Source organism: Mizuhopecten yessoensis, unplaced genomic scaffold, assembly GCF_002113885.1.
Source record: "Mizuhopecten yessoensis strain PY_sf001 unplaced genomic scaffold, ASM211388v2 scaffold2411, whole genome shotgun sequence".
Lineage (NCBI taxonomy): Eukaryota > Metazoa > Mollusca > Bivalvia > Pectinida > Pectinidae > Mizuhopecten > Mizuhopecten yessoensis.
Window position 1 is genome coordinate 681,012 of NW_018404533.1, and position 131,444 is coordinate 812,455.

At 37.2% G+C, this 131,444-nt stretch overlaps 8 protein-coding genes across 12 annotated transcripts in view; 2 read left to right on the forward strand and 6 right to left on the reverse strand.

The window, feature by feature from the left end:
- Positions 1–831: 831 nt before the first annotated feature.
- LOC110445897 (suprabasin-like) lies at positions 832–1,329 on the reverse strand. The gene has a single exon (XM_021490747.1). The coding sequence runs from the start codon at positions 1,327–1,329 to the stop codon at positions 832–834; it is 498 nt and encodes a 165-aa protein (XP_021346422.1).
- Positions 1,330–13,150: 11,821 nt separating this feature from the next.
- LOC110445910 (actin, cytoplasmic-like) lies at positions 13,151–23,218 on the reverse strand. Its single transcript, XM_021490774.1, has 8 exons — positions 23,130–23,218; positions 20,671–20,828; positions 19,632–19,871; positions 18,954–19,092; positions 18,149–18,256; positions 17,147–17,338; positions 16,084–16,203; positions 13,151–14,311 (listed from the first exon to the last, which is right to left on the reverse strand). Exons 2-8 carry the CDS (start codon positions 20,797–20,799, stop codon positions 14,106–14,108), a joined length of 1,134 nt encoding a protein of 377 aa, XP_021346449.1. The 5' UTR covers positions 20,800–20,828; positions 23,130–23,218; the 3' UTR covers positions 13,151–14,105.
- A 2,567-nt stretch (positions 23,219–25,785) lies between these two features.
- LOC110445911 (protein Flattop-like) lies at positions 25,786–42,829 on the reverse strand. Of its 3 annotated transcripts, none has more exons than XM_021490778.1 (7): positions 42,705–42,829; positions 42,088–42,150; positions 38,437–38,572; positions 36,781–36,890; positions 35,323–35,398; positions 33,039–33,082; positions 25,786–26,024 (listed from the first exon to the last, which is right to left on the reverse strand). In XM_021490778.1, exons 1-6 carry the CDS (start codon positions 42,729–42,731, stop codon positions 33,039–33,041), a joined length of 456 nt encoding a protein of 151 aa, XP_021346453.1. In that variant the 5' UTR covers positions 42,732–42,829; the 3' UTR covers positions 25,786–26,024. The 3 variants fall into 3 exon arrangements, with proteins under 3 accessions (XP_021346453.1, XP_021346451.1, XP_021346450.1); XM_021490776.1 differs by having other exon boundaries at positions 25,786–26,092; XM_021490775.1 differs by lacking the exons at positions 25,786–26,024; positions 33,039–33,082 and having other exon boundaries at positions 33,117–35,398.
- A 176-nt stretch (positions 42,830–43,005) lies between these two features.
- LOC110445912 (transmembrane protein 147-like) lies at positions 43,006–49,887 on the forward strand. The gene is made up of 6 exons (XM_021490779.1): positions 43,006–43,156; positions 46,069–46,204; positions 46,822–46,958; positions 47,818–47,902; positions 48,431–48,552; positions 49,543–49,887. The coding sequence occupies exons 1-6, from the start codon at positions 43,080–43,082 to the stop codon at positions 49,676–49,678; spliced, it is 693 nt and encodes a 230-aa protein (XP_021346454.1). The 5' UTR covers positions 43,006–43,079; the 3' UTR covers positions 49,679–49,887.
- Positions 49,888–55,636: 5,749 nt separating this feature from the next.
- LOC110445905 (DDB1- and CUL4-associated factor 8-like) lies at positions 55,637–84,338 on the reverse strand. Its single transcript, XM_021490764.1, has 14 exons — positions 84,260–84,338; positions 81,763–82,877; positions 79,821–79,930; positions 77,010–77,150; positions 75,962–76,056; positions 73,990–74,097; positions 72,493–72,520; positions 71,395–71,439; positions 67,733–67,790; positions 67,379–67,486; positions 64,915–65,045; positions 62,767–62,886; positions 61,835–61,948; positions 55,637–59,588 (listed from the first exon to the last, which is right to left on the reverse strand). The coding sequence occupies exons 2-14, from the start codon at positions 82,829–82,831 to the stop codon at positions 59,472–59,474; spliced, it is 2,244 nt and encodes a 747-aa protein (XP_021346439.1). The 5' UTR covers positions 82,832–82,877; positions 84,260–84,338; the 3' UTR covers positions 55,637–59,471.
- Positions 84,339–84,535: 197 nt separating this feature from the next.
- On the forward strand, positions 84,536–97,146 carry LOC110445915 (hormone-sensitive lipase-like). Its single transcript, XM_021490781.1, has 9 exons — positions 84,536–85,124; positions 85,892–86,050; positions 88,846–88,923; positions 90,150–90,332; positions 91,183–91,299; positions 92,066–92,210; positions 93,312–93,530; positions 94,368–95,152; positions 95,794–97,146. Exons 1-9 carry the CDS (start codon positions 84,603–84,605, stop codon positions 96,019–96,021), a joined length of 2,436 nt encoding a protein of 811 aa, XP_021346456.1. The 5' UTR covers positions 84,536–84,602; the 3' UTR covers positions 96,022–97,146.
- Positions 97,147–109,481: 12,335 nt separating this feature from the next.
- LOC110445916 lies at positions 109,482–119,085 on the reverse strand. The gene is made up of 2 exons (XM_021490782.1): positions 117,000–119,085; positions 109,482–111,667 (listed from the first exon to the last, which is right to left on the reverse strand). Exon 2 carries the CDS (start codon positions 111,644–111,646, stop codon positions 109,583–109,585), a length of 2,064 nt encoding a protein of 687 aa, XP_021346457.1. The 5' UTR covers positions 111,647–111,667; positions 117,000–119,085; the 3' UTR covers positions 109,482–109,582.
- Positions 119,086–126,544: 7,459 nt separating this feature from the next.
- Positions 126,545–131,444, reverse strand: part of LOC110445917 — a 23,718-nt gene continuing 18,818 nt past the window's right edge. The window contains exons 8-10 of one of the 3 annotated variants that reach the window (XM_021490785.1): positions 130,250–130,611; positions 129,538–129,608; positions 126,545–129,036 (exon numbers count right to left, since the gene is read on the reverse strand). In XM_021490785.1, coding sequence (XP_021346460.1) covers positions 128,178–129,036; positions 129,538–129,608; positions 130,250–130,611 — 1,292 coding nt within the window. In that variant the 3' untranslated portion in view covers positions 126,545–128,177. Of the gene's footprint in view, positions 129,037–129,537; positions 129,609–130,249; positions 130,669–131,444 lie in introns of all 3 variants that reach the window. The other 2 variants (XM_021490783.1, XM_021490786.1) reach the window with 2 other exon arrangements.

Genomic DNA, 131,444 nt, shown 5'->3' on the forward strand with positions numbered 1-131,444 from the left:
CATCTACATGTATATTTTCTAATTATTTAGTTTTGTTTAATTAAATATGTGTAAATACCAAGTTACACTTTTGATTAAAGTTAATTACATTGTCATAAGACATGCAAGTACTCACTTCATCATACATTTTCAGGTGTATCTTGAATTTTCTTTTCTCAACCAAGTCAAAATAACAGGAAACAATGTGTTAGGAGAATAGCTCAAGCCCTACAGCTGTGGAATGGAGGCAGTGTTGAATGTACCTGTGTATTACACATATATATCAATGATGTCTACAGGATATGTCGTCTCTCAGATCTGATCAACAAAATGTTGTCCTCTACCTGGTAAGCTGAATAGCAGGGATACATTTCATAGTGTAGTAATGTGGTAATTACAGTTAAATAATCTGTCTACTACATGGCTGTGCTGTAGAGTATGGACCCCTATTCCCTGTGAAACTGTATGGACTTTCCATTGTGATCCCCAACTAGCATCTAATTCTTAAAGGAGCCATGCCTAGCTTCATATATCCCCTATATCCCATGTCAAGCTTCAAATATACCCCATGTCCCATGTCAAGCTTCAAATATACCCCATGTCCCATGTCAAGCTTCATATGTCCCCCATGTCCCATGTCTAGCTTCATATATCCCCCATGTCCCATTTCTTGGTTCATATAGCTCCCATGTCCCATGCAAGCCTCATATATCACCCATATCCCATGTCAAGCTTCATATCTCCCCCATATCCCATGTCAAGCTTCATATCTCCCCCATATCCCATGTCAAGCTTCATATGTCCCCCATATCCCATGTCTAGCTTCATATGTCTCCCAAGTCCCTTGTCTAGCTACATATTTCCCCCATGTCCCATGTCTAGCTTTATATGTCCCCCATGCCCAATGTCTAGCTTCATATATCCCCATGTCCCATATGTCCCATGTATCATGTCTAGCTTTATATGTCCCCCAAGTCCCATGTCTAGCTTCATATGTCCCCTATGTCCCATTTCTAGGCTCATATATCCCCCATATCCCATGTCTAGCTTCATATATCTCCCAAGTCCCTTGTCTAGCTTCATATTTCCCCCATGTCCCATGTCTAGCTTCATATGTCCCCCATGTCTAATGTCTAGGTTCATATATCCCCATGTCCCATATGTCCCATGTCTCATGTCTAGCTTCATATGTCCCCCATGTCCCATGTCAAGTTTCATATATCCCCGATGTCCCATATCTAGCTTCATATATCCCCCATGTCCCATTTCTATGTTCATATATCCCCCATGTCCCGTGTCTAGCTTCATATATCCCCGATGTCCCATATCTAGCTTCATATATCCACCCATATCCCATGCCTAGCTTCCTATATCCCCAATGTCCCATGTCAAGCTTCATATATCCCACATGTCCCATGTCGAGCTTCATATAACCCCCATGACCCATGTCAAGCTTCATATATCCCTGATGTCCCATATCTAGCTTAATATATCCCCCATGTCCCATGTTAAGCTTCATATATCCCCCATGACCCATGTCGAGCTTCATATAACCCCCATGACCCATGTCAAGCTTCCTATAATCCCCACGTCCCAAGTCAAGATTCATATATCCCCCATGTCCGATGTCTAGCTTCATATATCTCCCATGTCACATGTCAAGCCTCATATATATGTCCCATTTCTAGCTTCATATATCCCCGATGTCCCATGTCTAGCTTCATTTATCTCCCATGTTCCGTGTCTACCTTCATATATGCCCCATGTCCCATTTTTATCTTCATATGCCCCCATGCCCCATTTCAGGTTCAAATATCCCCATATTCCATGTCTAGCTTCATATATCACCCATATCCCATGTCAAGCTTCATATGTCCCCCATATCCCATGTCTAGCTTCATATGTCCCCATGTCCCATATGTCCCATGTCTCATGTCTAGCTTCATATGTCCCCCATTTTCCATGTCTAGCTTCATATATCCTCCATGTCCCATTTCTAGGTTCATATATCTTGCATGTCCCATTTCTAGCTTCATGTATCCCCCATGACCCATGTCAAGCTTCATATGTCCCCCATATCCCATGTCTAGCTTCATATATGCCCCATGTCCCATTTTTATCTTCATATGTCCCCATGTCCCATATGTCCCATGTATCATGTCTAGCTTTATATGTCCCCCATGTCCAATGTCTAGCTTCATATATCCTCCATGTCCCGTGTCTAGCTTCATATATGCCCCATGTCCCATTTTTATCTTCATATGCCCCCATGCCCCATTTCAGGTTCAAATATCCCCATATTCCATGTCTAGCTTCATATGTCCCCCATGTCACATGTCTAGGTTCATATATCCCCCATATCCCATGTCTAGCTTCATATATGCCCCATGTCCCATTTCTAGGTTCATATGTCCCCCATGTCACATGTCTAGGTTCATATATCCCCCATGTCTCATGTCTAGCCTCATATGTCCCGCATGTCCCATGTCCCATGTCTAGCTGCATATATCCCCATATATCCCCCATATCCCATGTCAAGCTTCATATATCACCCATATCCCATGTCAAGCTTCATATATCACCCATATCCCATGTCAAGCTTCATATATCACCCATATCCCATGTCAAGCTTCATATATCCCACATGTCCCATGTCGAGCTTCATATAACCCCCATGACCCATGTCAAGCTTCATATATCCCACATGTCCCATGTCGAGCTTCATATATCCCCAATATGTCCCATGTCTCATGTCAAGTTTCATATATCCCCCATGTCTCATGTCTAGCTTCATATGTCCCCCATGTTCCATGTCTAGCTTCATATATCCCTTATATCCCATGTCCCATTTCTAGCTTCATGTATCCCACATATCCCATGTCGAGCTTCATATATCCCCCATGTCCCATTTCAAGCTTCATATATTCCCCATGTCCCACTTCAAGCTTCATATATTCCCCATGTCGCTTCATATATGCCCCATGTCCCATTTTTATCTTCATATGTCCCCATGTCCCATTTCTATGTTCATATATCCCCCATGTATGCCCCATGTCCCATTTTTATCTTCATATGTCCCCATGTCCCATATGTCCCATGTATCATGTCTAGCTTCATATGTCCCCTATGTCCCATTTCTAGGCTCATATATCCCCCATATCCCATGTCAAGCTTCATATATCCCCCATGTCCCATGTCTAGCTTCATATATCTCCCATGTCCCATGTCTAGCTTCATATATCTCACATGTCCCATATCTAGCTTCATATATCCCCAATATCCCATGTCTAGCTTCATATATCCCCGATGTCCCATTTCTAGGTTCATATGTCCCCCATGTCCCGTTTCTATGTTCATATATCCCCCATGTCCCATATCTAGCTTCATATATCCCCCCATATCCCATGCCTAGCTTCATATGTCCCCCATGTCCCCTTTCTAGGTTCATATCTCTCACATGCCCCATGTCTAGCTTCATATATCCCCATGTCAAGCCTCATATATCCCCCATGTCCCATTTATAGCTTCATATATCCCCCATGTCCCCTTTCTAGGTTCATATCTCTCACATGCCCCATGTCTAGCTTCATATATCCTCCATGTCCCATTTATAGGTTAATATATCTCGCATGTCCCATTTGTAGCTTCATATATCCCTGATGTCCCAGATTGAGCTTCATATATCCCCCATGTCCCATGTCTATGTTCATATATCCCCCATGTCCCATATCTAGCTTCATATATCCCCCCATATCCCATGCCTAGCTTCCTATATCCCCAATGTCCCATGTCAAGCTTCATATGTCCCCTATGTCCCACTTCTAGGCTCATATATCCCCCATATCCCCTGTCTAGCTTCATATGTCCCCCATGGCTAATTTCCAGGTTCATATATCCCCATGTCCCATATGTCCCTTGTCTCATGTCTAGCGTCATATGTCCCGCATGTCCCATGTCCCATGTCTAGCTTCCTATATCTCCCAAGTCCCTTGTCTAGCTTAATATTTCCCCCATGTCCCATGTCTCATGTCTAGCTTCATATGTCCCCGTGTCGCATATGACCCAGGTATTATGTCTAGCTTCATATGTCCCCCATGGCTAATTTCCAGGTTCATATATCCCCATGTCCCATATGTCCCATGTATCATGTCTAGCTTCATATGTCCCCATGTCCCATGTCTAGCTTCAATATGTCCCCCATGTCCAATGTCTATCTTCATATATCCCCATGTCCAATATGTCCCATGTATCATGTCTAGGTCTCATGTCTAGCTTCATATGTCCCGCGTGTCCCATGTCCCATGTCTAGCTTCCTATATCTCCCAAGTCCCTTGTCTAGCTTCATATTTCACCCATGTCCCATGTCTAGCTTTATATGTCTCCCATGTCCAATGTCTAGCTTCATATGTCCCCGTGTCGCATATGACCCAGGTATTATGTCTAGCTTCATATGTCCCCCATGGCTAATTTCCAGGTTCATATATCCCCATGTCCCATATGTCCCTTGTGTCATGTCTAGCTTCATATGTCCCGCATGTCCCACCATGTCAAGCTTCAAATATACCCCATGTCCCATGTCAAGCTTCAAATATACCCCATGTCCCATGTCAAGCTTCATATATCATGTCTAGCTTCATATATCCCCGATGGCCCATTTCTAGGTTCATATGTCCCCCATGTCCCGTTTCTATGTTCATATATCCCCCATGTCCCATTTATATATGCCCAATGACCCATGTCAAGCTTCCTATATCCCCCATGTCCCATTTCTAGGGTCATATAGCTCCCATGTCCCATGCAAGCCTCATATATCCCCCATATCCCATGTCAAGCTTCATATATCATGTCTAGCTTCATATATCCCCTATGTCCCATGTCTAGCTTCATATTCCCATTTTTATCTTCATATGTCCCCCTGTCCCATTTCAGGTTCAAATATCCCCATATTCCATGTCTAGCTTCATATGTCCCCGTGTCGCATATGACCCAGGTATTATGTCTAGCTTCATATGTCCCCCATATCCCATGTCAAGCTTCATATATCCCACATGTCCCATATCTAGCTTCATATATCCCCAATATCCCATGTCTAGCCTCATATATCTCCCATGTCCCATGTCAAGCCTCATATATCCCCCATGTCCCATTTATAGCTTCATATATCCCCCATGTCACATTTCTAGGTTCATATCTCTCACATGTCCCATGTCTAGCTTCATATGTCCCCCATGTCCAATGTCTAGGTTTATATATCCCCATGTCCCATATGTCCCTTGTCTCATGTCTAGCTTCATATGTCCCGCATGTCCCATGTCCCATGTCTAGCTTCATATATCCCCCATGTCCCATTTCTAGGTTCATATCTCTCACATGTCCCATGTCTAGCTTCATATGTCCCCTATGTCCCATGTCTAGCTTCATATATCCCCATGTCCCATATGTCCCATGTATCATGTCTAGCTTCATATGTCCCCCATGTCCAATGTCTAGGTTCATATATCCCCCATGTCCCATGTCTATCTTCATATGTCCCCTATGTCCCATTTCTAGCTTCATATATCCCCCATGTCCCATGTCTAGCTTCATATATATCCCTTATGTCCCATGTCTAGCTTCATATATCCCCCATGTCCCCTTTCTAGGTTCATATCTCTCACATGTCCCATGTCTAGCTTCATATGTCCCCTATGTCCCATTTCTAGCTTCATATATCCCCCATGTCCCATGTCTAGCTTCATATATCCCTTATGTCCCATGTCCCATGTCTAGCTTCATATATCCCCTATGTCCCATGTCTAGCTTCATATATCTTGCATGTCCCATTTCAAGCTTCATATATCCCCCATGTCCCATGTCTAGCTTCATATATATCCCTTATGTCCCATGTCTAGCTTCATATATCCCCCATGTCCCATTTCTAGGTTCATATATATCCCTTATGTCCCATTTCTAGCTTCATATATCCCCCATGTCCCATGTTACGCTTCATATATCCCTTCTGTCCCATGTCCCATGTCTAGCTTCATATATCCTCCATGTCCCCTAGCTTCATATATCCCTTATGTCCCATGTCTCATGTTAAGCTTCATATATCCCCCATGTCCCATTTCTAGGTTCATATATCTCACATGTCCCATTTCTAGCTTCATATATCCCCGATGTCCCATATCTAGCTTCATATATCCCCCCATATCCCATGTCTAGCTTCCTATATCCCCAATGTCCCATTTCAAGCTTCATATATCCCCCAAGTCCCATGTCTAGCTGCATATATATCCCTTATGTCCCATGTCTAGCTTCACATATCCCCCATGTCCCATTTCTAGGTTCATATATCTCACATGTCCCATTTCTAGCTTCATATATCCCCGATGTCCCATATCTAGCTTCATATATCCCCCCATATCCCATGCCTAGCTTCCTATATCCCCAATGTCCCATGTCAAGCTTCATATATCCCCCATGTCCCATGTCAAGCTTCATATATTCCCCATGTCCCATGTCGAGCTTTATATATCCCCCATGTCCCATGTCTAGCTTCATATATATCCCTTATGTCCCATGTCTAGCTTCATATATCCCCCATGTCCCATGACTAGATTCACATGTCCATTATGTCTCATATGTCCCATGTTTCATATGTCCCCCATGTCCAATGTCTAGGTTCATATATCCCCATGTCCCATATGTCCCATGTATCATGTCTAGCTTCATATGTCCCCCATGTCCCATGTCTAGGCTCATATATCCCCCATGTCCCATGTCTAGCTTCATATGTCCCCTATGTCCCATTTCTAGGCTCATATATTCCCCATATCCCTCATATATCCCTTATGTCCCATGTCCCATGTCTAGCTTCATTTATCCGCCATGTCCCATTTCTAGGTTCATATAACCCTCATGTCCCACTTCTAGGTTCATATATCCCCCATGTCCCATGTCGAGGTTCATATGTCCCCTATGTCCCATTTCTAGGCTCATATATCCCCCATATCCCATGTCTAGCTTCATATATCTCCCATGTCCCATGTCTAGCTTCATATATCCCCCATGTCCAATGTCTAGCTTCATATATCCCCCATGTCCCATTTCAAGCTTCATATATTCCCCATGTCCCATGTCGATCTTTATATATCCCCCATGTCCCATGTCGAGCTTCATATATCCCCCATGTCCCATGTTAAGCTTCATATATCCCTTCTGTCCCATGTCCCATGTCTAGCTTCATATATACGCCATGTCCCATTTCTAGGTTCATATATCCCTCATGTCCCACTTCTAGCTTCATATATCCCCCATGACCCATGTCAAGCTTCATCTATTCCCCATGTCCCATGTCGAGCTTTATATATCCCCCATGTCCCATGTCAAGCTTCATATTTCCCCCATGTCCCATTTCAAGCTTCATATATTCCCCATGTCACATGTCGAGCTTCATATATCCCCCATGTCCCACTTCTAGCTTCATATATCCCCCATGACCCATGTCAAGCTTCATATATTCCCCATGTCCCATCTCGAGCTTTATATATCCCCCATGTCCCATGTCTAGCTTCATATATATCCCTTATGTCCCATGTCTAGCTTCATATATCCCCCAAGTCCCATTTCGAGCTTCATAGAGCCCCCATTGCCCATTTCAAGCTTCATATATCCCCCATGTCCCATTTCTAGCTTCATATAGCCCCCATGTCCCATTTCAAGCTTCATATATCCCCCAAGTCCCATGTCTAGCTGCATATATATCCCTTATGTCCCATGTCTAGCTTCATATATCCCCCAAGTCCCATTTCGAGCTTCATAGAGCCCCCATTGCCCATTTCAAGCTTCATATATCCCCCATGTCCCATGTCTAGCTTCATATGTCCCCTATGTCCCATTTCTAGGCTCATATATCCCCCATATCCCATGTCTAGCTTCATATGTCCCCCATGTCCAATGTCTAGGTTCATATATCCCCATGTCCCATATGTCCCATGTCTCATGTCTAGCTTCATATGTCCCCCATGTCCCATGTCTATCTTCATATATCCCTTATGTCCCATGTCCCATGTCTAGCTTCATTTATCCGCCATGTCCCATTTCTAGGTTCATATATCCCTCATGTCCCCCTTCTAGGTTCATATATCCCCCATGACCCATGTCAAGCTTCATCTATTCCCCATGTCCCATGTCGAGCTTTATATATCCCCCATGTCCCATGTCTAGCTTCATATATCCCTTATGTCCCATGTCCCATGTCTAGCTTCATATATCCGCCATGTCCCATTTCTAGGTTCATATATCCCTCATGTCCCACTTCTAGGTTCATATATCCCCCATGACCCATGTCAAGCTTCATATATTCCCCATGTCCCATGTCGAGCTTTATATATCCCCCATGTCCCATGTCGAGCTTCATAGATCCCCAATGACCCATGTCAAGCTTTATATATCCCCCATGCCCCCTGTCTAGCTTCATATATTTCCCTTATGTCCCATGTCTAGCTTAATATATCCGCCATGTCCCATTTCTAGCTTTATATATCCCTGATGTCCCATATTGAGCTTCATATATCCCCCATGCCCCCTGTCTAGCTTCATATATATTTCAAGCTTCATATTTCCCCAATGTCCCATGTCAAGCTTCATATTTCCCCAATGTCCCATGTCAAGCTTCCTATAATCCCCACGTCCCAAGTCAAGCTTCATATATCTCCCAAGTCCCTTGTCTAGCTTCATATTTCACCCATGTCCCATGTCTAGCTGCATATATCCTTCATATATCCCCCATATCCCATGTCTAGCTTCCTATATCCCCAATGTCCCATTTCTAGGTTCCTATAGCTCCCATGTCCCATGCAAGCTTCATATCCCCCCCATATCCCATGTCAAGCCTCATATATACCCCAAGTCCCATTTCTAGGTTCCTATAGCTCCCATGTCCCATGCAAGCTTCATATCTCCCCCATATCCCATGTCTAGCTTCAAATATCCCCATGTCCCATGACTAGATTCATATATCCATGTCTCATGTTAAGCATCATATATCCCCCATGTCACATTTCTAGGTTCATATAACCCTCATGTCCCACTTCTAGGTTCATATATCTCGCATGTCCCATTTCTAGCTACATATATCCCCCATGTCTCATTTCTAGGTTCATATTTCCCTCAAGTCCCATTTCTAGCTTCATATCTTCCCAATGTTCCATGTTTAGCTTCAGATATCCCCCATGTCCCAAGTCTAGCTTCATATAGCCCCCATGTCCCATTTCTCGCTTCATATATCTCCCAAGTCCCTTGTCTAGCTTCATATTTCCCCCATGTCCCATGTCAAGCTTCCTATATTCCCCACGTCCCAAGTCAAGCTTCATATATCCTGTCTAGGTTCATATATCCCTCATGTCCCCCTTCTAGGTTCATATATCCCTCATGTCCCCCTTCTAGGTTCATATATCTTGCATGTCCCATTTCAAGCTTCATATTTCCCCAATGTCCCATGTCAAGCTTCATCTATCCCCCATGTTCCATGTCTAGCTTCCTATATCGCCCTTGTCCCATTTCTAGGCTCATCTATCCCCCATATCCCATGTCTAGCTTCCTATATCCCTGATATCCCATGTCCCATGTCGAACTTCATATATCCCACATTATATATCCCTGATGTCCCATATTGAGCTTCATATGTCCCCCATGTTCCATGTCTAGCTTCATATAATTTCTAGGTTCATATATCCCCCCTGTCCCATTTCTAGGTTCCTATAGCTCCCATGTCCCATGCAAGCTTCATATCCCCCCCATATCCCATGTCAAGCTTCATCTATCCCCCATGTCCCATCCCATGTCCCATGTCGAGCTTCATATATATCCCCAATGACCCATGTCAAGCTTTATCTATCCCCCATGTCCCATATATCCCTTCTGTCCCATGTCCCATGTCTATCTTCATATATCCCCCATGTTCCATGTCTAGCTTCATATAATTTCTAGGTTCATATAGCTCCCATGTCCCATGCAAGCTTCATATCCCCCCCATATCCCATGTCTAGCTTCCTATATCGCCCTTGTCCCATTTCTAGGCTCATCTATCCCCCATATCCCATGTCTAGCTTCAGATACCTCCCAAGTCCCTTGTCTAGCTTCATATTTCACCCATGTCCCATGTCTCTAGCTTCATATATCTTGCATGTCCCATTTCAAGCCTCATATATGCCCCATGTCCCATTTTTATCTTCATATGTCCCCATGTCCCATTTCAAGCTTTATATATTCCCCATGTCCAATTTCTAGCTTCATAGATCCCCCATGTCCCATTTTATGTCCCATGTCCCATGGCCAGCTTCATATATCCCACATTATATATCCCTGATGTCCCATATTGAGCTTCATATGTCCCCCATGTTCCATGTCTAGCTTCATATGTCCCCTATGTCACATTTCTAGGCTCATATATCCCCCATATCCCATGTCAAGCTTTATATATTCCCCATGTCCAATTTCTAGCTTCATATAGCCCCCATGTCCCATTTCAGGTTCAAATATCCCCTTATATCCCATGTCTAGCCCCATATATCTCCCATGTCCCATTTCCAGCTTCATATATCCCACATTATATATCCCTGATGTCCCATATTGAGCTTCATATATCCCCATGTCCAATATGTCCCATGTATCATGTCTAGCTTTATATGTCCACCATGTCCCATGTCTAGGATCATATATCCCCCATGTATTTCTAGCTTCATATAACCCCCATGTCCCATTTTATGTCCCATGTCCCATGTCTATCTTCATATATCCCCCAAGTCCCATGTCTCATGTCTAGCTTCATATATTCCCAATGTTCCATGTTTAGCTTCATATATCCCCCATGTCCAATTTCTAGCTTCATATATCCCCCATGTCCCATTTCTAGGTTCATATATCCCCCATGTCCCATGTCTAGGTTCATATATCCCCCATGTCCCCTGTCAAGCTTCATATATCCCCCATGTCCCATTTCTATTTTCACATATTCCCCATGTCCCATGTCTAGCTTCATATATTTCCCTTATGTCCCATGTCCCATGTCTAGGTTCATATATCCCCCATGTCCCATTTCTAGGTTCATATATCCCTCATGTCCCATTTCTATTTTCACATATTCCCCATGTCCCATGTCTAGCTTCATATATCCCTGATATCCCATGTCCCATGTCTAGCTTCATATATCCCCCATGTCCCATATCTAGCTTCATATATCCCCAATGTCCCATTTCTATTTTCTCATATTCCCCATGTCTCATGTTTAGCTTCATATATCCCCCATGTCCCATGACTAGATTCATATATCCCCCATGTCCCATATCTGGCTTCATATATCCCCCATGTCCCATTTCTAGCTTCATATATCCCCCATGTCCCAAGTCTAGCTTCATATATCCCTTATGTCCCAAGTCTAGCTTCATATATCCCCCATGTCCCATGTCTAGATTCATATATCCCCCATGTCCCATATCTGGCTTCATATATCCCCCATGTCCCATTTCTAGCTTCATATATCCCCGATGTCCCATATCTAGCTTCATATATCCCCCATGTCCCATGGCTAGCTTCATATATCCCCCATGTCCCAAGTCTACCTTCATATATCCCCCATGTCCCAAGTCTAGCTTCATATATCCCCCCTGTCCCATGTCTAGCTTCATATATCCCCCCTGTCCCATGTCTAGCTTCATATATCCCCCCTGTCCCATGTCTAGCTTCATATATCCCCCAAGTCCCATGTCTAGCTTCATATATCCCACAAGTCCCATGTCTAGCTTCATATATCCCCCAAGTCCCATGTCTAGCTTCAAATATCCCCCATGTCCAATGTCTAGCTTCATATATCTCCCATGTCCCATGTCTAGCTTCATATATCACCCATGTCCCATGTCTAGCTTCATATATCCACCATGTCCAATGTCTAGCTTCATATATCCCCCATGTCCAATGTCTAGCTTCATATATCTCCCATGTCCCATGTCTAGCTTCATATATCTCCCATGTCCCATGTCTAGCTTCATATATCTCCCATGTCCCATGTCTAGCTTCATATATCTCCCATGTCCCATGTCTAGCTTCATATATCTCCCATGTCCCATGTCTAGCTTCATATATCACCCATGTCCCATGTCTAGCTTCATATATCACCCATGTCCCATGTCTAGCTTCATATATCCCCATGTCCCATGACTAGATTCTCATGTCCATTATGTCTCATATGTCCCATGTCCCATGTCTAGCTTCATATATCCCCTATGTCCCATGTCTAGCTTCATATATCCCCATGTCCCATGACTAGATTCACATGTCCATTATGTCTCATATGTCCCATGTCCCATGTCTAGCTTCATATATCTCCCATGTCCCATGTCTAGCTTCATATATCCCCCATGTCCCATGTCTAGCTTCATATATCCCTCATGTCCAATGTTTGTTCTGCATGAAAAATTGTTTTAAATTCTGAATTGTTTGCATGTTTTGTTATTAGTGAATGGAATATGTAAATAAAGAATTTGAATGTTGATCATGATACCCTCCAGTGATAATGATATTGTTGTTGAGAAAATAATTTTTATTGGTGGAGGGTGATGCGATTCTCAATCTGAATTTTAATAGCCGTAGGTATTTTTTTATTAACATATGATTTTAATGAGATTGTCTGATTCTGAATTCTGGAATTGGATGAAAAATTGTCAAACAAAAGTTTTAATTTTAGAGTTCAAGGTCATAAGGCGCCAATAATTATATTTACAACCTATTTATTGAGATTTGTTGGTGTCTTTTTTTCTATATAATATATATATTGTGTTTAACCATTAATTATCTTTAATACATTTATTATCTTTATGATTTTTGATTTGATGAAACCTGAAACAGCAAAATGCGTAGCTAGTATATTGACTAATATGAGAAGAAATGATTTCATTAATAATGAACAACCACAATCTAAAATTTTGTTCCAATTTGATTTTAAAATGAATATAGACATCAGCAGAGGCAGTGGGATATTATTTTGTCATTCTGGCAACATTTATAGTTTTACTCTTTAATTTAAATTTTTAGTTTTAATTATTGATGATATCAATTCAAAATACATTGTAATATCTAAATACTTAATATAAAAATATTATAAAATAATTAAGACATTATAATGGCCATTTTTAAAACCTTTGTCATTTATTTGTCAATCTGAATAAATACAGCTGTTCATTATAGCATACCGCATGGACATGTAATACTGTAATTTATTTTATTATAAATGTATCTGGTGTCCTGAAGGTTGCGATTCCTACATTGCAAATCAGAGGACCACAGGAAAATCGCCAAACTCCTGTTTAGAGGATCAAGAGTGGCGAATGTGGAGAGGAGTGTCATTGATATTTTGAAAAATGTTTGCCCAGAGGAAATAGTTGCGGCCACAGCATGTATTGTAATTAAAGTGTGTAAAGAATTGTCAATGAGACAGTACTACAGCACAAAACGCGCGACGGAATCGAACCCCCAACACCCTATTAGTGGTATTATCTATGGTTACGGACGTCCCACAGTCAGCATCCAAGGAAAACCCTTCTACCACGTGATGAATGCAGTGGCTGTAGCCCTTCATGGAAGATCACGGGAGATGACTGTGCTTCAGTATCTGACAGGCATGATCTTGCTACATGGTGGATGCCCATACAAGGTAAATGTCTTAAGATTCCATTTAGACTAATATAATTACCGGTATAACCCCTGTGGCAGAGAAATTTCGACCCAATGGGTTTTTGTATTGTATTGATAACCTGAACAGTTTCCATGTAGCAGACAACTCGGATGTGACAAATACATGTTTAACTCTTTTTTACATGTTAGAGATACGACAAAGACACAGTTCCGGTAGGTAGATGTTTAATCTCGTCAGAGACGACAAGTACCGTACTTATCAACGGCATCTGAAAATGATTATTTACAAATTTTATATGTCATATGTGAGTATGTGTAATGAAATAAAAATGAATTCTCCGCTGATGAGATCAATCGCCACTGAACACTGTTAATGAAAAGTAACGTAAGAAATCGCGATTGTACACTGTCCCTTCAGTTGTCTATAAATAGTATCATAAAGTCTCATATATTGTTTAGAAGCACTTCCGGTGTACTATAGATGGTCCGCATTCGTCGTACTCCTCTTTACTGATCCACATCTGTTGGAATGTGGATAGTGACCCAAGGATTGATCCGCCGATCCACACAGAGTACTTCCGTTCAGGTGGGGCAATGACCTTCACCTTCATACTGTTTGCTACTATGGCCGATAGCTCCTTCGTCATCCGGTCGGCGATTCCTAAATCAAAATTCCAAGATATGAATATCAATATCATACTGAACACGCTATAACAATAGTTTGTATTGTGTCAACATTATATTGTATTGTGTCAACAATATATTGTATTGTGTCAACAATATATTGTATTGTGTTAACAATATATTGTATTGTGTCAACAATAGTTTGTATTGTGTCAACAATATATTGTATTGTGTTAACAATAGTTTGTATTGTTACAATATATTGTATTGTGTTAACAATATATTGTATTGTGTTAACAATATATTGTATTGTTACAATATATGGCTAAATAATTATATAATGCAGTCAATAGAGTAGAGAGCTCCAGCGGAGTTTCACATACATCTGGTTACCTCCCCTTAATTTCGTTTTTGGACGGAACTGTCGCTAGTTAAGTCCAGGTTGTTCAGTTGATGAAAACACAGTATCTAGGATAGGAGGTTTAGGGTTCCAAACCAGGTCTAGGTCTTAATACTATATTTGTAATTTCAATGTGTTTTTTTTATATGTTAATTATTAATTACACGTTTTGGTTAAAAACCTTTTTTTTGGCTCAAAAGGAATAGCATTTTCAATATGTTCCTCTATTTCCCCAATAGGGCTCCACCCCTCTGCTCCCAGACAACAAAAACTCTTACGATAATGTGTATTTCAAGGGGGTAAAACTTGTACGCCGCACTCATTCGTGAAAATTACGGTTTTTTACATATTATTAGAAATATAGAGATTAATGACATGTTATTTTCAGACATAAACGGCATTTTTCACATGCTGTTCTGACTTTGTTTGTTGTGATCGTGGTTATTTTTGTTTACTCCCGTACCCATGCTAAGGGGGCATCACTCCGTCAAGCTATGTGCATAATAATTTAACTACCACCACATTTTCTGATGACGTACGCCTATTATCGCTTTTGAACATGACCCAGTTACTGCGCATGTCAGAATGGCAAAAAAAAAGTGCCGTTAGCCAAATAGTGCTTGTCGCCACATGAAAGTGATTAATTCACTGTATGAACCTCGAGAAAGCAAAAAAAGTAATTTGCTTATAAACGATAATGAATGGCGCGTTTCACATGATTTAATTTATAGAAAATATTCGTATTGTGAAAACAATTATTTGACTACTGATATACATTTTGTTGGTTATCGAAATTTTCTTAGCTATGCTAATCGATATTTTAGGTATTTTAGGACTTTATATGAACTTTATTATTTCATTTCTTTTTGCGTTTAAAATATAATTAACATGGAAATAAAATTGAACTTATATAAATCCATCAATTTCAAGACTTTTGAGGTTTTGAGCCCCAGACAGATTTCAGTAATAGTCGAAGGTTAAGACAACATGACAAGTTGATTAAATATGGATCCTTCCTTCCTCAAAGTGAACGGGGCTACCCTCATTTAAGTTCTCTGCACCCTCGAAATATTTCCTCACAAAATCGAAGGCACGCGGTTAGCTATATGATCAATTAGCAATTTGAGCGGTTTCGGGAAAAAATCCTGACCAATCACTAGGCTGATAAATGGAGATTACACAGGAGCGACACCTGACTTCAAAGACGATCAATTTTACCGTTACGCTTTCGCGCGATTGTATTAAACAAGTCTACCTGTATCCTTGGATTCGTCCATGATATTACCCAGTTATCGGTACAGACAGCATCAGAGAGCGTGACTCGTAAAATATCTAAGACACGTTTTTACGTCCTATTATTAGCTATGGTCATTTGTAGACGTGCCAGGTTTTGCTGCGAACAAACTTACCCGGAAACATGGTGGTTCCCCCGGAAAGAACCGTGTTGCTATAGAGATCCCTCCGTATGTCGATGTCTGACGTCATAACCGACTTGTTAACGAGTTCATGGATCCCTTCCGCCTCCATTCCTGTTCCATGAATAAACATAGATACAATTATTTGGATAACTTTTCTCCACGTTTTAAATATTACAATGGTTTTTATTGTTAAAAAATAGGAAACAATCCCGTTAGTTTTTGCTTCTTGAACAAGAGACAGAACGGGTGTCAGTATAATAAAATGCTAAGTATGTCATATAACCATTGAAGACTTTTTATTTCGGTGAATGCGTGGTTTTATGAACCTGAAATAGTTATATTAACGTAATTTCCTCAGGTCCATATAACCACATAACCTTAACATAATTGACAAATAATGAAATATCGACTCTATGTTACAATATTTGTCAATATTCATTTGATGACGTCACTTGAACTGTAACGTCACATTGCTCTCTACCAAACGTATTACTTTTCTCTTGGCAGTTTGCTAAGTTCCATCTTGTTTCATTATAAAGCAAAATAATTCCAAACATTAACAATTAAGGACTTTTGGTGACTATGTGTTATATGGACCTGAACATTAGTATTTATCGCGACTTCCTTTCTGTCAATATCGTGTTCATATGTCTATATGGCAACACATTCCCTTCAACAAAAGTCCATCATTTTATACATATTTATCGTTTTTATTACAATAATAATACATTTTCACAAATATTGAGCCGAAAGGATTGGAAAGGTCAACCAAACGTAGGAATAGCTCAGTAATACAAAATAAATATATCTATTATCACAAATAAATTAAAAATCACTCACATAAATAGACTAAATTGCCAAATTTGTTTTTCGGGGCGACTGCAGCGTTTGTTGGCAATTCCCAGATGCATATGTCAGTATCATTATCGTCACAATCAACTGATGTTTTTTTTCTTTCTAGTATCGAAATTAATCACGTTGACGTTATTCCTGTGGAGTCCGTCCACCATTGTTTCATTCCAGTAACTAAAGAGGAAATTGCAGTTACACGTACCTTTAAAAGATGGCTGAAATAGTACTTCAGGGCACCGGAAGCGCTCGTTGCCTATAGTTACAATCGTTCCGTCCGGAAGTTCATAGGATTTTTCTGTACTTGACGATGTACTCGCAGAGCTCATCTCAGACTCGAAGTCCAAAGCTACATAACATAGTTTCTCCTTCATATCCCGGACCAGTTCGAGTTCAGCTGCAACAATAAAAATACTTAAGATCTTCATTGGGTTTAATTTCAGATAAGATATGTGAAATTAATCTGAAAGTTTTCATTTTAGTGAGACTCAGTTGGGCTAAAATAAATTCAGAACGGGTTCTTCAATGAAGTTACAGAGACAAAATTCCATTTTTCTCGCATAATCAATTTGAATATCTGCACAATATAGTGTGTGTGTTTTTTTAAATTTCAAGTCACCATTTCGACTTCGTATTTTATGGTGTCCGATGTGACGTCACTTTGCCATGACGTCGCGTCTATCATCTTTATAATGACGGGACAATATTAGTAGGTATGTTTAGTAACATGAAATCATACACACGATATCTGATTTAGATGTATTCATTGTATACTACAGTAGTCCAAGTGATAAAAAACATGCATCTTTTATGTTTGTATAATAATAGTACCCTAATATTACATATGTGTTTTTCAACGTTGTTTAGCATTTAGCTGAATTGAATCGCATTAAGAAATCTTCATTTATATTCATTTTATTTCTTTATTATCTAGTTGTTTTTCAAACGCTTAATTTACCTTTAACATAAACTTTGACGATTTAATACTTGTTTACCATTTCTCATGCATCTGAGTCTAGCTTTATTTTCTTATCGGAAACAGAACGTATTATTTACGTATACATGTAAATTGAAGTATTGACGCAGTTACTTCCCTTTGTTGTTAAGTTACGATGACGTGGGTTCTACCGAAAGTAGCACCAACAGAGTGACATTATGGGTAGCAATATTTCTGGTTAGTGTCCTGATGTTGAAGTATTTTAATTACCTGACGTGTTGAAATTGTAGCCGCGCTCGTGTAAGATCCTCTTTAAGTAGGCGGTCAGGTCCCTCCCGGCGAGGTCCATCCTGTTTATGGCGTGGGGCAGCGAGTAGCCTGTTGAAATAAACTTTATACTCTACAAAACTTCTTCTGATTCCAGAAATACCTATATATTTGTGAATCCTTGATAAGAGTGAATCTTAAAATAAAACACCAGTCTTAAAGGAAAATAACAAGCACCCAAACGGAAAACTGAATCACTCCCTTCATCGATTTTAATGCATAATATTTTTCCAATATAAATAATTCGCCGAGAAACTAGAATGGGACAAATTAGATGCTATAGTCAGTAACGACATTTTTATAAATTACTAGTTATTTCACAATTGTATTTGCTTTGACCTTTCCCATCGAATTTATAGGAAGGGAGATAACTCTTATAAGAAAAGAAGAACTTATTATTTTATGTTTAACATTATTTTTAATAATAAAATATCAGGTTTTGCGGTAAGAATGAAGTTGACAAATAACAGTTTTATTTTGCCCAATTTGTGGAATATGCTCATATCAATCAACAACAAAAACATACCACACATGTATAACCGTGTATCATCAAAAACGAAAATATCATTTCTAGAACTATTGCAACAATTTAAGATCACATTCTTACTAAAATGTGTGATGAAGCATTTAGAAATATATGGACGCTAAAAAAAAGACGCCATTTCCTTTACAACGAAAATGGACAGACTACCACGGAAAGATCCGAATTACCCCGGAAACACTCGAGTTACTACGGAACGGAACTTACCCTCGTATATTGGGACAACATGGGAAACACCATCGCCGGCGTCAAACACTACTCCCGTGGTCCGACCGGACGCATAAAGGGAGAGAACTGCTTGTACACTGACGTAAAAAGCTGGTGAATTAAATGTCTCAAACATAATCTGAAACACGAGAAGAAAATGATATAAGCTAACATTGTAGACTGGCTACCAGCCACTGAGTTTTTATGAAGAATTTCCCAGTTGCATTTTACTACTAGCTTATCTCCCCTTGTTAAAGAACTAAGAATTCAATATTCTAGAGACAGGGGCCAGTCTACTAATATTGATGTACAGTTTAAGTTGGTATAGAAGACAGAAGGTGTGTACAGGTTATAGTTTTTTTTGTATAAATCCCAATGTTAAAATGACACGACCTTTGCATATTTTACAAAATATTCTTAGTTATGGGCCACAGCATCATGCAGGTCGTCAATAAAATTGAATCCTGTTTTTGTAGTTGTATTTTGAAATTTGCCTTCAATTTCAAAACGAAGAGATTTTACTCATTTGCCATTCATGTGTAGCAAGAAAACACTTAAACACAAAATAAATAGATAAATAAGTTGTCAAATAAATCGAATTTTCATGAAGACTCAAGAAATCGAACGTTATTAATTTTATGATTTTTTTATAACTTTACTGATATCAAATGGACGAACCTGGGTCATCTTTTCCCTATTAGCCTTCGGATTCTGTGGTGCCTCTGTGAGCATGACCGGATGTTCCTCGGGCGCCACTCGGAGCTCATTATAAAAGGTATGGTGCCAGATTTTCTCCATGTCGTCCCAGTTGGTGACGATTCCGTGCTCTATCGGGTAGCGGAGACTAAGTATACCTCTCTTACTCTGGGCCTCGTCACCCACGTAACAGTCCTTACCTCCCATCCCCGTCATCACGATCTGTCAATCAAAACTATATTTAAGGGTGCTCGTACCATTATCTAAATAATGGAAAATGTTTATTTTTTTCCGGCATGAGCAAGGCTTTGATAAACCATTTATGAAAAGAAACCCATTCCTTGCGGGACTTTTATTAAAAATTAATAAGGATGAAATAAACAAAATATTATCAATAACAGTGTAAAACAATCCACAGGGCTAGACCGAGATTTGAACCCTGGACCTCCGATTGTTATACTATTGCTCTAACTAATTGAGCTACCTGGTCATCCGAGTATTCTGGCCCAACTGTGCTACAGTTATATCCAAACGGAATTTAAGGGAAATTTACTGTATATTGAAAAAAAACACTTTGTGCATGCATAACACACAATTCGTTTTTTTTTCATATTGAATATGTCAATAAGAGGCAGCATCTTTTTGCGATATTTGTCTGTTATATTGGACCATCTCATTGCATTTAAGATATTGCTAGCTGTGTCTAGACCATATTTTTGTTATGATCCATTTCTGCGTGGCACGCGCAGTAATTGTCTTGCACAACTCATTTCCATTTTTCTTCCGGTATCGTTAATTAGCTTGATAACTCCGGCCTTATGGTCAAGGATTCAAATGTTGGATATGATATATAAAGACGATCATAACCACAACCTCTAGTTCACTCAGGATGGCCCATCAGGGACGTCTGTTTATTTCCTATCGGTGACGATTTGAAGACTAACTTTTGTACCGAACACGCCCCATCAGGGAATGGAATTCTTACTGAAAAGGACTGGAAATGATAATGAATCTATCTTACCTCGTATCTAGGACGTCCTACGAGGGACGGGAAGACAGACCTTGGCGCATCATCCCCTGCAAATCCAGCTTTACACATTCCGGATCCATTGTCAATTATTAGTGCAGATAATTCGTCTTCCGGGTTCATCCTTACGTTGGGTTGTGTGATGATTAAATCTGTGACAATGTATTACATGTTAATATAAATGGTTGTGTCACCATTTCTCAGTAGAATTTCTTCAACTTTTGTAGTTATATTGATTTGAAGTAAAGAAAATTTTCTGCCACCAAACTAAATACAGGTTGTCCGAAACTTAAGGATTTTATTTGGAAATTTATGTAAAAAGGAGTGAATTTTGAAATGAAAGACACAATTTTTTGCAAAATAATGTCAATAAAAATGATACTGACATAGATAAGTATTGCATTAATGTATATCAATTTAATCAATGCTGAAATTGTGTAAAATTAATTATCTATAAACGATTAAAAATTGACATTTTATAATTAAACTCTATACAAATAGTAATTGCGTGTAAGAGTTATCGTTCTTGAAAACTTCACATTAGTGAAATAGGTAGCGGTTTCATATGACTCAATTTAAAAAAAAAACTGAATTAATGCCTGGATTACTTTGTAATACTTTAACATTGAAAGAACACACTCTTCTGTAGTCAATAATAAACATACAATAGTCATCAGTTTAATATTAAACGTTAGAATTTCCGTTTATCAAGACACTCTTCAATCGGGAACCGTCGGCACTTTCCGTAAACGAGAAATACGTATATTCTCGTTTACGGAAAGTGCCGACGGTTCCCGATTGTACACTCCTATGACCGTTATAGCATGTTCAAACATAACATTACACACAGAATGTAGTCATTTCTTCAGTAAAACAAATAGACTGGATAAAATTGGAACAAGTTTAATAGTATATCATATCCACGAATCAGGCATGATGAATGACATTTATAATATCATAAAATCAAAACTGGTGATTTTATCATTTGATTTTCTAGCCTTCACAATTAAAAGTCAAAGAATATGTTCAGCTTGCGAAAAATATAATTATGAAGATGAGGTACATTTTATTCGCATTTTTACTGCTTTTTCTGAAAGAAGAAACACATACATTAAGCAATATTACTACTGACGCGCCAGTGTGTAAAGGTTAATCGAATGTAAAAGTGTTAAAACCTTAAGTCGATAGCCAAAATAAAACCCCTCGTGTAATGGTATGTAATTATGTGTAATGCTAGATTTCTGGTACAGAATTTCTTATTCTCTACACCAAACTCAATACATAATAATTGTTATAAATAGAAAAGTGTTTTTATTGCAACGACAATACAGTTCATCAACAAGCTTTGAAGTTAAACGATAAACCAATGCTTTCCCAGTGTTTTTACAGTTCAATTTTTGAAACAATTCAAATTATTAGCACAGTTGCTGAAATATGTATTCAGTGTTGTGTGATAAATGCTAATATGGAAATGTCCTCTGCCATCTTGAACCGTTGCAATATGTTTAATGTATTATGTATTACTTTCGGAAATGAAATAAGCTTAAAATTGAAATAATTACAAGATATATGTGCATCTGTAAGCCTCATAAAATTCTTGTGTAATGAAAAGTAGTAGGATAAAACGCTTACTTTGAAACATTTAACACTTTAGCAACAAAAACCCCAACTCTGACCCACCCCTACCACAGTGCCTTCCTCGAAACATTTAACACTTTAGCAACAAAAACCCCAGCTCTGACCCTCCCTTACCACAGTGCCTTCCTCGAAACATTGAACACTTTATCAACAAAAACCCCAACTCTGACCCACCCTTACCACAGTGCCTTCCTCGAAACATTTAACAGTTTAGCAACAAAAACCCCAACTCTGACCCACCCTTACCACAGGGCCTTCCTCGAAACATTTAACACTTTAGAAACAAATACCCCAACTCTGACTTACCCCTACCACAGTGCCTTCCTCGAAACATTTAACACTTTAACAACAAAAACCCCAGCTCTGACCCACCCTTACCACAGTGCCTTCCTCGAAACATTTAACAGTTTAGCAACAAAAACCCCAACTCTGACCCACCCCTACCACAGTGCCTTCCTCGAAACATTTAACACTTTAGAAACAAAAACCCCAACTATGACCCACCCCTACCACAACGCCTTGGCAATTATTTTAGTATTTAGTTATCCAAATATAACGTTGGGAATTATTACACCTAGCAAGCTGAATTTGGAAAGCATTTGTTCAATTACTGCATTATTCTGGTAAACCGTTTCATAATTTTCACTTACATCCAAATATCAAGTTGAATAAATATTGCAATTTCAAAATCGTATTGCTAAGCAGATAATATTGCAATATGTTGTTGACTGTAATTATGACAAAACAATCCATATATAATAGATAAATAAATAACTAATTAAATAAATAAATAAATAAATGTATGCAGTATTTACCTGTGTGAAGTCTGATCAGCTATCCCGTCGTGTATGAAATCCAACCCTATACCAGGTTACATCTATATATACGTTTATTTGGTTCGTTCTGAGAATTCGTGTGAGTTTCCCTTCAGGAAAACAAATCCTCTGATACCATATATGGATTCGTTAACTATGAAATCCCTTATAAGGTCATACTACTATACCTTGTTAAGGCTCTCTATATTTCATTTCTCTTGTCATGGACAAAAATAATTTACCCGGGCGCTCTCTTTGCACATTAAATCACAGCTATAAATAACTATTACAGTCATTTTAAATGACTATACGCGGTATAAAGTGCCTACTTGTAAGTTGTATTTTTGTTTCGTTATTTATGATGGATCACTAACAACCCAACAATAAAAATGATATCTATATTTAAGAATTAGTGGTGCATCGATTGAGCAAAAAAGGTGAAATGCTGAAGAACCGATTATGACAAGCATTTTACTGATTTGATACAACAGCGTTTATGAGAGTTCGCTCCCTTTGATCACTCAACGACACTAACTAATTTTGAAACTTTTTTAACGGTGGAAAGCGAGGCTGTATTGCCTGTTTCATGTCTGATTGTCCAGTTGTGGTGTGCAGTGCTTTTATCTCAATTCAGTGTTCGAGCTTTGGTTTTATATAGGCCTAACATTTTCTGTTGTACCAACCTTCATCCGCCTCAAGGTTTTGTTGCACATCTGATAGTGATATTACCACGGAATTGGATATAAGTACGTGATATTACCAGCTACACTCGATCTCCACGTGTCAGCCCACATGATACATAAATTCATTTTTTTTGCCCTAGTAGTAATACTCAGAGATATATGGAACGCCAAGTTAACATATATTCAAATAATTGCACCTATCTTCAAATAGGTTGAATTCAATAAATTGAAGACAGGTAGGTACAATTAATCAAATACATGTTGATTTGGCGTTTCATAGAGATACAAAAGAATGAATACTTGATTTGTTGAAAGGATTATTTTTAATTCTGTTTTACGTTCACTAGCGATTTGATTATTACATCATTGCCTTTAAGTTGTCGTTACTGATTTATAATCAATCTGGAACCGTCGGCACTTTCCGTAAACGAGTATTTTCTCGTTTACGGTAAGTGCCGACGTTTCCCGATTTTATAATATGTTTTCAACGTCAGATATTTTGTTTGTGTCCTTTATCTCATTCCGTTCAAACTTCCCCATTTCATTTTTGAAATCTTTGTTACTTTATTAGAAGATGGTTCTCCTGACAGTTTCTTTATAATATATCATTAATGTTTTCAATGTCAGATTTTGTGAATGACTTTATTTCATTCTGTTTTAACTTCTCCATTTCTTTCATGAAATTGAATTGTGTCGTAGTAGCTTTGTTAATTTATAGACGCTTCTCCCGACATTTTCCTTTACTTAATATTGGCCTTGTAACTAGCGTTCACTCAACTTGTGTTGTACAATGCGTCATCGTTCAGTATATATATAAATCCGGACGAAACCTAAAGTAAGTGTCTGTATGTACACAGGTAGAATTATCGCAGAAAATCTCTGTCCGTGTATCTTTACAATGCCAACTTTGAGAACTTCATACAAAAGTAAGGAAAACTTAAGAATTTGTTACCCGAAGTAATTAATTAACCCGTTGAATGTGTGTGTAAATACTGCCACAATGCTTTCATACTAAATCTATTTCTTTTTAAATACATCATCGTATATGGAGTGTTCTATTTACTTTTTTCACTCTGACTTGTATATATGCGGTATCTATTGGAGAAGACTTACATAGGCTTGCCTGTTGTCCAATCCATGCGTTATTAAACAATACAATAATTTGAAATGAAATGAAAAAAAGTTTGTTTTTCAACAATTCCGTAGGTCATTGATGAGTGTGGTTATCCAGGTATATTTTGCCTCTTGGCGAATTTTCCCTAATGAAATTTTATCTGTACATCAAGCGTCTGGTATTGTTTGGTTTTCCTGTTTATCTTAACTTAGTCTGGACTGCCTTCTGTACTCGAATTATCACTTTTCACCGACTACAAGGTAGATATTTTATTGACATATTTTCATGCTTCATTTTACGATTCTAGACAATTCATCCGATGAAATATGAACAGACAATGAGATGGAGTTTATTTTTTATTCTCTGTTTAAATTAAAAACTAAATATGGGTATTCTCACAAACTCGTCATAGATTTTTAAATCATATTATGTATAATATCTGTGATTGTTCCGATTCAACGATTGAAGAAAGATAATAATAAAGTTCTGTTGATTACTCGGAGTAATTACTAACACAAGCCATGTTGCTGTGACAAATCGTTTCCACAATAAAGAGTCGAAAACAGTAAGTGAGAAAGGTAAGGCGTCTTCAAATATTAAATATAAACATTAATGTTTTTCGTGGTTGCTATGGAACCACGAATATAATTATAACGAATGTTGGTACCACGAAGCGGTCTAAAAGTTTGCTTCAAACCACGAAAGAAAAACCCCACGAATAGTTCATGTTTCACATAAGTTACCACAAATATCGATGAAGTTATAAAGAAATAAAATGTGCGGAAATTCGGATACTAAAATTGCTAATTGCGCAACACCAGAATTCTTAAATCAATGATATGATAACAAATCTTGCGAATACTTAAAATCATATTTTATTTATATTAGTGCATTAACAACATTGACACAAACGTATTGCAAACAAAATATTTACATATTATTGTTCAATTACAACATGTACAACACTAAAAAAAACACTATAACGCAGGCTGTTCCTGTGCGATCATCTTGGAATATTGAATATCTTATATCACGTGATGAAGTAGTTTACGGATACACACATGACGTCATCTTGGAAAATCTTTCATCACGTGGTACCTGGGTGAAGAAACAGTTTACAGATAAACACACGACGTCATCTTGGAAAATCTTCTATCACGTGGTACCTGGGCGAAGAAAAAGTTTACGTATAGACTATATGACATGTTTAGTTTTGTTAACCCTCTGTCAATATAACGCATACAAGTCTACATTCACTTTTAATTACCCATTATGAATTCCTTCTTTGCGTATTGCAGAGTTGTCTTCTCTTGAGAGAAGGTATTGATTGTTACGTCATTTGTTTGTGAGAGTAACGTCATATTTGTTTGATAAAACGACGTAATTTTCTCACACAAACCAATGACGTAACAATCAATACCTGCTCTCAAGAGAAGATAACTCTGCAATACACAAAGACGGAATAGGTGACCGAAGAAGAGTGAGTGTTATAGTTGGCTTTTGATAAAAGAGCCGTCTATCTAGTTAGGTCATGTAGTCTTTGGTTTAATGGCACGGTTCGTGATATACAAACTTTACTCATTAATTAATCTGAAATTAACCAGTACCGAAATTAATATATATATGGGGTGTGACACAACCTCCTCTTCTATTTAATAGCATTTTAGACCAGTTTGGATTTTCCATTTTTATTTTTTGCCCACTAGCATATCACCAATGAGTCCTCAATGATGAAACAGTTGTCTGGTGCGGTGAATTTCAATTTTGGCATACTGAATGTATTACCAGATTGTATAGGGGTAATGACATGTATATGTGTTCATTATTCATGTTAGAGTGTTACATCTTGCATTTAATGATTATGTTCTGTATAATATATTGTTCACGCTTTTCTAGTCGTTGTTAGGAACACTAATTCGATCTTCAGGGTTTCAAGATCCTTGTCTGGGGAGTTATAGTAGCTTTCAAGATTCTTGTCTGATGTGTTATATGGAAGGTTACAAGATCTTTATCTGAGGTGTTATAGTAGCTTACAAGATCCTTGCCTGGGGTATTATTGTAGCTTACAAGATCTTTGTCTGAGGTGTTATACTAGCTTATTAGATCTTTGTCTGGGGTGTTATTGTAGCTTACATGATCCTTGTCTGAGGTGTTATAGTAGCCTACAAGATCCCTGTCTGAGGTGGTATAAAAGCTTACAAGATCCTTGTCTGGGGTGTTATAATAGCTTTTGAAATCCCTGTCTGAGGTGTTATAAAACTTTCAAGGTCCTTGTCTGAGGTGTCATAATAGCTTACAAAATCCTTGTCTGAAGTGTAATAATAGCTTACAAGTTCCCTGTCTGAGGTGTTATAGTAGCTTACAAGATCTTTGTCTGAGGTGTCATAATAGCTTACAAAATCCTTGTCTGAAGTGTAATAATATCTTACAAGTTCCTTGTCTGAGGTGTTATAATAGCTGACAAGATCTTTGTCTGAGGTGTTATAGTAGCTTACAAGATCCTTGTCTGAGGTGGTATAATTGCTTACAAGATCCTTGTCTGAGGTGTTATAATAACTTACAAGATCTTTGTCCGGGGTGTTATAGTAGCTTACAAGATCCTTGTCTGAGGTGGTGTAATAGCTTACAAGATCCTTGTCTGAGGTGTTATAATAGCTTACAAGATCTTTGTCTGAGGTGTTATAGTAGCTTACAAGATCCTTGTCTGAGGTGGTATAATTGCTTAAAAGATCCTTGTCTGAGGTGGTATAATAGCTGACAAGATCCTTGTCTGAGGTGTTAGAGTAGCTGACAAGATCCTTGTCTGTGGTGTTATGGTAGCTTACAAGATCCTTGTCTGAGGTGTAATAATATCTTACCAGATCTTTGTCTGAGGTGTTATAGTAGCTTACAAGATCCTTGTCTGAAGTGGTGTAATAGCTTACAAGATCCTTGTCTGAGGTGTTATAATAGCTTACAAGATCCTTGTCTCAGGTGTTATAATAGCTTACAAGATCCTTGTCTGAGGTGCAATAATATCTTACAAGATCCTTATCTGAGGTGTTATGGTAGCTTACAAGATCCTTGTCTGAGGTGTTATGGTAGTTTACCAGATCTTTGTCTGAGGTGTTATGGTAGCTTACAAGATCCTTGTCTGAGGCGTTATGGTAGCTTACAAGATCCTTGTCTGAGGTATTATTGAAGCTTACAAGATCCTTGTCTGAGGTGGTATAATTGCTTACAAGATCCTTGTCTGAGGTGTAATAATAGCGTACAAGATCCTTGTCTGAGGTGTTATGGTAGCTTACAAGATCCTTGTCTGAGGTGTTATAATTGCTTACAAGATCCTTGTCTGAGGTGTAATAATATCTTACCAAATCTTTGTCTGAGGTGTTATGGTACCTTACAAGATCCTTGTCTGAGGTGTTATGGTAGCTTACAAGATCCTTGTCTGAGGTATTATTGTAGCTTACAAGATCCTTGTCTGAGGTGGTATAATTGCTTACAAGATCCTTGTCTGAGGTGTAATAATATATTACCAGATCTTTGTCTGAGGTATTATTGTAGCTTACAAGATCCTTGTCTGAGGTGTAATAATATCTTACAAGATCCTTGTCTGAGGTGGTATAATTGCTTACAAGATCATTGTCTGAGGTGTAATAATATCTTACCAGATCTTTGTCTGAGGTATTATTGTAGCTTACAAGATCTTTGTCTGAGGTGGTGTAATAGCTTACAAGATCCTTGTCTGAGGTGATATAATAGCTTACAAGATCCTTGTCTCAGGTGTTATAATAGCTTACAAGATCCTTGTCTCAGGTGTTATAATAGCTTACAAGATCTTTGTCTGAGTTGTTATAGCAGCTTACAAGATCCTTGTCTGAGGTAGTAGCTTTCAAGATTCTTGTCTGATGTGTTATATGGAAGGTTACAAGATCTTTATCTGAGGTGTTATAGTAGCTTACAAGATCCTTGTCTGGGGTGGTGTAATAGCTTACAAGATCCTTGTCTGGGGTGTTATAGTAGCTTACAAGATCCTTGTCTGAGGAGTTATGGTAGCTTACAAGATCCTTGTCTGAGGCGTTATAATAGCTTACAAGATCTTTGTCTGAGGTTGTGTAATAGCTTACAAGATCCTTGTCTGGGGTGTTATAGTAGCTTACAAGATCCTTGTCTGGGGTGTTATGGTAGTTTACAAGATCCTTGTCTGAGGTGTAATAATACCTTACAAGATCTTTGTCTGAGGTGTCATAATAGCTTACAAAATCCTTGTCTGAAGTGTAATAATAGCTTACAAGTTCCCTGTCTGAGGTGTTATAGTAGCTTACAAGATCCTTGTCTGAGGGGGTATAATTGCTTACAAGATCCTTGTCTGAGGTGCTATGGTAGCTTACAAGATCCTTGTCTGAAGTGGTGTAATAGCTTACAAGATCCTTGTCTGGGGTGTTATAAGATCCTTGTCTCAGGTGTTATAATAGCTTACAAGATCCTTGTCTTAAGTGGTGTAATAGCTTTCAAGATCCTTGTCTGAGGTGTTATAATAGCTTACGAGATCCTTGTCTGGGGTGTTATGGTAGCTTACAAGATCCTTAATATCTTACAAGATCCTTGTCTGAGGTGGTGTAATAGCTTACAAGATCCTTGTCTGGGGTGTTATGGGAGCTTACAAGATCCTTGTCTGAGGGGGTATAATTGCTTACAAGATCCTTGTCTGAGGTGTAATAATTCCTTACAAGATCTTTGTCTGAGGTGTCATAATAGCTTACAAAATCCTTGTCTGAAGTGTAATAATAGCTTACAAGTTCCCTGTCTGAGGTGTTATAGTAGCTTACAAGATCCTTGTCTGGGGTGGTGTAATAGCTTACAAGATCCTTGTCTGATGTGTTATAATAGCTTACAAGATCTTTGTCTGAGGTTGTGTAATAGCTTACAAGATCCTTGTCTGAAGTGGTGTAATAGCTTACAAGATCCTTGTCTGGGGTGTTATGGGAGCTTACAAGATCCTTGTCTGAGGGGTAATAATATCTTACCAGATCTTTGTCTGAGGTATTATGGTAGTTTACAAGATCCTTGTCTGAGGAGTTATAATAGCTTACAAGATCTTTGTCTGAGTTGTTATAGCAGCTTACAAGATCCTTGTCTGAGGTGTTCTGGTAGCTTACAAGATCCTTGTCTGAAGTTGTGTAATAGCTTACAAGATCCTTGTCTGATGTGTTATAATAGCTTACAAGATCTTTGTCTGAGTTGTTATAGCAGCTTACAAGATCCTTGTCTGAGGTGATATAATAGCTTACAAGATCCTTGTCTCAGGTGTTATAATAGCTTACAAGATCTTTGTCTGAGTTGTTATAGCAGCTTACAAGATCCTTGTCTGAGGTGCTATGGTAGCTTACAAGATCCTTGTCTGAAGCGGTGTAATAGCTTACAAGATCCTTGTCTGATGTGTTATAATAGCTTACAAGATCTTTGTCTGAGTTGTTATAGCAGCTTACAAGATCCTTGTCTGAGGTGATATAATAGCTTACAAGATCCTTGTCTGAAGTGGTGTAATAGCTTACAAGATCCTTGTCTGGGGTGGTGTAATAGCTTACAAGATCCTTGTCTGGGGTGTTATAGTAGCTTACAAGATCCTTGTCTGGGGTGGTGTAATAGCTTACAAGATCCTTGTCTGGGGTGGTGTAATAGCTTACAAGATCCTTGTCTGGGGTGTTATGGTAGCTTACAAGATCCTTGTCTGAGGTGTTATAGTAGATTACAAATTACAGTCTTCAAAAATTTCATGTACAATATTCACATTTTATAACCTTACATAGTATATGTGAATTATAAGTTCTTTTAAAATATCAGCTTTATTAAGGTCTCATACCTTAAACAATATGTACCTACATTTTTGTTTATTTCGGTTTATCAAACCCTGAAAATCAAATATTGGACTGTTGATCTTGGGGACTGAAATTTACGGTCTACATTTTTGCTTTGATTACCAAAATTAATATCATGTATTGTTTAATTCACAGATTCACCTGACTTCAAAATATTTGCTGTATTCAGTAATGTTGTGTAAATATAAAATAACTGTAAATATTTTCAGAAATAATTTACACTGATATTCAAAACATCAGTCAACAACATGAATTAAAACCATATCTTATCATTTTCAACGAGAATTAAGAATGTTGAGCTTCAGGATTTCAAAACGAAATTATCAGCGGCGAAAACTAACTATGAATTGATTGATCTTGCCAATGCATTCATGTAGCTATGAACCTATTGATTTTGCAGTAATGTAACTATGCACGGTCTCATTATGCAGTCACGTACCTGTGATCATCCTCGATATCCAGGGGTTATGCTCACTTTCACTTTCTTCACCCCTGGAGAAAAATTGAAGGCACTAAGATAGCTGTTTGATTGGCCTCAGGTAAAATAAACTGACCAATCGCTCGGCTGATACCTGCATGTCCTTTGACGATTACAAAGGAGAGACGCCCGACTTATTAGCCTGTCAATTTATTCCAGGGGTGCAGAGAGCGAAAGTGAGCGTTACACCTGGATATCAAGGATGACCTGTGATCGACATATAATGGAACGCAAATGTGAATCAAAGATGCCAAGAGTAATTCATGGTAAAGTGACTGGTGAGGGGACTTTTTCAAACAGTGGTTCATAATGTGATTTATATGTTATATTATACAGCCATAACTAGTTCCAAGATGGTGCATTAATTGAGGACCACAATTTTTTAGATAACATGGTGTAGTCTATTAAATTATGATCAATATTATTTTTCTCCGAGGACAAAGCCAGTTTTTTTCTTTTCTCAAAGAGACCTGTCCTGCATATTGCTGACGAATTAGACTGTGACACAGTTAACCCTTTCACCCCTATGTAACTTTAGTAGACTCTACCATACATTGATGTGGATGAGTCCATTATGGTCTACAGTGGTGAAAGGGTTAAGATATAGGTAAGACTAAAAGGTGTCGCTTTTCTCTTTTTGTAATAGCATATCCATCTCAGATGTACATTTTTAATGGAAAATACCATGCCATCTTCACAATATTGAGAAATGATGTAAATTTTATAACATATAGCTTTAACAGGTACCTTGTTTTCACTACATTGATCAACAGCCTTTTACACTATTGCTCCTCTGCTAGCAATGAGGGCCTTACCCTGCATTCAGTTAACAATATCAAAACCCTGAATACCCCATGCTAAATGAAGTTCATTCGACCAAAGTTAACCCTTTCACCCCTATGTAACTTTAGTAGACTCTACCATGCATTGATCTGGATGAGTCCGTTATGGTCTACAGTGGTGAAAGGGTTAAACAGTAGTCTACCAGATACTCACACCAACCTCATTTCCCATCAACACCACACCCCATAACTCCCCTTGGGAAGGGTGGTCATATTTTTCAGTTATACAACAGTGCGTTCCCGTAACCAGGGATGATCTATGTCAAATTTAGTCTAAATCACTTCATCTATTCTTGGCAAGTAGTCTTTTAAACACCAGGATATTTGATGCTGTCATTTAAGGTTTATAACGTGAATTTATGATGATATCACACGTTACTTCTGATGTATCATGTCATAGCAAAATTGAAGGCACAAAGATAGATGTTTGATTGGTCTCAGGTAAAAAATGACCTGACCAATCGCTAGGCTGAAACCTGTCCATTGAAGATTACAAAGGAGCAACACTCGACTTCAAAGCCTTTCATTTTTTACTGTCAGTGACCGCAAGATTCTTTTGATGTACATCAAAGGATCGAACTAGTCTTCTTATCTCATCAACAAGGTGGCGCACACTGAACCCTCAATTTTGCTATGACATATTCCAGGGGTGCAGAGAGCGAAAGTGAGCGAAACCCCTGGATATCGAAGATGCTTCTGACGCCACATTGAGTGCTTGTAAAACGTTGTATGATATAATGACAAGTGGTGTATTAATTCACTGAGTAATTCATTGTATTCAAATCAAGTGTATCTCTTAACCCTGTGATTTTGAGAACATGGAGGGAGTGAAAATCAACTTCACACACCAACAGTGGAGAGCTATAACAAGTGGAGACAACTCTGTATCAAACAATGGTGATGGTAACAGATACAGCCGTAAAGACCTCACCTAGATGTCCTCCAATATGGGATCCACTTCTGTATCTATATTATCTACAAACAATACATGTCAATATGAAACTTTTTAAAAGCCTTTTGTAATCTTTCACTATACGAAATGCAGATGTCAGATTACCCAATTTTGATTTTTTTTCTTTCCAAATAGACGTATTACCATATATATCACAACTGTAAACCACATTTATTTTGTAGTGAACATAATTTAATTTCATATTAATTCAAGAACAGAGTCACTAATAAATTAAAATAACACAAATAGGATCTGTTTTTGTTCATACTGAAAATAAATACCCTTGCAAAGCAATCGTAAAAAATAAGTGGTTTACAGTATCACAATTCAAGGGAAATTTAACAGAACAAGAAATTCTGAAAATTGAATAAAGACATTTTATTACCAATCTCATATTTAACATAAAAAATTGAATGACATAGATTAAACATATACTCTATATCTTCCATTAATTTAAAAACTTTTTCAATATAAACATTAATGATATAAATTTGCTTCGTGTATAGAACTGATTCTAGATCTTGAATAAATATTCTTTTTTTAAATATTGACAACATTTTTTTTAAGAAAACAAAATTAAGAAAAAAAAAAGAAAATTTCTTAACAGAACTTGTTTTTTACAATTAGCACAGCTACTCTCTAATACATAAAATCACTGATTATATATTATCTAAGCGTCAAATCACTATCTTCTAAAATTTCCTCTGAGGAAAATAAGTGAAGAAAATATCACAGCAGTTAGATTTTTTTATAAAAATGTTGAAATTGATTTCATAAACTGAATAATAAATTGCTGAGGATTTTTACTGAAAGATTCTTACTGGTAAAAATACCTGTTTGACAGATCTACTTCGATAGATCTCCAAAATATAGTTTCAGAAATTCAAACAACTTTACAGTCAATTATAAACAAATTATTAATATACTTTTTTACGTACATTCAAGACAAGTATTTTCCCTTTAAATGTCCAGACATTTTAACTTGTAAAACACTTATCATAATTTATCACGACACCACATAAATACATATTTTCGAACGTAACGGTAAAATTCTGACATTGACCTTGTAGGTGTGTGCTCACACATACAGCAGCTTAGTGTAAACAGGAATGTACTTCCATAAAAAAATGTACTTGATTTAACTTCCCAGATGGACGGCTGACTAATCGAGATATCACAGTTAAGTGTATACAAAACGTACGTATATGGCAACACAGAATGATAATCTCTATGAATCTGAACTATAAACTTTACAGTTCTACTGTAGAGACAAAATAGAGAGAAACAAAATACCAAGGTTTACGTTTTTATAACAACAGTAATGGTGAAAAAGTGTCCCGGGAACTTTTGTTAAATTGCTAAAAATGTTAACGAAATTTGTGAACCTTAAATCGATACATTAATTTAATATTTTGTTTTTTTGTATACTGATGGATTCTCACGCTGAAATTCTATAGTGTGTTACACCGTACTAATAAATTAAAAAAAAATAAAAAATTGTGAAAAGGTGACCTGCTATATTTCTTTTTATTGAAAAAGAAACATTTTGCACAATAAATCATTAACAGTAAGATTTTTTGGTTAAATCAGAATAAGTTTTAGAATATGATTATGTAGATCATTTCTGTCATATTTTCCTTTTTCTATCTATAGCACAAATATAATGGCAGCACTAAATTTTAAGTCCGGAATTATTCCATTTTTTTGGATTTTCACCGAGGTCAAATTAACCTATTAAGTTTTTTGAGAAAATTAATTTTGAAATTTAAGATTGAAATTGAAGTGCCAAGTGAAATGGTTCATACTTAATAGGTATCATTCTTTTCAAAAATGGAAAGTCTATCTCTCTTAAAAATGTTCTCCACTCTTCTGTTTTAACACACCGCTATTAATAAATGTGTTTTGTGTGTCTCCTGTAGTGCTAGGTACACAGGTATTTACACTCCGGGAGGGAACACAGGAGGCTCTATAGAGCGGGGAGGGGGCCAGTAAATGGGGGTTGCACAGGGCGAGTCCCTTCTTGGTTCCATAGTTCCCATGACGGCTGCGTTGGTCTGAAAGCCGGGTGTGAGCACCCTTTTTGGGGTGAAGAGTCGGCCTGTCGTTGGGGAGGTGAGGCGGGGGGCAGCGGATTGTGCACGGGACCCAGGCTTGGGCCAATTGATGCTTGGCGTACCTGGTTTGGGAGAGTAGACAATGTCTTTGGGACTGACTGATACTGGTTCTGGACAAATGGCCCCAGATCGTGGCGAACCATGTTTACCTGTGGGTGCCAGAAGGGTTGGGACAACTGCTGCGTCAGCCTTCTCGTCAATTTTCACTGGCAGTGCATCAGGAATCTACAAAAATAAAACAGTGATTTAATTATGTCATGCAAACAAATTGTTGATGATTTGTTCAGGGTTTTTTTGCAATTTTATTTTGTAATTCACAATGGCACTGAAGGGAGATAACTCAACTATTTAAGGAAAATTCTGGAAATGTTTTTTTTAATATTTTCATTCATAAGATGAAGTTACCTCCCCTTTAACTTCTGTTTGGATATAACTGTAGCACATATATTACAAATCCATTGACCTGAGGCAGCTCAATTTGTAACAGCAGTAGTACCATTACAATCTGAAGTCTAGGGTTTGTATCCCGGTCTAGCCCCATTGATTTATTTTACACTCAGATCACTCAAGATTGTTCAAGATTATATTTTGTTTATTTCATTTTTATTACTTTTCATAAAAGTCCTGCAAGTTTTCTTTTTTCAGAAACAGCTTGTCAAGGCTAAAGACATGCTGGAAAAAAAGTATAAAATATTTCCAACATTCATTACAGTTTTTGACAGAGGCACAAGCATCCTTAAAAGTCCACTTGTTTTATTATTATTTGATGATAGGTTGTACTAATTTTTTTTCACGACTGCTCAAGTTATTTTTTGGAACATTGCCTGAAGGGAGATAATTCAACTTACATACCCTATGGGAAAAGCTTTTCTTTAAAAGTCAGCTTTTTTATATATGTCATTATTTTTTTTATTATTTTTTTATATTTTTTTTTATATTTTGACATTTTTTTAACATTCTTATTATTATTACATCAATTTGGATACCGAGGCAGAAAAACAATTATTTTCTTTAAAAGTTTGAAACAAGATACATAGAATAATATTATATGCATATTATTATTACACAACTCAATGCTTCTAAAACATCACCATCATATTTCATAGGCTTCATTCATTTTGTCAGTATTTCAAGACCATTTATCTCATTGTGAATATTTCTCTAAATACGTACCTTCTCCAATGACCCCCCCCCCCCCCCCCCCCCCAGGTGGCAACAACAAACACCCATAGGCTGTACACAATGCACCGCCTGCACCAGTGATGCCATTTAATTATCAAATTCACATTTACACAAAAACTTCCATCGTCCAGGTCAGTTACTATCAGAATCAATGTACATAGTATGTATCAGAAAATTAAATGAAAAATTAAACCGTCCGTCCTGACCAGTGCGTTGCCCTGAACTGACTTGCCAGCTCACCAGCTGCATGTGCATATCATGCCAATACAGGTGTGCCACCTACTGGGCGAACCATTTGAGAAAACTATTTTGCTCTCATTCCTTGTGACTAAGTCAACCGTGCGAAATATGATATATTTTGGTATTAATTTAAAATGCCATAAAAAAACTTACAGACTCATATCTAACAATGTTCCCACCATTACCTTGCATTTCTTCAGTTTTCCTTTCAGAATGATTTCTCCGTCTGTTTTGCATCTATCCAGTCTTTGTACAGCATCAAACGTCCTTGCTGTTTGGTTTGACATGTTGTTTCCTGGTAAAATACATTTATTTCAGTACAAATGTAAGGCCAAAAAAAAAAAGATGTCTGTTTAGGGTTCCCGACTGACCCTAGCTTTTTACCCCCGACCCAAAACTTTTTGATGATTCTTCGACCCAAAACTTTTTGATGATTTTTTTTTTTTTTTTTAAAAACCTGCTGGTTTTCAAATTTTAGAAGGTTCCTTGCCTTTCAAAATGGCTTCCAGCTCTGTGTTGGCGCTAAATGTCATCATATGGATCACAATTTGCCTCCAAATGAACCTTGTTTATGTATTTTTTTTATTTTACATACAATAGTAGGGTCATAATCACATGACCACAAGGTACATAAAAATATATAAAAAAAACAATCTGACCTACCTATCCTTGTTTTTTTGCCCATGCAACCTTAAGCAGACTATATTTTTTTTTTTGCTTATATGACAAACAGAATGTTTATCAAATCAAACCAAAAATAAAATAAAAAGAAATGAATAAATAATAGTTTTAATTAAAGAACAAAGCAGATTTAGGTCAATATGTTAATTAAAATATATTCATAATTAATTACTTGTCTGAATCTGGGCATAATTAAAAATCAGAATAAAATGCAGAAAGGAACTTGCATCCTCCTTAGGTTCATGAAAAACAAAATATCTTCAAATATTTTACAATGGTAACCCTACCTACGCTAATTGTTTGTGCCTACCCTAAACTTTATAAAGCAATTTTCAAAGAAGTACTGTTAAAGTCAGGACCACTCTCCTTAATAAACTACACACAATGATTTTTAAAAATAAAACATGTTACCTATACAACTTAATTGTTACAGGAAACACATATTTTTTTTGTCTAGTCCAACATGAAACAAGTTATAAACTTAGATAAATCACTCCTGCTGGCCTGGCTGCATGGGTTCAGACTATGTGAATAAACCAGAGACCAGAGTACCTGGAGAAAACCTGTGACATGGTCGGCCATTTTACCCGATACCTTTCATGCCTGATCAAGGTATTATTCAACTCCTGGATGTCTTTAAGAAAGAATAGAGCACTAATCACAACCTCTGTCAATTGGACGAACTTTGTTTCTGTCAATAATGCCTTCTCAGATTAATGAAACCACATATTCACCTCAACACAAGTCCATAAGGCCAAAGAAAAATAATAGTCTGTTAAGGGTTGCATGGGCAAAAAAACAAGGGTAGGTAGGTCAGATTTTTTAAATTTTTGTTTTGTATATTTTTGTGTACCGTGTGGTCATGTGATTATGACCCTACTATTGTATGCAAAACAAAGAATTACATAAACAAGGTTCATTTGGAGGCAAATTGTGCTCCATATGCTGACATTTAGCGCCAACACGGAGCTAGAAGCCATTTTGAAAGGCAATGAACCTTCTAAAATTCGAAAATCAATGTTTTTTTATTTATTTTTTGAAATTTTTTGAAATTGCTTTTTTTCATCAAAAAGTTTTGGGTCGGGGGTAAAAAGCTAGGGTCGGTCGGGAACCCTGAACAGACATGTTTACTTTTTTGGCCTAAGTGATAATTACTGTACCTGGTATCTTTAGGGGTAAGTCCCAGGTACCAACAAATGTTCCCCATGGGGATTCCCTTGACCTCTTGACCCCGGGGAGAAGGTGACCTCTATCATTTGCCTTGATCTGTGTGAAACCTGTGTATGCACTTGGTCTCTGAAACAGAAAAGCACAATTTGGTAAAAAAATCTGGTACCCAAAAAAATCAATTATTTTCTGTTTTTTGATCAACTGCATGGTCCTATTCCGTCTTTTTGTATTGCAGAGTTATCTGCTCTTGTGAGCAAGTTTTGATTGTTACATCATTTGTTTGTGAGAGTAACGTCATCAATTTTTGAGAAAACGATGAATTTTCTCACACAAACTAATGACGTCACTATCAATACCTTCAGCTCACAAGAGCAGGTAACTCTGCAATATGCAAAGACGGAATAAAAAGATACACAAATCTTAGCGTGTTTCCTGCCTGACTATACTGTTTTCCTGTTGACTAGAACCAAATTTAAAAAATATATACATGTATAAAAAAAGATTTCTTTTTATAAAAAAATAAAAAAATATCATATGTACAAATAACAACCAGTAATTGTACCAAATCTCAAATAAAGATAAAGAGTGGTTGTGATTGATGCCAAGGTTACCAAATGTTTTAATTTTTTTTGCTAAAATGTTGGTAAATTGTAAAAAAAAAGAGGAAATTCTACAACAGGTTTTAGAATGATGGAACCTCAAACATGTCCGGCAAGTGGATTTTTACATCCCCGAAACACAAACTCATTTTATTCTGAACAAACAATCTGCAAAGTCTGTCAATAAAAACTCCATGGCACTGTCTAAAATCAAAGCCAATTTCACTAGTCAAGGCAGTGACATTTGAACTTATAGAAGTTAATTGGAGACCTAGAATAGGTAGCTATGTAAGTAAAAGATCGGAAAAACTGTCATTATTATCTTTTATATAGAATATCATTTTAAAGAAGAAATCTGTTTTTCCTGAGAGGAATTACAATTTTGAAAGAGAATTGTAATACAATTCCATAAGTTTGGCCTCAAACAGAGGCCCAGTAATACCCTGAGTGAGAAATTGATTACAGTGTGTTCATATAAATACATTTTTTGGTAAAAATATGTACCTACCAGGTATATATATATTTGCTGTTGAATTACTTTTAAAGACATGTTATTAAATTTATTATGACTTCAGATTTTCTGAATTATTCAATCAAAAATTCAATTTTAATTTCACCTTAAAAAATTGCAAACCTTCCAATGCCAAATTCTATTTATAGTAATAATTAATGTACATCATATTGATATTTGGTGTAGCTTAACTCACCCAAGGTATTTTTCATTGTATTGCTACTAATAGTTATATACAAAAATTTGAAAAGAGGCTCAAACGTGAAATTTTATGAAAAGGGTTAAGTAATCAACTACCAGCAATATTATTAGATGTAAATATATAGATAATTATTTCTCTCTAAACCTGAGGTTTGATTTGCAGCAAATAGAGGGGGTGCTTTGTTTGGTATAAATACATGCATGACAAAAGACATAACAGATTTAACATAGCCCATTATAAAACATGAATGAATTGTACATTTAAATTTAGGTTATATCAACAATGGTAGATTCTTACTTCATGTACCATTTAAAAAAGAAATGTTATTTTTTTTCTGTTCAACAGATATCTAATGATAAAATTTTACTATAGTTCTTAGTAGGTCAAGTTTAAATGGTTCTGTTTCGTGTAACTAAGCAACCGTCAGACATTTAAAACTACAATAATTTTAAAACCGAGGCTTTCACTCCCCCCACCCCCCCCCCCCCCCCCCCCNTAACAAAAGGTTGAGAATAAATTTATGTTTATAATAAATAATAAAAAAAAAACTGAAAGAAAAAAAGAAGGGGCAGTGCATCTTTTGAAAATCAGAGCTAATTGAACCATCCTATTTTTATTATTAATTATAATCTGATTGTTTGTTTATATCAACCAACTTCACATTTATATTTATAAAACAAGAATTTTACATATATATATAAAGAAAAATTTGATAAATGCACATGGTTTAGTATCAAACAAAATCAAAGTACTTAACAATAAAGATGTCTATATTCAATAAAGAAACAACATTGGTCAATTTTAAAAGAAAATTCAAATGTAACACTGCTTTCAAAGTTTACAATTTGAACAAAAATTTAAGATTTGAGTTTACAAAGTTTACAAATTGGACAGTTCAAATTTACTTACCACACATTTATCACGTTTACCTAAATACTGTTGAAAGCTTGTCATATTTGAAGTCTATTAATTCATGAAATGTGAAGTGTACACAACAGTCCTGGGATAAACACACATTTACCAACAGTGTGTATCACTGAACACGGTGACCACCCCCTCTACAAATGACTTAAGCTGGTGGACAATAAGATTGACTGTACCATTATGGAAAATAGGGGGGGAAAGGGGTTGAGGTGTCAGAACAGACTGTGTATTATATCTACAGGCCTCCCATTTATTCTAACACAATACACATGCATTGGCTGGTTTCAAGTTTCAGAAAAGCTAACATGTATAGTCACAGTTCAAAAAGGAAAAGGGCAATCCTTAGCTGTCTATATTGTGACCACTTCAATATACATATGCATGATATATTATTTCATATTTTGTTTTAGAAATTCATTGTTACTTTGTCACATACTATTAACAAATTTAACACACTCTAATTTACAATATAAATCTAGGAATGTTTTCCCCAAATCCTTCAGTTTGTATGTGTTCCATCAGGCCTACAGTATCTCTGCAGTAACAAATAGATTATCACAAATGTGTGCTCGCCAAGTGGGGTTGTGTCAAGAATTTGTTTGCATCCAAATAGTATGTTAAATTGTTAACATGCAGACATATCATACACAGGGCAGGGGTCGACACTAACACTAGTCCGCTAGTCCTGGACTAGAAGATTTCAGCAAGGACTAGTGAATCACCTAACCTATCTGGTCCTTTAGACTTGTGAAAAATATGACTATAAAATATGAATATTACTTTTTTTTTTTTAGAAAACTGCTTAAATTATAAAATTTCGCATGATAATTGTCAAAATTTTCCTAAAACATCACCATATTTTTATGGCAGTAGTTATTTTTAGTCCCCTACAGTCAATTCTTTTTGACCTTTCATGCTTTAGTTCACGATGCTTCCTGATCAGGAAATTTTGGACTAGTAACATAAATGGAAGACTAGTAAATGTCTTAACCCTTTCATTAAGCTGTAGACCATAATGGACTCATCCAGATCAATGCATGGTAGAGTCTACTAAAGTTACATAGGGGTGAAAGGGTTAATGATCTATTCAACTTAGTCCTGTGGACTACCAAGCAAAACAAATTTAGTGTCTGTAACCCTGCAGGGGAATGCAATTAATGTTCATTCATTTTGTTTGCAAAACATCAGTCATTGGATACTGACTGATGTTCTGTAATCAAATTAAAACAATAATTCGTAATTGCCTAGCACAGTGAACATAAAGTTATACAACTGTGCTTATAGTAATATAGCTGCGATAACATAGCTTTCTGACGAGAGTTTTTTTTATATATTGCGTGGCAGGGAAGGCCGGGTATTAATTAGTATTATATTAGTACTTATATATAAATAGTAATATACTTACCTCTCTGTATTGTGCTGGGACTTCCCAGTTCTGTAAAAGTTTTGGGTCGAATGACTTGTTGTACTGTAAACAGAAACAATGAAAAATCAATGCCTATTGTAAATAAGCCTGGAGGTACAGTATTGCTTATAAACAAAAAAAAAACCCAATTTAAACATTTATTTTAAGGAAGTTTTTGGCTCAATCAAATGAGCATCAACTGCAATTATAATTACTTTAAGAACACACAATTACACTTAGGAGACAGCGATGCTCATGAGTTTTAGTAATTTTAAACTATTGCAAATGAATTTGAGATTATCATAATGTATTTTGTACTGGTTAGCCCATCCTTTTGTAGGCCTGCAATTAATCAATAATAAATAATTTAATTTCAACACTGCAGCTCCTTTATTCCCCCAACAATAATCTTACATTAAAGGCTAATCATAAACAATTCTCCTTTTGTATGTAATGGCATTCATCACAATGTTTTCAATGTGTCAACTGTGTGATATCCGACACGTCAAGTCAGGTTTTTTATCGGCTGCTGGCGGCTGCTATGGTGAAACCCCACACGCACGTCAAGCATGCGGTATTTAATAATACAATGGGTTCATTTTATTGCATTTTCTTACCTGGTTTGCACTAAAATGGAGAGCCATCTTGGTTTAAAAGAATGGGTCCTTTGTTACATCCAATCGTACCCCCCGTGAAATACTTTCCACTCAGATAATCGCCATAACACTGTGCCGTTGCTAAGGGAAGTGATTAGCTAAAAATAATTTGTTTCGAATAAATCTTAAAATCTGCCAAACTTCAGCGATTGAATATGGCAATTTTTAAAAACATGAAATCACATTTATGTTTTGAAAATTAAAAATAATTGTAAAATAAAAAGAATAATTTGCTTCAGCACTACCGGAAGTTGTATGTTGATTTCGTTTCCGGTTTTGAGTGTCACACGCGAAACAATTCTTTTCGCCGGCAATTTACACATTTTTTATGACAAAATGACTCTCTTCCATTTCGGAAACTGCGTAGCTTTAGCGTATGTCCCATACGTTATTGTCTACAAATGCTCGGGATTGTAAGTATGTGCACCAAGTGACAAATAGACTTGCCCAAAAATTTTAAGGGCGGGGGGTGGGGGGGGTATTCCTGTTATTTTAGTATGCATACGCTTCATGATGGGTTACCTTTGTTGTACTAATTGCTGAATCGTAATTGGGAAGGGATGGCATTGTATCGAATTTGGCAGTTTTTTTTTAATTTATTCATTAATCCTCATAACGTGATTTTAGGAATTTAGGGGTGGAGAGAGATTGGCTGAATTTGTCGACACATTTAAAAATATTAGCTGCACAAATGTTTGTTCCATTTTTTTTTATATTGATCACTTTCTATAATGTTGATTACGTATTAAATAGATTGAATGTGAATACATCATTGACTTAAATAAGCAGGTCCAGTACACTCTGCCGATTGAGCTATATAGCTGTTAAGACCTATAATAGCTCTATTGACCTATCTGAAATAGGTCTTTCATAATATAAGTATTCTTTAAAAAGGAAAATAATGATGTAAAGAAATCGGAAATTTTACATTTTATGAAAAATGAAAATAAACATCTAAATGTATGCTTTTTGTAGTCAACATTACCCTTAACCTTATTGTTTTATGCGACTTTGCTTTAATTTAATGAAATTTGAAATCTGAGAAAATATAGCTCAATACAGCTATAATTTATAGGGGTATATCGCTATATAGGTCTTTATATCTATATATAGCTCAATCAGCAGAGTGTACTGGACCTAATAAGACCAGACATCAGGTTTTGGGCCAGGAATCAAACTATGTACTTATCAGGTTGGGGAAAACCACAACTTGCGTATAATACGCCAGTTGGAGTATGGATTTGTTACTAAAAATAGCCCAAATCGCTTAAACAGTAACTTTTGCAAGATATTATTAAAAATCGCATTAATTTATGATAAGGTAACTAATATTTTGCTTAAAGATGTTTACTAAAAGCGTTGGCTGCTTAGAAACTTGATGTAACTTTATCGGAAGTATTGTATCTGTTTTGGGTACTTTCCCACTTGCAAATAAAGTTTATTTTTGCATTTGTATTATGTTTCATGACTGAATAAATGCGACTTGGACAAACAATTTCAAAAAGTTAAGATTAAAGTGTTTTTGGCTATTTTTAGTAACAAATCCATACTCCTATTGGCGTATAATAGGCCAGTTTGCGTATTATATGCAAGTTAGTGGTTTTCCCCGACCTGCTAATTATGTCCTATCAAATTTAGCTGGTCGGGTGTTTCTGAATCATTTATAAGTCATGATCAGTATGACGACAGTTTATAAATATCAGTGTTGTGAATTATGCAAAATCAAAATTCCAAGGAAAATGTGTCTTCATGGTGTATACAGCTAGAGGATGGGTTATGTACGAAATTAAGTGTTTATAAGCCGTATCATTTCAGTTGCAAGGTGTTCATTTCCATTCCTTTTGAGCTCACTTTATGATGGTATTTAGTATAACCAAGGTAGCGGTATAATGGTAAAGGTGGTTTTTTTTAAACAGGAAATCCATTCTGAAACACATTATAAAAGTCCAACAAGCTAAAAATAATAATAATCTTTCTGACACGGAAATAAAGGAACACGTGTATGACATCTTGTAATGCAGTTTTTTGTTCAAAGAACTGGTACTTTCGAATCTCAGGATAAATTTGTGTGAAAGGATTAGAAATGGAAAAAAAAGGCAATAAATATGATCTGCCAGAGGTTTATCATAGTCAAATGCAATGGAAAATTATTTGTCTAATTTTCCAAAGAGATGTCATAAAGACTAATTGTTTGTTAACTCATTCACCCCTGAAGACACATTTGAACCCTTCCAATTCAAAGGTTGGAATTGTTCATTATGAAATTTCAGGGGTGAATGAGTTAATGAGCCATTTATGGACAATGTATTGTATTCTAAAATGACCCCCCAAAACAAAGGAAATTAATGATTTGTCAAAAGGCACGTTTCCTAGATCAATTCTTGGTAATGTATTCTGGGCATTTCCGCATAATCAAAGATGATGTTTGACTGTAACCATCTTAATTTCCTTTTACAACATCCTAATATTGATGTTCTGTAACATAATGATCTAACATCTATAGTGTCTATTGGATTTGCATTCAAGTCATTAATTTGTTAGAGCTATTTACAGTACAATAGAATCTTACATGGGTCTGTTCCGTGGACAGGGATATCTCAACCCTCGTGTAAGAGTTTGGCTGGCCAGCACGAGGGGTGAGATATCCCTGTCCACGGAACAGACCTATGTTTGATTATTTTTCTCACATACATACAAATAAACAAATTCCAGTCGGAATAAACATCAATCTTATTCTTCCGGCAAACCCCAAAGCCCCAGGGTTGAGACGGATGATTCCCCATTCACAACAGTTGTATGACATCGCGGAAACAATAAAATGACGTCACATAGACAATCCATTATTATGACGTAATAGCGCGTGTCAGCTGTCTTTCCCTACCCCGTGCAAGATAGAGTTTTCCCTAGCAACAACAGGATCACCCTGTAAAGTATGTGAGAATAATGTATCTTATAATGTCTCTCACTTCACTTTATTGAATATTTTTAGATATATAATCTGAAGATGCTTCTTGGCCATCAGAGTTCTAATATTACACACATATACACTATACCATCGAACGTGAAACTTTTAATTCATCATAACTCAGACTTTTTCCCACATATCAAACTGAAATTTGGTTTTTCAGTGTATTACAGTCATATGAATGTTATGATGTCACTAACTTCATTCAGTATTTCAAAGACTTTGTCTGGTTGACACTTGTTGTCAGTTGAAGACGCTTTCAAGATAGTGCTAAAGGCTTTCTCTATTAGGGTAAGGAATTGTATGTACTGGACCAGTAATATAAGTGTACATGTATTAGCTAGATACTTTCTGTTACAGGGCGGAGTACAGTGCATTCTGGAAATGTGTACAAGCAGGAGGGGCCTACTTATTTACTCAGCTCTGCAAGATCCTCATCCTTGCCTCATTCTTCCCTTCAACAGACGTAGTACCCGGAGGAATGGATGTCATTGGCGTGAGTATTTTTTTCAGTTGGGACCTTTCTTTTTCAGCAATTTTCAGGGTGTAAAACTTTGCATCCTGTACGCGTCACTGTCCATCAGAATGCAGTCTCTCCCTATGCCATTTGTCCCTGGACAGAGACCAATTTAAAATTGAGATGAAAATAAAAATGAACGATCTTGACAAGGCATGGACTTTGCCCTTACAAAATGTTGCGGTGTACTCAAACTTATAAACACTGATACGTGTGATGCTCATCAGGACATCACAAGGGACATTTCTGGCATTAAGAAAGACAAACGGGTTGAATGAAATCGTAAAATTAACATTTATGAAAAGATGATGCAATGTTATCACTTTATCACATGTAAAATCATAGCTTCTTGGTCAAAATTTGTATGAAAACATAAGATGCAATGGATGCAAGCATCTTGTGTGAAACTCAGCTCAATATTTTTGTGTGGAATCTTTTTCAAAACCTATGGGACAGATCACTGGTGGAAAAACCAACAGAAATTACTGCTTTTTCATTGGAAAACCCATGAAAATTAACCCGGAGAATTTACAGTTTCTTATACCTTTAATTAGCATTGAATGTTTAATCAATATTTAATTGATTTCTTGTTGTAGGAGTTTCTGAAATCAACAGTAGATCTGGCTGACTTGATTGGGCTTCATTTTGTAATGTCAAAAATCGCTGGGAAAGGTCAGCTAAAGTTTATGGTGGCTGGACTAGGCTGGGCAACAGCAGAACTTTTTATGACCAGGTAAATAAATTGTCAAAGAGGCGAAAGTCAAAATGATCTGGCGGTAAATTGGCCAGGAAGGTATCAAGACAAACATTAGAAAGGTAAAACTTAGCCTTGTATTTGAGTTCGAGTGCAACCCTTCATTTTGATTTTAAAGTTAAACCAAGAAGTAAATACAAGGGTTTTACAGATGTGCAAGTTGTAAATTTGATAGAAGGGTTGTCATTAAAATTCCTAGTGTAGCCCTGAAATGTCCTAATTTCAGAGAAACATTTTGAATAATTTCGAACAATTTACCGTCCCCTAATTACTAGTGTTATTTTCTGATGCTGAAATGATTGTTTGGTCTGAGTAAATTACTGCAGACAATCTTAATTCTCAGCAGAAATGGCTGTATTGTGAGACATGTGTAGATTGTAGAATGTAGTTTTGTTTATAAAAAACGAGATAATGTCAATTGTGTCTCGCCCAAAAAACATGGGCTGGATACCAGTAAAGCACAATAGCTGGAATGGGTAAGATATAAAATGGAAATACCAATATGTATACATATATTGCAATTATTTCAACTTATTTCTAAGAGTTGAAGCAGAAATACAGAAATAATGTTAAAATTGAATCAATATTATACAAATTACGCTTGCTTGGTGTGTTAACTTAGTTTTTTAAATAAAAAACATTTAAATTTTATCATTGAACTAAACTGATGTTATCTGTATAAAATCATTATAAATGGCCTGAATATCTACGAATGCAATATATTGTGTTGTACAGCAGACTTTCCTCAATTTTTACATTTTATTGTAATATCAATATTGCTCACAAGTCCCACCCCTGCTATATATGCCACTGATATTTCTGATATGATGTCTTGCAGGTTTTTGCCTCTATGGGTGGGAGCCAGAGGAGTAGAATTTGACTGGAAATACATACAGATGAGTGTTGAATCAAACATCAATTTGGTGAGTTTACAACTGTCAGACCTTGGTATGCACATGCACCATACACAGAAACACAGGAGAATGTATGATGTGTCTGATTTTCCCATCTGTTCATGAATAACCTGTTGATTGGAATTTAAGTTCTACTTTATTTTTAGGTTAAGTAAAACCAATACGTTGTTAAAATCCATATCCCAGTGTCATGTATGTGTAATCTTTGTAGTAAAACCACATAGCATTTCTGAATGTATCTGTGTTTCTAATTTTAAGAATTCTTAGGTTATCTTACATACCTGCCATTAGGGTAAAGAAGTAAGGTAGAAAATGTCTTCAAAGGTCTGTTTATAAGATTAATATCTAAAAATATCTTTGTTTAAAAATGAAATATCTTTGTTTAAAAATATTTTTTAAATCTATTTCTCTGATGATCAACTGTTTGTCTATGTTTTTGTCAGCTTTATCCGACTTATAATAAGCAAGCCCTGTTCTTAGTATAAAGATTGAAGTGAGATATCTCTGGTCCGTACTTACCATACTCTGTTTCCATAGGTACATCACATCAGCACCGCCATGCTTGTCTGGTTACGCAGCAGAAGTGATCTACAGAGATCTTTTGTACCTGTTGTGCTGACATTGTTGGCCCTCAGCTGCTACAAACCGCTCATCGTAGAGTAAGTAGTCATGTAGTATTTCTTTGTACTTATTTGTGTAATATTACTAACTGGTGAATGCCCTCAGCTGCTACAAACCGCTCATCGTAGAGTAAGCAATCCTGTAGTATTTTATGTACAACTTGACCACTAACTGGCTTCTAATTAAGGGTGTATGCTCTCAGCTGCTACAAACCGCTAATCGTAGAGTAAGCAATCCTGTAGTATTTTATGTACAACTTTACCACTAACTGGCTTCTAATTAAGGGTGTATGCTCTCAGCTGCTACAAACCGCTAATCGTAGAGTAAGTAGTCATGTAGTATTTAGAGTACAAAATTAATGAAAAAATTCTTTTATTTAAGGGTGTATGTTACATTAATGTTGCATGTATCTTCTTTTCAAAAGAGTTCTGTGCTAAGAAATTTTTGGATGATTTTATTTAAGTAATGATTTTGATTTGGAGGATGGAAGTCCATGAAAAATGTAATGCATTAAAATAGGGCGGGAATCAGAAGCGTAATAATTAGCGCCATATTCTAATGACGTCACACTTGACAACAAGGCTGCGCGACATTTTGAATGGGAAACTCAATGCAATTACAAAGTTTCTGCTATTTCCTGGTATGATTGCTGATAAAAATGTTATTAGTTGTATATTTATGTAAATACTTAGTGTGTGTACCAAAAAATTACCATAACAACCGCTTATTCTATCGTTGCCTTTAAATGCAGCGAATAGAAGATACTGTTATGATTGGTCAATACCAAAAAGTGATATTTTCTCTCTTTTGATATATTTGTCACAATGTGAAAAATATCAGTTGTATCAATTTGAAAGAATCAGATATTTCACTCGCAAAAATGTAATAAATATATATCTCTTAATGTTAATTACATCAAAGCCATTACTATCTGACATGAAATGACTTTGAGATGAGAAACAAAATTTTCCAGCAAATGAGACAAGAAAAATAAGCTCTTATATATAGCAACCTTTCGTTTATTTAAGGATCCTGATTCATGCAGTGGGCCTAGGATCGTGGACGCTGCTCCTGGCCAAGGCCATGTTTACAGGCTGTGTGGGAGTGATCGCCCTCCAACTGTGTCTCAGTCTCACCATACACGCCACCAACTCGTACTACTGAACTGACCCTATACATACCTACTACTGCAAGTCTCAGAAATGTCACTCCTAAATGATCTCACCTGTGTCTTATTATACACTGGAGAAAAATGGGTTTGAGATTTGAAATAGGGGAAAAGTGCAAGCAATATGTCTGATATGAGGGAATTAAGAATAGAAAAACACTTCAAGAACAGTTTCTCACAAAAGATGAGGATAGGAGAGTTTAAACATTAGAAGTGAACAAAACCGATTTGTATGTATATTTGAGATGATTTAATCAGGTTGCCCTACCGAGATAACTGCATGGATTTATCAGACTGAGGTTTAGTTTGATAATGAGGGTTTACAGAAACAACGATTTCTAGAATGAAGGTTATGTCACCAATGGAAATAATTATTTCAGGTTCTGGTATCAGCACAACATGCATTAGAGAAATCTCTAGTAGAATTAGTCCCCCCCTAATCTGGTCTATATGTACATTGCAATTACCTGATCAGGGGTGTTTGGCTTTGTGATCATAAACTTGGTGCAGTAGAAAAAAACACCCACTCCAGATTGGAGATTGAGTCTGGTCTCTAGGCCATTGTGTACTGTAGCTACACCTATTCAAGTTTCACCAAAGTTCTGACATTCCATTGTTATATTTCAATACAATTTTCAAATTAGCTGATACTGTCCAGGTACTGGTCGTAGGTCGGTGGGATTTTCTCCAGGAACTCCGGCTTTCCTCCAACAACCAAATCTGGCCCATCCTTAATGACCATAGCTGTTAATAGGACATGACAAATGAACAAAAAACGATACTGTCCACATCAGAGCTATATATGGCTGTGTGGAGTTTTTTTATTGCAAGCATTCTTGCGGGCTAAGGATTCCTGTTACACTGCATTGTAGTTTTGTATACAGAGTAACCTCCCCTTAGTTTCCCTTTGGATACAACAGTAGCACAGTAAGGCCAGGACACCTCTGTTGACCAGGTTACTCGGTCAATTAGAGCAATATAGCATAACAGCTTAAAAGTCCTGTGTTCAAATTGCAGTCTAGCCCTGCTGGATTTTTACACTCATGATCAGAACACTGTTGTTGATTATATTTTGCTTATTTCATTCTTATTAGTTTTTTTTCACAAAAAGTCCTGTAAGGTAATGTTTTCTTCTCAGAAAAGATTTATCAAAACTGACAGAAAAACAACAGTTAACAATGCACTGTTACAGTTTTTGGCAGTGGAATGGGCATCCTTAAAGTTACAGTTTTTGGCAGTGGTACGGGGATCCTTAAAGTTACAGTTTTTGGCAGTGGTATGGGAATCCTAAAGTTGCAGTTTTTGGCAGTGGTACGGGGATCCTTAAAGTTACAGTTTTTCGCAGTGGTACGGGGATCCTTAAAAAGTTTTTCTATAATTTCAATGGTATTCATTATTTTCTTAAAAATGATCAAATCTCAAATATTTATTCAGAGATGACAATTTCACTTTAATTAAATTAAAAAAATAAAATTGTTGGCAATATATTTTAGTTAAGAGAAAATAGAGATACATGTGTATGGAAGACATACAAGTCTGGTGTATGATGGTTGCTGTAAGGGAGAGGTAAATCTAAATTATCAGAGTCTTTATAATAAGTAAATCCTTATGTTTGAGTGTGATGTAGTGTTAGTAATGGTACACGTGTGTAATTTTATTGTCCGTAAAGAGTATTTACACATGTGTGACTTTTTAATCAGTAAAATTTGTGTAATGGTGCACATGACTATATAATTAGTTATGTGTATGTGTGTAAATTTGATGTTGGTCAAATGTATGTGTGTAAAAGAACAGGCGTGAAACTTTATGATAATCAGTAAAGTGTCTATAATGACACATATGTGATTGAAGAAATTGGTAACGAAGCTGTACACATGTGACAGGAGAGCGTGTGTGTGACAGTTCACGTTACTGTTGTTGGTAAAGAGGGTTCAACTCATACACCCCTACATATTTAAACTGGACTTACCCAGTCTTTGATTTCCTAAGCTTCAAGTGTGACTTAAGGGGTGAATTGGTACAAGATACACATAACTTTATTTTTGATAAAATGTATGTAACGGTACATATGTGTGGACGGTAAAATATGTGTGTAGCCTTATAAAGTGTATGACTTAATAATTAGTTCTTAATAACCCTACCACCACATAATGGAATTGCCCAGGTCATTGCATGGTTGAGTCTACTAAAGTTATGAAGGGGTGAAGGAGTTAAGTGTATATGTATGTGTAGTGTACTGCCATTTTTAATCAGTCTAGCATATATAAAATATAACGGCCAAAGTATTGTTATGTATTCAGTTTCTTGAAATGCATCGTACAAGAGGTTCTGGCTCACAAGCAGTGACGTTTATGTGTATTAAAGTAAATATGGGACAAATAATTAAAAATACAAAAATACGATCAAGTTATTCTCTTTTGGTGACAGATTCCATCGTCTACTCACAGGTCACGGAGCTTGTAGACAAAAATTCTTTTTAATTTTTACTTGACTTTGCCTGAGAAGACTGAAGTTCTGCACAATAATGTAAAAATCCAGCATGTCCAACAAAGGCGTTTCACACATTTGGTGACCTGTAGTGTCCTATGTCACCCAGGGAGGTTGTCCGATATTGTCCGATATGTAAAATGTTTTTTGAACCCTTTTGATAAACCCATATTACATCCAACATGTGATCTGGTAAATTATTTATATAATGTTGGTGTCACTGTAACTTTTTAGAAAATAAAACTTTTTTGTAACTGAAGTATTTCTTAGTTTATATATGACTGTATCATCATATAGATATCTGACTTATATATGTCATCCTGGAAAAAAAATACCAGCCGCTTCCGACAGACTCCACAAGGAAGAATTTCTCTTTACCTCATTAGGTAGAGTGTAGAACTAGTAAACCAGGGTCCTGGATTCAATGCCTAGCAGAGGCATTGAAAACATAATGACCTCTGTCCAATATATTTGTATTCAAGCAGGGTTCTGGGAAAAGATGACAAATATGCACAGCGATACTTTTACAAAAATGGCTGACCCCTGGAGAACTTGCGACAAGTTATTTTCTAGAGGGGGGTTGTTTGTCACTCTGGTGAAATACTAGCCTCTCCCTACCGACTCGGCTAGAGAAAAATTCTCTTTAGCTCATTCAGTAGAGCATCAGGCTAGTAAACCAGAGGTCCCGGGTTCGAATAGAAGTGGAGGCATTGAAAAATATGGACTGCTGTTACATGTACATATACAGAAGTCAGGACAACCATATAGGGAAGTATACTAAATGTGTGAGCTAGCTGTGAGTTTGTGTCTTGGCATGGTGTTCATCACCTTTCATAGACATTAAGCAGACAAAGAGGAAGGTGCAGTATTATGATCACCTTTTGTCCGTCCATTTACCCGTTACATGTTTAGTCCTTCTCATGAAAGGTATTACTAGCACTTCGACTAAACTTCCTTGAAATGTTTCATTAACATCCCCCACCTATTGGATGCAATACTGATTTGGCATATTTGAACTTTTAATCTGTCTACACTGCAACACCTCCTACCCCACTGCACTAGAACAGTTATATGAAGGTATCTTCATTAAACTAGGTCAGTGATACAGGCCCTAGTAACCTCTTGGCTAGTTAGAAATTAGATCCTTTTTATCAGCAGTCATCATTTTTTTTTTTATGACTCTCTTCAAACGATTACAGCATGAAAATTCTGCTGTGTACATGCAGATTATCTTTAAGTAATTGAAAACTCGCTAAGTTTTTTGGTTTTAGCTTGAAAGAAAGTAGATTTGAATTTGAATGAAATATTACTGAATATGCTAAAATTGCACCAATAACCGAATTAAAGGTCAAAGCAAGTGAGCTGGTTGTAATTTTTTTTAAAACAATCACCAAGTAATGAATAGAACAATTAATTTCATTTTACAAACTAATTAGAAATAAAAAAGTAACAGCTGTGATTCGGCCTTTTACTCCTCTAGTGTATGGACTTAAAACCACAACTCATTAATAGTTTTGTCAAATATTTTATTACTCGAAAAATTGAATTCAAACTCTTGTCAATTGTGGAAAGGTCTCGATATCTCGACTAGACGCGCCGAGACCCATACTGCAGTAACATAAAACATGATCACATCAATACACATATATTACACTACACAAACCAATGGACAGTGGCTACACTGCCCTACACCAGAACACAGAAACGGCTGTCAGTATTCATGCTTACAGCTAGCTAATCTAATTAAGCTGCTTAAAATTACCTAAGCAAGACGCTTAACCTCTGAATACTGTAAGAATTTATTTTTAAATATATATAAATTGTACATGCATTATTTTCTTTATTTTTTCCAGACAATTTAAATTAACTCATTCATCCCTGAACTTTCATAATGAACTATTCAAAATTTTAAATTGGAAGAGTTTAAATGTGTGTTCAGGGGTGAATGAGGTAATGTGAGCACCAAACATCTGAGGCTCCTCGAGAAAGTCCGACAAGGTCATCATAATGGACAGAAATATAAAACTCAACCTCTCAACTAAATACAGATACCTATGAACTCATTCACCCCTGAAATTTCATTATGACCTATTCCAACTTTTGAATTGGAAGAGTCCAAATGTGTCTTCAGGGGTGAATGAGTTAACGATAAAACATCTACTGATTATACTTGCTATATATAACATGAGAGGCCACTGGTCGGCTATTATACCTACTGTTACACAGCGAAGGTTAAAAGTATCTTGCCGTGTTAAACCTCTAACATTGTTGTAGTACTACTAATGTATTTATACTTAACCCTTTCACCCCTAAGTAACTTTAGTAGACTCTCCCATGTATTGATATGGATGAGTCTATTATGGTCTACAGTCTGGTGAAAGGGTTTATAACCACACTTTCTCTCCCGGATTTCAGGATACCCCGCATACTGTCAGAATATAGTTTTTGTACACACAGAATAAACAAGGACCTGCCCAGGCCAACTATATGGTTGACGTTTAAAAACAACCCACAACATATTTTGTCAAAAATAAATATTATTCAACTATAGGTGATAAAATTAACTTAGGTTTTAATTGTCTCAGACAACTGGGTACTAACAAAACACAACTATACACTGTTGCTGTGTCTAGTTATAATGACCTGGGCAGAACATTAAACGATCAAGTTTTGGATATCATGATTAGTTTCAAAACAAGGCAAGGAAATATATACATATATAAAGGATCTTCCCTAGGTTTCTATTTCATCATATATGACTTCTTTTGATTTTAGTGAGCTGAAGTGGAAAACTTGTGGCCAAGTTTCATAAATCTTTTAAGAAATGGAAACAGATCCAACATTTTTTTTATACCACGATCAAGAAATTTTGCAAATACTGCAAAAATATAAATAAATCTTGCAGTAAAACAGTCTCATTTTTAATCTATATTTTTCCTACTGTTAAGTCATTATATAATCTGCAAGTCTGTGACATCAATTCAATATCATATTACATCACAATCCTATTACACAAGTTCTTCAGAAAACTTATAAATGACTCGGATGTGTATATACTGAATACACACTGATATAAACTAACATTGATCTAGACCAAAGGATTAAAAAAAAATCAACGGCAAGCTGACATTTAACGATTCCTGTCCCATCGCAGGCAAAACACTAGAGAGTTCTACTGTATCTTTTTTGGTACATAGAGTAACCTCCCTTTAATTTCATTTTTGGATATAATCACTGTGGTGCAATTTGACCGGTGTACTACAATTGACCAGGTAAGGAGGCACGTGGTAGGACACCGGGCTCGTGACCGAAGGGTTGCGGGTTCGCTCCACGGCACGGCACGGCAATGTGTTGTATATTTGAGCAAGATACTTTACTCTGCTTGTTCCAGTCTACTCAGCTGTAAATGAGTACGTGGTTGGGCAGTGCTAGAATTGTTGAATGCAAGCTGCGGATAATAATTTGTGAACGGCTTTGAGACGACCTACGAACTAGGATGTGATAAAGCAGTATATATATAAGATCCTCCAAATATTATTATTGCAACATAGTTGGATAGAGCAACAATTAAAACGATCGGAGGATTTGAACCCAGGTTCTGATTGTTGTACCATCGCTGAAACTGATTGAGCTACCTGGCCCATATGTGCTCCAGTTACATCCAAACAGAAGTTAAGGGGAGGTAACTGTACGTAGCAAAAGCAGCAGTGCAGTAGTGGGACAGGGTTGCTAACTCTAAAATTATGTTTAAATGAACAAGTTTAATTTGTGCATTAAAGGAATAGTTTGTAAGCTGTACTGTAAAATTAATTCCTGTATATATATATTTTGTTTACAGCATCAAGGCAATTTTACAGCAATATGTTTTAATATGTTTCATATAATACACCAATAGGTTACATAGAACATCAATTTGCATATTTTAATGATGCTGAAGAAAACAAAAAATTAGCATAAAAATAATTTTTTATAGTATTCAGTATACTGGTATTGACAGAAAAAATGATACAGGGAAAAGTAAATTCACGATGCCAAAAAGGGAACCATTCTATGACGACTTGACCATGTTCACTGTACTAAGTTACTAAGTAACATATCAATAAATATAACTAAATAATGCACAACAAACACTTAGTGTCTGAATGGACTAAAACTCTTACAGATATGAAATGCATTTATTCAATTCCTCCTGAATTATTTTATCATTTTCATGATTCACTTTTCAATATTTTGTTTATCTCTGAAATTAGCAATATCTTTTTTCAAACTTTGAATATTGTGTGAGTTCATCAGTAGATATTAATAATCATTATATTCTTAGAACATTACATCTTTGACCCTTACATAAATACCGGGATAACGAATCTTAGATAAAAACTGGGAAAAAGGAATCACTTTCATTTTATTCAATTTTTAACTGAAAAATTGTTGCTGAAAATTGATTCACTTATCCCTTCAGGGCTGAACATGTGACATCTTGGATGATCACATGACCTGGATTAATTGACGTCACATGATCCATGCAGTCACATGGAAATTCACAGAACACAACCAGGACTGGAAAGCTGTAAGAGAGGATTCAAATGAGATTCACAGTGAAATGCGTTAGTAAATAAATGCATTTGAATCTCAAACTACTTATATTTAGAATGGTAACCAGTCCGGTGACCTTTGGTGACCTTTGGTGACCTTTACTGAACCTGGCAACCCAAGATTCAGAAATAAGCACTAGACTAGAGAGTTAATGATGCACCTTTTATACAGTTAACGAGACCATCAGGCAGTTCAATATTACAGTTAGCGAGACCAACAGGCAGTTCAATACTGCAAACAAATATCAAGTGTGTAAATGAATTAATTGCCACTTACAGCCTCTTGACTTCTGATTGAAACAATATTAGACCAACAGTACTGGGAGCAATCAAAATGGCTTGTCAAAATAACACTTGAACGGCCCTTTGGACTTCCACAATTTTCTTCAGTAAATCCCTTTCCCATCCCAGATCTACAGACATCATTAAGTTGACAACACAGCCACCAATAGAGATTGTGTATGCTAAACCACAGACCACCAGCACCTCTCTCACTCGATCATTATTGAGATAAAGACTGGAATATGGAATTAATAATTGGAACTTCACTATGTGTAAGGATATACGCAGCAGAGCATTAATATTATCAATGTGTATTCATTCTGGTAAACCTCTCAAAAATGTCATCAATTCTTTTGCACCTTTCAAATATGTCATTAATTCTCGTGCACCTTTCAAATGTGTCATCAATTCTTGTGCACCTCTCAAAAATGTCATCAATTCTTGTGCACCTTACATATATCAATTCTGATGAACCTCTCAAAAATGTCATCAATTCTTGCGTACCTTTCAAATATGTCATCAATTCTGGTGAACCTCTCAAAAATGTCATCAATTCTTGTGGACTTTTCAAATATGTCATCAATTCTTGTGTACTTTTATAATGTATCAATATAATTAGTTCTTGAGTATCAACCAAATCCATATTACCATTCATTTATTTAATTAAAGAGGTTTATAACTCTATGGGTAAGATGCATATGACGAAGAAAAAACAAATATTTACACATTTCTTGGTGTAATAGGAGGGTTTGCTTTAGTTTTTTGTTTACAGCCCATCAACAATAAAATTCATCTATAAGCCAAACAACACGGCACAGAAACGAAACAGTTGAAAACATTAAACCTGGTACTTAATAACCCTACCACCACATAATGGACTTGCCCAGGTCATTGCATGGTTGAGTCTACTAAAGTTAAATAGGGGTATTTCATCTCATATCTTAATGCTACTTTGTAGCTCAATTGTCTACCTTTATCACAAAAACGGTTTGCGGTACGGATATTTTGCGAGCTTATTGCACCTGTGTACCATATAAACAAATCACAGATAACTATTCACAGAACCAGTTGATACAAAATGGAAAATATTTGTAGTCGTTAATCTGACAATACGTACATAGTCCTCTTTTATAACTTCACCAGGTGAATGTCAGGTTATAACGCTGATGTGTCAGATTCTCCTGACGTACCACAGTACCACAATATATTATCTCCTGACGTACCACAACATCTCAAGTGCCGTACCACAGTACCACAACATCCCGAGTGGCACACTATCCTCAGAGGATGTCTGTTAGGAGTTCCACTTCTCTGTACCTCATGTTCTTTAAAACAATTTCAGCTCAGATTTCAGTTTTACCAACAAGACTTTTTTGCCAAAGTTTTACTTAAGGATCCGTCCCATTGCACTGTGACTTTTCCTACGTTTTCCTACTTTCGTTTGGATATACATTTAGCCCAGCTCGGCCAGGACACTTCCGTAGACCAGGTAGCTCAATTGCTTTGAGCGACAGTAGAACAATCCGATGTCCAGGGTTCAAATCACAGTCTAGCCGCACATTTTTTTTTACATTCAAAATATTAATTTTAAACAAAGGTAACGTTTCTTTAATCAAAGCTATAGTCAAGTTGGAAAAACAGATTCCAAAACTTACAATTTTTGGCAGTTGTACAGGGATCCTTAAATGGAACTTGATATAATAGATAATTTTTGTGTAGGTTTGTATATATCACAGTTCAAATTTTGAAAAAAAATAAAAATCTCACATATGTGAAATAATTTTCCTACACTTGGTGAAATTACCAGTTATAACTCAAAAACTGTCAATTTAAGAATCCCTGTTCAACTGTATGCTAAACATTAAAGAGTTTCATGCTAGTTTCTCTACAGTAACCTCCCCATAATTTTGTTTTTGATATAATTGTTGCACGACTGGCTATGATTTCTCCCACGGACCAATTAACTCATTCGGGTAGAACAGGGTCGAATCCTGGTCTCGTCCTCGTCCCTCTTTACACCCAGAGCACTGTTAAGGATTCCCTTTTTTTAATTGCATCGTTATTGTTTTCTTAACAGTTATCCAAGGTTTTGTCGTTTTCCTTTTTCAAAAATTATTTACAAAAGCCACCAGCCATGTTTGATAAGGTTTCAAGTGCATAGTCATGGTTTTTGACAGTGGTAACGGAATCCTTAACACAGAATATCATTTTGGGTTTTTTCATAGACTCCATGAAAATTATTTTTTAAATGTGGATAAAAACATTGATTGCTAATTTTTCTTTCTTTAAAGTTATGAATAGGAACAAATATTTTATGGCAAAAAGTTTAAAAAAAAATAAAAATCCAAAAGATATTTTTGAGAAATTAAGGTACAAATGTTAAATGGTTACATCCTGTGTGTCTCCGAGCTGGTATTTAGTTGGAAGTTCATGAGGGGTTACAGGACATCCTGTAGGGGGCGTTCTCCTCCGAGTCTTCTGTGTCATACTCGCTGTTATCACTGGAGCTGGACGCCTGATCAGCTGGAGTCCCATCCTGGTCAGCCTAAAAAATTATATAACAACAACTGGCGATTAGTTTTTGTGACGAAAAGGCATTATGTTTCCTGTCATCACCTAATTAATATAATTATGTATAGAAAGTTTCAGCAGGAAAAAAATCTGCTGTTTAATTTTTGATTCGTTTTACTTTTGACCTAGAAGTGAAGGAAGGTCATGCATGCTGACCTTATTACTGTAATGCAAACCTATCTATAGGCGACACAGGTATACTGAAGTTTCCTCGTGATCATTTTGATGGTTTAAAAGTTACAGCCTAGACATGATTTCCCTGGGAATGTTGCACTTATTTGACCTTTGACCTGGAAGTGAAGCCGCAGTGACTTAATTACAGTGCACACCTCCAATTCTGTGATTAGGTATACTTCTCCATATGTGTAAAATCAATTTACAGTACGTGGGCGAGACCTGCACCCAGCTCAATATCAGAATCAACAACCACCACTGCTCCATCAAGCAGAACAAACCAGACTTCCCTGTTGGAAAGACATGCAGGTGGTTGCCATAGATCATTGTCCTACATGGGATGAAACGAGACGACGTACAAGAGAACGGTTTTGGATCACCAATCTACAAACCCGCTACCCTCGAGGAATGAACGAACGATTGGCGGTTGCCATCCGCTCGTTTTCCTTCCAGGGGGCATTTGACCTAATGGTGCATTACTGCACAGTTGGTCTGCCATCTTGCCGGCCTGCTGCTGCATGTCAGTGTGTGTGACCAACAGCCGTTGTCAGATTAATTTTGCAGATTTATACAGTATCTTAGCCATTTCATCTACTTATTCCTCCTGCACTCACTTATTTGATAATTACATGCATTATTCCTGCAAACCGAAAGAGGCGACTAAGTGTGGACCCCCCTGCTGTGACTGTTAAATCCACTGCAGCATTGAGAGGCGACTAATGTGGGCAGTCCGTAGGAAATTGAGATTTTTCACATTTATCGGGCCATATTCCCACATGCACATGTTCCACGTTTTTGATATCTCGTCCTTTTTTCTGGTGCTTATCTCTCGTTGACTCACTTTCTGTCATAGTGCATCTTGCACAAGAATAGGTCCTCTACCTATATTTAAAGAGTTTTCTAAAGGGATTCTTCTCTGATTTTGGTTATCATTTGGCGGGTCGTTGTTGTGTTTCATTGGGCGAGTCGTCTTAGTGCACTTTCGCTATAGAGCAGAGTCAGCGAGCGTTCTGATATTTAGATTATCAGCATTCCTTGTCCGCGATGCTCTCTGCTTAATTGCTGCCTTCGGCTGTCTTTAGCCGAGGGGACTATTGGTCTTATATAATAGCTATATTTTCAATTATAGTATATCAGTTCTATCTTCTTGTAATATGATGTATATGTACATGTAACTGTTCTGTTTCACTGTGTCTTGATAAAGGAGCGGATCGCTTCGAAAATTTGACAACCTAAACTTGTCCACACTGTTGGAATTTCCTCTTTGCCCAATATCCATATATATATATATATATATATAATAAAAAGTGATTAAATGTCCATGTGAAGGAAGTAAATATAGAAAAAATAAAATTAACGACCGACTAAAAAACTAGCTGCTTTCACCCTTCACAGGGCTCTTCAGCTTTATTCAAATAGGTTTATACATATATATGGCTTACAGACCAAATTTATTATTATTTGAGAAAGAACCAGAAGAATTTTAAATGTCTCCTTTTATTCAAAAGTGATATATACTACAATACCAGGGGCCTGTTTGTTTATGAGGAACAACCAATGAGTCTGTTTTTAAATGTAACATTTTTGGGTATAAATCCTGGTGGACCTGCAAATGTTTATGCAGGCCTTGCAAGGCTTTGCCAAGCCTCGCCTGAAAGCACTTTTAGATTACTGGGTCCGACCTTATTTCGCAAACGAATAACTCTGATAAACGAAAACGGCCCAGGTAATAAAACATTACTTATTTGGTTTGGTCTGTTTCTGATTTACGTCCTATTAATACCTATTGTTATTGATGGACGTGCCAGGTTTTGGTTGTGGAGGAAATCCAGAAAACCCAGAGAAAAATCAAGGACCTGTGGTCAGTACTTAGCAATTGCCCCATGTAGACCTCGAACCCGCAACCCAGCTGTGGAGGGCTAGTGATCGTAGATGTCGGACTCATTAACCACTGAGCCACCGCGGCCCACCATGTAATGGGTCAGGGAGTATATAATCATTGAGGTTTGTATCTTACTCCATTACTTGCGTGAAGTTTCCACTTACTCGTCTCTGTGCACGGCGGATGTGGTGCATTAAATACCACAACATCTGCCCGTCAATCATGTCTGGCTCGTTCACCAGCTCCTCCTCTCGCTCCTTACGATTCTTCTTCATCGTCTAAAATTGATACATATTTTTTACATCAAATCGTACGTTATGTGAAAACTTCATTGGCTAAATAAACAACAACACATAATCTAGCAGAAATATGATAACATATAACTACATAAAATGGATATATGTGCCATTATTGTCAGGGTGTAACGCTACACCTGAAGTGTATTTTGTATCGTTATAACGGGTGACATAGGGCTCTTTTCCCCTTTGCTGTTTTGTATCGTTATAACGGTTGCAATATACAATAAAACTTGCTTGTGTCGAACACACTTAAATCAAATACAGCAGATGGTTCAAATGTTTCCCTCGGTCCCACTGTTTTCTCCTCTTTATATTTAACTTAGTTTTCTGCAGTCAAACATAGTGGTTGTGCCAGGTATGTTTGTCCGTCCCTACCTTAACAATCATACTAAATTTTCTTGGCTTAAGTTGAATGTTCAAATCTGCCATTTAGTCTCGCAGAGCTATGAGCTTTATACAAGAAAACATTTTGACTACCAGTTTAAGGGGAGGGGGGTTGAATGCTTTGCAACAGGAAGAAAATAATTCCACTTCAAATACAAACATTCTAATGATTCCGAAATCCAATATGTGTATTTTAAGTTTCTTATCAACCATTTTTATTGCATACTGTTTGAAAATAACCCTAAAGCTGATGGTCTCATTAAGAAGTTGCATCGCTATTATTTTCCCATTATAATCGGTTGAATCTGATATAAAAATCTACTGATATCAATTTCTAGCTTTAGAGGTTTACGTTGTCGACTCACTTTCCACCGACCATCCTTTCAGTATTGATCAGCTAAATCTTCCCTTACCTTTCTGAGTTCGTCCAGCTGTGTTGGCTCCTCGGCAGTGGGCGCCCACACCTTGACGTCGTGGTCGAGTCCACTGGTAGCGAGCACAGGGGCAAATGGGTGGGGCTCCAAGACGTTAATCTGAATTGTACATACAGGATCATACATGTAGGTAAATACCCTTATTTATGTAACTGAATTTTAAGGTGTCGACATCTGAGAAGTCTGCATGTAATGTATAATGTCTGCATAGTAGTGTCTCGTAAGTCAGTACGGCTGGGCATAATTTGCATATGTGTATTTTTATTATGTAAGTGATTTGTTATGTAAAATAAAGGTGACACTTAAAAATTTTTTTTTATTTTTTTATTATTGTAATAATTGTTAACTGAAAACATCACCTCATTATTCATTTTGATTTTACCTGCCTGTCTTGTCCACATCTAACCCTTTCACCCCTATGTAACTTTAGTAGACTCTACCATGCATTTATCTGGATGAGTCCATTGTGTTCAACAGTGGTGAAAGGGCTAAGCACAAAATAATCTCAATACTGAAAACAAAATGAGATGATCTTCCCAACATCTGATACTGTATTGACAGAGTAGCAATGATTCTTCCTGCCACCTTATTATAGAAAGTTGCCAGATGACAAGACTTACTTGTCATTAAAAAAGTTCTAACTAATTATACATAGGGCTATTTATGTAACAAGAGGCCCATAGGGCCTGTATCGCTCCCATGGATATCTAAGCAATCATGGCAGAATATTCTCCAAATGAGATCCATGGGAATATGCCAGACCCCAAGGCCAATCCTTGTAGCCTATATATTTGTATTCAATTTTTCATGCCCAGCAATTTAATGTATGGTTATAGGGTGGGGATCTCAACTGTTTCCACTCTGTGACTCAGAAACTAGGTCCCTATGGTTGTGGCCAGACCCTGGGGTCAATTCTAATATCACGACTGCATTTGTCTCTTTATGCCCACCAATCGTATATATAGTTTTGGGGTGGGGATATCAACCGTTTCAAAGTTATGACACAGGGATTAAGTCTGCAAGGGTGGGGCAAACCCTGGGGTCAATTCTAATATCATGATTGCATTTGTCTCTTTTTGCCCAGCATTTCTATATATAGTTTTGGGGTGGGGATCTTAACCATTTCGAAGTTATAACCAAGGGGTTAAGTCTCCAAGGGTGGGGCAGTCCCAAATGCCATCCTGGAAGCATATGTGCATTCATCTCTTTATGCCCAGCAATGTATATATGGTTATAGGTCGGGGATCTCAACTGTTTCCAAGCTGTGACTAAGAAACGAGGTCCCTAGGGGTTCGGTCAGACCCCAGAGTCTATTCTAATATCGTGACTGCATTTGTCTCTTTATGCCCAGCATTTGTATATATAGTTTTGGGGTGGGGATCTCAACCGTTTTTAAGTTATGGCCCAAGGACTATGTTTCTAAGGATGGGGCCAGACCCTAGGGCCATCCCAGAAGCAAATGTGCATTTTTCTCTTTATACTCAGCAATTGTATATGTGGTTATATGGTGGGGATCTCAACCATTTCCAGGCAATACATTTTTTTGGCCCCATCCTTTAGCCTGGGGTGTCAGCCCCACCATTTGTACAATTTTGAATCCCTGCCTCCTATGAATGCGTCCGACCAAATATGATCGATATCCAGTGCATAGTCCTACAGAAGAAGTCGTTTATAGCAATCTAGCCAAATTGCCCCCTTTTGGCCCCGCCCTCATGATCAGCCCTCTGGGGGTCAGCCCCACCATCGGAGGCACAGTAGTCTAGTGGTAGGACGCCGGGCTCGTGACCGAAGGGTTGCATGTTCGAGTCACGGCACGGCAATGTGTTGAATCTTTGAGCTAGATACTTTACTCTGCTTGTTCCAGTCTACTCAGCTGTAAATGAGTATGTGGTTGGGCAGTGCTAGAATTGCTGAATGCTAGAACTGTGAGCGCCGTAAATGGCAGCACCGGCTGTATGCTCCCCAGGGAGTTGAGAAAGATATTGGCTGGTTGCGAAGGCCCAATAACCATGGATAACAGTTTGTGAATCGCTTTGAGACGACCTACGAACTAAGTTGCGATAAAGCGGTATATTATAAGAACCTCAAGCTATTATTATTACTTATTATAAATGAACCTCCACTTACCACTCCTCCTTCGTCCCCCTCCATGAACTGGACGATCTGCTCCGATTCCTTGCCCCAGAGGAAGATATGGCCACAGTCACTGCCACTGACAATGAACTCGCTCCGTGGCCCATAGAAATTGATACCTTTTACTGCAAGACAAATGTCCGTTTCACGAATTGAAAGCAAAGTTGGGTGATATGTTCCGAGAGTCACGTTTATGAAAATCTAATATTCAAGTTCAAAGCAAATAATTCTAAGACCAAGAAATCAAGCAACTAACACCATTAAACATTCTGATTCAACTGGATTTAAAGTTAATATTTTTCTTCCTTTTTTCTTCAAGATAAATAACTTTAGGGATTTTTCATAAACACAGGAAGAAAAGTGTTTCCCCCTAAAGGGCTCTTCTATTTTAGAATATCTGCATTCCATATATAAGGCAATAATTTTTGAGGACACCGTGAAGAGAAGTTAATTAAACATATTTACTGCAAACACATTTATCACAAAATTATACTTTTAAAGGTGTGATGAATACTATGTACAACACACCAAACACAAAGTCGTGAAGTTTATCACATTTGTAAAATTGATGGGTTTGATGTTGTCAGGTCATCACTTCTTTGAACACTTAATAAATATCAAAATGCGTTTAAAATGATGTCCCATTTGTGTCCCTTAGCAAGGAGTTGTATCATGAACATTGAATGTTTTAACCTTTTTTTTTTATATAGGAAACTAATTTCTAAGGTCTTCAGGGAGTGCATTATAAAATTAATGTATTTTACCCCACCACTGAAAGAATTCTTTTTTTGCCCTCCACAGTGCAAGATTTAAAAAAAAAATCCCAGCCATAGGTAATTAAGTGACATTTTTTAAATATTAATGTGCATATTTTCCAAATTAATATACATATATTTCTTAAATCAAGAATCTGTCGTGCATTTTTTTTTTTTTATTCCCCCCCCCCCACAAATTTTGAAAGATTACTACAGGACACTCACTCACTGAAAGCAGGGCCCTAATTTACTTTCGCTGACATATATGAAGACGGAGAGTCAGATCAGAGAGGTTGATACAGGTACTATAAATATACTGAACAAACAAAGAAACGCACAATGAAATTATGCAATCAATAGCCTATGATATTTTGGGAAATTTGTACAAATTTTTATATCAATATGAAGGGACAAGTCTACTCTTTACAATACTGTAGAAGAAAAGTCTGTGTGATGTCACTCGTGTTATCAGTAGTTACTCAACTGGGCGCGGTTGGTTTTTTTTTTTTGACGTTTCCTAATACGCCTGTTCAGCTCATCCCACAGATGCTCAATGGGAGACATGTCGGGGCTATATGGGGGCCATTCCAGAGGCTGAACGTTGTTTGCCGTGAGAAAATCACGACAGACTCTGGCAACATGCAGTCGAGCATTGTCTAGCTGGAAAATTAGGTTAGGACGTCTGAGAAGTGGAAGGACATGTGGTTGGAGGATCTGGTCTCTGTATCGAACGGCATTGAGGTTTTGATCCAGGACCACTAAGGGGGATTTTACTCCATGGAAGATGCCTCCCCAAACCATTACAGAAGCCCCACCGAATCTATCGCGTTCAACCACGCATGCATCGGCGAAACGCTCACCGCGTCTGCGACATACCCTTTTTCTTCCGTCTGAGCGATACAGACAGAATTTAGACTCGTCGGTGAACATCACACGCCTCCATCGATGCATCCCAAACCTATTCGGGCCATGTCTGTGCATCCAGTTAAGACGCACTTGCCGCCTCCGTGGTGTCAGAGGTGGCCCGACATAAGGTCGGCGCACAATGATTCTTTTGGCACGCAAGCGGTTCCTGGCAGTTTGAGGACTAATGGGTCTGCCATGAGTACCTAAGGTATGCGACGCAGTCTCTACAGTAGTCTTGAATCTGTTGCCCAAGTGCGACAATCGTATCGCCCTGTCTTGTGCGGTCGTTACACGCAGACGACCGCTCCTGGGACGATCGGAAACTAACCCAGTAGCACGGAAACGTGAACAGAAACGGTTAATTGTAAACGGGCCAACACCAAACTGCCGTGCGACAGCAGTTTGGCTATGACCATCCATCAACATCGCAATTGCTCTACCCCTCTGATTTTTGCGTTAAGCGTGGCATCTCAGTCAATGGCGAAATCAAAATGCCAACATGGAAAATGAATGTGGCTGAACTTAGAGTATCCGTTGAGATTATTTGTTTTAAAAAACTCCGGCTTGGCTTGACCACGCCGCGTGATTTGGACTAAAGAAGCTCACAAAGTCACTCAATGACATTGTCACGCTTGGCTGATTTTAGGGTAGATTGTTGAGAAGGGAGATCGTTCTTGATGTAATACCTGACCAAATATTCCATTACTTCCTTACAGCTAAGGTGTACTGCAGGGGGGGAACTTTGTGCGTTTCTTTTTTTGTTCAGTATAGATTGGAGTGAGATATTGTGTAGGTACCTGTAGCGTTGTTTCGGTGACCTTTGTACCGATGAATGTGTTCAGCACCGGTGGAATGGGAGTTGTTGAACAGGTAAATATCCTCGTCGTTATACGATCCTACGATTTCTGTAAACAGTAAACAAAATCCACGTCATTAAACAATCCTACAATTTCTGTAAACAGTAAACAAAATCCACGTCGTTGTTAATCCTACGATTTCTGTAAATAGTACATAAATATCCACGTCATTATACTATCATACTATTTCTGTAAATATTACATGAATATCCTCATTGTTATACGATCCTACGTTTTCTGTAATTAGTACATAAATATTGTCGTTATATACGGCACAAGTCACAATGACCCTACCTGTTCCATTGTAGTTATATACGGCACAAGTCACATTGGCTTTCATGTCGCTGCTCACCTAGAAAAGAAATATCCGGTTATTTACATTCGATCATTCAAGAAAATACAACAATTCTTTTATAATTAGAAAATATTTTGTTACTGACCTGGATTTAGCCTATGGCTGAGTATTTTGTTACTGACCTGGATTTAGCCTAGGGCTGAGTATGTTGTTACTGACCTGGATTTAGCATATGACTGAGTATTTTGTTACTGACCTGGATTTATCCTATGGCTGAGTATATTATTACTGCCCTGGATTTAGCCTATGGCTGAGTATTTTGTTACTGCCCTGGATTTAGCCTATGGCTGAGTATATTATTACTGACCTGGATTTAGACTATGGCTGAGTATATTGTAACTGACCTGGATTTAGCCTATGGCTAAGTATGTTGTTACTGTCCTGGATTTAGCCTATGGCTAAGTATTTTGTTACTGACCTGGATTTAGCCTAGGGCTGAGTATGTTGTTACTGACCTGGATTTAGCATATGGCTGAGTATATTGTAACTGACCTGGATTTAGCCTATGGCTAAGGATGTTGTTACTGACCTGGATTTAGCCTATGTGGCTGAGTATGTTGTTACTGACCTGGATTAAGCCTCTGGCTGAGTATTTTGTTACTGACCTGGATTTACCCTATGGCTGAGGAAATTATTACTGACCTGGATTTAGCCTATGGCTGAGTATTTTGTTACTGCCCTGGATTTAGCCTATATGGCTGAGGATTTTGTTACTGACCTGGATTTAGCCTAGGGCTGAGTATGTTGTTACTGACCTGGATTTAGCATATGGCTGAGTATATTGTAACTGACCTGGATTTAGCCTATGGCTGCGTATTTTGTTACTGACCTGGATTTAGCCTACGGCTGAGTATTTTGTTACTGACCTGGATTTATCCTATGGCTGAGTATATTATTACTGACCTGGATTTCGCCTATGGCTGAGTATATTGTAACTGACCTGGATTTAGCCTATGGCTAAGGATGTTGTTACTGACCTGGATTTAGCCTAGGGCTGAGTATGTTGTTACTGACCTGGATTTAGCCTATGTGGCTGAGTATGTTGTTACTGACCTGGATTTAGCCTAGGGCTGAGTATGTTGTTACTGACCTGGATTAAGCCTCTGGCTGAGTATTTTGTTACTGACCTGGATTTAGCCTATATGTCTGAGTATGTTGTTACTGACCTGGATTTAGCCTATCGCTAAGTATGTTGTTACTGACCTGGATTTAGCATATGACTGAGTATTTTGTTACTGACCTGGATTTAGCCTACGGCTGAGTATTTTGTTACTGACCTGGATTTACCCTATGGCTGAGGAAATTATTACTGACCTGGATTTAGCCTATGGCTGCGTATTTTGTTACTGACCTGGATTTATCCTATGGCTGAGTATATTATTACTGACCTGGATTTATCCTATGGCTGAGTATATTATTACTGCCCTGGATTTAGCCTATGGCTGAGTATTTTGTTACTGACCTGGATTTACCCTATGGCTGAGGAAATTATTACTGACCTGGATTTAGCCTATGGCTAAGGATGTTGTTACTGACCTGGATTTAGCATATGGCTGAGTATATTGTAACTGACCTGGATTTAGCCTATGGCTGGGTATATTATTACTGACCTGGATTTATCCTATGGCTGAGTATATTATTACTGACCTGGATTTAGCCTATGGCTGAGTATGTTGTTACTGACCTGGATTTAGCCTATGGCTAAGTATGTTGTTACTGACCTGGATTTAGCCTATGGCTAAGTATATTGTTATTGACCTGGATTTAGCCTATGGCTGAGTATTTTGTTACTGACCTGGATTTAGCCTATATGGCTGAGTATGTTGTTACTGACCTGGATTAAGCCTATGGCTGAGTATTTTGTTACTGACCTGGATTTAGCCTATATGTCTGAGTATGTTGTTACTGACCTGGATTAAGCCTATGGCTGAGTATGTTGTTACTGGCCTGGATTTAGCCTATATGGCTGAGTATTTTGTTACTGACCTGGATTTATCCTATATGGCTGAGTATTTTGTTACTGACCTGGATTTAGCCTATGGCTAAGTTTATTGTTACTGACCTGGATTTAGCCTATGGCTAAGTATATTGTTACTGACCTGGATTTAGCCTATGGCTGAGATGAAGTAAGTAATAAAATGATTTTGTCCAGTAAAACTATCGACAACACTGATCAAGGTTTAATCACAGTTTCAAATTTAAATATACAGCAAAAGAGGACATTTTCATGCTGAAATGCCCACATTTATGCGTTGTGTACATTAGCATGAAAACGTCCACATTCAAATATCTATTTATAGATTTCAGATTTTTTTTTTTATTGATTTCATTTGCCGATGCAAAAAATTCCACACCACGATCAGTTTAATAGGTAGCAGCACCAACATTTCAACTTGTGAACATTTCTACTTTTAAAGTGGTTAGAAATAACAAACCGATCTCTCAAACAAATTACCTCATATTTTTTTAAAATGGAACTCATTTTCTGCATATATATATATATATATGTACAAGAGTCGTGGAAACAGACTTTTCCTTTTGTATAGTCAGGCATTCATTCATTACTATTTGTTGTACAGGTTATTGACTTTTCCTGTTGTATAGTCTGGCATTCATTCCTTACTATTTGTTGTACCAGTTATTGACTTTTCCTGTTGTATAGTCAGGCATTCATTCATTACTAGTTGTTGTACAGGTTATTGACTTTTCCTGTTGTATAGTCTGGCATTCGTTGTACAGGTTATTGACTTTTCCTGTTGTATAGTCAGGCATTCATTCCTTACTATTTGTTGTACAGGTTATTGACTTTTCCTGTTGTATAGTCAGGCATTCATTCCTTACTATTTGTTGTACAGGTTATTGACTTTTCCTGTTGTATAGTCAGGCATTCATTCATTACTATTTGTTGTACAGGTTATTGACTTTTCCTGTTGTAAAGTCAGGCATTTGGACCTGTTATTGACTTTTCCTGTTGTATAGTCAGGCATTTGGACCTGTTATTGACTTTTCCTGTTGTATAGTCAGGCATTCTTTCATTATTATTTGTTGTACAGGTTATTAACGTCCTATTTACAGCTATGGTCATTAAAGGACGTGCCAGGTTTTGATGGTGGAGGAAAGTCGGAGTTCCAGGAGAAAAAACACCGACATGTGGCCAGTTCCTGGCATCTTCCCCACGAAGGCCTCGAACCCGCGACCGAGTGGTGGAGGGCTAGTGGTAGCAGAATGTCCGACGCCTTAACCACTTGGCCAACGCGGCCCTCTCATGCCTGGTAGAGTCTTTTAAAGTTCCATAGAGGTGAAAGGGTTAACTTATCAAAAAGAAAAATTCTTAAACAAGAAACAGAACCATCACAGAAAGAAATATTTTTTTAAATTTTGTTTCACTATTGATTGTTAGAAAAGAAGGCAGTTTTTTTTCCCCCATTCATAATAACAATGGACTTGTTTCTGGCCCATAAGGTTTTGACAAAAATCAAATCAATAATTTATAAGCTGAGCAAATGGGTGGTTGGCCAATCAGAGACAGGAAATTTCAGCCACATCATTATGTCTATTTGTCCGATGTTTTACAATGAGAACCCTACTTGATGTGCCTTACCAGATGATGGGGGCAGAACTTCTTCAGAAGACCATTGTCCTCATTCTGAAAAAAAAAATCATTCAAAATAATAAAACGTCTCTCAAACTCTTCGGATATTGATTTTTAATAATTAAGTTAAATTTATATTTGTTAAATCATGATATTTTGTTTGGCAAGTGAAACTATTTCATATCAGATTACAATTTTTATTATGTTTTTGTCTAGAAATGTACGAGGGAGACAAGGAACTCTTGTGTCTGACCCTAAACCCATACGCCATATCTGTAATATTACCAGGAATAACCTCAGAGTTCCGACAAAGAATTGTTTATATGGCTTGCCTGCCTCAAAAATAGGCCGATGATAATGAGCTTTGATATACATTATCTAACTTAAAGCTGAAAGTGCAAGTTAAAAAGCTTTCAACCGAGATTAAAAAATAAATAAAATCCAAAATATTTTTATCACCTTGCGCTTTTTATACCCAGCAAGACCAATACTCGTTACCAAGCAAGGAAAAACTAAAATGCTGGCACTTCCTTAGAAACTATAATCGGAACAGACAGGGAAAATCTCAAAACCAGAAAAAATATTTTGATTTTTTTTTTCAAAATCTCAATTGAAAGCTTTTTAACTTGCAATGTCAGCTTTAAGTATCAGAGCTTGAGATGGAATTAAATGAGACAGGAATGGTTGACTTATATTTCTCCCACCCTTCACAGGCGTGTCTCCCGTTTTAGCCGGGAAAGATCAGCTTGTCACTCCCTAGGGCGAGATAGCCTCGTGACAATAAGCACGTGTTCAATTGTGACATCATAAAATGTGTCACCGGTAACATTGTGACGTCATCAAAAGTGAATGACAATATGCATACCCCACATGTGTTCTTGTTTACAAACATGGCAGACTACTGTCGGTGGAGTTGTGACTGAAATAATGGGATAGGAGAAAAATAATCATCCCCTACCTGGAGGGTGTAACAGATTGTCTAACCCTCGGCAGAGCCTAGGGTTTGACAACACAAAAAATCCCCCCTCGGATAGGAGATTTCTCTGTCACACCCTCAAGGTAGGGGATGATTCTATTAATCTTGGTTAGTTATCGACAGATACTTACATTGCTGATCTTTCTCTTGTCGTATACTCTGTAACGAACAAAACAGGCTACAATGATCAATGTAAGTTAACATCCAACAAAAGTAGTTCAACACACTGAAATAATTTTTCTAAAATACCCTGATGATTTTAATCTAGCATGATTGTAATGTAATGCCATATAGATCTAGACTTGGTCTCGGTATGAAGGCCATATTGAGAGAATTCAAAATAAAGTAAAGAAGACAAAATTCGGCGAATTATAGTCCCCCACCGAATGTGACACTATGTATGCTTCTTCTTCAATGCAAGTGAACCCATGCCCCAAGCAAGAAGTTCCAGTAACTAGTAGTGTAGGAGATAGAGCTCGGACAAACTTTTTCTTTGATGCAGGTCAAAGGTCAAACACAGAGTGACCTACTTTGATATACGACACACCGCCTCACCAAGATGAACCATACTCCAAGTATTAAGTTCCAGTGACTAGTAGTGTAGGAGATAGAGCTCGGACAAACTTTTTCTTTGATGCAGGTCAGAGTGACCTACTTTGATATACGACACACTGCCTCACCAAGGTGAACCCATACCCCAAGTATGAAGTTCCAGTGACTAGTAGTGTACTTTCTGAGCATGTAACTGTCCAAATATATTAAATCCAAGGCCTTTTGGCCAAAAGAAGTTGTTTAAAAATTAAATATTTCTGACCCCTGTAACCTTGAAAATGGGTGAAATTTTGAACCCGTCATTAAATCATGTTAATGGCTAAATATCAACGTTTTGGGCATCTTGGTTATTCAGAAGAAGTTGTTTAAAGTTTTCAAATATATTTGACCCCTGTGACCTTGACTATAAGCTAAGGTCATTCATTTTAACAAACTTGGTACCCTTCATCCCATTATATAACTGGTCAAATATCATCAATCTAGGCCTCTTTGTTATTCAGAAGTTGTTTTACGTGAAAAGGTTGACGACGGATAGCTGATTGACGACAAACGGATGATAGACGCTGCACCACGGCATAAGCTCACTTAAGGGCCAGGTGACCTTAAACTTACCAACATCTATAATTACCTGTTATAGTGGTTGTGACCCCCTACAGAGTCTATATAATTACCTGATATAGTGGTTGCGACCCCCTACAAAGTCTATATATTTACCAGATATAGTGGTCTATAGTGGTCGCAACCCCCTACAGAGTCTATATAATTACCTGATACAGTGGTTGCAACCCCCTACAGAGTCTATATAATTACCTGATACAGTGGTCGCGACCCCCTACAGAGTCTAGATCATTACCTGATATAGTGGTCGCGACCCCCTACAGAGTCTATATAATTACCTGATACAGTGGTCGCGACCCCCTACAGAGTCTATATAATTACCTGATATAGTGGTCGCGACCCCCTACATGCAGAGTCTATATATTTACCTGATACAGTGGCCGTGACCCCCTACAGAGTCTATATAATTACCTGATATAGTGGTCGCGACCACCTACATGCAGAGTCTATATAATTACCTGATATAGTGGTCGCGACCCCCTACACAGAATTCCATGGAGTTTGCTGGGTTGGAGTGGATTGAGTAGAGAGGCACCTTCTTTTCCCCTTCCTTTGTGAGGACCAGCCTGTAAAACATTTCAAACATTTGTACGTCAGTGCCTGTGAACCCTGCAGGGACTTCCCTAAAAATATATAAGCATTGCGCACACATCTGTCGGCCCTGCAGGGACTTCCCCTAAATGTTTTAGCGTTTCAAACACATGTACAGCTATCAGCCCTGAAGGGACTACCCTAAAAATATTTCAGCATTGCGCACAAAGCTGTCAGCCTTGCAGGGACTTCCCTAAACATATTTTAGCATTGCACACAAAGCTGAGCCTTGCAGGGACTTCCCTAAACATATTTTAGCATTGCGTACACAGCTGTCAGCCTTGCAGGGACTTCCCTAAACATATTTTAGCATTGCGTACACAGCTGTCAGCCTTGCAGGGAATTCCCTAAACATATTTTAGCCTTGCACCCACATCTGTCAGCCTTGCAGGGACTTCCCTAAACATATATTAGCATTGCGCACACATCTGTCAGCCTTGCAGGGACTTCCCTAAAAATATTTTAGCATTGCGCACACAGCTGTGAACCATTCAGGGACTTCCCTTCAAATATTTTAGCGTTTCAAACACATGTACAGCTGTCAGCCTTGCAGGGACTTCCCTAAACATATATTAGCATTGCGAACACAACTGTGAACCCTGCAGGGACTTCCCTTAAATGTTTTAGCGCTGCACACAGCTGTGAACTCTGGGTTGAAACAATTTATCGCAAACACGTAAAACATCCACAAGTTTCTTTATGTGGTCCCTATGATGACTTAGTATGAGGTATTGATCATGATCTGTGTTGCTCTGTGGCACCAGTCAGTTAGTCACTGCCCAAATATCCATTGTATTTAAACAATACTGGTAATTATCGAAACTTGAGTGAGTGTAATAAAATAAGCCCCATTTATACTGATTACTGCCCGCAAGGACACAAGATATTTGACGAATTGCTATGAAAGCTTTTAAAATTGAATATGCCATATTGACTTTTCAAATAGGATATTAATGAGCAAGGAGCGCAGGGCAGATACTAGTGGGTGCAGCACTTAGCAGATCGGGTCTGGGTAATATTCTAGAAGAGGCCTTTTAGACTTCTAGCAATCACTCTGTATCATTTATGTTAACTGCAAAATATGTGTTGACATAAGCATTTTACTCATTCACCCCTACATATTTAAACTGGACTTGCCCAGTCTATGATTTGGTAAGGTTCAAATGTGAGTTTAGGAGGGAATGGGTTTATCATTGCATCAATAAATTGTAATCACCAAAATGGTCGTTTATTTCCCTTACAACGATAGTGTATTTTATTGTACCCGATACTTTAATATCGGTGGTTTATTTTCTTTACACCGGTTGACCTTACAGGTCAACCTCATTTTCATACGTCTTCCTGTTGGTGCTTCTTTATTTTATGTTGTATAATATGTAGTTTATTACCCTGATATTACTATGATTGTTGTGAGGAACTCCTTGTATTGATTTGTGCTAATTTTGAGGACATCAAGCATTCTTGTATTAAAATTATATGTAGAACTAATTTTGAGTGATGTAAGTTTGTTTATAAATCAAGATAAGAAGTGCTTTGTTGTCACAGCTACTTCTGTTTCCTTTTGAATTCCTTCTGATACAGTATTGAATCCAGTGACCAATGACCATATTTGGTCATGATATTTGATCACTGATCAATGACCATATTTGGTCATGATATGTGATCAATGACCATAGTTGGTCTGATATGTGATCAATGACCGTTGGTAATGATATACGATCAATAACCATGTATATTTGGTCATGATATTTGATCACTGATCAATGACCATATTTGGTCATGATATGTGATCAATGACCATATTTGGTCATGGTCATGACTCTCAGAAGAAATACCTACTTGTTTGACTTGTCCTCACGAAGGTCGATTTGGTACACAATTGCGTCCTCACCACAACTCAGGAACACATGGGGCGAGTCCAGTTCCAGGGCGAGCTAAAGCGACAAAGTTAACAATTAAACATCCTGAAGGGAGTCTACCAGATTATCTCCCTTACCTGGCATCGGTCATAGAGGCTGATCACATCAGCCTGTCAACATCTAAATTTTACAACTGGACATTACAAGGTGTATGTATTATTAAATTTCCATTCATATGTTATAGTTAAATTGTGTTCATTTTAATATGTCCTTGGTGTATGAATTATTTACTTAAGTGATGGCACATTGGGCAGACCTCGCAGGAAGGGACATCCCCAACTCTTGGAAAGCTCCATTGTGCCTCACTGAACTATTATCTCATACCGGTAATATAATATATGGTTTGTTTATTTATTTTGTTTCCATGCAAGTGATGTTATGTAAAATTTTGTAAAAATGTGTTGTTTCATATTGTATATATATGTCTTTTACAGGGCCATATTGTAAACTAGACGAAAGTCTAAATATTTTACCCCGTCTAAATTAAATAAAAGAACTTAGTATTAATATCATTATTATTAAGGTTATATGTAATTATCTCCCCTATCAATTGTCATAGAATTGTAGGGCCAGATTAAAACCTTCAGCTGCTGACAGTATCTCAGCTTGCATTTTAATTACTCCAGTACATGTATGTGTACAGGGTATTTACTGCCTTATAGCTTGGATATATTTGAGGCAGACTTTCAGTCCCTTTCCCATTATATTTATACACTTACTTCCTTCTTAATAATAATCAGATTGCACTTAAATAATCCTTGATCTAGAGGTGAAGGTCCAAACTCATTACAAAGTACTGCACACTTATGATTGATGCAATTATATCAAGATATGTTAAATGGTTAAAAAGTTTCACAATTCTGTGCTCAATTGTGGGGGATGGAGGGTGTGTGTGTGAGGGGGAGGGGGCTACTTCATGAGCAGCACATCTTACCTTAACAGCCCTGCTCCCAGGGATTATGTCTTACCTTGTGAGCTCCGCCTTTGTGTTGTGCTAGCTTCTTCGTCTGTTTACACACACCGGTAAGTGAGAGCTCGGCGAGTCTAACCTGGCCATCTCTGGCACAACTCACCACATGGCAGTCCCCGCTGAACGGCATAAACTTGGCCTACGTCAAAAACAGCAGTTACAGGGTAATAACGTCAATTATCTATGTGACTTTCAACAACAGAGAGTATTTTTCAAAGTCAGGCCTGAGCACGAGCAGTGATTATAGGAAGGGCAGGGGTTATGGGCCACTAAATGGAAGGGGTTATTGGCCACTAAATGGCAGGGGTTATGGGCCACTAAATGGCAGGGGTTATGGGTCACTAAATGGCAGGGGTTATGGGCCACTAAATGGCAGGGGTTATGGGCCACTAAATGGCAGGGGTTATGGGCCACTAAATGGCAGGGGTTATGGGCCACTAAATGGCAGGGGTTATGGGCCACTAAATGGCAGGGGTTATGGGCCACTAAATGGCAGGGGTTATGGGCCACTAAATGGCAGGGGTTATGGGCCACTAAATGGCAGGGGTTATGGGCCACTAAATGGCAGGGGTTATGGGCCACTAAATGGCAGGGGTTATGGGCCACTAAATGGCAGGGGTTATGGGCCACTAAATGGCAGGGGTTATGGGCCACTAAATGGCAGGGGTTATGGGCCACTAAATGGCAGGGGTTATGGGCCACTAAATGGCAGGGGTTATGGGCCACTAAATGGCAGGGGTTATGGGCCACTAAATGGCAGGGGTTATGGGCCACTAAATGGCAGGGGTTATGGGCCACTAAATGGCAGGGGTTATGGGCCACTAAATGGCAGGGGTTATGGGCCACTAAATGGCAGGGGTTATGGGCCACTAAATGGCAGGGGTTATGGGCCACTAAATGGCAGGGGTTATGGGCCACTAAATGGCAGGGGTTATGGGCCACTAAATGGCAGGGGTTATGGGCCACTAAATGGCAGGGGTTATGGGCCACTAAATGGCAGGGGTTATGGGCCACTAAATGGCAGGGGTTATGGGCCACTAAATGGCAGGGGTTATGGGCCACTAAATGGCAGGGGTTATGGGCCACTAAATGGCAGGGGTTATGGGCCACTAAATGGCAGGGGTTATGGGCCACTAAATGGCAGGGGTTATGGGCCACTAAATGGCAGGGGTTATGGGCCACTAAATGGCAGGGGTTATGGGCCACTAAATGGCAGGGGTTATGGGCCACTAAATGGCAGGGGTTATGGGCCACTAAATGGCAGGGGTTATGGGCCACTAAATGGCAGGGGTTATGGGCCACTAAATGGCAGGGGTTATGGGCCACTAAATGGCAGGGGTTATGGGCCACTAAATGGCAGGGGTTATGGGCCACTAAATGGCAGGGGTTATGGGCCACTAAATGGCAGGGGTTATGGGCCACTAAATGGCAGGGGTTATGGGCCACTAAATGGCAGGGGTTATGGGCCACTAAATGGCAGGGGTTATGGGCCACTAAATGGAAGGGGTTATGGGCCACTAAATGGCAGGGGTTATGGGCCACTAAATGGCAGGGGTTATGGGCCACTAAATGGCAGGGGTTATGGGCCACTAAATGGCAGGGGTTATGGGCCACTAAATGGCAGGGGTTATGGGCCACTAAATGGCAGGGGTTATGGGCCACTAAATGGCAGGGGTTATGGGCCACTAAATGGCAGGGGTTATGGGCCACTAAATGGCAGGGGTTATGGGCCACTAAATGGCAGGGGTTATGGGCCACTAAATGGCAGGGGTTATGGGCCACTAAATGGCAGGGGTTATGGGCCACTAAATGGCAGGGGTTATGGGCCACTAAATGGCAGGGGTTATGGGCCACTAAATGGCAGGGGTTATGGGCCACTAAATGGCAGGGGTTATGGGCCACTAAATGGCAGGGGTTATGGGCCACTAAATGGCAGGGGTTATGGGCCACTAAATGGCAGGGGTTATGGGCCACTAAATGGCAGGGGTTATGGGCCACTAAATGGCAGGGGTTATGGGCCACTAAATGGAAGGGGTTATGGGCCACTAAATGGAAGGGGTTATGGGCCACTAAATGGAAGGGGTTATGGGCCATTAAATGGCAGGGGTTATGGGCCACTAAATGGCAGGGGTTATGGGCCACTAAATGACAGGGGTTATGGGCCACTAAATGCATATACATTTTTGAACAAATACATTATCCCAGTAAAACATAAGAATTTGTATACAAATTGATAGAAAAACTGAGAAATGTCCCACTAATTGACAATGTGTAGTTTAGCCTTCCTTATCCTTGCTGCTTACAGTTCTCTCTCATCCTCATGGTTCAGCACAAAGGCTATTAGTACCATACATCTTGTATGTATAAAGCTACAATTTAAATATGAGTAACAGAGTGATCAAGGTTATTATTTTTCAATGCCTCTGCTAGGAATCGAACCTGGGACCTCTAGTTTTAATTTACTAGTCCTACGTATACGCTTTACCAAATTAAGTATGAGCTAAAGAGAAATTCTCCAAAACGGAGTCGGTAGAAAGTGGACAGTATTTTACCCGGTGCCAGCTCAGCGTGACATATACTCACCCTCCAGGAAAGAATATGTGCTTCCTTTCCAAGTATTCCTAAGTATTTTGCCACCCTGGTACTTCTGTAGGCTCAAATGCATTAGAGGTGATCATCTTCTCAATGTTAGGAGTTGAACCCAGGACCTCTGGCGTACTAGTCTTACGCTCTACTGAATGAGCTAAACAGAAATTCTCCCTAGCTACGAGTCTGTAGGGTTAACGTAACATAATAATAAACTAAGTACCTGAAAGACGTTGCTCCTGTGTCCGCTGTCGTAAACAAGTGCGGGGCGATTTCGTATCCAGTTCCACAGGACAATGTTTAAATCATCAGACCCACTGGCGAGTAATGTACCTACAAACCATCAAATATAGCCGATCTAGATGTTAGAAAACAGGAATAATTTAGCAAATTCACTGGTTGAAAATGCTCAATCCTAGGGTCCAAAATCGGGAGTCTCCCTCCAAAATCAGGATAGTTGGCAAGTAAGACTATTCCAAACTTTGAATTGGAAGAGTTCAACTGACTTTAGGGGGAATGAGTTAAGAAGTTAGATTCTGGCCACAAATTAAATGAATTGTTTATACAGCTACATGTAAATAAATATTTGCGCAAATGAATTGAATTACACAAATTAAACACACAAGCATTCTAGATCTACTCCTACAGGAGTTTGTATTGACATAGAGAAGATAATAGACTGACCCAGGAGTTTGAATTGTATATATATTAGGCAGTGTAAGAGTTTGTACTGTATTAGAGTAGGCAGGTATAGGAGTTTGTACTGTATTACAGTAGGCAGGTATAGGAGTTTGTACTGTATTACAGTAGGCAGGTATAGGAGTTTGTACTGTATTGCAGTCTGGTATAGGAGTTTGTACTGTATTACAGTAGGCAGTGTAAATTTTGTACTGTATTACAGTAGGCAGGTATAGGAGTTTGTACTGTATTACAGTAGGCAGTGTAAGAGTTTGTACTGTATTACAGTAGGCAGGTATAGGAGTTTGTACTGTATTACAGTAGGCAGTGTAAGAGTTTGTACTGTATTACAGTAGGCAGTGTAAGAGTTTGTACTGTATTACAGTAGGCAGGTATAGGAGTTTGTACTGTATTACAGTAGGCAGTGTAAGAGTTTGTACTGTATTACAGTAGGCAGTGTAAGAGTTTGTACTGTATTACAGTAGGCAGGTATAGGAGTTTGTACTGTATTACAGTAGGCAGTGTAAGAGTTTGTACTGTATTACAGTAGGCAGTGTAAGAGTTTGTACTGTATTACAGTAGGCAGGTATAGGAGTTTGTACTGTATTACAGTAGGCAGTGTAAGAGTTTGTACTGTATTACAGTAGGCAGTGTAAGAGTTTGTACTGTATTACAGTAGGCAGGTATAGGAGTTTGTACTGTATTACAGTAGGCAGTGTAAGAGTTTGTACTGTATTACAGTAGGCAGTGTAAGAGTTTGTACTGTATTACAGTAGGCAGGTATAGGAGTTTGTACTGTATTACAGTAGGCAGTGTAAGAGTTTGTACTGTATTACAGTAGGCAGTGTAAGAGTTTGTACTGTATTACAGTAGGCAGGTATAGGAGTTTGTACTGTATTACAGTAGGCAGTGTAAGAGTTTGTACTGTATTACAGTAGGCAGTGTAAGAGTTTGTACTGTATTACAGTAGGCAGGTATAGGAGTTTGTACTGTATTACAGTAGGCAGTGTAAGAGTTTGTACTATATTATAGTAGGCAGTGTAAGAGTTTGTACTGTATTACAGTAGGCAGGTATAGAAGTTTGTACTGTATTACAGTAGGCAGTGTAAGAGTTTGTATTGTATTACAGTAGGCAGGTATAGGAGTTTGTATTCTATTACAGTAGGCAGTGTAAGAGTTTGTACTATATTATAGTAGGCAGTGTAAGAGTTTGTACTGTATTACAGTAGTCAGTGTAAGAGTTTGTACTGTATTACAGTAGGCAGTATAAAAGTTTGTACTGTATTACAGTAGGCAGGTATAGGAGGTTGTACTGTATTACAGTAGGCAGTGTAAGAGTTTGTACTGTATTACAGCAGGCAGGTATAGGAGTTTGTACTGTATTACAGTAGGCAGTGTAAGAGTTTGTACTGTATTACAGTAGGCAGTGTAAAATTTGTACTGTATTACAGTAGGCAGGTATAGGAGTTTGTGTTACACTCTCTTACCAATTCTGTTGAAGTGTAGAGCATTCACACAGCCTTCATGGTACTCCATTTTATATTGAAGATTAAACCTCTGTACCATTTGTAGACTGCCCTGCACTTTCTCCCTAAAACTGGCAGGGGGCACACGGCTATTGAACCCATACTCTCGATCACGACAGTCGAAGAGGGCACGCCAAGTCTGCTTAGGCCTCTTACTCATGTCTACCATTTCCTCCTCCTCTGAGTCAGAATCGGGCTTCTTCTTCTTAACATTAGAAGATTTAGTTTTTTTCACACTAGATGGTTGATCTTCATCGGAATTGTCCTCGTCAGAATCGTCCTTGATTTTCACATTTTCTTGATTTGATGGTGATCCAGATAAATTATCGTCATTATCACTGTCCGTGTCATCACTATCCAAGAAAAAGTGTCTTCTGCGTTTGTCGCGGAGTCTCCGCCGTATTGACTCGCGCAACTTTCTAACTCTACTTGACTGTCCAGAATCATTTTCACTGTCATCGCTGTCTTTGTCATCATCGGAACAAGACACTGCTGTGGTGACATCCTTTTGCGCACCAGCTTGATTGATTTCGTCAGTGTCCATGTTTTCAATCTCCGTCACAATAGTCTCGCACCCACCCTTTGATGGTTTCTGTGAACATTCTTTAGACATGGAGGCCTCACTGACTGAATTAGTCCTCGACCCTGCACCACTGTCACTGAGCGACTCATTGTTGTCCGATAGTATGGAGCTGTCTTTGCCACTGGTCGGCGTGCGACTTACGTCTATGCCACTGTCGTCTTTTTTCATGAATCCCAGACTGAGATGATTGTCTCCGTTATCCCTGCCCTCCTCTGCAGCCTCCGCATCCTCACCAGCTCCACCTTCACACTGTGAAGTGGCTGCATCTGCCCCATCTATCACAATGGCTCCCAGCTTTACTGGGGAGACTAGGTCACAGTCAATGCCAGATTCACTGTGAGAGTGATCTCCCCTGGCTGGGGAGTTGTTGCTTTGTGTTGTGGCCTGTTTTTCACTGTTGTCAGTGTCATCGGCTCCAGTCCCATCTACACTTCCCACTTCAGCCATTCTCACACTGAAGTTAATTAATGGAGTGTAACCAGCACTGTCACACCTGAAATGTTAAAAATGCCATTGAATTATGATTTGTCCTTTTTCAGCCAGCGGTCATGTTTACCCTATGCCAATGTTTTTTGTTTATATCAAAATAAGCCATAAGAATTCCAGGATCCCATTTTACTTCCATATTTTTCTCTTGGGTTTCTCTTCGTGTGTTTATAATTATTTACTTGCTTGGGACCCCATTAATGAAAAGGATAACGCTACAGATCATCTCTTGAACCAAATAATCTTGACACATGAGAAGCTTGATTCACACATTATCAACATTTCCGAGTTGTTTTGACAAAACAATTGGCAATATTTATTCTTATCTTAGAAAATATAACTGCTCTCTGTGTAAAAATAACAAGGTCATCACATGCCAGCTTGCAATTGACAGGTCTACAAATTCACCATCAATATCATAATTTAATTTGTCATAGTAAATTTTGTTGTTATCAGCACCTCAAAACTCCCTTTTTTTCAATGCCTCCAACAGGAGTCGAACCAATGACCTCTGGAAACTCTACCAAAGGACCTAAAGGAAAATTGTCCCTAACTGAGACTTTTTTTATCATTTTATTTTTCAAAAGATTTTTCATAATTAAGATCTTTATAAAACAAGTATTTTCATTTTCACACTCTCTTGCACACGTTTTTACAAATTATACACTCATCATTTCTAACTGTGACTTTATATATATACAGGATAGTTTAGAACTTTATTGTCCCAAGTTTTCCAGAGGTCATAGTGACTCTTGTGAAACTACTATCACTGAGCGTATTTGTCAATATTTCCTGGGTCCCTACATGGAAACCAATGTAACAGAGGTCATTATTTTTTTAATGCCTCCACTAAGTTGAACCTATGCACTACCGAATGAGCTGAAGAGAAATTCTCCCCAGCTGAGTCCTTAGGAAATGGCTAGTATTTTACCAGGGTGACATTGAGTAGTACGCTCTGGCCCGACCTCAGACATCTATCCGTCAAAATGTCATGGTCTAGTGTCAGGGCCAGGGGAAACTCATATCTTATGTCTAAATCGTATCTGTCTTTGATAATTCTCGTTTTAATTCAAACTCTATGACAAACAAACGAACTATAGGCCTGCACGTGAAAAAAAATCTACATAATTCCAACAAAGACAGACTCAACGTCTTTTACTTTAAAAGAATTGTTTGTGGTCCCGGAAAATACGCAAAGACAAGGAATATCCTGCAGTCTTTTGCTGACATTTTGGTTGGTAATTTTTCCTTTTTCGACCTTACTTTAGACACAGCAAATACGCAAATGCATGGACTGTCTATTTATTTATGACATGCTAGACTGTTTTTTGGACCTCTGGTTAGGTGTCAAACATAAAACTGTAACGGTCAAATGACAGCTGTACATACAATCCTTTTCTCAAATGTCCATATCGTCAGCTTCAAACTGGCGACTTCTTGTTTTCCTTTTTGCGTTTTTCTCCGATGTGACTGTAATTCTCAAACGCGATTGGTCGATAATGCAATTAATTGTAATTTGTTAACATTGCAACCTTACAAAATATATTTTGCCATAACAACGAAGAAGCAAATATATTTTGCTGACAAATTTCTCTAAATATTAACAAAAAGTAATTCATTTAATTTCTGAAAGTTTGACAGGTACCTTTATTTACTGCGGATTTCTGCAATGGCTGACATGAAAACAAACCTCGACTTTGTACTCTGACATAACTCGTATTTTTTACTCAAAATGTTTACTGCATTATTCAAAGACCTCCGATCGTTTGCCGTCAGTAACATAGCATATTTTCATAATGGAAAAAGCAGTACACAAGCAAAATTTCACGCGGCATTTTGTTTATTACAAGAACACATAGATCGTGGTATCCAACCAACAGTGGAATTGATAGCTCCGCGTTTGGCAGAATACGATCTTTCACCTGACGTCCAGGCCAATGGATTCCGCAGCATCATCAAAATCATTCATAAATGTTGTCTCCACATCCTACAGCTGGTCCGCCATATCCACGTTAACCGTGAATCCATGTTTTTCCGGTCGGCCCATTACAGTTCCGAGTTGGAGGCCTATGTGGAGACGCTGGGACAACTCCGTGCCTGTCTAGAGCACGCGTATAAACTCATGGACTTCTGTAAGAACGGGAGTCTGTTCGCGGACGAGGAGATGATAGATGACGCCATAGCAGAGGAGCTTACACAGCAAGTGGAGAAACTCAGTCAGGAATGTTTTTATGGCAGGACCATGGGTTTCCAGGTTTGTTTCCACACGGAGATCCAAAATCACACCACTCAAGATTCATATATGTTTTATCGTTACTGTTTAAGGCCTAAAGAACTGACACTGTATCTAAGGTGGCATCTAGGATCACAAAGTTTATACACCCGTAGCGTAACTGGACCGGGTCGATCGTAGGCGACCAGATAGCTCAATTGGTTGAGCGTCCGTCTAGAGTTTGGAAGGTTCCGGGTTCCAACCCCGGTCTGGCCGTGCATTTTCCCTCTCCTGTTACATTTGGCGCCCAACGAAATATACCCACAGAAGGTGGTATAGTGTCTCATGTGTCTTCTAGGTCAAAAACTTTGTTAAGGGAGAGAGGATTATGTAGCGGAACTTGACTGGTTCGATCGTCGGCAACCAGATAGCTCAATTGGTTGAGCTTCCGTCTAGAGTTCGGAAGGTCCAGGGTTCGAACCCCGGTCTGGCCGTGCATTTACCTCTCCTGTTCATACCAACTGGTCTATTGTTTATGAAAGATATGGTTTTGCTGAATGTCTTTTAGACATTCATTGTGGTATAATTCTCTGACACCGTTATAAAAATCTGCTATGAAACAACACATACTCGTATACTAGTGGTCAGGTTATATGACACATGACTGTACATATATATCAATAAATGGATTATTAATTACCCAAAACCGTCATTAATATCACTTTCCGCTACTAGATTCTGTCAGCATTCCATTTGATTCTAGATTATTCATCTACAAGTTGTAGACTTCGCTTTTATTCTTATTTCAGTTTTGCAGTTCTATGCAGAAACCTCTGAACACGGTTGGAGTGACGATGGCTTCCTTCAGTGAAAATTACCTGGACAATAGGTCGCAGCTCATGCAGCTTGCGGGCACTGTGCTAAGTAGTGGAAAATACCTCCTCAATCCAGAGCTCCGTGCAAGACAGGTAAGGTCAAGGGAGTGATGTGCATGTTTTTATTATGTCTTACCGACCCTGTATAAACATGATTCTGTCTTACATAGATGTTAATGGAGAATCCTGTAGGTTTTTTTTCTTTTTTTTTAAAGGGACATCACGGTGAAGTAACTTTATTTTTTGTCTTTTTTTCAAATACTACATAAACATATCAAGTGAGACTCCTTATGGAAAATAACCATCGGATTTGGCTGAAATAGATTCATAAAAATGATTAAATCGAAGAAAATCATCGGTATTTCTACCTGTCTGACCAACGTTTTGTTCAGGGATTTCCCTCTACTTGCGCATGCGCTTAGCACACGTGCACCATTTCTTTGTAAACAAAATGACTGGCCGTGTGAAGTAAGCGAAAGAAAAGTGTTGTACCGTGTCAGCTACAAAACGAAAAGTTGCCAAATGGTCAAAAGATAGCACAAGGAGTACGTTACAGAATCATTATTGCAGGTGGGCAGTATTCAAAGGAGAAAATAACTGCCGTAGCAGTTAGTACGGTGCATGTATTTTTCCGGATAGCCGATTAAGCTGAAATGGAATCAACAGAAATGCTAGCGCTGTTTATGTTATGAATAAATATCTAAAACTATTAAGCTCGCTAGTATCTTATAACTGTTGTGATGGCCCACGGCGTATTTTCTGGGTCACCGAGATACGTGTTATCTAAGTCCGTGGATTTACATAATTTATAATATTACCTGGTTCAATAAAATGGTATGATTTAATTATATTGCTGAATTAAATGATTATTTTTGTTTTTACATGTAAGATTTAAATTAGTACTAGTATGAATATCCGGCCTCCTCTGTCCCGGCAATATATAAAAAAAAATCAGAAAGGTTTGTCCCTTGGTGTACGGAAGGTGTTTAGCCCCGTACCATCTGTACCGGCCACATTCCGGTACTAAATTCAATATATTTAAATATATCTACTTTATCTTTATGCCTATTATCATTGTTGACATTTAATTGTAAATGTATGACAGGAGAAGGCTGTGATAAATTGTAAAAACTTGTGCCCCATCCCTTGTTTAACTTTATTGGCAACAAATTTATGTTTAAAGCTAAATAAATTTAAATTCTGAACATTGGCAAGTGTGCAATTAACTTCTAATGATGAATAATTAATGTTCAATAAGTTTGAATACAGACTTAGAAATCATATAACTTGGTTTCATAGTGCGATAAGAAGTTGCAGTTGCCCGACGGCCCCTCTCTGGGGCCCCTTTGCAAACCGTTTCATCTCGCTCCCACCACTTGTGTTTACTGCCTAGTCAGGTGACGTTATCGGCGCTATTTTTAGCAGGGCTTTCCCGAACGATTCAAGTGGTCAAACTGGACATTTGGAACGGACTATGAATATGGGGATAGCGAGGTAACATAAGTGGAAGTGCATACAATACATACATTCATTAAAAAAAAACGCCTTTTCACATGATGTCCCTTTAAGTAACTCTAATTTGAAGTTTAGTTAATTTAAACATATTTTATTGTACAAATATACAAATGGATTGGACAACAATTTATAACAACTTAATAACAGTCCTCTCCTAAATATCTATGGTAAATACAATGTATATGTTTTAGGGAACGGGAATTAATTACCGACCCTGTTAATGGAGAATCCTAAGTTTGATTCCTAGAGTTCCTGTGTTTTTTGGGGTTTTTTTAGTGACTCTGATTTGAACAACTGTCAATTCTGTTAAATACCTCAGAAGTCATATTTTAAATTGAATACAAGTGAAAATAAGGACAGACTTTTAACACATATTTTATAGTTACATGTTATGCAGTATCATAAAGCCGTCGCATAAATTAATTATGTAATATCACTCTGGATATGATCACGTCACAATCGAATAGGAACAATCAATGTGATGTCAAGTCGTTGTAAAGCGGACACAATTTTCATCGTTTCAGGGCGGTCAAGTGCAAAAAATTCGTTTCAGGTCACAATTATACAGCTTACTTCGTATCATATGATAAAAAGAATCTGTCATCTGTTTCCCTTCATATTAGATTGATGATACTCGTTTTGGATTTTTCATGTTTGCGAGCCTCTGGCGAGTATCATAAATCTAATATGAAGGGAAAGTATGACAGATCTCTGTCCTATATTTACAGCATATCATTTTAACTCATTCACCCCTGAAGACACATTTGAACTCTTTCAATTCATAGATTGGAATAGTTCATTATGAAATTTCAGGGGTGAATGAGTTAATATCTTTAACCTCATTATACTCTTGATCTTACTTAAAATTTTCAAAGTATGAGGGCCGAGTTAGTTGTTCAGTGGCTTCTGTACAAGTTCTCACAAGAAATATCTGATATGGATTGCCTTCCAAATTGTTATACATGTATACCAAATGATGAAAAAATTGACAATTTGTTTCGGATACACATTGTTTAATAATATCTATGGGTACATTGTACATTATACCTGGTCATAGATGTGATAAAGTCTATGAGCCTCCTCATCTCTGGCCCTCTGTGACATATATCGCGATGGCTTCCTTTATCAGCCACTTGATTGCTCTCTCTGTCCAATTATATGGAGTTATCCCAGTCAATAACATGATTATTTGTAAAATGAAAAAAAAAAAAAAAAAATTAACATGAATATGCTGCATGGTATGCTCTGTGATTGCCGATTCCAACTGCCTCTTTTCTGATCAGATGAAGTGATAGCGTAGCGATCCAATGGATATTTTATGGAGAATATATTGTCGTGAATTCCTGTGATACAATGATTTGATTGTTGAACAGATATGTGCAGTGACTAGGATGGCGGACGTAAGGTTTTGCAAGGCATTCTGGTCCATCACAGAATCCGGTATCATGCAAGTAAGTTAAATATTAATTCATATTATATATACAGGAAAACCAGTGTTTTTTTTTAAGTAAATTTTACAACAGACTGTTCTTGCATGAAAAGCATTTTTGTTGAAATTTGGAAGATTTAAATCATTTTTTCTTCATTTTCTGACAATAAAGCACAGTTTTTTAGGTCACCTGCCCTAAGGGCAAGTGAGCTTATGTCATGGTGCGGCGTCCGTTGTCCGTCCGTCGTCCGTCGTCCGTCAACTTTTCCTTTAAACAACTTCTTCCTAAGAACCGACAGGCCCTGGTTGCTTCCTGGGATAAGTTTGAAAATAAAAATGACCTTGACCTACTTTCAAGTTCTCGGGGGTCAAATGTGTCAACACTTCAAACGACTTCTCCTGAAGAACTGAAAGGAATAGAATCTTCATATTAAGCTGGTTGCTTCCTGGGATAGAGCCTGACAAAGTTTGAGAATGGAAATGACTTTGACCTACTTTCAAGGTTACAACGGTCAAATATGTCAAACTCTTCAAACGTCTTCTTCTGAAGAACTTAAAGGGATAGAATCTTAATATTTGGCTTGTTGCTTCCTGGGATAGAGCCTGACAAAGTTTGACAGTTAAAGTGACCTTGACCTTTTTTCAAGGTCAAAGGAGTCAAATGTGTCAAACTCTTCAAACAACTTCTTCTGAAGAACTGAAAGGTAAAGAATCTTTATTTTATGCTGGTTGCTTCCTGGACTTTCCTGACTTTAGGTGTTATTATAATATTACTGTCTGTAGATGGTAATACTATTTTGCATTACTGTGGTCAGGGTTTGATTCCCCGTTCAAGTGTGAAAAGGTCATGGGGTCACCAGACCATATCTGGGGTATTCTCCCTGTACTCTTATTATGCATATAGTGCTGCCCATGTCCGTCCCATCGCGTCCCATCGCGTCCCGTCCCGTCCATGAACGGGGGCATTTATGTCTTACAGACATTTTCTAGTTTCCCTCCAACATTAAGACCTACTGCATGCTAGTTAATTATATCCCGGCCAACAAGATTGATTTATATAAGTTGAGATATAGCTTGTTTTATAACTGTTGTGAAATAAATAAAGTTTTGTATTTAAAATTTTATTTTGTATCAGCTCTAGATCTCACAGTTCAATGGTATTGTCAAATTATGGGCTTGCACAAAAAGGATGATCGCTAATCAGGATTTCATTTCTGTGGTCTTTATATGATTTTCATTTGATTGCAGCAGCTGCCAACATTCGTTTGTCCGTCGGTGCAAGTGAACGAGGTGCTGGTTCTGCAGCCAGAAACGTTTGAAATAGAGGCTGCGGACAGCAAGGAAACTGTGACAATCACGCCTCCCTGTGCCCACACTGGTCACGGTCCAGTGAATACCCGTCTATTCTCCAGCGAGTACAGAGTCGGTCAGGTATGTCGGTGGAGTTGAAGTCAGTTCAAACCAGTTAACAAATTAATTGATAGATAATTGGTGAAATAATTAGGGTAAAATCACAATTTCTATCTTTCCTGTATTTCTTCAAAACAGTGTTTTTGCAGAAATTTCAGTCCTATGCACTGTTTTCAAAGTTTCGTTATTTTAAGAACATTCTCCATTTTGAAAAAAAACACTTACTGGTTGTGATACACAACCTTTTTACATTTGGAAAGTTTGGTTATAGTTTGAGAATTAATATACTTTTTTTTAACTGTGGTGGTTAACAGAATGAAATTTTCTTAAAAAATATTTGACTAATTCATGTATAGGCTTAATGATTTTATGTTAACCACATTGTATTTCAAATTATATTGATGTGGATATAGAGGCAGCAATGCCTGCGTCCACTAATATCCTATTTAAGAGTGAAATCTCATTAAAAATTGTTTGACTTCATTGTAAAATTGTTAATTAATAATTACAACAGTCTTATCCTTGATCTCCCTTATGTAATCCAATATATTTTCCTTTTAGTCAATTCACCCCTATGTACCTTTAGTAGACTCGACCATGCATTGATATGGATGAGTCCATTATAGTCTATTGTGAGTGTGACTGGTGAAAAGAAAAAAACCCATGTACCAGTAGATTTATAACCTGAGGACTGTGAATGTTTATTTTACTGCCTTGTTGTATGCTGTCTGTTTATAATGTCTTATTGACAATTTAGTTCTACGTTCTACATATTTATGATGTCTTAGTGACACTTTTCATGGCCTTTGCATAATGTTTACAACATAAATCTCTTAGAAACAATTTTAATGTTGAACTCTGCATTTTTCAGCCAAGGAAGTCGACAAAACCACTCCCGAAAAAGACAACGCCACTGCCCCTGTCTCCTTGTCTTCTGATCCACTGTCACGGCGGGGGATTTGTGGCCCAGTCGTCAAAATCACACGAGGTAATGTTGTAGAATGTGGTCCTTCCTCATTCTTCAAAATCAGAGAAAAACATCCAAAGTAGATATCAAGACACTAATTTATATATATTTCAGTATTGTTTCAACTGGCAAAAATCCAAATAAAAAGTTAAATTGATAAACTATCATGCTTTTTATTCAAGGATAAATCCGAATTACTTTACATCTGATTGGTAAAAGAGTTATCTCCCCTACATTAAACAAACATAGATAAATAGATTCTTGTTTAGGCACTGTTCGAAATGTTTTTTTTAGAGAATCAGAACATTTGTTAACGTTGATTTATTTCCGTGATTTATAGTACAGGCATTAAATCATCAATGGATGGAAGCCAAAATATTTTTGGTGAAAAATGAAAATATTATGAACATATATATATATTTATATATATTTTGTGTATGTTACTCTTTACTATAGTCAATTTAAATGGGTAAGCTACTCCAAAGTCAGAAACTGGCAAACAAATTGGAACTCTTCTTTATTTGAGATACATCACATAGTGCTGGGGCATTATATACCTTAACATTTCCAATGTGTCATCAGTGAAAAAAAGTAGGTGATGTTCAAATTTTTGAAAGTTTATTTCCACGTTTCTTACTTTGGAATCCTTACTTTGGAACTCTTTTGAAAGAAGGTAGTGTCATAGTAATCAGGTGTCATATTTCCTTAAGTTACATTTCATTTCAGAATTGAGTATTGTAATTAAGTTACAGGTTATATGTAAATGTTCTGTTTAATGTTTTTGTAGGTGTATCTGAGACAATGGGCGAAGGATCTGAATGTGCCGATCCTGTCAATCGACTACTCCCTCTCTCCAGAATCCCCCTTCCCTCGTGCTTTGGAGGAGTGCTTCTATGCTTACGCCTGGGCTGTCAAAAATTGCCGCAGTCTTGGTCAGTTCTGAGATCTATACAAACTGATAAGTTTTAAAAATTTCAAGCAAAGTTATATATAATTAAACATCGAGGGTTTTCAGGCTCATGTCCCTCATCAGTCGCTTTGAGATAGACAGCACTGTCAAAAATTGCCGCAGTCTTTGTAAGTTCTGAGATCTTTACAAACTAAAGATTTAAAACATTTTATAGAAGTTACTCAATGAGAGTTTTCAAGCACCCGTCCTTCAATTAATAAGTTGTGTTGAGATAGTCTGGGCTGTCCTTCAATTAATCAGTCGTGTTGAGGAAAAAAATTACAGATTCTATGTGATGTCTGTTAATAGAGCTATATAGAGTGGCATAATATACAGTGGAGAATAAGTTATCTAGATGAACAACAATCTGTTCTTAATGTGATCAGGTGGCGCAGTGGATAACACACTCGTTCTTTACCAAGAGGGCCGGGGTTCAATGCCCCGATCAGACATTATTTAAAGGTATGGGGTCACCTGCCCAGCCACTTCGATTTTCAGATTTCCTCTCACATTAAACTCTCTGCAGGCTAGCATCCCAGCAAATAAGAGTGATTAATATCAGTTGAAACAACTTGTTTAATAATGGTTCCAAAATAAATAAATTTTATATTGTATGTCTTAATATGAATATTAATAAAACTATGAAGAGTGTGTCAGTGATACACAAATACTGAATAGTTGGTCATTTTCACAGGGGATGTAATTTTTCTGTATTTGAAGGCAAAAATTAACAGCATGAATATCAGAGATAAAAAGAAAACACCCTTTTACTGCCCATCAAGAACTCAATTATGTATTTTACGTAATTTTGATAAAACGCTTGTAAAATTATCCGATCACACAAATACAAAAGTATACTCTTAAACGCAATTCTTTTTACCTGGCAATGAATTGTCGCCCCAAATTTAATCCCTGCAAACAAACTATGATCTGGACAACAACGGAATATTAGCCTTGCGAAATCAGATGACTAAACAGTACAGGAAAACTGCACACATACTCATAGGCTTCTCAGTCAATTTATTGACAGGCTTGGACACTATAGAATTATATCGTAGTAAGTGAATTGTATTTGGTTTCGCAGGCTCGACAGGGGAGGTTATATGTCTCGCAGGCGACAGTGCCGGAGGGAACCTTATGATCTCCACAGCGATGAGAGCAGCCTCATTTGGGATCCGAGTCCCGGACGGGATTGTGGCCGCGTACACCCCAGTTCTGGTTCATTATACACCCTCGCCTTCCCGTATGCTGTCCCTGATGGACCCGCTCCTTCCTGTTGGTATTCTAGTCCGCTGCATGGCAGGTCAGTCTTCTCTCTTGGTTTTAAAGTCAAAGTCTGTCATTAAAATTTTATTTTCAATTTTGTTTGTTTTTTTGTTTGTCTCCTCCTATATGTGTTTAATGAATTTCAATGATGCAGCAGGAGGATATGACAGAATGCTAATGAAATCAGTAATATAGACGTATCAATAAGGCCAAATAAAATTAATTACTTGGTTCTCAGGCCAGATTTATTCAAAAGAGATGCGGCAGGGCGGTATTGTTTTTTTCCATTTTACATGGCAAAAACGAGACGAGAGCGATTTTTATGTTATTGTGTAGTTTGTAAAACGTTCATTGTGGGCATTACCTTGTCTTTTTATAGTTGTGTAGAGACCCATCATAGAGAAAGCCTCCGAAAATTCCCCCACGATGTTCCAGACGAGAATCACGAACCCCCCATTCCTTATTTGTACCGAAATGAGCACCATTTGTACACAAGACTAATATGTCATAATCATTTAACGCTTGCCTGTATTTCAATCCTTATCTTTATTCAAACGTTTTCGGGACTTGGGTGACTAACGAGTAAAAGACGGCGGCTGGCGTATTCACATTTTTTTTTTATTACTTTCATGTTAAAATCGGCAATGCGGTGCCCTAAGATGAAATGCATGCAGGCCTGAGAACCAAGTAATCATTTTTTTTGGCCTAATATAACAACACAGTCATCAATGTTCATGCAAATAATAGCTTAAAGAGAGCGACCTGTAGTTACATTATTTAATTTTGGCTATTACCAAACACTTTTGTATATCTAATCATAGCTGAGATACAGTTATTCCCAACCACATCTTGATTAGATGGTTTTACTTTTCAGCATATGCAGGTATCCCCAATGACTTCCTTGACCAGAGGCGTAGCAGTCGGGAGATAGAGGAGGAGTTTGTTGTTATAGAAACGATGGACTGTGAAGAGGACAGCCCCTCCAGTGACTCGTACATCCAGGACGATAGCTCATCTGTTGACATTCTCAACAGAGTTACCTCCCTTGAATCTCTGGACTCTGACTTGGGTTTTCCGGTGTCCTCAAATAACCAGACTGTCAACTTATCGGATAGTGACTCTGCTGTGATCGTTGTTGGCGGTGCTGGCGGTGACCAGAAACAGTCTGATCGGGTTGCAGTAGATAGAAATGTTCTTGGCCAGTCTGATGCTGGGGTCAGCGAAATTACCTCCCCTGACGAGTTCAAAAGTGTGTGTCTGGACACAAGTGGGGGGAGCTCTCTAGCAACATCCACACTGGGTGATCTCCCTTTGGATGAGAAGGGAGATGACCCCAGTAAACAACTGTCCCAGCTAGAACTGGCAAACAGCCAACCCCCTTCTCAACGTTCATGTCAGTCCCTACACCTGAGTCTGCCAAGCTCCCCAACAAAACGTAGAAACAAAAGTGACTTTCCTATGAGTCCGAGCATGCCAACGATCGGTGTTTCTGACCGTCTAGGTCAAAAGAAAGGATTCAGCCCAGTGTACGAAGCTCGCCACCACATTGAGAGCCCCGTGCGTATATTCCGAAGTCTTCCAATAGTAAAAAACCCCTACATGTCGCCAATGGTTGCCCCTGATGAGATGCTGGCGTCTCTACCTCCGCTTTATCTTGTGGTAAGTAGATACATTGATGAGTCTCAGATTTACTGGATTTACTTACAAATTCAATTTACATGGCCTTTTAGGTTAAAACTATCGTTATGTGTAAGAAATTTGACAGTGAAGTATTGATAATGTTTGTTTCCAAGTTTTATTGTTGAGACTTCACTGACAGGTACTGTTTGTAATTATGGTAATTAGGGGGATGTTGATTGACAGGTAATGTCTGTTGCCATGGTTATCAGTGAGACATTGATTGACAGGTAATGTCTGTTGCCATGGCTATCAGCGCGACGTTGATTGACAGATAATGTCCGTTGCCATGGCTATCAGTGAGATGATGATTGACAGGTAATATATGTTGCCATGGTTATCAGTGAGACGTTAATTAACAGATAATGTTTGTTGCCATGGTTATCAGTGAGATGATGATTGACAGATAGGGTCTGTTGCAATGGTTATCAGTGTAATGCTTTAATGTAGCAATGGGGGCAGTTGATCAATTTTGGTTTGATCAAGATTTCTAATAAATGGGTCTCTCATTAGTCGCCTAATGACAATATGTAGTGGGAAATAGCAGGCCTATCCTTTTCTCTCACCTGCAGGAATTATCAATCAAATCAACAGTGACTCATGAGTGTTGTTGTATGTTTCAGGGCTGTCACCTTGATCCCCTGTTGGATGACTCGGTGATGTTCGCCAAGAAGCTGAGGAGCTTAGGGAGGACTGTAGACCTCCACATGGTTGACGATCTTCCTCACGGATTTCTCAACTTCAGTCTAGTCAGCGCCGAGGCCAAACTTGGTTCCGATGTCCTGGTCGACAAGATCCGCAATGTGTTTCACTCTTCACTCAAAGATGATCAAAATGAGACAGAGTCTTGAAAGATTTCATTAACAGCAGAATTTTATCTTCCTGTCTAATTATGCTTCCTATTTTTGACATGTTTATCAGCATTTATTAGAAACGCAAAAAAATGCTTACCCTGCGCATAACAGGTTTGAGGCTATTTTTTCAGAGACCTCCTACCTGATGATTAAAATGCATTCCAGGCTATTAGAAACCATTGTTATACTTTTGGATTAGGCTTATTTTATATATATTTTGTTCTGATATACCCTCCCCCACAATTTCCTGTGCAATTAATTACCTGTACATAATCACCCTCACAACATTTTGTCTCAGATCTGTGTTACTGCATTGTATAACAAGATATAAGTTTCAGTCACAATTTATTCAATTTAATTTATTTACATGCATGTAATATATTTAAAATCTTGTACAATTTTATAAGGATAAATACTTTCTATAACAGTTTGAAAAGTGTATGTGGTGGTTTTTTTGTGTAATTTCGTGAAAAAAATGATGTTTATTATATTATATCTCTCAAAATAATCAAAACTTCAATGAATGAGGTTCCATTTTATACAATTTGAATATTTTCTTTACTAGCAGTGTGCATGCAATGTTAGTATGACACACAAAATTGTGTGATTTAAAAGTTTTTCAATATACATACACCGTATATGTAATAGTAATTAATGCTGATATGTTTATTTAAATAGATTTTAACACAATTTGCAATTTTTTGGGGAATCAACTTTTAAAAAAAAATCAATATTCTTATGAAAATATCATCACCTTTTTAAAGCAGGACTGTGTTAATTTATTCGTGAAAGTGTTGTGTTATTTTGTGTATATAAGGCAAATATTTTAAAATAGTGGTCTTGTGATCCTTTGATTATCACGTGACTGCAGAGCAGGACACTTGGATGAACCAAACGGCTAGGTATAGATACAGAAAATGTCCAGTGCCTATTTGGCCGTAGTTACCACACAATAAATTTCATTCCGAAGCATATTCTTGACATATATGTACAGACTTTTAATAAAGAAATGTTGGGACTGTACAGAAAAATAGTTCTAAGAATGTTGCATCAAAGATTAACGTTAATTTAAAACAATGTAATCAAATGGCATATTGTACGTCCTATTCTATTTATATAGATATGATATTATATTAGATATAAACGTCATATTTTGTTATTGATTTAGAACATAATGTCTTTCTTTTTTCAGTTTTAATTCGATTATATTTTTACTAGTCATAAGTTTGATTCAAGTTCAATTTCCTTATTCATTATTCAGTTTTAGCCATTTTCAATCACTAATTAATTAATATATATATTCGTTATCAATTTTTTGCTGACTTGAGCTGAAAGCATTGTTATTGTTTATGTTTTCAATGTAACCAATATTCACCACAATTAGCTACAGTTTTCATTTTTTTTTTATTTATTTTTTATTTTTTTATATCGCATGTAAAACCATTTATCTGGTGATCAATTTACCTGTAAATCAATTTTTATATCTTTCCCTTTATATATATATTAGAATCACTCTAAAAAGCATTTGTTTTATTCAGACACACCTGTTATGATCATTACACACACCCTGCAGCAACTAGGAGATCATTTGACAACAGAATGTAGATTTTGAGTTTGTGCGAGTTGGATTTGAATGAGAGTTGTGAGGGAGAATGATAAATTTTGGTCAAAATGAGGGAGTGCACCTCCTAATGAGGGAGTCGACCTCCTAATGAGGGAGTCGACGTCCAAATGAGGGAGTCCACCCCCTAATGAGGAATTCTACCTCCTAATGAGGGAGTCAACCTCCTAATGAGGAAGTCGACCTCCTAATGAGGGAGTCGACCTGCTAATGAGGGAGTCTACCTCCTAATGAGGAAGACACCTCCTAATGAGGAAGCAATCTCCTAATGAGTGAGTCCACATCCTAATTAGGGAGTCGACCTTCTAATGAGGGAGTCTACCTCCTAATAAGGGAGTTGACATCCTAATGAGGAAGTCAACCTCCTAATGAGGGAGTCTTCCTCCTAATGAGGGAGTCTACCTCCTAATGAGGGAGTCTTCCTTCTAATGAGGGAGTCGACATCCTAATGAGGAAGCCACCTCCTAATGAGGGAGTCGACTTTCTAATGAGGGAGTCAACTTCCTAATGAGGGAGTCCACCCCCTAATGAGGGAGTCCACATCCTAATGAGGGAGTCGACTTCCTAATGAGGGAGTCCACCTCCTAATGAGGGAGTGTACCTCCTAATGAGGGAGTCGACTTCCTAATGAGAGAGTCCACCTCCTAATGAGGGAGTCTACCTCCTAATGAGGGAGTCCACCTCCTAATGAGGGAGTCGACTTCCTAATGAGGGAGTCCACCTCCTAATGAGGGAGTCCACCTCCTAATGAGGGAGTCCACCTTCTAATGAGGGAGTCCACCTCCTAATGAGGGAGACGACCTCCTAATGAGGAATTCTACGACCTCCTAATGAGGAAGGTTTTAACAGCTATTACTTAGTTAATGACCTATTTACCTGTAGACCTTTTTTATAGGTAAAACTACTTACATGTAAAACTAATGACCTACTTACCTATCAACCTATTTTTATAGGTAAAACTTATTGCATGTAGACCTAAAACCTACATACTTGTAAATCTTCTTACAGTAAACCTGTTTACCAATACGATTGAGGGAGGCGCACATTATAACAGTTTCTGGACATGTACTTTTATTTTATTCACAAATAATTATAAACTCACTTGCCAGATTCTTTTTTTCAGAGTACCCCCCCCTTGGAGGTATCACAACCTCATCCTAGTGAGCTGTTGATAATACAATGGTGCTCCTGTTTACCTTACCGCACAGGGGCTGGATACACTAATGAATATGATGTGTACATACTATATAATGGTATTATATGGTATATACACAGCGTATTAGTGTGTCAAGCACCTGTGCATTAAGGTATCCAGGTTATTACCCCCAGGCAAAATATAAGTAATGTCAATGGTAATATCGTCATTAAGATTCATCAATTTGGAAATATGTGATATCAAAGTTTTACTTTTTACGCAAACAATGTACGTTCTAAACGTGTCGCAAGGTATCAAGACCTACTGGTCCCTTTGTCAAGCTATGACGGACTCAGTCAGAGCTTGACCAAGGAACTGACCAGTCATAGCTTGACAAAGGGACCAGTCGGTCTTGATACGTTGCGACACATTTAGAACGTACATTGTTTGTGTAAAAAAGGTAAATGTTTGATATCAAATGTCAATGGTAAGCCGCAGTAATCCACTAACTTTTGTTCCCAGAAGAGATTACCTCTGTAGACATCATCGTTTTCAGTAGATAGTTAGTCAACACTGTTGTCTTTGTCTAGAAAAGTTAAAACTTTCCTTCTGTATGGATTCTGGTCAATCTTCATATATAAGTCAGGCCTAATTGAAACAAGTTCTAGATTCAGGTTGCCAGATGACATACTACTTCCTCCGTTTGCTTGAATGGTATTCCATACTGCTCTTCTGCGTGAAATTGATGTCTACCAGGACACTGTCACATAGTGTCAACTTTTCGCCCTTCACCCACAAAGTCAACTTTTCGCCCTTCACCCTTCAAGTCAAATTTTCGCCCTTCACCCGTAAAGTCAACTTTTGCCCTGTGCTAATTTCACCCCTCATTAAATTTATACCTATATATATATATGATGCTGTCTACTTAGATTTGCTGTAATGATAAATTTGTCCTCAATACGGAGTGGGAAAAATGGTGAAAGTTTCCTGGTATTCAATATTCCCCTACCTTGTGCAACTGGACAAAAACCCATCGCCTACGTGTTTCAAAGTATTTATTGTTTGTCATCATGCTTATTACTCATGTTACGTATATTGTTGATGTTAGTTTACGAAAAAAAATCTGTGACTTTGAAAAATAACTGCACCTTTTTTTTTTTTTTTAAATTACATGTGTGTATAGAGACGACATATTTTCATCTGATTTATATCAAATGCCTTGAAATTTACGCTCCCTTTATTTTGAAACGGGTACAGTAAGTGTTACCTAATGAATCTGTTCACAGTGTAGTGGATACACAATTATGAAGGGTATTTTTTTTTTCATTCTCTTTGATGTGTGTAGTTTTGCTACGGTTTTTTTCACCCATAATACCCCATTATTTATTACTGAATTGTATGCTGACGACTTTTAATCTATAGTTTTTTTAATAAATACCGTTACATATAGTTAATTACTTATTTATTTAATCATTTACAAAGTATATGTTATTAATATTGGTGTAGTTTTACAGAAATATTTTGTATGTTTATGGTGACCCCCTCAAAGAACTTTTGATAATAAATATAAAATAGTCATGGATTAAAAAGCTGTTGTTATGATATTAATATTTATATCAATTTTATCTAAATACTTTTGTTTTAAAATCTTTCTGAATATACTATTTTTCATACAAGTAACCATTTGATATATATCCAAGCCAAGTTTTGTGTAAGTGTATTTTTGATTTGATTTTGATTTGATTTGAACAAATTACTGTAAATATACTCATTTTAGAGCACACATGTAATAGTGCATTATCAAAAGAGTTAAGTGCACGGAACTGAATTGGAACACTTACAATATATGTAAAGAAATAATTATCAACTGTCACCGACTTGATCCAAGCTTTAGGGCTAGCCCTTCATCAGGGATTGAGGGAGTCGCAGTGGCCAAGTGGACGTCTGCGGTCGCTAACTTTCCACAACTGGGTTGCAAGTTTGAGGCATATGTGAGGCAGTTGCCAGGGTACTGGCTGCAGGATGCATGGTGGTTTTTTTCCGGGAACTCCAGTTTTCCTCCTCACCTAAATCTGCCACATCCTTAAATGACCATAGCTGTTAATAGGATGTACAACACAAATAAACAAAATCATCAAATATAAATATAAACTTTATTTATTTTACAAAAGTATGAAAGAAGTTATTATAACTTATATATGTTATAAAAACTTACATTAGTCACTCTTGTTGGTCAAGAAATTAGCACCAAAGATTCTTATATCGGGAGGAAAGCGTAGTACCCAGAGAAAACCCATGTGGTCGGGCATGTGGTACCCTGAGAAAACCCATGTGGTTGGGCATGTGGTACCCAGAGAAAACCCATGTGGTCGGGCATGTGGTACCCTGAGAAAACCCATGTGGTCGGGCATGTGGTACCCAGAGAAAACCCATGTGGTCGGGCATGTGACCCATACTTTGTCGTGTCCGATCAAGTAATTAAAGCCTGGCTGCCTTGGTGAAAGGTTACTGCGTCATCCACTGCGCCACCAGACCAATACCCAAATCATCAGGGATATTGAATGGTCGACAACTTTATGTCATATCCATATTTGAAAACAGGAAGCAAATATCGATGTGACAAGTCAATCCCTGATGAAAGGCTGAACCTGAAGACTTATATCAAGTGTGACTGTTGATATTGATTTTATTTCAAACTTATACAAACTTTGTAATAGACAAAATACAGAAAGTTCAGTTTGTAAATTCATAATTTAGCACATGATTAAAAGTGCAAAAACGCAATAAAATAAGATTTCTGCAATAACAATATTTCCGCTAAATAGGATTTCTGCAAAAACGACATTTTGTCTTGAGGCCAAACAAAAACAAACAAAAAACGATATGAATAATGCCTCTTTTACCTTCCCCAGGTTTAGATTGTTAATCTGTATACTATATATGTGTGTATGTATTTTTTACTATTTTAAACAGTCGATCAATGTTTAAGTCTAAAAACACCATCTCTATAAAGCATTAATTTGTAAAAATATTATGGAATATTTTTAACCTTTTTTAATATTGTATTAAGTTTTTGGAGAACAAAAGTGGAATCACTGATATTATATTATTTGGTTTTAAGGATTCTACAAATTTACTGTGATAACAGCACAATCAGAATTGCACAATCATGCAGTGTATTTGTGCAGCCAAATATTAGTGCACACGTGCAGTCAAGGAAGAAGTATGTTTTAGTAAATATGCATGTGACTGTCTCAAATAGACTGAGACCAGGGTTTGAAGATGACCTGAGGTTAATTCTCTTGCTATGAGTTAAAGGTTATTTGATAATAATAATAATAATTGGAGGTTCTTATATACCGCGTTATCACAACCTAGTTCGTAGTTCATCTCTAAGCGGTTAACAAATTATTATCCGCGGATATTTGGCCTTTGCAACCAGCCAACATCTTTCACAACTCCCTGGGGAGCATACAGCCGTTGCTGCCATTTCAGCGCTCACAGCTAGCATATTCTACAATTCTAGCACTGCCCAACCACATACTTATTTACAGCTGAGTAGACTGGAACAAGCAGAGTAAAGTATCTTGTTTAAAGCTACAACACGGTGCTGTTCCATGACTCGAACCCGTAACCCTTCGGTCACGAGCCTGTCATCCTACCACTAGACTACCATGCCTCTTGTTATTCAAATAACGCTGCTCAGTACACTAAGGAAATGGTTTGTGGTGTTCTCTGAATACCAGAATGTATTGCAAAAAATCTCTCAAAATCTACTCTTTAATCCTCAACAAAAATTTAATAACAAAAATACTCAAATTAAAATTAACATTTGCTTGTTTATTTATATAAGTGTAAAGAAATTGTGTTTATAGAATAAATTCAGATTTTGAACTTGTGCTACTCTGGTTAATGTATAGATATTTGACTTCAGCATATATAATTTGAAAAAAATAGTTAGTACAAGAGGATAAATTATTTTATTATAATTATTGACCATAATTTTTAAGATTTTTATGATATTATAAAGCTGTCTGTTCAATTGTTTTATGTGATATTTATAGCATTATTGTTATCAGTTGACATGCAAGCTTGCCATTTTATAATATCAATGTTTGTTTGAGTCTGTATATAGGTTGATAACTTTTTGCTTTTATCCCACCGACACACTGTATGATAACTTAGTTTTACGTTATTCGTGATGATATGTCACATATTTCTCTCGTTTGTGGCTAATTTTGTTTATTTGTGTTTAACAAGTAACACAAGAATCTTTGGACATGTGATATGATAAAAAAATGTAAAATTTTACCCGCAAGAATAAGTGTGTTCAACAATTGCAATGAACGGTAATACCGACAGTCTGATCATTTATAGAGAATTTTTGATGATTTTTTTACTAGGTGTGGCATACTGTGGTTTTTCAAAAACTCAAAAAAAAAAAATCTTCAACAAAGAGATTTAAATTCCATTATTTTAATTTAATTTCTGATTAGACAGAAATAAAGTCTTTCCCGTAAGCTACACTGCTTGGCAATATCCCTTATATGCAAACCAATGTCACAGACGCTAAAATGTATTTAATATTACTTACTTTGTAATGTAATTAATGTCGAAATGTGCGTCTATGAAGGATTTCTCAACCAATCATACTGTTCCAAATGTGCAACTAGTGCGTTAATTTAAGACTCTTTCATGCCCAGGGATGTAGGATAGGGAAATTCCACCCGAGGGATTTTCAAATTTAAAGCCTCGGGTTTTGCCAAATTTGAAAATCCTGAGGATGTAATTTCCCTATCCTACACCCTTGGGCATGAAAGAATATTTTTCTCTCATTCCAATCACCAGAATAAGCTCAGAAACCATTAAAATGCGTTTGGAATGGCTACCATTTTGAAAATATCAATAAAAAATATATTATGGACCTCTCAGCAGGTTATAGGGGTACTGGTACTTTAGTAGTAGTAACTGGTTACAGAGAGAGATACTAGGGAAATGACTCTGATACCCCCATTACAAAACAGAAACCAAAAGGCGGCCTCGGTTCTGGAGTGCATTTGGCACCATTTACCGGGTTTGTGCTTGCCCTAAGCTCGTTACAATGAAGCTATGCAGAAGCAGTGCAAAAATTAAAGAGAAAAGTGTCATCAAAGTACGATTGGCGAGTAACCAAACGTGAGTTTAGTTAAGGAAGATTAAGGGAGATAAAAAATTCAACGAGAAAGTGTTGAAGGAGCTATTTTATAGTGCGTTACGTTTTTTTAAGCAATATTTGTATCGACCCTGGTTTTGATGTAGGCAATAATCATGGACCTCTCTGCAGGCACTTCATGGGTAGTCATCTTGTGTGCCGATTTGCCTATCTCGCCAAAATCGTCGTTTTTGTGCGCACATTTACAATTTAGTTTTTATATCGCCTACTACAAGGAACCGGCAACTGACCGGCACAACAGAATAAGGTTTGCCTAATGATTTGAGATGATCAGATTTTTTATCGCACTAATTGTCCTAGCTAGCGTTGTCATGAGTTAACAGTGGCTAATACTCTTCAAGATACATGTTGGAGAGTTATCGTTTCGTCTTTCAGAGATATATAAATCATAAACTTGTCTTTCATCATTGTTCTATATTGTGATACATGTATGTAAATCATTCAAATAAAACTCTTTCAAGAATTAATTAGTTCATGATTATTTCAGTATTGTTTGTCGTACATGTCTTAAAGTCCTAATAAGGGATTTTGTTATTTGAATTAGTGTGATATGTTTCTAACACGTAAGCGTTTCAGGGAATTGGCTGAATCCACAGTTTTAATGACATTTCTGTTAATAACATTTTTAGAAAAATATCATTCAAGCAGGATAGGGACTATTATATAACACAATTTTATTGCACTAAATATTGATGATGTTTCAAAATTTGCTTTGAATTTCCAATTGACATAAAAAAAAATCAAAAGGGAATATCTTTTCTGTTTCTAGTGAAAAATAAACTTCAATTCTAATAAGTTTTTGATGCCGAGTCCAATAAAAATAATTTAGAATGTATGTCAAAGAGAGAAAAACAGACTACAACATGGTATAAATAAAGCAGCGACCCTGACCTAGGAGTTGTAATTAATCAGAAGCAATTACGAACATTCTATCATCATTAGTTTTACGTGCATCATGACCAATATAGACGACAAAGTAACAACTGGTACGATAAGCTTGACGATCGACATCGACCGTGAGCTTGCTCTTTCTTGATAGTAACATCTCTGCTTCCTCCTACTACGGTTCTTATATGGCGCAGTTAACGCGTTATTGAGTACGGCTCCGAATATCATGATTTCCGTGATAGATGTCGACTGTTGATGGACAAACTTGCTCCACAAGGTTTTACAGAAATGCAATTTACAGAAGACTCTACATATTTTTTGGTCATAATCATGATCTCATTTGGAAATATTTCTTTGAGTGATATGAAGATCGATGCTTAACAAAACCGTAATACCATTTCAAAGTTAATAAAACTAGGGCAAGATATGAAAGGAAAATGTTCCAGGGCGACCTTTAAAAAAACATGATGAGAATAAGAGCAAATGTTGCAAGAGGGTAAACGTCTTCCGCTATATCGGCGGCATTTGTAAATCAAAGTCAAATACAAACAGATAATGTCACATCCACCGGGATTAGGGGAGGGGCCAAACATAGTTTATTACTTGGAAATGGTTGAGATCCCCACCCTATAACCATATATACAATTGCTGAGTATAAAGAGATGAATACACATATACTTTCAGGATGGCCCTGGGGTCTATCCCCACTCTTGGAGACATTGTCCCTGTGTCATAACTTTGAAACGGCTGAGATCCCCACCCCAACGCTATATGTACAAATGCTGGGCATTAAGAAACGAATGTAGTCATGATATTAGAGATGACCCTGGGGTCTGGCCAAACCCCTAGGGACCTAGTTTCTGAGTTTCAGCTTGGAAACAGTTGAGCTCCCCTTTCCTATTAACATATATAAAATTGCTGAGTATAAAGAGACGAATGCACATATGCTTCCAGGATGGCCCTGGGGTCTGCCCCACCTTTGGAGACGTCTGCCCCACCCTTGGAGACTTAACCCCTTGGTCATACATTCGAAACAGTTAAGATATCCACCCCAAAACTAGATATACAATTGCTTGGTATAAAAAGATGGATGCAGTCACGATATTATAATTGATCCAGGGGTCTGGCCACAACCCTAGGGACAAGGTCTTGCTAGCATTTGACACAAAAGGTCATAAACTACACACAAAAACATAAAACGTATTAAAACTATTGTCTGATGTTACCTGTTTCTTTTGTATTTCATGCTAGATTTGAGCAACTTCCATTACAGGCCATGTTTCCCTGGACTATGGATAATGCATATTATTCAATGTTCCGTATTTAAATATAAATTGTAATAAAAAACAAAAAAAAACTGTACGAGTAAGAATGATGTACATATCAATTTTTTTATTGATAAAATCTTTCTCCATACTACAATACATTATATTCAAATAATATGCAGTAATTGATGGAAATGGAAATTATGTAATATACAGTAAGATAAAGTTTATCATATTTTTGTATTTTGATTACTGTCGGAGTATCAGGTAGACTAATTAAGTCCAGTGAAATTGTTATATGGACAGGAGTGTTTAAATTAGTTAACATATGGGAAGTCATGCCATTGTGATAAAAGGATTGTCGATAAAGGCGAACGATATAATGCAGCGACATTTTACTTAATATTAACGTTTTTCGTTTAAAAACAACGGCATGAGCAAAAGGTAGAAAATATACTGTATTTGATATCAAAGATACTTATAGACGAACAGTATGAAGGAGAGCTTTAAAAAATTAAAGAACAACTTAAAAAATGAAAAGGTGTATACTCTTCCTGTAAACATAATACATGAAACATAAAACAATTTAACAGAATTAGCCAATTCATATACCTTCAACATGGCAATAAGCCAATAATCTGAAATAGTTACATTGATAGATGTCGATTATATGGACTATATAACCTGAAGACGAGAAGGAAGAGGAAGGTTAAGAATACGGACTAAAGAACCAGAAAAGAAGAGGGAAAAGGAGGATTAAGAATACGGACTATAGAACTAGAAAAGCGGAGGGAAAGGGAAGGTTAAGAATACGGACTAAAGACCCAGAAAAGAAGAGGGAAAAGGAGGATTAAGAATACGGACTATAGAACTAGAAAAGCGGAGGGAAAGGGAAGGTTAAGAATACGGACTAAAGACCCAGAAAAGAAGAGGGAAAAGTAGGATTAAGAATACGGACTATAGAACTAGAAAAGCGGAGGGAAAGGGAAGGTTAAGAATACGGACTAAAGACCCAGAAAAGAAGAGGGAAAAGGAGGATTAAGAATACGGACTATAGAACTAGAAAAAAAGGAGGGAAAAGGAAGGTTAAGGATACGGACTAAAGACCCAGAAGAGGAGAAGGAAAAGGAAGGTTAAGAATACGACTACTAGTATATAACCAGAAGAACATGTTATCATGTAAAGTCTGTCTATAAATATCCTTTATTTGGCTCCATTGTTGGTGTTAGAATGACCAACTCTGCACACGCTCATAAATATTTTCCTTTAAATGAATAGAATATTATATTTACAAACAAAATATGAACATATGGTTGCAAGCGTCAAATTTCCTATTCAGTACAGTGTACGAATATGAAAATTGCTATGCAATTTTTTTCTGGATACACAATTCAGTCCTTCACAGAGACCTTCCTTCTCAACCATTCATTCAATCAAAACTATTTTCTCGTTGCGACCTTAAAAGCGCAGTCGATGAGTGTGTTAAAATTGTCACTATGACAAATGTAAATGGTCCCCTGAAAGGTTAACATGACCGAACAAAATACTGTTCAACTTAGATTTTATTGTAGATGAATCATACAAAAAAATCATAGTTAATAATTAAGCAAGGCATGTCATAAACTTGACCTACCTTGCTAATTTACTTAAAATTGCCTTAAGATGAACGTAACAGGCATGCATCATCGACATTGTGTTTTGCTAGATATTTAACTCGTCTTTCATCAAGAGTAATTGATACATGCTTGATTACTGAAAGTGTATAACGTCGTAGCAACATAATAAATGGTTCTGATGATTAAACTTAGTGACAAAAAACATAAAAGTAGTATAACGAGTAATGGATGCATAATATGGTGTATTTATAATACATACATTTACCTCATTCGATATTCTTAATTGAATACGACTTAAAAGGTCATCAACTGCACACATAACATTACGTTGCTCAAAATATTTTATGATGTTTTTCTAATTCCTCTGTTTGTCAAATGGATTGTGGGTAATTGCTGTTCCGAGTTACTATTGCATGGAGAATACGTATTTTTCAATTTCTATATTCAATCAAAAGTTGTATGAAAAATAGTGACGCAAATTGTAGTATCGTTCCGTTACTGTCAATCCGTAATATGTATGTAACCGGAAGTGAGAATAAATACAGTGTAGTGTCATGGCTGACATACATGTGTTCGCTTAATCTGTTCATGCCATCTAAACCACAATACACAACAAAACATCACACCAATACACTTGAAGGTAAACAAAACATAATAACTACAGTCAAAGTAAGTATATGGAATCATTAACAGTTCTATCTATCGTAGATACAGCTAATTGAACATCAACAAGTATCTTTTAGTGTCTGACGTCATGTGACTTGATTACCATTAAACCTGGTATATCTACACGGGGTTGTTCCAGTACGGCTACCGATTTATAGCAATGCTCCTAGCTTTGTCGGTATTGTCATTGTTAAGTCTGATGGAATGTGACATACTGTATAGCGGTTATATTTCGTGGAGTTTTAATTTTGCTATGTTCGCGCTTTGACTAATATACGCGAATCCTAAATACCAGCGAAATTATCGAAAATGTTAACCACTTTTACGGACCTTATCGCAACATGTTGAAAATGCTTTAGAGGTTTAACCCTTAAATGACGCTCAACATACTTTGCACGACACATGGGATTCGGATGCACGGCGAAATTTAACCCCGGCGAATATGTACTGAATACGAAACCGCGAAATATTGACCCCGCGAATTTAAAGCGCTATACAGTATTTACCATTGATCTTTGCATGAAGGTCCAGAACACTGCAGCACGGCTAGTTACTCGTACTCGAAAGAGAGAGCACATCACACCTGTGCTTTATTCGTTGCACTGGTTACCTGTACGATACAGGTCGCAGTACAAACTTCTGGTGTACACATACAAGGCACTGAATGGAACAGCTCCTCAGTACCTACAGGAGCGTGTTACCCTTTATCAGCCGTCACGATCAATCCGGTCGGTGTCAGAATCTTTGTTGTGTGTCCCGTACTGTGACCTACGGAAACAGATGCTTTGGGAGGGTTTCGGCTACTTTGTGGAATAGCTTACCATCTGCTATTAGAAAGTCAAATATCCTGGCAAAGTTCAAGAGGGACATAAAAACTCGCCTCTTCACGTCTGCATTTTAGAATCTTTGCAAAGGCGTCATGTAAATACCACCCTTTTATTTGTTCAATTATGTGCACATGTATAAATGTTTAAATGTATAAAACTGATTGTAAGCCTTTGTTTTTTGTTTTCATAATTATAACCATTATTATAACCATTACTATTATCCATATGCTGTAAAGCGCTTTAGAGTAATTTTACAAATTATATAGGGCGCTATATACATGTTGTATATTATTATTAAGGTTGTTCTGGTAGAGGCTCTCATGAACACCTATGTTTGTCTTTCTTCTAAATGTTCCAGCCTTTCTATCCTCTCCATTGCAGGGTTACGATATTGATAAGGTTGCTGACCACCAAGAGAGTCCCTGTATTCTCTGATAGCCCTACGTGTGTCCCCAACCATTTCATAACATATCCCCACGAGATTGTGTACTATCCAGTGCTGACTACCTCCCTGTTCTTCGTCATACTTCACGGCTCTAAGGTGACACAATGCTGCGTCACGTCTTCTGATGTCGCCAAGCTCATGATAACACAGAAATGTCAGGAACACAGCATAAGGAAGAGGAGGAATCGAAAATACGCACCTTGGATTTATTTTGGCCAACTCTGGGTGCAACTGGGATGGCCAAAATTGTATAGTCTTTTGTGAAAACCTGATAGAGGATGCACACACCTCCTGACATTTGTGTAGTAGGGTGTATCCACGACCACAGTAGCGATGCTCATACCACATGTACTTTTTCGAACCTGAGTATTCACCAAAATATATTTTTAATGGAGACATCATTTGTCCACACAACTCAAGCGTTTTCGTGTAGTTTCCAGTCTGGTAGTGATATGTTGCCAGCGTCAGTTGCCCTGGACTTGTACACACCGAGGAAAGTGGTGTCATAAGGATTTTGGATTTTCTAAGATTTTTGTACTTCTCTTTATTTCCTTTAGCAGGTATGGGTTTATTGAAAGTTTCGATCCCCGTGGAAGTCAGTCCACGTGCTGTAGCGATGTAAGCTATGATGACATCAATGTCTAGGTTTGATTTAAACAGGAGTGTCAGTGACACAGGAAGTGAATCGGATCCCGCGATTATTCCAAATGTAGCAGCGAATATCTGCATGTCACAATCCATTTCCGTCTTTGTCGGTGTATATCGAACATATTCCTGTGCCCCATTTCTCTCATTCTCGATCATTTTTCCTATAGACGGCTCTATATATTTTGCTTGGGATAGGCATTCTAATTTCATATTATGAAGCTCAACGAGGACACAAAGAAGTTTTTGCTGATTTTCACCATGAACTTTGCCATGGAACATATTGTTGCTATTTATAATGTAATTTGGACAATGTCCTGCATTCACCCAGGCGATCAGAATCTTTAAGCAAAACGCGAAACAGAACAATGTATTTTTCTCTTGCCATACTGAACATGGTGTGTTTTCCACTGCATGGAATACAACTGTTTTAATGATATACGATGATATGATTTCTTCATCCCCCATTATCTGTTTTAAACTGTCTGATAGTGTATGTTTGAGGAAATACTTGAGAAGTCCATATATTAGAAATTGTGTATGAGTGAGGGAATGGATTAGTTTCCGTTCTGCAGTTGCAAATGAAATGCGCCACGGTAGGAATGTGTCATCAGACGTCTTGTCTCCTACAGGGACAAGATGACAACCGTCTTGTACTATCTGATCTATCAAAACTTTATCTGGCCATCCATGCAGGCGAGGCCGTTTCACCCACTCATTGGCCTCTTTTGGCCATCTAGTACACGGAAAGGAAAGCACATAATCAACATCAACTCTAAACTTGCTTTGTGCATTCTTCAGATTAACGGCGGGGCCATGTGTTTCCATCATCATGTGTGTCGAGGAACCAACTGCATCAGCAATATTCTTCCTGCACATTTCACTTGAAATAAAAAGTTTATTCCCAACTGGAACAATGGCGTCTATGATTAGTGTATTGCATCTCCGATCAAGTTTAACTATTTGCAGGGTCACATAGCCAGGTCGGCGGTGAGCATTTATCATCTTACAAACGGTTTTATCTGTGCTGTCTGGTGGAATACTAGGGTCCTGAATAGGACACGTAACCATCACATTATCGTCAATAAACATCAGATCGAAGTCCGACTCTGACATCTTCATTCCTTCGGCCACACTTCCCGTGTAAAACCGTTTAGTTCCAGCTGGCTTGCCATTGTCTATTCGCTCAGTCAGAAGTCTCAGCTTCCTCCTGACGGAAACCATCTCCGGGCTCCCTATCAGACTGTTCATGATGTGATGTAGAATCCAAGACTTCTCGTCCTGCTCAGCCTGATCGGCCATCTCGGTGAAAAGTCACAAATCCTGTAAATATATATTGGGGGATTTGTTCTTTTATGTGATCTATATTGTTCATATCTTAGTTAAAGAACTTTATAAAAATTACTTTTGCTTAGCAAGCTTACCATGCATGCTGTTTATTGTTGAGCCCCACAGATTATAGCATTAGTGTTTTTATACAAAAGAAACTTTATGTAATTAAATTTAATACATTCCATTGTTCCATTGTTTACAGAGTACGAAGATTATCTGCAATGATATTAGAAAGCGTTTTGTGTTTTCAAGGTTTGAGTGTGTTTCATTAGTTTAAGTTGATGTAGTAATGTAGTTGTTCCCCCAACCCCATTTCTTCGTATTCATACAAAATAAATTGCAAATGTTATATTCTAGTAATATCTCGATGTTACAAAGCACAAGGGTTGCCTGTACTGGTATATTATGGCTAGTGTTTGTTTCATAATGTTTATCTTGATGAAATAATGCAAATAAAAAATTATTACAGTGCACGGAAATTGTTAAAGAACATCACTCGAAATTATTATGATCAATTAGGTTACTTTATGTTCATTGTTCACGTATGCACAATTACACCCTATCAGAAGAATATACGGCATTTTTGTCAATTTCAAAAGGTACCCAATGTGTCCATCAAAATCAAGCAACTTTTATCTTAAAATTAAATAATAGGACGTGATTGACATTGGTGGCGTTAATAAAGTCACTCGTTACGGTCACGTGACTCACAATTGCTTAAGTACTGAATCTAATAGCCAATACGACCCTGCTACAAAAATCAAAACGTGTAGCGGAAATCATGAAAACAAGTTCTAAATAATGAAATAGATAAATATGGCGTTTAAAAAAACCAAAAAAAACCCCATCATTCCGTGGTAGATGGGCGAGGACAGAAAACAGAAATAGTACTGTTTTTACCTGATTAGACCCACGGTAAATATATTTTTATCTGAATAAATGAAGGATTTTGGTTAGCCGTTGTGACATGTGACATAGGGCCTAGCACAAAAGAAAACAATTGGGATCTCTTTTAGCATGATTGGGGGTATTTCGACAAAATATGGCACATGGAATGCATCTCTTGGTCATCGAATTGCTAAGTTGTATTTTTTTCTCAACATAAAATATAATTTGAGACGAAGTGGTCCTGTGTTCATGCTTCCACACTCTTACTCACTTACTTTTGAATAGAGTAATAAAAGGAGAAGAAGAAAATACATAATAATACTGAGATTGTCAGGGGTATCCAGCAACAATATCCTTTACTTCCAGATACATCTCGCTTGGAATGTCCTGTTAAGTCTGCTAAGTAGTAAATATGATCAAGGTCACTGGGGTCAGATATGTTGTAATCATTTAAACAACTCCTTCTGATTAACCAAAAGGCCTAGGGTGATGACATTTGGCCATTAACATGCTTGGATGAAGGGTTACCAAGTTTGTTCAAATGAATTACCTTGACTTATTTTCAAGGTCACTGGGGTCAAATATGTATAAAACCTTTAAACAACTTCTTCTGAATAACCATGAGGCCTAGGATAATGATATTTGGCCAGTAACATGCTGGAATGAAGGGCTACCAAGTTTGTTCAAATGAATGATATTGAATCATATTCAAGGTAACTGGGGTCAAATATGTTGAAAACATTTAAACAACTTCTTCTGAATAACCAAGAGGCCTAGGGTGATGACATTTGGCCATAAACATGCTGGGATGAAGGGTTACCAAGTTTGTTCAAATGAATAATCTTCGCCCATATTCACGGTCACTTTGGTCAATATATGTTTAAATCTTTAAATGATTTGTTCTGTATAACCAAAAAGTCCAGGGTAATAATATTTTGCTAGAAGCATGCTGGGTTGGAAGACTATAAATTCTGTTCAACCTAATATTCTTGTTCGACATTCAAGGTCACGGGTGTCATATGATTCAGGCCCATTGGGCCTCTTATTAAACATTATTTACTAAATCAATTTCAACTACACGACGTTATAATGTCACCTGAGTCAGTTTGTTATTTTAAATATTGGGTATACCCCTTACCCCCCGTTTTACAAGTATTTACAACTAACATATTGCTCAACTTGGAATTAGTCCATGATTTGATGAGGAATATGTGATCTTGCAGAACACCATGTTTAACCCTGTAGCAGATTTCTAGATAAGGACCTATCACATGGATCATTTTTCTCATACAAGTTGATTTGATCAAAATAGCTTAAATAAACTGTAAGCACCTGTATAACATGAACAAAAGTTAAATGTACCTATCCCTGTTAAACACCGGGTCTTCAGTGATTATACCAGAGACGGGTGATTCTTTATACTTCAACCCAAAAAGAAATGACAACTACATTGTTTATGTATCTTGCCGCACTTTTATTACTTTTTATTTATAGTACAATACATAGGGTTGTTATACATCAGTATTTGAAGTGTAGGCATATACTGGAACGTAATGCTTTACAAGTCAATCATATTTTGCTCTACATGCACGAGAAGAAAATCCGGGCTGAAAAAAGGAAAGTTTGGGTGATATCAAAGAATCAACTGTAAGTACAATCGTCTGTTTAAGTATGATTTAAGATATCTTAACCTCATATTGCAAATAGGACATTGCAAATAGGACATCAAATAATGAAACAGTTTAGATTGAGAATATTTATTTTTATCTGAATAAACCTAAAACTATTCATCCCCGTCATAATCAGCAGACACCCCCAAAGCTTCTTTTTACGTTTTATTTTGAAACATACAGCAATACATTTTACTTAGCAACATCAATTTAAAATCACTTACCAGAATTTACTCAACTAAGGATCAGTCCATGATTTGATTGAGAATATAAAGAGAGTTTTTAATACCAGATGTGTAATCCAGGTTGTGTAGCAGTTTACTGTTCTTCCCATCGCTGTACATATTGTCAGAACTTATTATGTATGTGTTAATAAAATTCACCTTCACTATTGATCTTTTCAAATTATTAGAATATATCGAATAAATATTTTTCTGTGTTATGTTTATCATTTATCATTCCTCACACGAAATGCTTCATTTAGTCACTCATGTCTTTTTGATCACGCTGGCTGTACCGAATAAGAGCCTGAATTGTTCTGACTTTTTAGCGCTGTATGATATAAAAAGGCGATTCACGTACCAAACGTCGCTACATTTGTGCTCTCATATGGCTATTCTTTTGATAGTAGTTGTTTTATAAATGTACTCATACGGTACATACGGAAATGAAAACTAATTTTTTAAATATCCATGTTGGGTGGAATTTCCAACTTCCTTATCCCTATTTCAAGTAATGATTGAATAGCACGGGGTGGATGAATGGTAGTTTCACTTGCAGTACTTGTTCATCACAAAGCTATATCTATGAAAAGGCAAAGCCTAAAAAGCGCGAAGCTTTCGCTAATCTCTGATATTTAATGATCTCTTGGTCACCATTATATAAAGTTGTGTTTTTCCCTCAGCATAGAATAGAATTGGAGACTAAGGGTCCTTCGGTTCAGACCCGAACAATAAAATGTCCTCACTGAAGGAGGGCTTTCATTTTTCCAAACACTTCTTAACTTATATTTTAACAGATTAAGTTTTGTATCACAGATCCCGTAAATATACAATGGCAAAGTGTTTCTTTTATAGTACGATATATATATATAGTTCATCACTTACTGATATTTAATCATTCATAGAGAAAATTATTTAATAATTCACAGAGAAAAAATATAAAAATGATTCTAATTATAGCAAATTTGAAAAACAAAATCAGCATTCACCGAAATACCGAAACTAACGGGAATACAGAAGCTATAACTTTAAAACTAATCTTTAATCCAATCTATCTGAAACGCACATAATTATATAACATAAGATGGCCGAGTTATGCAAGGTGAAATGTAGTCCTATTCTGTTCCAATAAACATATACAGTCTTATCATTTTCTCGAATCTTTTTGATGAAACGTTTGATTTTGATGACTTATACGTTATGCAAAGTTAATATATTAGAACTAAATAGCCCTATTCACCAACCTTCAACTATCATTGAGCACGCCTCTCATCTACTTGATATTACATCAAGGTCAACCATTTCTTCAAACATGAAAGCTAAATATCTCAGCATCTTACATATCAAATTTCAAGACTCTAGACCTCGTAGGACTTAAGAACTTGTTTTAAATTCATAATCCATTAAAGTGTATTTGAACTTTGATCTTTATCGAAAACAGAAAGTTGACCTTTGACACATAGATGTTACATGAGAAAAAAAAAGTTGGTCTACAAAACGTTTTTAAAAGGAACGAAAAAGCTTTAGCCTTTAATGAGTTATTGTAGTAAAGGTAAAAACGTTGGGTTTTTTTAAAGTCAAAAACGTTACCAAATTAGGAAGGACATCTAGGAGCACCTTAACACTGTATTTAAATAAAATTACCATCAAGGACATTGGAAAAAAGTAGGCTTCTGACATATTGAAAAAGATTAAAAAAAATCAAAATGGCGTAGGATGTTAACGGTAAATGTTCCAAAAAATTAAAGACATAACATGCATCTGGATGGCGAACCCCGACATTTGACCCGACAAGGAGGATTTTAACTTGACATTTTTTTCTAATAACATGTTATAAGAAAAGATTAGTCTTCTAAATTTCTGCAAATGATATAACGCATGAATGGTGTATTATGAACGGTTGTTGAGTTATGGGTGAAGTGGTCGGTGGTGGGTAGGTGACCAAAATGTTTAGTTGAAATTGATATCAACTGTGAACAAATATTTGACCTAGATTGACACGGAGAGTTCGTAGATGAAAGAGACTTTTTATTGTGCAATGGAAACCGGCTCGGGATCAATTATAATACAAATAAAATGAACAAAATGAATTTAGCAGAATTTAGTGAAAGGTCAGTTAGACGAAAATGATACAGATATACCAGACGAAATTTTAAAAAAAGTGATTACGAAAAAATCGCTTAGAAAAAAATCTGATGATCGATTTATTTCATCAAAGGATTGGTTAATTGAAACCTGCTATTCCTTCCTTGATTTCTATTTTTGTGTCAAAATCACAATTTATGAAATTGTAAAGTTTAATTGAAAAGTAAAATAACAAGAGAAACAATCTGATTATAATTGATTTCATATTTTTGAGAAGCCATCATTTCTTTATTTATGTTATGTGTATGCTCATATCTTCTCAAAGCAAGAAATAATGACACATATTTAATTACGACCAGAATACGGATATAACCCGTTTCGGAATCAAGGGTAACCTCGGTTCCTTTCAATATTATTGATGTAGATATATCACATATATATAAGAATCTAAATACTTACCAGCATTTGCTCAACTATGTTCGGTCCATGATGTGATGGGTAATATCAAGAGATGTTTGAGACAAGTTTATTCCAGGGTTATTGTTTTGTCTATCAATATGTATGCAGTGTGTTATAGTCACCTCAGAACGTCTACGATGATGCCGTTTCATTGTTTTGTTCACACGTGTAGAAATAAACACGATACTGAGTAAATATTTATCTGCTGAATAATTCACTTTCCACACACGGTAGTATAGACACCAGTTCATGTTTGGTCCCGTTAGCGGTATCAGAACGACAACTTGAATTTTCTGTTGTACAGTCCCTGCATCCCAAACACAGACGATAAGCGTTTCCTATTTCTGTACATACACAATCGCTAGTCTGTTGACTGTAGTTGCTATATAAATATACTCAAACGGAAATGACAACTGCACTATTTAAATATCCAGGTGGGATTCCCCTTCTTCATTTGTTATATGCAGTGCACTGGTGTAATGGAAAGCGAAAGTAGATTCAGGCGGAACGAGTCTTGCTACAATTACATCCACGTAAAACGTGATGGAGATACAGATGGATCCGATCACGTGGGTTACAGAGGGTATAAATACAGGTGAGCGGGACTATAACTGGGAAGCTGCAACGTATGTGTTCTGGCCACGTGCGGGTTGTTCCGTTTGTTTGTAAAAGAAGGGACGAGTCAGCCACCCCACAGCAATCCTATGGCTAACCGAGTATAACCAAATATATATATATGTATACATGAACACATATACATGAATACACATATATATACCACCGAGGAGCGATGTACATTCTGAAGCAGTTTACCGCTCCTAGACTGTACAAAGCTTAAACGGTGGATATAAAACAGGATAGAAATATATTACCATTATAAACTGTATAAAACGACCCATAAAATAGGTCCTCTCGCTCATTCGGCGTAAAACCCCACAAGGTTAGCGCGGGTAAAGGAGGGAGGCCAACAGTGCTATATGGACCTATTAGTTAGGTAGGAATAACGGGATAAGCGAATAATGAACTAAAAATCAATATCGGCTTATCTGACACAGCCAATAAGAGTAATATAACACCCTATCCAAGCAATTACAATCTATAATAAGATAAAACATATGGCAACATGATCTTATACACATAAAAGTAAATACAACAACAACCAAGTATCCTCCAACTACCTATCCATCCCCCTCCCACAAATCGTCCCCAACACTAACCCGGTCCATACAACTAACATCTGAATAAACCCATACATCAATCAGCACATTTCTAACACCCAGCACCTCTTTCAAACCTACAACCCCCCTCACCCCCCCAACTCCCATCCATTCTATATCCAAATCCTAGCACTAAATCTCCCCCCTCCCCTCCCCACGTGTTTCATCTTTTCCCATACTAATAATCACACTATACACTAAAAACTAGAAATGTCGGAACGAGGAGCAGAATTAAGTGAAAGACAAGTCGAGGTATCTAAGAAAGATGACATTGGTATAAGTTCAGTCAAGTATATAATCAGTGAAGAATGATGAAGAAAGGAATTCAAGGAACGGACACCAAAAAAAACAATAACAACTCAGCACATGCATGACACTAATCACTAACAACCAGTCCGTCGGATGGGACTATAAATGGTGGCCCGTGTGAGAACTGTCCAATTTCGCACGGAAAAAATCCCTCTGGGTTTTTCGAAAAAGAGCAGGCGCGTACACGCCGACTCAGAGGATAGGAAAAATTTATTCAAATTTTAAAGGTAGGGTCTCTTTATTAAGATATTTAGAAGGACTTCCAAATTTTATACATAAACCAAATTCTTAAACTTAGGCGGGGCTGATGGGGCTGACGGCGGCACAGTACCTCACTTCCGGTCCAGAATTGGTGATGCTTCACAATGAGTGTTAGGTTAAGGCATTATTAGGCATAAGAGTCGTCTCACAAAAACTAGACAGTTAATATATATAGGATAGACGGCTCTTTATCTAATCTATCCCCCTCTTCTACTCTTTACTCCACACTTTATCCCTTCTACTCTTTTTCCTTTCTGTTCTTCGTCTGCTGGATAACCGATACATCCGGTAGTGAAGCGGACGTAAAACCTATCAATCAATCAATCAATCACTATAACTGGGATGAAACCCGTAAGGGCGGATTCATGTAGGTGCGAAACCCGTCATCCATCCATCCACTATTACTGTAAGTGTACGCTCTGGGCCAGGACGCGTATTTTGTATTGGATAGTAGTGTAAACCTACACTCATCACAATGCTGTGTATTTAACCGTCGCACTAGTTTAAGTATGTGTGCCAAATTCCTCGGTGTATGCTCGTGTTATGGGTCTATATTTAATCTAGTCGTATTCTATATCGAGGAGAACCGTGATGTCAGCATTGTTAGTATACACTGTCATAAAGAATATCAGTTTAAATATATATATATATATAAGGTTGAAGTAATTTCAACAACGAACGTCAATCATACTATTCTTTATTTATGTTGTGAAGGCAGGGTAACGCGTAAAGAAATAATGGTATATGACCACTTTAATATTTTAATTCGATTTTAACTTCTTGTCTCATAATTATTGTAAATGTTTGGTGTAGTTTAATTTTAATTTATTTATTCAGATATTAATGGTACTATCAATTGTTACGTTCATCTTTCAAGATACAATGATGTAGACTGCTGGTGTATAATTAGTCCCGAAAAATTGCCGCAACCTTGATAGCCACATGGGTAATTTGAGTAGTGGCACGGTACATGACATACACACAATTATTAATTTAAATTTTACCAGTACTCCTCCAATTTTTGTAATGTATATTATGAAATGGTTTTACACAGCTCCCCCTACTGTTTCAATATTAGTTTGGACCAATATAGCGCCATTTGGATTTCCACCTTTTTGACCCCTAATATCACCACGTTACCAGAAGTGAGTGTTTTACGTTCATCGTTATATAGAAAAGAAATCACTGGAAATAATTAATGCATCTCACTCCTATACTAGACCCTATTTATAGTTATTGTGGAGGAATGCAAATTCATGGGTTTAAGAGAAAAAATGATAATCTCCTTCCGTTACTTATAACAGTGTTTTTTTACTCATGTGTACGTATGGCGGGGAATTAAAATGAGCCGCTGATAATATCGTGTAGCTTTCTTAATATTGACACTTCCCTGTTCCAGAGATCTGACAGGATATCACAAATGTATTTGGGTGCAAATGAACTAATTGGACTCCGTGTACGACCACGCCCTGGATAGTTGTATAGTATCATGTGTATACTATGACGCATCATGTTTAAGGTTGTATTTCATAATAGACTTTAGAAAATGCACGAACATTCCTTCCATGTTTACATTGCAGCATTTCTTTTACGGTATGAGTACTCATTTCAGCGTATTATCGAATTCTAACAGATTTGCGTATTGATGAATACATGCGATAACAAACTAGGAACAAACTCATACACAATGTTAAGAGCGACACAAGTGTTATAGTGTAATGTCACTAAAAGAAACACATTTATAGAAAAGTTAGTTTTATTTTGTAATAAAATTTGTAATTACTCAATTATTTTGTCATGTTATTGAATCGATACCTGGCTATTTCCCAAAAGCATTGAGGCATGTATGGGGTGGTAGACGCGGTTGATATGTGTGTGCGGATATGGAGTGTGTGTGCTTTGAATAGGTTTGACTCTGTCCTGTACACATACAGATTTCCGACGTGTACACAAGCTTACATGATAAGTCACACATTCAATCGTGCGTGTTATTTCCGCATTGATGAGTACACATGTATGTGCGAACAGGTAGGTTGTTTATGTGTGTTTCAATTGTGTGTTTGGGTTCCTAACCGATATGTGGACAGGTATTTATTTTTATATTTGTGGTATTTGTGGTTACGCTTTGTGTTTCTTACCGATATGTTGACACATATTTGTGTACGTGTGCTATGTGGGATTAAATGATGTGTTAATTTTTAAGGACATTTTGAGAGGTAGTTTTGGGTTGAATATCTTAAAGTAGTTTACCAACTGTTATCGTGACATGCTCAACACACTTCATCGTCTTGAGGAATCTTCGAAATAATATTTACGTAGTTCTTAATTGAAACTGAGGCTATTCCCGTTTCTGTACCACCTACAGATAAATGATACGTAGATATAGAATGTAATTTATGATAGAATGGTATAGTTATATATACTGAAGGAAAACGAATCAATTAGATTTTTTAGTCTTTTGATTATGGTACGTGTCAGCATGTTTCAATATCCAATATTGGCAGGACCTTCCCATGAGCTGCAATTCCTAAGCATCCTTGGTTTAATAACTAATTAAATTTCGGTACCTTGTTTATGAAATATTATAAGATTCTTTCATGCCCAGGGGTGTAGGATAGGGAAAGATAGGCTAAAAGAAATACACTGTATTTCTGAACCGCTGTAACAGTGTAACATGTCCATTGCAAGTAAAATTGATATTAAATACCCAAAAGAGACTCCTCCATTAGTTTAGGAGTTATCTCATAGATAACACGGATATATGGTAGTATCCGAATTGTATAGAAGATTGCCATTTAACTTTAAAGATACCGCTTATTCTTTTAGGGATACATTTAATTGATTTTAAGATGCCCTTGTTGCATCAAAAAATATCTTATTCCCATTAAGGGATAACTAATTCATTTAAAGATGCACTTTTTATCAAATTCAAAGATATATGCACTTAAATTAGATATATCTTACACTTTCGTTTATGAGTCTGACCAGACTTAGGGACGTTTTCTCCAGATCACCAAGCTCAATAAGCTCTATATCTTATACTCCACAGATACCAAAATGGCTTTAATGCTCTATTTTATTTTAATACATTTTTTAATTTGTTCCCCTCTTCAGTCTCAGTAGTACATGAATACGGCATAGAAATATTGCCTGCTGTTTTATTTTGTTTATGTTTATGTTCACATTTGTTGTAGAATCGTTCTATTGTATATTTTATAGTTTATGATGTAACGTTATTCATCTGAAACGTATCATTTTCATCTGTATATTTGTTTTTAAATTGCTTTCTTTCTTTGTGATTGTAGTGAATATCTCTCGTGCTGTTGTTAAGACATGTTATATGGTAACCCTTTGATGTCAAAAGGCGTTCTTTGAACTGTTCCAGGAAATCGCGGTTCAAACGTGATATTTTTTTCAAAACCCTAACCGGCGCGAAGCGCTGCTGGGTTTGATCAGGAAACACTTTGTCCACTTCCGGTGCCTCCCCATGACTGAGAGTCTTCTGGGAAATTAAGGCCACGTGCGTTATCCGTATTTATAAAATATAACAAGTGAAACATCAGGAATTATCCACTTGATAAAAACTTTATCTTCACTGCAGTGATGATTATACGAAATGCTTTTTTTTATCACATGTGAGGATTTCACTTTTAGTATTGTGCATTTAGAAGGTTATTTTTTACGTAGATTTTCAGTTTCCAATTCAGTTGAAGCGACGGTAGAATACACGTTTGTATTTATGAGCCTTTGCAACATAAATTATAGTATTGACTTTACTACATAACTTCTGTAAAAGCAGCAAACGGCAGTTCCATTGAGTTACCCGTTCAAAATGGCATTCTGCGTGACGTCAATGGAACATGACGTCAAATATAACGCTAAGATTTCCCGCATTTTTCTGATGTAGCAATATTTGTGACGCATTACTTTTATAAAATGTGACAAAGAGAAAATTTAATGGTTTTCCCGTTTAATATATATATATCACTCGTATGGATATACACTGTATCTTTAGAATAAAGCATATACAAGAGAATAGGCTAACAGGACAAACATGAACAAATGTGCATTAAAATGCAATATTAAAACACAATGAAACATGCAGTTAAAAATGTGTATTTTCGTGCCTGGGGATAATTATTGAGTGGCAATAGTTCAACATGTGAGGATACTGAGCGGGAACAAATATTCGGAACGTTAAAATAATGACATTTACAAAATCATCTCAGAATAAATTGAAGTATGCAGGATCCGTTCCCTTAGTTGGCATCTGGCAGGTAGTTACTTTTATTAGAAGATTTAGTGTGTATTTTCTTTTTTTGCTCTAACATTCGTTAAAATATCATTTTTACATACGTCGTGTGAGGTATAGGGATCGTCTGAATATTTGGTGAAATTTCGCCTTGTGGACACGATTGGAGCTTTTCCATGATGGATTGGGATATTTTAGTAATGCCAGAGTGTTGATATTGTATCAGACATGGCACACTTCGTTTTTGGGGAAATAAATTGAATTAATTAGTGAGTAATTAGCACAATTTGCTTGAAAATTTACCATGTTTGTACGTAAAGTTACATGTGTATTATATACACACACATTTATAGCCACTGCGAGAAAGTGGGTCGCCGAGGTAAAATTCGTCTGCTAATGTAACGTGTGTTGTTCAGCAACCAGTATACACAGCACGTGGCAAATGTAATTTTATAGGTGTATTAAAGTTTAAGCTATAGCAGGTTGGTTTCAGAAATGAGATCGGTTCGGGTTTTTGGGGTCCATTCGAATAGGTCTTTTTTATCTGTTTACAATATAAAGTAAATGCAGCAGATGTTTATGAGTCGTAGTTCGGCTGTCATCGAACATTTCTACAAATTCTTTTTACGGATGGAATCGGCAGACATTTCTCCATAATCTCCATATGGTTTTATTTTATACTATTACTCGTATTGATTGTAAGCTAAACACCATTCGGGACCTGACAAATAACTGCAGATTGTTATCACATACCGGGACGGCACGTGTCGAGAAGCGGGTTATGACAAAATTCGCTGTGCGAGAATAGACCTGTGCGTGTGTGTCGAAGGAGGGGGAGTAGGACGGGAGGGGGAGTAGGACGGGGAGTAGGACGGGAGGGGGAGTAGGACGGGAGGGGTGCTTTATCGCAGATGACTGTTCGCTGAAATAGGTTCAAAATGTAATGTAGGTCGTAATCGGAGGTGGACATGTATTATGCGTGTCCCATACAGCGACAACAGTGAGGTATCAGAGGGTTTTAGGCCGCCGATGGACGCGTGCAAAAATATTGAAATCATAATAAAGAAATAGCTAGTAGAATAGAGGATATAATTAAATTATTTAATAATTAATTTTATTAGCAATTGTATCATTTTCGGTTTCTTTATGTAAACTGACGACCTAGGAGATATACTATTTAAAACATAAACCCTTATGGTACCCTAAAAATATATACAGTTGTTGGCCAAAAGTAAGTTCGTAAAATTTAATTCTACTATATAATCTTACAGTATAAACTTTTGTTTTCAATGAATTTTCCTGATTTATTTTGTTGATGGGCCGATTTTAACAAAACTTTGCACGCTGAAAGATATTGGTTTAAAGTTCCTTTTCATAACAATTTCATTAATTTCGGTAAGTGTATAAAGGAACACGGTGCCGCGAGAAATTTGGTTTTGTTGTAGATTTTAATTTCTTCCAACATATGCATTATCATAACCCTGTTAATTACGTGAGGAAACTCTAGATATTTCTTTTCAACACACAAAATATCATTAAAATCGGCGATATTTGATTACTTTTATATTTTAAAAAAGTACCCTTCGCCGTACGTGTAGTTCCCTCTGAAGCATACACATATGTGTGCTATTCATATTTGGTAAGGTATTTCGGATGGATTTTGATAAATATTAGTTTCTTATCTCAATTTCATCAAATTAAAAACTTATTTTCTTATTTAATTTAGGCCTATCAAATTTCAATATAAAAGGATCTAGTGGAAAACGAAACTAAAATCAATCATCGATTCTCGGTATCTAGAAGAAAACGTGAAAATTCAGCTGTGTTTTAACTTATATGATATGCTTGATTAGAAAGTATAAGTATCGCCTTGAAACACCATGTCGAAGTGCCGATTTTCGGCCTTACAGATAACTTAAAACGATAGGCCCTATATCGTATCTGACTGTGTACTTTCGTCGTTAGACGTTTTAGAATTTCAAGTGATCGAGAAAAGTTATTTAGCATCGCAGTTATGCAGTTTTTAGAACAGCAAACCGTTCAGAATTACTTCGACGGTCGCTTGTATTAGGTGCCAATCGACGACACGTGCACGGGAATGGCCAAGTTGCGCGACGTGATATGCTCCCGATTTATTTCGAAGGGTTGGTCAATACCGTTATAAATTCGTCCTTTTCCTTTCGAATGTGTTTTACTGCCATATAACCTACATTTGAAATGTATGATCTTTTTAAATCTATTTATAGTTTCTTTTACTTAAAACATGAATTACGGTGAATGTAAACAAAGGAAAAATAATTATCAATATTGCATCACTGAGGCTACTTTTGATTTGGATTTTATTAGTTTTATTTTTTGATTGAAGGCACGGAATTAAAGGCGAATAATATCTTATTTGAACGGATTAAAAATATCACATTATGGATTGAATTATAAACATCATGTCTACATTTTTTTTTTAATTTAACAGAGTACTCCTTAATTTAACATCATATTGAATAGTATTGCACTTCAAAAATATTAAATATTTAATGATTTTGATGGAGGGCCTATCCGTAACGGTTGGAGACCGAGAAAGTATGGCCACTGTTTAAAAAAAATTAGCTACTGAAATTCAAACATGGCTACTTTTTTGGCTACTGATTTTTTAGGTCCAGGGTGAGCCCTGTATTTATAAACGATCATTAATTATATTTCGTGTTTCTTTCAAAAAACACCATAAGATTGTTTAGTTATTTATTAACCTGCAGTTGACATTCAACGTGTAACGGCAACCAAGCACTAGACAATAGGTCATCTGTTCGCCGACAACTGTCATTGAAATTTCACATCACGTATTTCTCTACATTGAACTTATAAATGTCCTTTCATTGACGGGTAATATGAACCTTAGATACTTTCTTTCATATCAGATCGCACTTGGCTATAGATGCATCAACATATATTCGCCGTACAGAGGTGAAATCAGTTTTCAGTTAAATACAGAATATAAGCACATGTACAAAATATTTTTTATCGATTTATCCAAGTCCAATCAACATATGCATCCTACCTTCTATTTAGCATCGTAAGTTCCATGTTTTAATAACTTCTGATCTTTTTTCCCATAACATGTCATACAATACCGGTACTGCATGGTCTGCTTTAATCAATATTTCAAAATCGCGTGACAAAATTCACATAATCTATGCATTACATAACTGTTTGTTCTATGTTCGACTGTCGTGTTACTCAACAGGTCTGTACAATACCAGAAAATGTCTCAAATACAGGAAAAACTTATCGTGCTCTACATGTCGCCTGGCGTTCTGCTCGATTCGGTACCAACTATATCCGGTGTTAGTCCCTTATAGTGAACACGGGATCCTGCAAGTTGGCGTTTTATTGTATCATTGACCATGTGCGCATATGTCTCGACATGCACGTCATCCCAGAGTCGAAACCTTCATAACTTTTCAGGAGATGGACAAAAACTGATTTTTGTTTTAGAAATTACATTTTATTAAAAGATTTTCACAATATGCAATAGTTATACAGAATACCCTACAATTATAACATGCAGTTGCTCTTTAAGTAAGAGTATTGTAAAAGTAGTACAATAGAGTTTTTTCCTAATAAAAATATAAAAATGCAAATTCTTATTTTTGTGCAAATTTTGGTCAGTAGATCAAACCTCGTAACATCACAACAAGTTGTAAATGTCCTTAAAACAATGATCCAGCATTTAATTTTGGGCAGTGTTATCAGCAATGATTGATGACCTGTATTTGACAACCTGAGTTTGTTTAGTATCCTGTTAAATGTGGAAAGCGATACCCTGGCATTTTGGAAAAGTGAGGGTCTATAGTGCAGATATGTTGGGGCCGGAGGGGCTGGCACCATAGGGGAAACAGGTAGTGTGTATTATATGTATAACTGCTTTATACCAAAAGCTTGTGGAAACAATTTTTCGTTCAAATGTATGGTTCAATGTTTTCGTTTCGTATTATTTTACATCGCCATGATGCATGTCATATAAGTCTACTTTGTATATCAAATGTCATCATTATGGGAAAAATTAGATCTAAATTTGCCCAGTTAATGTGTGTGTATGAAAAAAGTATGCATAAAAGTCTGTATTTCACATTTTATTCTTCTCAACAACAACTACTATATATCAATATACATTCAGTAATACATATAGTTTGTATCTTTTGTTTTGCCTTTTAGTTCTTTGTAGTATAGTATACTATAAATGTACATATTTGGGCAGTAACACATTTCATTTTTTTTTAGTCAGAGTACAATCATTGAACTATGAGCATTCAAATCTTGACTTGATCATATTGGAATGGGCCTTTAATGGCACATATGGCGGTCAGTGACACATGGCTGACAATGACACATGGTTGTCAATGACACATGACTGACAATGGCACACATGGTTGTCAACGGCACATGGATGTCAATGACACATGGCTGCAAATGACACATATGGCTGTCAATGACACATGGCTGTCAATGGCATACATGGCTGTCAATGACACATGACTGTCGATTGCATACATGGCTGTCAATAGCAAACATGGTTGTCAATGTCATACATGGCTGTCAGTGGCACACGTGGCTGTCAATGGCACACATGACTGTCGACGGCAAGCATAGTTGTCAATGACACATGGCTGTCAATGGCACACATTGTTGCCAATGGCAAACATAGTTGTCAACCACACATGGATGTCGATTACATACATGGCTGTCAATGGCACATGTTGCTATCAATGGCAAACATGACTCAATTACGCATAACTGTGGATCACCTACATGGCTGTTTATGCATACATGGCTGTCAATGACATATATATATATATCGACATGCATGTTTGAGTCATATATATATATGTCATTGACAGCCATGTATGCATTGACTCAAACATGTATGTCGATGCCACAATTGACCGACACATTAAAGATAACGCATTTATGAAAATGTCCTATTTAACATTGTCCTGGGAGGTGCGTGGCCATTTGCCTCTTGCTCTTTCACGTAACTATATTGCTATTGGCAAACTTTTACTACTGGTTCTGCTATTAATTTGTATTGTTTTACTTGTACTGGCACAGCATCAGTAATAACACAAATTTTAGTTACATGTGTATTTATTCATCTGTGTATGAATATTTACATATATCTCGTAAATATACAATCCATAAGTCGTTATTTGGAAAACACAGCATGTTAAACGTGGGATAGTGTTTGTTCAGGATTGTTAGCACTTCAAAATTAACCCCGGACAACACATATACACCAGAAGATGTTCCCAGAATGATATTTCCTTTGTGATTAAAACAACCGGTAAAGATCCGAAATCTAGGACATACTTCAGGAAGCGTTTCGATAAAAGTAGTTTTCTGAAGCGACCCATCTAACAGCATAGGTGCATATACCTGTAGAGAGGTGACCAAAACTCTTCCAGAAACAGCGTCCTTGTCGATTGTCGATGGATAAAATAATTCCTTTTCGCCGTTGGAATCAGTGGAATCTATATACAGATGTATGCATTTAACTCTGTCTTCGTCCCATATTTCTAGTCCCGTTTCATGAGAGACGTATGCCTCCTCTTTTAAATTTGAAGAATATATGTAAAGATGCTTCGGAGGATATTTTGTACGGAATTTCTCCGTACATTTTCCGGCTAAATATTTGTTTACACTGTTATCGTCACAACAAAACCAAACTGCACCATTTGTTTGCGATATTGCCACATGTAACACAACCCTGTCCTTTACAACATTTTCAAATGTTATCAGACTCTCGACCTTCCCGTTTGCAGACACTTCCTCGATAAATTTCATATCTTCCATCCTAAAGTAAATTTTGTCTTTAAATGTCAGCATGTTAACAATAGCACGTTTGACTGTTTTGCTAGTTTTAGATACGCTGCTATAGAAAGTGAATGCCCCACTCTTCTTATATGGTGCTTTCAGTTCTTTATCCTTTTTTCCATCTGCGTTGCCTCTACAGATATTAATTTAGCAGATTATTTATAATGTTGGATGTTATCACACAATAGACAAATAGATATGTCTAAATAATTCAAAGTGAAGAAATAATTTTGAAGCAACAAATAGAAAATATCAGTTGGATACCATCACTGATGAAATGTATAATTTCTGTTTTCTTTTGCACCAATTGTAGTATTAGTATACTTCATTAACTTCCACCTTTCTATTAACTCATGATATTGTCATTGCAACCTCTGAGTAAGCATTCCAGTCCGGTAGACTGCTTAAAAATATCAGTAAGACATATCAAAAGTAAATGAGTTTGAAATTGGTTGTATTTTTGTTTTAAAAGTGAAAATTAAATAACTTGCACACTGGTTTTACTTCACAATACGATATCTGTAACCAGAAGGTAATTGTACAGATTGATATTAACAGAAAAACGAGAAAATACTGCACAAAGGGAAGATTCACATGGATACATAATTTACAATGCAATGTCATGTTAGCATACCTTTCACCATTGCAATTGATATCCCTCGTGGTAACTTCTGGACGAGGATCAGTTGAATTTCTAATAGACGCCTACAATGCAGAAGTTTAGATATGGTGACATCTATCTGTACACTACAGTCGTCAATAACGAATAAATTATGTCTGATGACAGGGCCATTAACAATCTTACTGATTCGATTTAAAAAAGTTCCGTTAAACGTGGTAAAACTGACAATGGCAAACAGTATGATTAATATCCTGCGTGGCGACTTCTTGACAAGGATATGTGTATTTTCGTGTATCACTAACACTTCAGTCTTAACCAACGTATGTAATATATCTGATGCGGGAGCCATTGTTCCATCAACTATGGTTAATCTGACAATGGCAAAAAGTATTAAACTTATGTAAAAGTATTAAACTTATGAAAAAAATATCAAACTTATGTCAATGTTCATTGGTATGTGATGATCGAATGTATCCAAAGGTGGTTAAGGAAGTAAATATTTTGTTCACATAATGTTTCAGTTTATTGTAGCGAAATCGTACAATCGCATTATTATATTTACACCTAAAGACTGATACGTAAATGTTTTTATTCATTTCATGTAACAGTCGTTATTGTAACAGACACTGTGATATCGAGTCCATTCATAATCAAGAGAATAATTAAAGGCAAATATTTTCTTAACATGCAACATTTATACCTAATTCAATTGTTGAACAATTACCTGGGATGATGAAGCCGTTTCCATATCGTCGAATGGTATCGAGATAGCATATACAGCATTTGGATTGCCGGCAGGCGGTGAATCTTCATTCGAATTTCCAACTGTTTCCAATGGCATCTGGGATTCCAAAATAGCAACCGTGTCACTTTTGCTTCCTCCGTTGTGTTGGATATCACCACCTGTACATTCTGTAGTGTCGTCGTTAGATGTAACCAGGATTTTCTTTGACGAGGGCATTTCCGCATCAGAACAAATGCTTTCCACTGAATAAGGTCGCGGTACAGTTTTGGTCATGTCTTGTTGCATATCCAAAATCAAACTTGTAACAGAAAGATGGGGCGATATAGGAATTTCTTGCTCCGCTGAATGTGAATGCAGAAGAGTTTTGTCGCTAGGACCAGTAGGCAGTTGATTGAAATCTACAAAAATACATAAACAGCTATAAGAACAGCATGGCATTTTATACAAATTACAATGAAAAATAAACCATGACAGATATATCAGGATATCCTATCAATACCGTTACTTCGATTCATATACCGAGGGATCAATATTAATATCGGTAATGTTTCATTTTTTTTGTTCGAAATATGATCCGTTATGTTCTTTTTTTCTATAAGAACAAGTGCAGTACATAACTTTCCCCATTGACAACTGAAGTATGAAATGTGTTTTATGTCCTATTAATAGCTATGGCAAATATATGGAGGTGCCAAGTTTTGGTAGTGGAGGAAAACCGGAGTACCCGGAGAAAAATAATGGACCTACGGAATAGTGAAGACTGCCCCGCGTCGGCTTCGAACCTACAACCATGTGGCAGTGGGCTAGTGGTCGTAGACGGTCAGACGCTTTAATCAAAATATGAGGGCTAATATAACAAGAGGCCCATGGGCCTTAACGGTCACCTGAGTCTATAGTATTTATTTTTGTTGTTGAAATATGTACCAATTTGAGTAAAAAATAGTATAATGTTAACTTAACTTTGTCAGGACCATGAGCTGATCATTCCTAGACCAATTTTAAGTGAGATCGGCCTATTAGAACTTAGTAGCAAAATAGCGGCCATGGCAGCCAAATTGTATTTCTGATTGACCCGAAAAATAACAACACTTTGTCAGGACCATGATTCGATCATTCCTACAAAGTTTCAGTTCAATCGGCCAAGTAGATCTTTACTTTAAGTTTGAAATAGTTT

What these genes read in the sequence shown, in the direction of transcription:
- LOC110445897 (XM_021490747.1), bottom strand. Translation starts at nt 1,329, where the DNA reads ATGGGTGGATATATGAAGCTAGATATGGGACATCGGGGATATATGAAG.
- LOC110445910 (XM_021490774.1), bottom strand. Translation starts at nt 20,799, where the DNA reads ATGAACCCGGAAGACGAATTATCTGCACTAATAATTGACAATGGATCC. An exon ending in TAGGACGTCCTAGATACGAG is followed by an intron (nt 19,872 to 20,670) that starts GTAAGATAGATT and finishes TTTGATTGACAG; the next exon opens with ATCGTGATGACGGGGATGGG. An exon ending in ATTTCAGCCATCTTTTAAAG is followed by an intron (nt 16,204 to 17,146) that starts GTACGTGTAACT and finishes TTCATGGAACAG; the next exon opens with GAATGGAGGCGGAAGGGATC.
- LOC110445911 (XM_021490775.1), bottom strand. Translation starts at nt 42,731, where the DNA reads ATGGCTCTCCATTTTAGTGCAAACCAG. An exon ending in TCCCAGCACAATACAGAGAG is followed by an intron (nt 38,573 to 42,087) that starts GTAAGTATATTA and finishes TTTCTGTTTCAG; the next exon opens with AGACCAAGTGCATACACAGG. An exon ending in CTTACCCCTAAAGATACCAG is followed by an intron (nt 36,891 to 38,436) that starts GTACAGTAATTA and finishes GTATTTTACCAG; the next exon opens with GAAACAACATGTCAAACCAA.
- LOC110445912 (XM_021490779.1), top strand. Translation starts at nt 43,080, where the DNA reads ATGACTCTCTTCCATTTCGGAAACTGCGTAGCTTTAGCGTATGTCCCA. An exon ending in GTCTACAAATGCTCGGGATT is followed by an intron (nt 43,157 to 46,068) that starts GTAAGTATGTGC and finishes TTTCTGTTACAG; the next exon opens with GGCGGAGTACAGTGCATTCT. An exon ending in TACAAACCGCTCATCGTAGA is followed by an intron (nt 48,553 to 49,542) that starts GTAAGTAGTCAT and finishes CGTTTATTTAAG; the next exon opens with GATCCTGATTCATGCAGTGG.
- LOC110445905 (XM_021490764.1), bottom strand. Translation starts at nt 82,831, where the DNA reads ATGGCTGAAGTGGGAAGTGTAGATGGGACTGGAGCCGATGACACTGAC. An exon ending in TCTACACTTCAACAGAATTG is followed by an intron (nt 79,931 to 81,762) that starts GTAAGAGAGTGT and finishes GATGGTTTGTAG; the next exon opens with GTACATTACTCGCCAGTGGG. An exon ending in AGTTCTGCCCCCATCATCTG is followed by an intron (nt 67,791 to 71,394) that starts GTAAGGCACATC and finishes TTTCTTTTCTAG; the next exon opens with GTGAGCAGCGACATGAAAGC.
- LOC110445915 (XM_021490781.1), top strand. Translation starts at nt 84,603, where the DNA reads ATGTTTACTGCATTATTCAAAGACCTCCGATCGTTTGCCGTCAGTAAC. An exon ending in GCAGGACCATGGGTTTCCAG is followed by an intron (nt 85,125 to 85,891) that starts GTTTGTTTCCAC and finishes TTCTTATTTCAG; the next exon opens with TTTTGCAGTTCTATGCAGAA. An exon ending in GCGAGTACAGAGTCGGTCAG is followed by an intron (nt 90,333 to 91,182) that starts GTATGTCGGTGG and finishes TGCATTTTTCAG; the next exon opens with CCAAGGAAGTCGACAAAACC.
- LOC110445916 (XM_021490782.1), bottom strand. Translation starts at nt 111,646, where the DNA reads ATGGCCGATCAGGCTGAGCAGGACGAGAAGTCTTGGATTCTACATCAC.